General features: G+C 38.3%; 1 protein-coding gene across 5 annotated transcripts; it reads right to left on the bottom strand.

Annotated features, from left to right (window-relative positions):
* Window positions 1-28,123: 28,123 nt before the first annotated feature.
* Window positions 28,124-137,400, bottom strand: Qki (QKI, KH domain containing RNA binding). Of its 5 annotated transcripts, none has more exons than XM_052169935.1 (8): window positions 136,844-137,400; window positions 104,675-104,817; window positions 93,006-93,122; window positions 61,172-61,315; window positions 39,233-39,320; window positions 37,690-37,989; window positions 34,903-34,977; window positions 28,124-31,190 (listed from the first exon to the last, which is right to left on the bottom strand). In XM_052169935.1, the coding sequence occupies exons 1-8, from the start codon at window positions 136,983-136,985 to the stop codon at window positions 31,174-31,176; spliced, it is 1,026 nt and encodes a 341-aa protein (XP_052025895.1). In that variant the 5' UTR covers window positions 136,986-137,400; the 3' UTR covers window positions 28,124-31,173. The 5 variants fall into 5 exon arrangements, 4 of the variants coding, with proteins under 4 accessions (XP_052025895.1, XP_052025893.1, XP_052025897.1 ...); XR_007975282.1 differs by having other exon boundaries at window positions 31,167-31,190; window positions 34,903-35,733; window positions 136,844-137,072; XM_052169933.1 differs by lacking the exon at window positions 34,903-34,977 and having other exon boundaries at window positions 136,844-137,072.
* Between the last annotated feature and the right edge of the window lie 6,779 nt (window positions 137,401-144,179).

Here is a 144,179-nt window from a genome sequence, read left to right as displayed (position 1 = left end):
CATCGCAGGGAGCACATTAGACAGGGCATGCAACATTGATTTCTCCTATGGATCTAAGTAATGTTCTTCCTCAGAGAACATTACTTAGGTCTCTAGCACTGCAGCATACAAACAGCCTAGAAGCTCACAGGTCATTGTCAGACTCTGCCCTGCCCTGGTCACTGACTGAGATCTCACGATCAACGAAGATCATAATGGGAGTATCTACACACCTTTACTCCACCCCTCCCCAAACACTATGAAAGTAGAGGTCACATATTCCATGTGTTCATCTGTACTCAGAACCAAAGGATCCTCCATGATGTCAGAGCCCACACTGAGGTCAAATCCACACAGCTCATAGAGGGCCAAGAGTCCCTGAAGGCCAGAAGAAACTGCCTTGGGTTGAAGGAGCTGTGAGAGGAGACACATCACTTCCACTTCGGGACAAGTGAAACATGGTCACCCACGCAAACATGGTCACCCACGCAAACATGGTCACCCACGCAAACATGGTCACCCACGCAAACATGGTCACCCACGCAAACATGAAACAGCCCCCAAAAGACAGGAAGAACATGTTGGAGGCTGTTCCATCCCACAGAAGTTACTAATAGAACAAGGAAATCTTGCTGATGACGAAGGATAGTATTTGACCAACTAAAGCAACAGAATATATGCTTCCCAAAGGCAGGATATTGATATCCTCATAAGGCAGGAGAAGATGGATATGAACTTACAACCTCTTGATTTATTATTCAGGATTGGAAGTGAAATTAGGATACTTGCAGACATCTGCAGATAAGGTCATCATACATGGGATGGGTTGCTACAAGAGACACCTCAAGGGAAAAGAACAGGACGACACCAAACAAGGGTGTCTTAGGGGTTTACCGCTGTGAACAGACATCATAACCAAGGCAACTCTTCTTTAATTGGGAACTTCTGAACCTGTAAGCCAGCCCCAATTAAACTGGGACATTTAATTGGGGCTGGCTTACAGGTTCAGAAGTTCAGTCCATTGTCATCAAAGCAGGAGCATGGCAGCATCCAGGCAGGCATGGTGCAGGCAGAGCTGAGAGTTCTACATCTTTATCTGAAGGTTGTTAGTGGAAGACTGACTTCCAGGTAGCTAGGATTAGGGAAGGTCTTAAGCCCATACCCACAGTGACACACCTATTCCAACAAGGCCACACCTCCTAATAGTGCTGTTTCCTGGGCCAAGCATATACCAACCATCACAAAGGGTGACAGAAATCAATACAAGGTGGGTGACCTCGTGGTGGTACAGTTTTGTGATGCCACTGTGGCGATATTGGGAAAGGGCTCTTTGGAGCTGATGAGGTTGTCAGAGGTTGGGTTTGCTCCTCGAAGAAGAGGTAGCCACAAGTCCAGACAGCCCCGAGTGTCTGCCCCCCCCCCCCATCTCACTGTCCTCCAGGGTTTTTGTTTTTTTGTTTTGTTTTTCTCTTTTAGGATACATTAAGAGGCCCTGGCCAGAAATGGACACCCAATCTTTGACGTTAGCATCCAGAAGCATGAGCTAGATAAACTTTAAAGTACCCAAGGTAATAGCAAGTGATAGCAAATAGAAAATGGATGAACATGAGATTCAGAGGTGTTCTCCCCCAACACACACACACACACACACACACACACACACACAACAGGATGTTAGAATGTTAAAATTCTTCCCCTACAACCTTGTCTGGGTATGTAAATGCTTTCCTGGAGAGGAAATACAAAGCTTCCACAAGACCCTCAGAGAAGCCCAGGGTCTCAAAAAAGAACTAAAGGCTATTGTTCTTTCAAAAAAAGACTTATTTATTTTATGTATATGAGTACACTGTAGCTGTACTGATGGTTGTGCCATCATGTGGTTGCTGGGAATTTGAATTCAGGACCTCTTCTCCTCCGGTTGCCCCACTTGCTCCAGCCCAAAGATTTATTTATTATTATATCTAAATAATATGTAGCTGTCTTCAGACACTCCAGAAGAGGGCATCAGATCTCATTATGGATGATTGTGAGCCACCATGTGGATGCTGGGAATTAAATTCAGGACCTTCAGAAGAGCAGTCAGTGCCCTTAACCTCGGAGCCATCTCTCCAGCCCCGAGGCTATTGTTCCGATGCATGTCCCACCAGGTATGGCACAGGATCAGAACAGAAGAGACCCACTACCCCATCCCCCGCCCCGCACCTCTCCCCCCAGCTCTGTCTTCACTCTGCCAAGCAGAAATGGAGCTGACCAGTCGGAAGCAGGCCCTCTGGGATCCACACTAATATTCTGCACCTACAAAAAAACTTAACCCCCCTAAACCTAAAAATTAGACCCCCCCCAAAAATGACGTCACTATGGACATTTCCCTCTAACTCTCTTCAAAAAGAGGCACAGTTCTTTGTTAACGTCATCACAGGCATTCTCTCCTAAAGTGTGTTAAGCTTTCTCTCCTGAAGCCCGGACTTCTGTAGCCACTGACTGTAAAACTGGACAGCACCCAGAGGCTGCAAGACCTGTTTGTAAGACTCATTTGTATACTTTGGGGAAGATGGTAACTACTGGGACTTAAACAGAAAATTTTTATAACTGCTGATATCTGTTTAGTAAATCCTTACTCTAGAGTCGCTTTATTTTTCCCAGCAAGAAAATAACTATTAAGTTAAATCTATGCGAGTGTTTGGCTCCTTTTTCTTTCATTCTGCTGATGTTTTTTTTTTCCAGGGGAACCACGAGACATAGAAACTGTGACAGGCTCAAGATAACTTTGACCATAACATGAAGGCTATCCTTGGGACAGTACTTTCTTCCTTCTTCCTGCCTCTAAGGAGCACAAGTAACTTTTGAGGTAGGCTGGGCCAAGAGCCTCAGGTAGCTCAGAGAACGTAGCAGATCTGGCAAATGGTGGCTCGTTTGGCTCTGTGTCCTATGAGTCAGAAAAGAAGAGCCGGTGTGGCTGCTGTTCTTGAGCCAGTCTGACACCTCCTACATCAGATATACCTGGGTGCCTCAAGACATATCTGTGCCATTGTGCTGCAGACTCAGGGGAAGCTTCCTGAGCCTCTTCGTAGCTCTAGGTAGCATACACGTGCTCATAAGATCACCTCTGCCTCCAAAGTGGGCGATGTAGAAAGTTAGCCCAGGCTACCCCAGAGCTTCTAGAGTTAGTTGTCATTGTTTAAGACAGAAGGAGACATTGTCACTGTCTGGAGACCGGATTCAGAGTCTAGAAATAAAATGTTTCACATCAGCGAGAAACCTCATTAGACACCGGGTTTCAGATTTATAATGGATGAGAGACTTTCAGGACTCTAAAAATTTCTAGAGTGTTCACGTTTTAAAAAGCCCATTCTGCTAGCTAGATTTCAAAGTGAAGTTCTCTTAGTGGTGTTTTAGAACCAAGGTAGAGATTAGAGTTTCACTCAAGACCATTTAAGATCTAAGACACTTGAAGTGAACATGTGTGCACATGAAAAAGGCCAGCCCGTGTGTGACTGGCAGTAGCCAGCCGTTGTGTTTTAAGAGCTGCTGGTGAGCAAGGCGTGACACGATGCGGCAAGAGGACAGGAGGCTGTGAGAACGGAGCAGCGTCTGGACAATCGGGCAAGGGCACCTGAGGTAACTGGGTTATGTGGGTCCCAGCACTCACATAAAAAGCCAGGTAGGTACAGTGGTATCTAACTGTAACCCCAGCACTAGAGAGGGAGGATGGGTGGCTCCCCTGGGTTCACTGTCCAACCAACCTAGTCAATCAATTAATCCTGGGTTCAGTGAGAGATCCTATCTCAAAACTTAGATAGAAAGCAATGGAGGAAGATATTTGACAGCAACCTCTGATATTCACATGAACCTTCACACATTCACATACACACCTACACACACACACACATACACACTCACACACATATGCACATTGCATACACATACACACACACATACACCCATGCATACATATACACATAAACACACTCACACACATATATCACACACATACATACATACTCACATACATATTCATATACATATACTCACACACATACACACAATCACATATACATAGCACATATACAGTCACACACACATATACACATCACACATACATACATATGTATACACACATACACTCTCACACACACATACATATATACACATACATATACATACTCACACACAAATATACACATATACAAATATCACACATATACACAGACAACTCACATACATGTACACATACACATATACATACCAAATACAAAAAAATAGAATACATTTCTTTGGTTTCAGCAGAGTCTTCCCATAATCCTATTGTTAAAATGAACAAAAACCCAGAATCATCCGGACTCATCGATCTTCCTGTCAGAAGGTTGATGTGTGCCCATACTGACCTTGTCTTGAGGGCACGATCGGCTTCCAATATTCGAGGTCAGTAGTTGGCCTGTAGTTGCTTCCCTAAACCCTCAGGTCCATGGCCTTTCACTGTGAGACACTGTACAAATCTGTTCGGGTCATGTGTAGCATTTGGTGTCATGTGACTTTTCCTGGGGAGTTATCAAGGAACACAACCTTTCCGAGTCTCTTTTCTGACCCCAGAAAGAGACAAGAACAGTGACAAATCTAAGGAGGAGCTCTTCGCACCACCTGCTCATAATATATCCATTACTGAGGGTTCGAGGAGTGTGGGAGATTCACAGGCAGCCACACAACCACGGTGAGGTCCCCTGGGTGACTCAGAGAGGACCAGGAAGCCCTAGTCCAGTCAGTTGCTGACACCCTGTCTAACCCTGGGAATGGGAAAGGCCTCGGGAGGCTATGCTAGCCACCCTGGGAGCTCCTTATTCCCTCCACCGAGTGTTACTGGTTGAGGGCCTATCCAACCCCAGAGCAAACAGCTGTCCTGTTCCATCACTTCAGCAGCAGGCTCAGGCTGCCAGGAAAATGGCAAGTCCCTCACCCCTCTGCACGGGAGCTTCCTAAACGATGACCCAGAGGTAAGGGTTACTGGCACACAGAACTGTTATGTGTATTTGACATAGATCACGGTGGCTCGATGTGTAGTCACCAACTCTGGTGACTACGCCACAGTCTGGGAGCTGGTTGAAGAACCAAGCCTACAGCTGAAGCCTGGCAGATAAGATTTAGTTGTCTCTCAAGGCGACCAGCTCAGGCCAGCTACGTGACATGGTCGGTGAAGTGATGAGTTGACAGGTGTGGATACCCAGGTTTGGGCAGTATCTGACATTTCTCATAATCCATTTGTTATTATTAGACATGATTCTGTTATTGTCACAGATACAACTACCTCTATTCTCACACCAGCGTCTGGGTCTTCAGCAAGCAAATCCCGGACCCCATCTGTTCAGATCCACCCGCCAACTTCACACACGCAAGACACATGGTTCGCCTAAATGGAGATTGAAAGCGCCGACTGCTTAGTTTATGAGTTCATGAGACTCCCCTACCCTCTGGGTCTTCTTCTGCCTTCAGAACAAGACTATCCAGAACTGAAATCTATAAGGCTTTCATTTCCAAGGTGAGCAAGTCTCTTAGACTACGTGTTCTTTCTGAACTCATCCAAACACAAGAGAAGGGGCTGGGCAGATCTTCCATCTTCTGCTGACAGGGGAAGATTAGGAGTCGTACATAAGCCTTATGGACCATGCATTCCATCTGCTTTTTATATGCTAATGAGAGGGTTCCACCCTTTCCCTCTCCCTTACTCCAGCCCCACAGTTCCCTAGAAAGGCCCAGAGGCTGGGTGGGTAGGTGTAGTGGTTTGGGTAAGAGGCATCAGTGGGAAGAGAGGTCCTTGGTCCAAGGAAGGTTTGATAGATGCCCCAGTGTAGGAGAATCAAGGGTGGGGAGGCAGGATTGGGGGGGAGGGTGGGTGGAGTAACACCCTCATAGAAGCAGGGGGAGTGTGGATGGGATAGGGGGTTTTCCGGGAGTAAACTGGGTAAATGTAATATGAAATGTTATATATATGTGTGTGTGTGTGTGTGTATGTATGTATGTTACATACATACATACATACATACATATGCACACACACACACACACACACACACAATAAAACAGAAAAAAGAATGGTCCTTATAGGCTCATACATTCAATTGCTTACTCACTAGGAAACGGCACTATTTGAAAGGATTGCCAAGGTTTAGGATGTGTGTCCAGGTCAAAGAAACTGTGTCACTGGAAGTGGGCTTTGAGTTTTCAAAGGCCCATGCCGGGCTAACCCTCTCTTCTTTTGACCTATAGATCAGGATGTAGCTCTCAGCTACTGTTCAAGTACCACGCATGCGGCCATGTTCCCTGCCATGATGATAGTGGATAAACTTCTGGAACTGTAAGCATGCCCCCCAATTGTGTGTTTTCTTTTATGAGTTGCCTCAGTCGTGGTGTCTCTTTGCAGTAATAGAACAGTGACCGGGACAGTATGCATGGCAGAGGAAGGACTATGGAAGGACCCAGGCCATATGTTGCAAGGAAGGAGGTAGTGATAGCCTGCACTGAGCAGGAAAGGTCAGCAGCATCTATAGCAACAGCAGCCGCCACCGCCATGTAAGACATTGAAGCCAGTCATAGAGAGGGGTTTGGTTTTGCGTTCTTATTCTTGTATTGCTTTTTGTTTATTAAAGACCATTTTGTGAAACCTAGCAGGAAGCTGTGGTCCTGCCTAGTCCCCTCCTCCAAGGCACCCTTTAGGCAGAGACAGGAAGCATAGCATCCTGATATGGAAGTCAGCCTGCAATTAGTGTCCGCCATGCGGGTGGTGCGCATGCGTCATAGCTGTCAGCTCTTCCCAGATGTCAGGAGCTTAGGGTCACGTGCTCTCTACGCCGGATTGAATTGTAGGGACGTTTCATATTTGCTCAATGTAGACAATCTGACTAAGTTGACCACCTGAAGCAAGCTAAGATAGAGAGACAGACCCAGAGGGTTGGGCTCCGCACTTTCATCCATAGGAAGCACATGGTAGTGCATCTTGGGAAGTGATGGTTTGGAGACCCGGCTCCTTTTTGGCTTCTCTAGCCTCATCAGTGCTGGCAATGACTACATGTTCGGAGGGTGGGGAGGAGCCCATGGGAGAGAATTGGACCTTTAGGATAGTTTGAATGGAGGCTGTAGGGATCAACAGTCAGGAGTGTAAAGGCAATCGGTGGTGGTGGTGGGGGGGGGGGCGGGTATACACCATCTTCATAATGCTGTGATGTTTCACAGGGCCATGGCACAGGGAGGAGCTGGCCCGAATAAGTCTCTTGAGAGTCTTCAAACTAACACTCATCCATTGTGGACTTAAGAAAGAGCCAAACGAGTAGAAGGGAACCGGGCCAAGTTGGCTGCAATTGAGAGTTCTTTGGAGCTAGGGCGCAGAGACAGTATGATCCATGCGCCTTTAACCAAATGTGCTTTCGGTGGTGTGTGGCTGGATGGGAGAATGGATGAGGAGAGACCGCCCTCCCAAGAGGGCATTCCCAAAGCTGAGATCAAGTCAGAAGCATTCACTCAGTCTCCGCCTCAGCGTCACTGAACTGTGGCAGCTTTTATACGAGCAAAGCAATAAAAAAAAAAAAAGGGAAAGGGATGGCGAGGAAGAGAGTCCTATAAAGATGATTAAGCTTGTTAAAATAAAGGCCGTTAATGGAATAAATGGCATTAGCACTAAGTGCAAATTGACAACATCTTTCTCAGGTCGGGAGAGTTGCTGGAATGACAATTCCACTATTGATTATATTTAATTATTAACATTTTCCCACCACCACCACCACCAAATGAAATGCAAACTAGTTTTCTGGATGACAGACTGTTATTAACTAATGCGGCTAAATAATCTTAATGACTATCATGCATGAAGATAGAAATATTATTTGGCTCTTTATGTTCAAACAATGAGAAAACGGAGGGGAAATTTAAAAAAAAAAAACATGCTTTCTGTGAAGGCGTTAAAATGTAAGATTGAGGCTCTACAGAGAAAAGTCTATAACTTGAGCGTGAAAACAAGCGTGTGTGGAAAGCTATTGCACCCAGGTTCACTGCACGTGATCCACATCCACCGGGTCCCCCATTTCTACATCTCTCTTCTCCTCCCTCAGTTCCTCTCACCTCAGCCTCAAGCTTCTGCACAGAGGGAGGGGACCCTAACTCACAGGAACAATAGAGTGCTTAAGGGCTAAAATACAACCAGTCCCAAGGGGGTGCACCTTTTAAGGAAAAGGAAAAAAACTGAATGGAAAGTATACAAAGTATACATCCCGGGACAAAGAGCATAGACCACCAGGGGCCAGAGAACCACTTGGAACTGGCTGCGTGGGAAAACGCTGGAGGGAGCGCAGACTCTCTGCCTCCTACAGCAGGCTATCTTCACTGGGACCCAGGAGCGGGAGCCACATCTCTGCCTACAGGTTCCACCCACAAAGGGGTTGCCTGTACTCCTGTTAGCTCGTGCCACCATAGAAAGGACCCTGATCCCGGGCAAACAAGAAACTTAAAGCCAGGACTGAACCCCGATGATTTCCTTATTCTGTGCTCTACCAAAAATGCATTGTAAAGCTTAACAGAGTCTTTTTGATTGGAGGCAGTCTTGGACCAAGCGCACAGACTATCTAGAACCTTATATTGGAGGCTAGAGAAACAGCTCAGCAATTAGAAGCATTAGCGGATCTTCCATAGGCCCCCGGTTCAATTCCAGGCAACCCGTGTGGTGGCTCACAGGAATTTGTAACTCCACTCCCAAGTCATCCAATGTCCTCTTCTGGGTTCATGTGAGCACTGCACACACGTGGTGCTCTGGCGCACATACAAGCAGGCAAACGCCCATACATACACAGTAACTTTAAAAATAAATAAATTGCACGTTATGTCTTCTAAATCATTGAGGGACTCCTTACCATTGGTTTCCTTCAAACCTATGTGTTCACGATTTCTGCCAGGCCCAGCTCTGGCTGCAAACTCTGAGCTGCTGCTGTTTCTCTAACGTTCCCCAATTCGTTCCCCAAACTTTATCCTGCCCTCAAAGCCACACTGCACTGAGGAAATTCGAGCAAGTGCCCGGTGTCAGGTACCTCCTGCCTGCCTGGCCTAGCACTTAGTTCTCAGAGGCAGGCCGCACTCTTCAGACCCTGACTCTAGGATGTCTTAATGGGTTTTCTCTAAGTAGCTCTGCAGGGAGTGTTGGGAGCCCAGGCCACCCACCTTTTGTATGGGCCAAGCCCCTGGAGGAACAACAAACTGTCATTGGGGCCCAGAGAAAACAGCAGGGTGTTCTGGTTTCTGCTGCAATGCTAACAGACATAGGGCTCCCAGAATATGGCCCAGAAGCCTCAAAGGCAAAGGTCACTGCAGATCCATGCTTGTGTGTCCGCCTCTCCAGACTCTTCCCAGCCTAAACCATAAGCAGCTTTATCTGGGACACATGCTGGGCTGGGCCTAATGGCAAAGAGGAAAGGGAACTGTGACAAAGAACAGGCCTAGGTTTCCTTGAGCCTCTGGAGGCTATCATGCATTGCCTTACTTCAGAGGATAAAGGACAGCAGGCAGGAGAACTCCAATTTCTAACTCTCTGTAAGACTGCCCATCAGGAGGGCAAACAGAGGCTCCCTCTTCATCCAGCTTCATGCAAGGTCCTGTGCTGCTTGCTTTTGGGGGGAAATGATGCAAGTCCTATTTAAGAGAGTACCTTCCGGTTGACTGTGGGCTCCCAGGGCTGCACGTGCCAGCATGGGGATGTACGTGGGGCTCTGACCGGATCTAACTAGCATCCATGTGGCTCTGTGGGCAGAGCTCACGGACACACACAGGCTGCAAACACAGCCAGGTACATGTGGCCCAAGGTGGCCCACAGCTCCTTAGTCCCTCGCCTACCTCCCGGAACATAGTTCCTCACGGCCACCGTCTCCCTCCCTCTCTTGGCAGCGAGATCTCCACTGGGGCTGCCTGCCCATCTCTGCACCAGTGGGTTAGACGAGGAACTGACGTTTTCTAAGCAGCCTCTGCTCCACCCTTGATTAGACAGTATCTTTAATTAAAACGCCCCATCAGAACTCAGAGCCAATTTCATCCTGGCTCTCCTAAGTGCTTTGTACAAAACATTAACTCTGGAATCTCATTACACACTTTCAACCCCTGTGACAAACATAAATGATAATTCAGCTCTAATGCCTTCTTGAGGAAGCCATATTTTCAGAGGCTCACAGATAATAGGAACACACTGAGGGGACCACATAAATGTTGAATCTCTCAATCTCTCTCTCTCGTTCTCTCTCTCTCTCTCTCTCTCTCTCTCCTTTCTGAACTGGTGTTACAGTGATCTCATCACCAAATATGAACCTTGCTGGCCCCAGATGATGTTCACACAGCAGCTAGAACTCTGGTGAAATTCTTCATGCGTTTGGAGACTTGGGTACCAACAGAATGTTGGTTGGTAAGCAACAACCAGATGGGCAAGTGGGGGAAGACTGAGAAATACCTGGCTTCCTTCATTCAGAGGCACATCCTGTCCTGGAGTGCATTGTGTTATTGGAGACTGGGAAGGACTAGCAACTTATTAGCCTGTGGACCTGATTAACAGGTCTTTAGAAGGTCTATGGCTCTAAGGTTGATACCATCATTGAGTTCACCGATCATCCCCTACCAGCTACACGCTTGGTGTTACTGGTCAAACCCATGCGCACCTCATTAAGACTGGAAAGCCTTGTTTCACGCTCCTTGATCCCCTTGTCTCCAAGGTATAGTGATAGAACCGATTTTAAGCCCTTGATCCTACCTAAGAGTACCTACCCTTCCATTTCTCTATAGCCTGAGCATCAAATGTTGCACATGAACAGGGACCCTCTATGTTAATCACATGCTCAGAGCCATATCTATAGAGCCAGACAGAAAACAAGGAGTCTGAGGCTAAGAGTGAGAAGGCTAAGGGGTAAAGAATGGGCCAGGATGGAACCAAAATTGCTACTGAGGAAACCCCAAGGAGAGTAGAGAGTGGGCCCTGTAGGAAGCTGGTATAGTGGGACACTGCACTCCACATAGGGCACCAGCAAGAAGAGATACAGCATCCTCAGATCCTGACAACCACTCCAAAAGGGTTCAGGAGGCTGGAGCCACTGGAAGAGTTTTATACAATTTCAGCATCCATGGTTCAAGTATAGTTTTTATCATTCATTCTCAAACTACAGCAGACACCAGGGCCTTCCTGGGCCTGGGCCTGGCCACAAGAGGCAAATATAGTATTCCAGGAGCACTGGCCAGTGAGAGTATAATTTAATAAAAGCCAGATAGCTATTGGTCTCCACCAGACAGTAATTTCCTACCATGCTTCTTTTCTGTCTCTGTAATATCCATCTCCCACATGGCTGCAACCATTTCTGTAAACAACTTCAGAGTTCTGGCTCTTTTTAACTCTCCACTCTATAGTGGGTACCAGAGAGTCTTGGGGATGAAACCCACTGTCTAGCACGAGGATGCCAGGCTACTCAACCTTCGAACTTTAGTTTTCTGCCTATGTTAATTTTTTTTAAATGTCATTTCTATTTATCTGTGAGGATGTCATACTTAGCTTTGGCTTTCAAATTGACACAGTCCAGAGTCACCTGAGAGCCTCAACTGAGGAACTGCCAAGATCAGACTGGCCTGTGGTCATGTCTGTGAGAGACTGTCTTCCAGCCCCCCGTGGGTGGTGTCATCCCTAGGCCGTGGGCCTGGGATATACAAGAAAGCAAGCTGAGCATGTACAAAGACGGAGCCAGGAAGCCGCAGTCCTCCATAGTCTCTGTTTCCTTTCCTCCCCTGACTTCTATGACATGGAAATGTAAGCCAAACAAACTCTTTCATCTTTGTAGTGGTTTAAATGACAACGGCCCCCAAAACAATTACATGTTTAAATACTTGGTCCCCAGTTAGTGTTTGGGAGGTATCAGGAGGTGTGGCCTTGCTAGAGGAGGTGTGTCACTGGGGTTGGGCTTTGAGATTTCCAAAGACTTGTGTGATTCCCAGTTAGCTCTCTTTCCCTTGTAGGCATGGTTGAAGCTATGAATTCTCGGCTGCTCTATCACTCTGCCATCATGGACTCAAATTCTCTGAAACCGTAAGCCAAATGAAATGATGCCTTTTATTAAGTTGCTTTAGTCATGGTGTTTTATCACAACAATGAGAAAGTAACTAAGAGTCTCCTCATGTCGTTTTTGGTCAGAGTGCTCCATCAACAGCAACAGAATGAAACTAGAACAAGCGCCAAACAGAAAAACAGTAACAACAGCAACAATGGAATGACGGTTGTGTACTATAAAGGGCTACTAAGTGTGATAGATTCCTAAATCTCTGTGGCCCTGTTGGTTCTCACCCATGACAAAAACCAACCTTCTGAAATTAAAGAAAGAAGGGTGGCAACACGAAAGCCCACCCTTCCGGAACAAAGCACAACCCGTTACATAGGCACACGCCAATCTACCTGTCATCTGGACCACACTGGGAGATCTCCGCTTCATGCCACGGAGTAGTGCTATTTGGTTCCTTCCTCAGGGCATTGACGACAACGACCGTTCTACAGACACGTGTAAGCAGCAGCCAAATGTTCATGGAGGGCCACCACGAAGACACGAAGAGCCTCATGCCAGTGCCAGAAGCACACCAGTGCGCCATGTTTAATAATGTGATCTCAAGGCCCAAACTAAGTGTGAGTATGAAACTCTGTAGAAATAAGTATGTGCTGTGGCTGGAATATGAAATGCCTCTACAGGTCAACTGTTTGGACACTTGGTCTCCAGTCAGTAGCTCAGCTTTCAGAGTCAGTTGGGACCTTTGGGTGGCAGGTGACTGGAGTAGGTGACTGGAGGTCAGAGGTCAAGCCTTGAATCCTCATTTAAGCTTAATCTCAGTGTTTCTTGGATATCTGTAGATTTGTGGAAGAAGCCGTCCCCGATGTAAAACACTGTACCTCCTGAATAACTCCTCCCCTCTCCAACATTATTTCTGTCAGGTATTTGGTCCTAAGAACTTAAAAAGCTACTAATAAAATACACTTATGGGCATTTTAAGTACACTGAAAGAGCATAAACCAATACAATTGGTAGGTACTGGATTCAATAAAAGACACACACCTGAACAAGAGATATATATTCTCTTTCCTTTTATGAAATGCATGTTTATCAGAATGAAGATGAGGTGGAGGCATAGGGAAAGGGAAAACCTCACAGACATCTTCCACATCACAGGAAGCCAGTTCCTGTGTACCAGGCAGGGGACAGCAATCTGACTATGCCAAGTTGTCCTCCTATACTAAGAGTACCCCATTCTCAAGGGTACCTTTGCAAGGGTATCTATTTGAAAGTTGTTAATTGGGAGTGAGCATGCCACGGCCTGTTAAAGGGTTCACCATCTTACTGCATAATGCCAGCATCTTCTGCATAATGCCAGCATCTTAACCCCCATTCCCATGAAAACAACTGTTCCCTTTTCAAATCATTTCCCTGATCACTGGCTCAGAATGAGTTCTTTTTCCTTCCAATTCCCAGAAAAATTGGGACAAAGACAGGACAGTGATATTTCATAAAGTGTAGTTGAGACCGGCATGACTTTGGAATTGATCTGACAGGGGAGTTGGGTAATAAAGAAACAATTAACCCATGGACGAAAAGCTGGGACTAGATGGGCTATGCACTCTGATAGAGGTGCACCAGCAGCCTGGGAACTAATCCAGTTTTGTGTATCCAGACTAAAGAAGAGGGAGGGCTTCCTCATTCTTAATGTTACTGGGGTGTCTTCAGACCTAGACTGCAGTCATCCCGGAGGAGAAAGCTGTAATGCATTCTTTCTGTATACAGTCAACATCCATACTCAGACTGAAAGAAGGCCTTGCCGTTCCCCGCCGTGGAGTCTGGCATGAAAAAGGTCTTGATATTGTCATGTGTCTGGGGCCATCGTGATCCTTGCCGTGCCCGTGTTCCTGTCGATAATGCACGCTCACTCAGGCTCTAATCTGCTCCCCACACACTCCATCTAAGGGTTTACTCTTTTATTGTGAAGCTGAGTCTTTTCAGTCTTACCTTCTCCTTTACGTTAAGGAAGGTGCAAGCTATAAGACAGAAGGGTTTTCAAAACATCACAGGAAGCTAAAGTTAAGAAAACCATGGTACCCTGTTGGCAGAAGCAGGAACCCAAGAACTCCCAGGCACCCCCCTATCCCTCTGAGAATTTGAGGGCCCCTCCCTATCTCCCTGTTCTCAGCTCCCAGGCCATTGGGGTTTCTCTTCTCTCTTCTCTCATGTGAACTGTGCACAGGCACCTCTGTCCTTTCATTCCCCAAGGGACACGGGTGCCAACCATCTGACCCCATCCTTGGCAACTAAAACAGAAGATTCTCCCCTTATAATGCAGTGCACACTGAATGTTTGATAACATTGGAATCTGACTCCTCATAACTGCTTCAATGTTGTTCTCTGCCCATATGCTCTGGATAACTTAGGAAGTATTTTTCAGGAGAAAACACAATTCTTTCCTTGCTCTTCGTTGCTGGAAGTTTACCTTCCCCAAACAGGCTAAACCTTTCAATTAAAAAAAAAAAGTTCATAACAATTGCTTACATTTAAATGCTGGGGATGTATATGTTCCAAGCCTGCTTAAATTGCCCAGTTATCTTTGGATTTGTACATTTTTTAAAGGCTCTTTGTAACCTTTTACACATTCCATTCTTCTAGTTTACTCATTAAAATATGAAGTAGTGCTTTCTTACTTCTTTCCAGTTTTTAATAAGACTAATGAAGAGATGGTAGGAGAGGTATGTGTGTGTTGGGGTGGGGGCAGCTATACAAGTCTTTCAGCAGACGACCTGAGTCCAGTTTCTATCACCCACCTCAGGCAGCCCACAACCACCTTCCATCCCATTTCCAGGGGGCTCTAATGCCCACTTTTGGATGCTTAGGACACTTGTATTCATGTGCACAAACTAACACATAGATACGCCATACAATACACATCATCTTAAAAAGAAAAGACTGTTAAATTTTTGAAAGTTCAAAGGCAAGATTTAAAAGAACACTTGGAAGTGGATCTGAACTTCAAGTTCATATCTGTCCTGTTAGTGGCGTTGTGGCTTCTTCTGTTAGCATGCTGTATGTGTGTGGTAGTGGGGTTTGAACTTAATACTAGGCAAGCTGCCAGCTATCGGGCCTATATCCCTAGCCAATGTCACTACTCCCCTCTCTAACTTTTAACTCTGCAATAGGTCTCGTGTTCCCCAGGTTGCCCTTGAACCTGTGCTGATGGCCAGGATGGCCTCAACTTAAATCTTCCTATCTCAGCCTCCAGTCAGTTGGTGTCCAGGCCTATGCAACCAGGCCTGGCTTCTACGGTCTTCTTTATTAGGATGCTACAAAGCCATGTAGGAAATGTATGAATGTACACTCTATAAACTCTTCAAAGAGTGTATAAATAAGCGTAAGGCAGGCTTATGACAGCCCATTTCCTGGGGTGTAAAACTTTTTGTCCACAGTCACCATATTGCCTTGCCTCTAGGAGCCCCCAGCTCACCTCGATTCCATACTTTCCTATTAACTAGCAACTTTGTATTTCTAAAAGAATTCCTTAATCTTGATCCGTCCCTTTGTTATTTGTTTTTCCAACAATAGAACATTCTGGTCACCTGAAGTCTGATCCCTTGTATCACTTCAGTGGATACTTTGGGGTTGTGTTGTGATATTCCTGTAATAAAAATTACTGGAAAGTTGAGGATATTTTCACCAATTAGATATGGTGACCAAAGTATCTGTAATGGGATGAAAAGGGTAAAGTGGATGTGTGTTATCGTCCCCCTGCACGCATATGCGTGAAGGGACTACTTAGCTCTCTGAAGGGCGAGACACGCTAGAGCTCATTAACAACCAATGCCCATGGAAGGAAATCAAAGGATACCATAGAAAAAAATTTGATCTATAATTAGGAATGAAAAATGGATGTGTGGATAAAGGCACTTGTCTGGTGTCACTGGGACAACCCCAGGAGGGAAGGGCACAGATATGGGTTGTGCCATGGTCAGGGAGCAGCTCTGAGCTTACACAGGGGATGAGAGTTGGGCAGGTAGAGAGCTCTAGCCCTCACAGCAGCAGAACCTGCACCTGCTCGACCTCATTCTGCACACACTTGACAGACCGGATTGCTCCTGAGGCTCGCCAGGAATTCTGACCTAAACCATCACCATGAGCTGAATGGATGAGAGGAAACACGTTGAAAGAAATGATGACAGTTGTTGACTCCACCCAGCTGACAATCACAGTCTTCGAATCCAACTGGACTGGGCATTTGGTTGTGCAAATACACAAGCACAAACCTATAATAGCATCAGGCTACTGACCTCTGAGCAATACTTGGAGTCTTGACCCAACAATCAACTAAGTAACTTCCGGGAAGATAACTGTGTGTTAGTCAGCCTTATCGATGGATGGCCTGAGTACCTTGAGAGCACTAAGCCCTATGGGAGCTTGAAACACAGCCGGTAAGAGCACTGTGCACCAGTGGGGAGCACTGAGCACTGTAGGAGCATCAAACACTTTGGGAGCACTGATCCCTGTGGGAGGAGCAACCTGGAGGCCTCTGGGAGTCTGGGTCTGTAGGGTATCTTGCAAGTGGCATGTCCATGCCAGGATCTACTCCTCAAGAGGCCTCAATGAAAATACTTTCTCCTCAGGTGTGAGAAGAAAGAAAATGTGCCATTTTATTAATTAATTATCAATTATCTATTAATATTATTATTATTAATCAATCAAGTAATTAATTATGTACATACTATTCTGCGTGCATTTATGCCTGCAAACCAGAAGAGGGCATCAGATCCCATTACAGATGGTTGTGAGCCACCATGTGGTTGCTGAGAATTGAACTCTGGACCTCTGGAAGAACAGACAGTGCTCTTAACCACTGAGACATCTCTCCAGCCCCCAAAAGTGCCATTCTTAAAAGTGTTTATAAATTAAAAAAAGAAAAAGAAAAACATCTCATATTCTAATCTGACTCCTGGTTTCCGAATGTTTGAATCTCAAGGAAAGAGCGTACAAACAGATCCAAGACTAACTGTAGAGCCTTCCTCTCCAAGGATGCTCTTGGAACTGTTTGGTGTGCTGGGCTTTCTCGGTTTCATCTCTAAAGGACCTCTGGATTGGACGAGACTCTTTTCTTCACCTGACAATAGGCAGAAGTCAGGCTTGGAGATCAGAGAAGATCCTGTGTATCGGTTCGAAAGGGAAGACTTCAAGCCTTACTAAGGAAAGCCAGAGCGGGTCACAGGCACTGCTCCGTGGAGGCGGCACTAGTGAGGACTCGCAGGAAAATGAATCTCCATCCACTTGCTTACCATTTTCTGTTCCTATTAAGGGGGCTGAGATTCAAACTGGAAGAAAACAAGTGTGGTTGCAGAGAGGGTCCTAACTCTGCTTCCTGTGCGTTATGAGAAGATAACCAGCTTACCATTTGCCTCAATAAGTTGCCCCTTTCTCTCTTCCTCCCATCACTCTACTAAAAGTTTCTCCTTTCAGCAGTGCCCACACCCTAACCCTAGATTCCTGACTGCTACCTTACAGGACCAAATAGACTTTGCAGAAGGGATACCTTCAGGCGTTTTGCATTGAGGGATTATTTGACAGCATCTAATGGACCTAATATCATTATCAGGGTCTTAATAGGAGGGAGGGTAAGAGTCAGAGAGAATGAAACAAGAAAATGCCAAGCCTTGTACCATCCTTACCGGCTCTAAAGGAGGCCAGCTACACAGATGTATTGTCTTCTGATCTCTAGCGCTAAAGATAAAAAAACCCAATGACTCTTTAAGCTAGTGGATTCATGATCATTTATGACAATAGCCATAAGAAATGAATACACCCTCTCAAATATCTGCCCACTTCTTATGAAACCATGTGTCCTAGTAGTCAATTTGAGTCATCTGAGAAGGGTCTTAATTGAGGAATGTCTCAGACAAAATTAGCCTATGGGCATGCCTGTTGGGGTTACCTTGACTGGTAAATGACGCTGGAGGGGCAAGTCCACTGTGGGCAGCACCATTCCTTAGGCAGGTTGTCTTGAGCTGTATACGGAAGTTAACTAAGCATGAGAGTGTGCAGGAGCCAGTAAATAGCATCCCTCCACGGTTTCTGTTTGCAGTTCTTGCTTAAGTTCCTGTCCTGATTTCTTTCAGTAACAGACCATAACCAGTAAGCTGAAATAAAGGCTCTTTTCCTCCTTGAGGTTGCATGCCACATCCTATTTGTCATAGTAACCAATTGAAATAAGAACATTCTACAAGTTTCTGGAATACCATTAGCCATTATACCAAAGACACAGCTGCTTAGGGTCTAGGGAGATAGCTCAGTCTCTTGCCTAGCAGGTATGAGCACCTGTGTTTGGATTCCTTGCACCAAGTAAAGGCCAGATATGGCTACACAAGTCTATGATGCCAGTGCTGGGGAGGCAGAGAGGAGGATCCTTGGGGTCTAAGTTGATGAGTGAGTCCAGGTTCAGTCAAAGACCCCCATCTCATAAAATAAGGCGAAAAACAAGGAGGAATATTTAATGTCGTGTTGATCTGACACTCCCATGAACATGTACACATACCACACACACACATACACAAAACATACCTGCTTAAACAGTGTCTAAGTATTTCAGGAAAGCCAGTAGCTGTCTTCTTGGTGGATATTCAGGGGCCCAGGAACCTAAGCTCAGTAATGTGTGGTTTCTAAGTTCTCAGCATCTCCATTTCAGCAGGAAAAGGATGGGAACAGAAGCTCATGGTCTACTGGGAAGAGCCTGCTCCTACAGATGCACTTAGTTTTAAGAGGGAGGCTGTGGTATAGCACCACCTGACTTCCACTTGAGGAGCCTCTTCCTTCAGCAGACAGCCCAACGTCTTGCAGAGGCCGTGTATCTATCCATCTTGGCATCTGGTACACAGGGGAGATGCAGTTTGGTTTATTGGGTGCAGATGCCCATCCTCTGGTCCTGATGACATGTGACTGGGAGAATCATTGCCCCAGTTTGCTTTCTATTGCTGTGGTGAACCACCGTCCAAAAGCAACTTGGGGAAGAAGGACTATTTTGTCCTACATTTCCACTCGAAACTCAAGCTGGAATCTGGAGACTGTAACTGAAGCAGAGGCCATTAGGGAGCTCCAATTACTGGCTTGTTTCCCGCGTCTTACCCACCCACCTCGATTTCTTATATAACTCAGGACCACCTGCTTAGGGATGGCTCCTCCCACAGTGGGTTGGAGCCTCTCACGTCAATCATTAATCAAGAAGATGCCCCACAGCCTTGCCTACAGGCCAATCTGCTGGAGTCATTTTCTCAGCTGAGGTTTCTTCTTCCCTGATGACTCTGGCTTGCATCAACCTAACAAAACCCAACCCAGCGCTGCTGAGCCCTCCATTCTTTCCTCTGGGCAGTGTCAGGAACTGTCCTTCTGTATGAATTTCAGACTCACCCCACACCTCTCAGGAAGCTTCCTACATTAGTGACTTAAAGGTCTGTGGTATTATGTCATTCCTTCAACTGTTGAAATGTTGGTTCAAATGCTATGTGCCCTTTCTCTGCCCTTTCGCCAGTATTCACACTATCCTTTCTTTGCTTTGAACCTGTCTTCATTCTCATGTTTTATGTGTGTGTGTGTGCACACGCGAGTACTTTGCAATATGAAATGATTTCATGTTTTCCATAAAACTTTTTCTAAAAATATTTCTTTACTGAGCTCCAATTGGTAGTTGAGCACATAATTTATACATTTCATCTCCAATTATACGTTTTTCCTTTTAACTGTGTGTACTCTTAAAAACTTTCCTGTGATGTTCTCTCTGGGTGACAATTTCTGCTATTCCCTTTTGAAATTTCATCTAGGGGTGCTATTGCTTGTCTGCTTTGCAAATTCTTTGGTTTTTCTCCTGTTTTGTTCCCTTTCTTGTCATGGCACATTTCACTTCTCTTTTTCTTGTATTTCTCTGGATGCAATTTTCCTGTTAAAACTCATGTGGTGTGAGTCAGACTTTATTGAGCCAGCTCAGGCTAGAGGACTTTCTGCTGGCCCGTCAGTTAAAACACTTTCATCTGTTGGCTGGAAGTAATTTCTTTAATCACTCCTTTCAGCTCCTCTTTCATTTTCAGACCTAGCCACAGAATGGACATTTGGTTTTGGCGTATTTGCCTGTTTGAGGTTCCTGGGTGGCTTTAGAATCAAGCTGGGGCCATCTGTTCTTGAAGTTTAAGGAGATCATGCCATTCAACAATACTTAAAGATTTATTTACAATTTTTATTTATGTGCGTGGGGATGAGCTTCGGTGCACATCTGGCAGAGATGCCTGTGTACACCAGTGTCAGATCCCTTGGAACCGGCGTTCCAGGCATTTGTGAGCCATCTTGATGTAGGTGCTGAGAACGGAAGCCAAGTCCTCTGTAAAAGCAGTAAAGACTCTTATCCTCTGGGCCATCTCTCTACCCCCTCCCATATTTTGGTTTTACTTTTGTCGGTGTATGTATGAGTGCAGGTGCCCATGGCATTCAGAAGGTGTCAGAGGCAGCTGACTCAGGCCCTAAACTTGGGTCTTGTGCAAGAGCAATGAGCACTCCTAACCTTTGAGAAGTCTCTTCAGTCCTTCCAATCACTTAGATTCAGAGCACAGAAGCCTGTAATACACTGTAAGGCTCTTGCAAACTTCCTAAACTACTTAAGAGAAATACACACTTGCAACATTTGTCTAGCTGTGCAAGTATATGTACAATTCAGGAATGTAAAAGTTGATAAGTAAAATATCTCACACCAGCCACTTTACCTCTTTTTCATCTTCTCCAGACACTGGGTTAGGAAGATTCAATCTACTCATTCTCTCGGTCTTTGCCCTCCCTGGACTCGAGCCTCAGTTATCTCCTAGTTTCTCTTCAATACGATTCTCTGAATTCTTCAAAAGCCTTATGCAGCACTCCAAGGAGTGTTTCTGGTTTTCTATAGAGTTGCTCAAAGAAGCTAGACTCTTCACACAGGCAACACAAGAGCTTGGTCAGAAGTGTTATTTCGCTCTGTGCATGGTGCTTTTGAAGACTCAAGCTAGCTTCTAAGTTCTGCATCTTGGTCTAGTCTCAGTGGAAACAATGAAGCAAAAGATGTACTACACTGAAGTAAAGAAAGAGCCACAGGGGAGGTAATGTTCAGATGGGATTATTTATTCTCCATGTTTGCTCAAAACGATGGGAGGGCTAATTCTGAAAGCCCCCCTCAATCATTGTATTTCTAAGGGGTGGGTCTCCTTTGGGCTGCATGCAAAACTGACCCAAGAAAGGAGCATAACTATCAGTTTCTTGGTAAGCCAAGAATATGTTCTTATGGACAAAAATAGAGTGGGGTCTTCCTTTGTCTCTGGGGCTCCAGGAAACATGCTGTGAAGATCTGAGGCTCCTGCGCTATCATCTGCTTATTGTGTTTTACTTGGGTTCTGCTAGATTTTACAAACAACTTTCAGATGTCACTGAAGAAGAGTGCAACAGTGCTGGTGATGGCACAAAGGTCATGCCCACTGCACCTATGCTTGCAAGCAGGGTGGGTACTTGGCTATGGCCATGGCTCTGCACATTCAAAAAGCATTTCTGCAAATGTTCTTGGCTGTTGGTGGGAGGTTGAAGGCACCAGGCTATTATCTGGAGTGTGATCCCCCTGGTGACTACTCATTAATCAGAACAGTCACCCAACAGAAGACATATCTGGTAACGTGTCTGAATGTAGTCATGGGGTGATGGCTATATTTTACATGTTTTTTTTGAACTGTCATTTCATGCACATTATTTAAAACATTTTCTCATACGTACACGTGAATGTTCTAATCGCACAGTAGTAACTTTTAAGGCAACCACAACTTTATATGTGGGAGTTTTGCATTTTACCTGAAAGCTTCAGCAGGTTGCAGAATGCATGAAAGAATCACAGAAAAAAACATGCCAGTTACTTGACCGGTGGGATGTGCCTTGGAGCCCCTCTAAATGCATGTGTGTCTTAGGAAGCCATGCTTAATCCTTTTACAAAAGAAATGGATGTAGGAAATCATTTCCTTCCTCCTATGTGACTCCACTTTAGCCACAGGTCTTCAAGTCAGCACCAGGAAACAGCAGAATGAGAGAGGTAAGGGCAGATGTTCACATTTGGTCCTTGGTACTAGGCAACATGCTGTGAAGGTCAAATCAGTGATCTCATGCAACCTACTCTTAGGAGCCCTATAAGGTAGGCATTGTACCCATTTCACAGATGAGAGCTCTTTAAGGAGTTCCCCCCTACCCGTGTATGTGGTATCCATTCATATATGGTATCCATTCATATACATATATGAATGAATGATGAATGGTGTAAACAGTGGGTGTGAGCCCATCAATTTGGCAGGAACTGGATCATCTTAGAGACAAACCTCTGGGCATATATGTGTCTGAGGAAGTTTCTCTGTTAGGCTAATGGAGAAGGCGCAGACTAAGTGCATGCATTCTAAGAGCATGCGCTCCTGGACTGAAGAAAGGAGAAAGAGCCGGGCACCAGTTTTCATTCCTGTTCCCTGGACTGAATGTGGACAGTGACCATCTGAATCATGGTGCTGCTGCCAGTTTCCCAACCACACTGGACCTGCTCCTGAAACCAGGAGCCACAACAAACCTTTCCTTCCTTAAGCTGCTCTGTCAAGGGTTCTGTTGGCTGCCATCAGCTCCGGGTTAATCTACACTTTGACAGCCATCCTACAAATCCCACATTCTTTAAAAGCATAGGGATGAAAGGGTACTGAACTAACCTTTAAAACAATACCTACATTACCAAAAGGTCCCAAGCAGGACAGAAAATGGACACCCAGATGGAAGGACTCAAACAAACTTCAAATGAGACACTAAGCATGGATCTCCTCTTTCCTTAGGTCTGAAGGAGAAAGCCAAGTCTCACACAGGGAATACAGGGTTATACAAATCATGCACCGTGTGAACTGTGTGGAGCCCCTCTACAAGTCCCCACTTTTCGTGATCCCTAATGGACAAGAGCTATCCTGAAAGCGACTTAGTCACCTCCTTTCAGCCGCTGTCTGGCACCTCACTTCCAGCTGAGGCTAGTCCATGCTTAGAGACGAGTCGAGTTGCTTGAATACTTTTATGTGCTTTAGTGAATGAAGCATTAGAGTGCCTTAGCAATCATTTCTATGAATGTTGGGTCACCTGAGCCAAAGGTTTAGACTGGGTCTCCATTTGAATGGGGTACTGTATTTCAGTTGTAACCTCACTCGTGTGTAAACTGTGGGCCACTCAGTTTAGATAAAGTCACCTGACAGGAGAGCTATATTTCCAGATATTACGCTTCAGCATAAACAAATGACTCTTCTTAAATCAGCTCATGTGCAGAATACTGATTAGTGAAGCTATGCCCACCAGGGACTGCAAATTTAGAATTCTGTGCTCATTTAGAGAAAAGTGAAAGTTAAAGAAGAAAAGCTTCCTTTTTTCTCCACACAACACTGCTTCTTTTATAAACAGGTTGAGCAAGCAATGTGCAAGTATCTTACTTGAAACCACTAAGTCTTACTGATGGCAGACTACTTATGTATTTTCTTGGTTTTTTTAAACCTCTGAAATTGACTGTCCTGCTAATAACCAAAAGCTAAAAGGTACTAATTCAGAGAGAGGATTATTATGTTTGATTTGCTGATTTAATTTTCTGAGATATTGAGTGTGTGTTTGTGTGTGTGCATGTGTGTTCTCACAGCACATCTGTAGAGATCAAAGGACAGCTTTGGGGAGTCAGCTTTCTTCTCCCGTCTGGGTTTCAGGCTTGGTGCGAAGTGCCTTCGCCTGCTCTCTACCATCCCGTAAGAGGTCAATTTAAATCTTAGCTTCAGATCTTTCATGTTACACTTCGCCCAGTAATTTCAAGTTTTACATTTTCCACCAGAAATCCCTAATTTTTGGACATCTGCTTGAAATGTGTTCAAAACAACTTTATACTTACAATAACCTGTTTTTAGTTTTATAGGCTGCATTAGAATCTTAACAGTACAAAAGCAGCTCTTCAAACATGTTTCAAGTAGAGCCAAGGCACTGCATTCCTTCCTAAACTCCACACAGGACTGAAGTTAAATGAATGATCCTGAATGTTTTAGGATTGGCTCAGTCCTGCAAGAAAAGTTCCTTGTGAGCATTCTCCTCATTGTTTCCATTTGGTTTACCCTGTAATGTTTTAATCGGTATCCAATTAAGTAATCAATATGTACGAATGGCATAAAGAGAACCAAGAGCGGTACCCATATCTACCCCGAGGTGAACCTTTGATGAAATCATACAGGCCATTCATCCACCCACGCACCCAGTTTTCTAACAAGAGTGATGAAAAAGCAGTAAAGAAATCCCAAATGCCACTCAGCAGTTCTTCACTAGGAAAAAATACAAACTCTACAAATGACAGTGATTTTAAAAAATATTTTATTGCTTATGGCGTGTGTGAGCTTTGGCACACATGCTGAGGGCAGAAGGCAGCTCCTTCCTTCTTCTACGGGCTGCAGCTGCAGAGATCAAATCTAGGTTGTGAGAGTTGCAGGGAAAGCATGTTACCTGATGAGTCCCCTTCTAGTGGCCCCCTTTTTGGAGAAGACAGGGTAGTGTCTAAAGATACAAATATTCCTAGACCTGGGCAGACTATGCAACAGCTCATGTGTGTGAATCTAGGTGCCCTAGGTGTGATTCTAGTAGTGATGGGGTTAATTTAACAGAGATGTCTTTCAGGACAAGGAAAACAAAAAACAAAAAAACTTATTTTCAGATTATGACTGACTGAAGAATAGATTTGTTGAAAAGTCTAATCAGACTTTTAATGCAAGCTAAACCATCAAAAGTGCAAGGGTACCAGTCTCTATTTGGCGTTATATGAAAAGGATACCCTTTCCAGTAAGCATTTAGAAGATAAAGGAACTTCCAAGTATAATAAGAAAAATTAGTTATCTTAAAGTACAAAGAGCTGTAAAATTTAGATGTCAAAAGGAAACTTTAATGGTGGCAAGCTATTAACAGAAATCCTAGAGATTCTTCCACTTTGTATGAAGTACCTATATCAGTCCTTTTCACAGAGTAGGTAAGACCAAGATTTGATAAGCAATGCTTCGTTTTTTTGTTTTGTTTTGTTTTGTAAAGGTGCTAGGAATGGACACTAAGCTAGTAACTTCACCAACTGAGATACATTCTCAGACCGTTTCCAAGAATTCTAACATTTAGAAAACTTCCTAAAAAACCATACCAATGTTTCTTAAAGATTAGCATGGTAGTGTTTTGGATGCGCAGACCAGCTGGGGAACTCCACAGAAGTTTACCAATTTCCTTCTTATAAACAGTGATGTGTGATTCCTACAATTCTTGACTGTGAGATTCCTTAGTTTTCTATGCAGTGCTTAGAGGAGGGGTAAGAACATCTATACGCTCTTCACTCTGGTGCTGTAACTGGGGGCAGCTATACCTCCACCTTATTCTTGGCTTGAGAAGATGCAGCACATGCACTTGTCCAGTTTTTTATTGTATGTTGTGTACAGTCATTTGCAGTTTCCCATTCATGTATGATTCAGGAACATCTACTCATATATATATATATATATATATATTCATATATAAATATACATGCACACATACATATATGTATATCCCTATATATACAACTTCTACAAGTTCAAGATTTTCATACATACCAATATAGCCTACAATAGATATATTTGGCTCAAAACTTTATAATAATAGAACCTTTAAAGAGATGTAAATTAATTTTTACCCTGGTTCTGAGACTGTCCCAGTGCTGGCCGATCTCTCCAGGGGACAGCGAACTTCAAGTAATGTTGAGCTCCACTCTGTCCAGTCACCGCCTACATCCCCCACCCCCACCCACATCTACCTCCAGGATTAGTCCCTGCTCCTCCTCTCCCAACCCCTGGCAATTAGTGCAGCAGAAACAATGAAGAGTGTATTGTGCTTCAGTTGGACCAGTTTGATTCAGCATTGAGTACCACCTATACATATACTTTTGTCAAGCATCTTTAAAGACAACTCACAATTTAGGTGATTTTATACAGGAGAAACCAGGTACTACATGTACCACGGATGTGTCTAAACTGATATGTCCATAAAATGGGTTATGATTTCCACCATACAGGTATTAAATGATTTGTGACAAAATGTGAATAAATGTGATTTAGCACATTATCCTATGTACTTTGAAAAAAATGTGGGAGTCCAAGAAGTTTTCGGGGAATAAGTCTTACTTAACTGATACTCTCGGAACATGTTTCATTCCACCAAAAACCTCAGAGGTTGAGAATGATGTTAACAGTTAGCTGTCATCAAGGAATAGTCAGGCATCCCAGTCCAGGCACACAGGCCAACAGTGTATATACACGTGTACACACACCACACACTCACATCCTTTACACCCATAAACTTAACCAAACACCTCTCTTGTGTGCACACGAACACTTTTTTTTAATTGGACAGGGCATGTCTATACCTTCCTCACACAGGCACTGCCATACATGAAGAGGCTGCACTACAATGAAGTGAATGTAATTTTGACATCATGTTTTCCTAGATATTTTGCCTAAAGGAAAACTACTTCACTAAGTACTTTAGTATTACCAGCCTTTTGAATAAAACACAGATAACCATTTCACCAAATAGCATCAACTAAGAAAGTGACACTAGAATGTTTCCATCCCATCATCTGGCTGTGCGATACTACTGCACTTGTATAAAATTGGCAGACCACACTGTTTGCACCAAGTGAGACTGTCTTTGAGCAACATTTTCCATAGGAAGAGTGGTGCTGTGATGATGTAAGCACACACCCAGTGCCCTCACTGAAAAGAGGGTGAGACCACATGCACAGGCTTCAGGCAACAGTTACCACCACCTAAGGTCTTCATTGACAAATGACCAGGTGCAGCGGAAGCCCGGCAGCGTCTGCAAACGCTCACAGAGCACTAAACATACATGTCATGGCAATGAGCACCTGCGTACCCAACGATATGACATGGTACCTCCATGATACCAAAGTTATCTTGTGTGTACAGGACCAATCCGAGATAAAGTAGTCTCACTCGTCTGAGCTTCATCTATGCACAGAGCAGTACTTTAACAGTATCCTTTCAGAAAGTTATAATACAAACTCAGCCCTTAATTTTAAGTATTCTTAAATACAGTGTCAAAATATAAACCATTACTTACAAAAACAAAATTCATTCTAAGAGGGTTTTTCTTTTCTTTCTTTTTTTTGACTTGTTCTGGATCATGTAAGAAGTTTTTTCACAGACAAGGTAACTGCCAATCTCTGTCACAATAATGGACTTAAGAGCTGAAGAAGAGGTCCCTTTACAGAGAGCACAGCCAAGTGAAGAACGGGAAGGATCTTATATCTTTTGCATTTTAACCACATACACACACGTCCGAGTATAGTGTTTGTCTCTGCCATGCTTTCTGTGTAGATTCCAGGATGCTCTGGGAGTGGGTAAGGGGAAAGCAGCCCAAGATGAGCTCCACGAGACACTAAGGGAGGGTGTGTGTGTGTGTGTGTGTGTGTGTGTGTGTGTGTGTGTGTGTGTGTGTCGGGGGCACAGACAGGATTGGGTTGCAAGTCCTAGATGGAAGCAGCTAGCTAAACAACACAGGAGAAATATCAACTGACTATTAACTTTATGAAACGAAAAAGTCTGTTGGAGGAAACTTAGGCAAAAGGCTCAACAGCCAATCAAACTGGTCTCTCAAGGTGTATCATTACAGTAAATCTCTTGACTCTTTATGCTGTGAGAAGAGGGTGATTATTTTGGAGCAGGAAAAATAAAAGTGTGGAATTAGTAATGCAGATGCTAAACGGCCAGTGGCATGACTAGGGGAAACGGCCGATGAATGCTGCCCTGCCCCATCTCCACTGGCACCGACCCTCCATGGTAAAAGGCCAGAGGACCCGAAGCCATTTTAGCAGGTGTGCACAACTGTCAGCTGACAAACAACATAGAAAACAAGTCACGCTATGTTATCTGTGGTGACGTTCTTCAGTGTTAGTCCAGGAACTCATGACTTTATTACCCATTTATTTTCATTAAACACGTAAAGGTTAATAAACAGACACAGTCCAGAGTTAGTAGGTTGGTATTATAACATTTATTAAAATAATGCTATGGGTTAATAGAAACAGCAAAGAACCAAAGAACTAAAATGCAAGCTATGTAAAATCCCAACTAAAACCCAGAAGTGTCTAATGTATTCATTCATCAGCTAACTAAAAGCCCAAGAAAGACAAGACACCCAATATAATAAAGTACTGCAAAACAATTGGCAATTTTCAGTTATCAAAATTGTGGATTTTGCATTTTGTATCCTTTTCTCAATCAAGAAAAAAATTCTTTTGAATGTTATATAACATACATATAAAACAAGATAGAAAAATACATTATAAACTTGTAACAATGGCTGTAAATACATTATCTTACATGTTTCTCATAGGCAATAGGTTGGTTATGGTACATACACAGCATGAAACTACTAAGATAATAAAGAATAGACAAAAAATACATGTCAGCTGTATGGTAACATACAAGCGACACTCCCATCTACCCACGCTAAAAAATTACATAATACTGTCAGGAAAAAAGTCTTAAAAACTACATACTTTAGTAAGAAAAAAAATTCAATAGAGTGATAATACTGAGAACCAAGGCATTCAGAGATTCCAAAAGTCATGCTTTTTTCAGTTGACTCAAAACACTGTCAACTAAGTTTTCAAAAGTTTGTTCAGAGCCAGCATTACTCATAAACGTCGCACGTCTATTGTTTTACACATTTGCTTTCTTCCCCATAAAAGACCTTTGATAAACATCTAAAATGTCCAGGTATAACACAGCTGAGATGAGACTGGATCAAATACTGGTACTGTTTTTTCAAAACTATCACCTCAAGTGTTCTGAGTGTCGCATATTTATTCAACCAACCAACCAACCAAAATAAAAATCAAAATGGCACAGCATATATTGTAAATAAATCAAAACCACATGTGTAACAGAAAGACAAAGCAGTGGTACATTAAACCAAAGCTAGCTGAGTACAAAACAAGGACTGTCTATTGCATAGTAAATAAACTGAAAATGGTTCCAAGTGAGACAGAATAATGGAGAGGCCACCATGAAGGTGACCAAGGAGCTTCCTGCTGACCGTGACTGTGAAGCCAGGAGGGTATGGAAGAGGGCATGAGTTGATGAGCCAGGAGTCCACAATCACTTGAGATTTGCCACATCTGGTACTGAGCTCTTAATGACTTATTAACTCAAGTGTTTAGATGCAGGCTTTGCACACGGACTGCTTCAACTATAAAACTGTATGACTTTGGAGAGAGACTGCGGAGAGAAGGAATGGAGCTGAGCGTTCACTGCACGCTGGGATGCAGGCCTCCGCAGTCCCCTAGAGTTAAAAAGGTGTGTTCAGGAGCAGTTCCTAAAGCCAGCAGAGATGGACTACATAAGATATCTGATTAGATTTTGGTTACTTAACACTTTTTCAACAATAAAAATTTTCAAAGATTCATTTTTGTGAAAAAGTTTTTTAGGCATTACGATTATTTCTAATTGGTAAGAAAAAAATCCATTGTATCCCTCTTCTCCAAATAAAATAAAGCTCTAATTTAATTTTGTCTGTAAACTGATGTTCAGATCTCACATAATTGTTTTCTAAACCTCAGAATCCTTTGGGCTAACACTGAAGACGGTAATAACCAAAAGTACTCAATTATGATTGTAAAAGAATGACATTTTAAAATTTACTAGTCAGAAATTAGAAAAACTATCAAATTTTTTCACAGTATCAGATTTGGCAAACTGGCATCAAGATAACGTGACACAAATCTTATAATTTAGACCATCAACTCATTTGTCTCCCCTCATATCTCCTGTCACATACTGGGCGACCGAGGAACATGCAGTAACTTTATTTTGAGGGAGGAGCTGATCTTACAGGACACTTGACTAAATGACCATGAAGGAAAATAAGGCACTTTCTTTTTCTTTAGACTTATTCCAATACTTAAAAAATAAAAAAGAAAGACAAAAAGGCTCTTTTGGTCTTTTGTTTCTTGACAACCACCAGAAAAAATCATTTAATGAAATAAAGGGTTTCTTTGTTCTTTTTCTTTTTTTTTATAACACTTGAAAGTATAAAATGCTACATTTCCAAAAATATATATTTTTTTCTGCACCAGCACCCTTGTATAGTAAAAGTATCTACTTTTTGTTCATTTGTTTCAATGCACTACACTTTATCTACAATTTCATTACATGTATACAGCAAATAGGCAAGCATGGCTTTTACATCCTTAATGGTATTTTCTATACAGGGAGGTTTAAAAAAAATATTTGAACAGTTTGCCCAGTAATGTGACACATAATGCATGTACCTTGTTCTTGTATAATTTTTAAGGTGGTGTAAAATAAAGATTTGGAAATTTTAACTCAGATACTCAACTTTTTAAAAAATAGTGTTGTAGTTTTGTTCTTTGCATTTCTTTTCAAAACTCCTTGTTAAGTTTTTCTCTCATGGCACACTTTGTTCTAATACTTCAAATTTTGGCAGGCAATATAAAAAGGCTGCAATGTCTGCCCTTTGAGGGCACTGTAGTGACTAAGCAAACAGCATGTCAAATTTTGAATACTTTTGAAGTCACTTCCCCAATGACATCCCTGACCGAAGGTTCATGCATGATGCATTGTCACACAGTACATTCAGAGAGAGCTTTGACTTCGCTAGGAGAAGAAAAAGATTCCTACAAGTCTCTCACAGTAACTGCCTCTGTCACTGAGTAGTTAGGGCCATCTGTCTCCCCTTCTTAAGAGAGGCCTTCTTACCGTTCGCTTGCTTGGGGTGGGGCATTGAAAGATGATCAGTGCTGTGGATGAATCGGGCCTTATTGCTCTACTACTATTCAGTGCAGGTTCTAGAACCACTTTCACCCAAACGGGGGGAAAAGCTGAGTTGGAGGACAATTTCTTTGTCTTTTGTTTGGTTAGATGGTAAGACGAACGGACAAGTGCCTCAGCTCGCTGCACTGACGACAGGCAAGCAAAGGCGATTACCAGTTAACTGATCAGCAGGCAGGCATGGTCAGGTCATCATTGGGTGAAGAGTTCAGAGGTCAGAAGGTCATAGGTTAGTTGCCGGTGGCGGCTGGGTGGTTAGAAACAAAAAACAAAACAAAAAAAGAAAAGAAAAGATAGAGAAGAGATTAGTTTCAGCTAGTGACGGCTTAATGACAACATGAAAACTAATCACAACTAATAAAAAAAAAGCATGTTGAATTCTGACAAACTGATTGACACCATCTACAGAATACAATAAAAATCATGACAATTTCATATCATGATTTGAACAAATGAAGAAGAGCCCACTCCCACAAAAAATAATTTGAAAACCCCAACTTGTTAACAGAAAAAATAGAAATAAAATACAGCTAACAACTAATAGTTAGTAGCAGTCAATGAAGGAAATTGGAAACAATGATGAACAGGTTTGGTATAAAGAATTCTGAACAGTCAGTGCAGTTATAAGTATCTGACTGCTATTAAGCATTAGTATTCTCTCAGATGCAAGCAATAAAGCAACTATTAATGATGGATGTGATTATTAATAACTGATGATTAACAGAAATGAATCTAAAGAAATTTAAATTGCTATGAACAATTTGGTTCAACATAAAATCTGGGCCAAACAAAGTTTCTTTTGTTCAATAAATGTTTATTGCTTTTTCAATTATTCTATTTACAAACAACATGGAATTTCTTGGCCTCATGATACAAAGCAATACTGTAGTCTAGCAGTGTAGGCAACATCATGGGAACCAGAAAAAGGCCAGGCCTTTTGCACCGGCCAACATTTTCCAGTTGAAAATACTAATTTACACATATAGAACACTTATAAAATGCACTTGCATGTAAACACTGTAAAATCCTGCCATTTAAAACTCTATACCTCAAAGAACTCTAAGTACATAAAAAATAGAAGAAATTTCTAACTGATACCAAGAAGGCATTTTTAAAACTACAAACAGCTTTCTTTATTCAATTTCAAAGCTAATACTCTGCAAATACAATAAAATCTGACATTTCATATACATTCCTGCTTTATATTTTTATATTTTAAAAGAAGCCACCTGTAAATACTATTTTCTTTTGCAAAGTAACAAAAAAGAACAAAAAAAAATTAAAAAAAAATTACAGTAAAACAAAGTAGTTCTCAAGTGGAAAAGTCATCACTCCACAAATCCTTGAGTAGCTCCTTCTGTAATCCTCCTCTCACATTCTACTTCACCAAACTTGGTCCACTTAACAGTAGTATGATTTTTTTAAGACTCATTCAACAGCTTAATTATTTCTACTATATTCTGAGGTTTGACAGAACTTTCTGTACTGTTGCCGTTGAGACAAAGGCAGAAGAGGTGTGAATGGAAAGATGCTCAGTGCAAGGTTAGACTCTATGCCACTTCATAAACCAAACCTAGTAGATGTGATGTTCACAGGGTTTAAATGTTCTATATAATAGACCTATTGACCTTTGTATGACAAAAATGGTTTCTATAGTCTATCAATTAGGACAGTTTATAAATACTACAAAAATATTGTATCTTCAATATAATCAAATCTTCCCTGAATTTCTTAAAAGGAAGCAAAATTTTATTTAAATTTAAAACAAAAACAAAAATGTCCCAAAGTCTTAAATTTGTATAAGTAATGGTTTTTGTCAAATCATGACTTCAATGATTTCTGATTATGTTTAAGTGTGGGTTATTTAAAAAGGACATCATCATATCTAGTATGTCTACACTACATGTCCTGGACTCCTACACTACACACAGGGATGTCAACTGTGCCAAATCACTTATAGTTCCTTACAACTATAAAATCACTTGTCTTTAAGTTTCGAGCCAATTCTGAAATAAGTATGGAGGAGGGTTTGTTTTTAGTAAGCAACTAGATACTTGTCAACCATGCAACTACTCTAAATGTTCACATACAGTTACATGGTTATCTGTCCTTGGGCTGCTTCCTGGAATCAAATGAATGCTAATAATAATCCTCTCCTTAAAGGAGTAAAAATAAAAAGAGACAACAGTAGTATCATAAAATAACATAAGGTAAGGGCTTCAGTCCTCTCCCTCGACCCAGTGAGTACATGTGGTGATCTTGTGCATAAGTGATCTGTTTCTAGAAGAAAGGAAAAGTTTGGGATGGAGCGGAGGGAATAAAAACTGTTTCGGTTTGCTGACACTGCATTTTGTATACACACAGAACTAATCAAAATAAACACAGCTCCAGATGAGCCATGTATGGAATGTGTTGTCATCTTCCAAATACAGTAAGATCTTGGTTTAATATTCTCAACTATCTGAAGGCTCTGGAGTACAAAGTGAGAAAGGATTGTTGTGTTAACAACAACAACAACAAATCTAAGAGCTACATGGGGAAAGAAAAACCTAAGGGGACGTGGGTGAAAAATTACCTCAAAATCAAAACACTCTGTAAGATAATAATGTTAGACTTTAGCAGTATGATACAGCTTCAGATTATGTATGAGACTGCCCACATCTCAAGTAACCTTCCTTCCTCCCTCCCTCAACTCTATGCGACTCTGACAGAATGGCTGACAGCTCACGTTAGCACAACTGCATGGAGTATTATTGTTATAATATGCCCCGAGTTTGTTCAATGAATAACTACTACAAAAATGTATGTTAGCTAAAGTTTTCAGGACTCTTTTAGTATGATACTAAATAAGTATCACTGATGTCTTTGGAAGGGTACTTTATTTCTCATACACAAAGCAATTGTGTGCAGTATTTATTGTGGTTATTCAAGATCAGAGTAACCATGTTAAGTGAGACAGCTCCTTTTCTACTATGCTTGGGATTCCAATCTTGCAATTAAAAACAAAAAACAAAAGAATCACACAAAAAAAGTAAAAAAAAAAAAAAAAAAAAAAAAGAAAAAAGAAAAAAAATTCAATGCCAAAAAACCGAAACTACCACTCCTCAAATAATCATAAATAATTTAAAAATGGGCCCAAGGGCATACATAGGGCACAAGTTACAAATATGAAAGTGAGAAAAGTGAAGACTTGTTTCCAGTCACAGGTTAGTCAAAAAGGATATCCAAATAGCTGGATCTCGCATACCACAGAACTTCAGGACAGTTTATCTTCGGGGACTGTAATTTAGCAGCAAATGACAAAACGCAAAGGATCCATTTTGGTAAGAAAATAGAGTAAGAGGGAACTCGTTTTCTATTCATAAAGTATCCACCTAGATGAAAATTATCTTCACAGTCCTGACTGATGATTTTAGCAATGTAGTTGACATGTATACCCTCATAATTTATATAGTGGCTCAATGTTTTATAATATAGAAAAATGGACACTAAATCTTCAGTTTTCTCTAAAATTACATGGAAGCAAAATCTCTTTACTGCTCTCATAAAAACATTATCTGTTCATTTTGCAGTACCAACCAAAATATTCAGAATAATTAAAGGGAAAGTTTCAGCAACAATTATTACTAAAAACTGCTATGGTAATGTAAACATTTATTAGTTCCCCAAATAGACTAATTTATGTCTTAGCTGGAATAAATCTTAGGACAAACTAATAGAAGATTTAATAAATTAAAATATAAAGGGGAAGTGTGAAAACCCAAACCAAAAAAGAAAACCATAAACAAAACCACAAAACCAAACCAACCTTAAATCAATCAATTATTAAATTAATTTCGGGAAGGAAAAGAAAGCGGTGTGCAGGTAAACAGTTACATTTCCCCATCAGGTGTGGTGTTGCAAACTTTATGGACACTCAGCACATTGCTTATAAACAAGAACTGCAGAACTAAACTAACCTCGGTCTGCGGTCACAATCCTTTGGTAAGGATGGACACGCATATCGTGCCTTCGAACTTTAGTAGCCACCGCACCTAGTTAAATTGCAATTACCAAGACAAAGTTAGAAAACATACATAAGGGAAACATTGACAGCAGGTTTATCAAAATGGATCTCAAAGGTTCACTTACTACAAAAGCTTAAGAAACAAGTTAAGGCACAGTAGTTTTAAACTCAGCTGTAGTATGTCATGTATCTACTAATATTGCATTCATTGCAAACAGGTTGGCCTTCTATCTACGGCACCTCTTCATTTACAGTCCCCAGGTCACAGTATCTCATGAGCTGTCAGAACCGACGTGTCTGAGCTTTACTAGTCACGCATTCACTGAAGTGCCTCTCTTGCAGCAGGACTACTTAAATAATGCCACATTTAATACTGACAATTATTTTGCTAACCTTAACTTTCATAGTTTATCACTTATAAAAGGTTTAAAAAGCAACTCTTAATTAAAGCCTACAGATTGTGGATTTAAACTTTTGAGTCAATAAGTATGAACTGCAATGAATTAGGTGATTAGTAAAGCAAACAGTACAGTACTTAGCAGTCAGTTTACTTCTATACACTCCTTTATAAATTACCGTTGCTTTGCAGTATTACAGACTAATCCAAATTAATAGCATCATTTTACTTTATATCTATGTGCAAAAAGTGCAAGTAAGTCACTGACTGCTAGGCTAAGGTTTTTCCCGGAGGCTGCTGAGACTAAGCATTTGTTAAATTCAGATCTGATGAGGGTTCGGTTAAGACCGTTCTTGAATTCTTAGCCTTTCGTTGGGAAAGCCATACCTAAAGATAAAAGGAAGGGAATTAAACATTAGTCATCAATGAAGATTTGATGCTAATACCAATCTCCTCACTACCACCAACACATATGTTTGCATCTGTTTTGAAGGGCACTGCTTATATGAAAATGTGAGGCTTGATACATAACATGCATGTTATCTGTGTGCAAATTTACTGTAACTTGGGAATTTAAAATAATCTTCTCAGTTCTCCAAAGAGCCAATATCATAGTTTTACTGCTTAGGTGGCAAAGCAAGAAATAATAATGATGATAATGATAATAATAATGATAATAATTTCTTATTTGGTACTTATTGAGAACCTTGATGATGTTAATTGCGTATCTGCATATTTTATTAATAGTGTTGGTTTCAATCAAGTCTCTCTCTCTATATATATATATATAAATGTCCTAACCATACCAAATAACATGTTGCTTTACAATGTACAAATTTTACAGCAGTGCCTCTTGCTGTCTCTAAGCAGTAAACTGGTTGAAAACCTATTTTTAATTTTAGATAAGCAGACTGCATAGAAATGTAATTCTATTTGGCAAAACTAGGAGCTCTCGCACTGACAGTCAGGAGCAGCAGCTGGAAGCTGGGAGCCCTAACTCCTCAGGAACAGATGCTGTGAGTGCAGCAGAGAGGAGTTCTGGGGAGGAGCATGCACAGGGCCACAGGACAGAGGATTAATAGAAAGGAAAACTTAAATAAGGTTATAGGTTACATGTTATTTTTTTTAAATGCTTCAAGTAATGTGCAACAGAACACAGCCTCTTACTAACATTTCTGTGGTATAATTCTGACTTATAATTATTTTATACAATGATTTAGACAGAAAACATGTACAATAAAATGTATGTTTATAAACAAAAGGCACCTAAGTGCATGCACACACACAGATAACATACAGAGCATTGTGGCTTTAAATGAACAATGAATTTTCAAGTTTAAATATCAATGTCCAAGTTCATTAAAGATTTTCAAATTAATATTAAGTGGAGGATGGGGGGAGGAAACCTTTAAAAGATCAAAGTCCTAGGAGTCAAATGCAGGCACACAGCACCAAGGTCCTACACAAAAAAAGTTTCAAATTCTGTCTGGTAAAACAATGGGGTTGCACAGAAACAGGTTTTTTTGTTTTGTTTTGTTTTTTTGTTTTTTTCCACATTGACTGGTCGTGTTATAACAGCTGCTGTATTCTAGTCCTTCATCCAGCAAGTCAATGGGCTGAAATATCAGGCATGACTGGCATTTCAATCCACTCTATAAAAAAAAGGCATCAGTAATGTCTTTTTCAAGAATACTGCTTTTTGATCATGTAAACGCATGAATTTATATGACTTCAATTTTTGCCTCCAACATGATTGAATTTACTAAGTTGGTATGTGGTCATCTAGTCCACAGTAGAATGGAAATTATAAAATATTGGTCATGTTAATCAGAACTTTAAAAGATATAAGCTGAAAACTCTTAAAATTGAATTAACTGCAATATTTAAATGATTATAAATATTTAAACACACACAAATAACTAAATTTTAATAAAAATCTCAATATATTGATAGAACTTTAAAATTCACCAAGCAATCTCTGAGACAAATTAAACCTAACTTTGGGAAGTGGAGCTTTGTCCATTAGGATAAAGGGGCAAGAATGGCCTAAATAAAATTCAAGAACAAGTTTAGTCACCTAAGAAATTATCTCACTGAGAATATACATGACAAGTTTACCTAGAGTGATTATAAATAAGATACAAAAGTAAATTAACCCAAGTTAAGGTGTAACTACTTAATGGGAGAACTCTAGGAAAGAACTGAAATAAAACCATATTTAGTTTTCAACTTTTGCTAATCAAAACTTGTATTGTCTCTCTGAAATCAATAAATATTCTTCCAAAGTCTGGGTTACCAAAGTTTAGGACTGCATTAATCACTTAGTATAGGAATCATACTTACCTAACACACCACTGGGTTCAATAGGGTACTCAAGGATTGATGTAGCTGGTGCCAACGTGTAGGGGTATTCATAGGGTGTGTAGATTAACCCAGCTTCAGGCCCTGGAGGGACTATTGCAGCAGTTGGGTGAGGAGTTCCGTTTGGCATGACAGCGGTCTGTATCTGTCTGATCAAAGGCATTATGGTAGGGCCAGCTGGTGTAGGTGTGCGCAGAGCAGCTGGCGGGAGGACAGGCGCAGGCCCAGTGATGATCCTTGGCGCAGCCTGGGCAGTCGCTGCAAGAGAAAAGGCAAGGGCTGCTACAGTAAGCAAAGAAGTTTAGAAAGAAGTGTCGGGATAGATAGCAGTGATAAAACACGAGGAAATGAGAGGGAAGGAGGAGCAGAAAGGAGAAGCAGGAAGGAAGAAAAGCAAAAGGAAATCATTAGTGCATGCTCTGACCACACGGAGTGCCAATGCACACCACCCAAGTGCAATGCGCTTCCCCTTCCCAACAAGGTTAACAATGCAAATCAAAACCACTGTAAAAAAATGAACAAGACCATTAAATATTGTATTTTTCATATCTTTAATGATACATCCACTTAGACATTTTGTGAGACTAAAGTGCATCTAAAAAACTGCAAGAAAACATTGTAACTAAAAGATGCAACAAAATAACTACTAAGTTGAGTCCACAGGCATGGTTTGGGTGCTATTTCCAAAGCACAAGTTTAAGGAGAACTCTCTGGGTAAGTCAGGTAAGTAAACACTAAATGTACACGTTCCCAGCATGCTAGGAATTAACACATGAGTAAAAGAATACAGAAACTGTCCTATTGATAAATTCAAGACTATAAAGTGTAAATCAAAGCCAACCATTTATAAAGTACTGCTAAACTCACTGGGTTGCCTATTTCTGGGAATTTTGATTATGAGTTTAAAATTCAATTTTATGTGTGTATGTGTGTGTCTGTATGTTCTTGTCCACATACATGACATGTAAACCTTAGTTCATCTCAAACCATACATTTTACAAAAACTAAAACAAATCAAAACAAGCAACTATTCTCTCATACAGCTTATAAAATTATGCCACAATCCATGAAAGGGAGGATACAGTCTGCAAACAGCTGTCACTCAGTGACCTCTGTCAACTTAGGAACTTAAATAGCAAAACAGCATGAGTGCAAACTTGCAAGCCGGGGTGGGGGGTAGGGGCACTTAAGCAGCAGGGCCATTTCATTTAGACACTTCAAATAAAAAAGCTTTCAAAAGTTTATCTTTTGCATAATGTCACAAAAAAAATTTAAGGTCTAAACTGGATAGTTAATGCAGCAGGACATTTCTTGAACTCCCACTTCACCAGAAGAGAAAAATTACAACACCAAATGTTATATACTGACGTAAAATAAAACTGAACAGAACACTGCTAAAAAGAAGCATTAAATAAAATGGCCCTCTTTGTAAATTTTATCATTACTTCAACTCTAATTGGTTTTAGGCTGTGGTACCAACAAACAAGCACCAGGAGCTGTAATCCTGCCCCAAGCTCATTCTTACGTGATTTAATGTTAGCGTCTCTGTAGGTGCCGTTCAGAATTGCAAGCTCCATCAGCTGCATCTTCTTCAGGCTGTCTTCTCCTTCAGCCTGCACATGGGAAATAAGCAGCAAGTATTTGAGACTATATACATACAACTAAAAAAATGCATATACCATGTGACTCTGAACTACAAATGTCAACTAGCAATCACCACTGAATTTCTAAACTTTTATTCCTAATTTCTTATGCTACTGTTCTTGGCTTTTCCCTCAATCTAACTATAAGTGCTATTATATCTTTGACCTTCCATCTTTAGGGTCACTGTATAATTTCCTACCAACATAGGACATATTTACAAGTGAAGGGCACTAAGATTAACTAGAATGCATAAACATAAACCAAGATGGACACACCTGGGTTTCACCCTCTTTCCACTACTCTAACACTACTCTTAATAATTCATTATTACTATACTACTCAAAGCACTGAATTCAGCTGACAGTAGTGTCTGTCATTTGTTACACACAAAATCTAAAAATCCAATCTAGATTCCAAGGGCCAGATAAACTTGCTTAAACACATCAGCAACCTTAATGCTTTGTAATACTCTCATGTCTTAAACCCTACAGTGATTTCTTACTATCCAAACAAAGATTTAAACTCTCTTAGAACTACCACACCAAGGTGAGCCAATTAACTTGTTCTTTTACACATATCTTGTAAAGCACCAGGCTAGACTAACTCTATTAATGTCTTAGTGCATCTTCCCATTTGCTTATTGAATGTTATGCTTTCCAAGCCCTATTTATTCACAGCAACTTCAATTTTAAGAAAATAATGCTGCCTTCTCCAGGACCCATGCTATAATTTCTGCCTTGAAAATATTATGGTATATGAAAATTATATACGTGAAATATATAAAATTATATATGTCTGAAAATAATGATATTATCATCACCATCATCATCATTCTGAGACAGGCCTCCAAAGGCCCTGTCTAATATTCAAGCCCTGGCTGGTCTTGAACTTTCAGAGATCCTCCTGCATGCATCCTATGTGCTGGAATTAAAGGTACATACCACTAACACTCACTGGAACTTACTTTCTTATTTACTTATTTTTAAATGATTGGTGTGGAAATCAAATTTGTGCTTTTACTATCAAAGCACAAATTTTTAACTACAGTAAAATAGAAGTGGTAGAGAAGTACCAGCAAGTTTGTCCTTTAAAGATTAAAGAAGAATTAAGTGTCCTGCACCTGAATATAATACTTAGTCTACTTGACATTTGAAACACCAGAGGGAACAGAACTAAGACTCATGCAAGTTTCCCAGTCTTCTATTTTATATATATTTCACGTATATAATTTTCATATACCATAATTTGTGATGACACAAAGATCTTTAGACTAGAGATTGGTGTACTGTAATTTTTAGCAAACAGAATTGCTGAGTGAGTATTTAATAAACCACAGAGAATTAAAGAAAAATAGAAGTGAAACCATTGTGAAAACATTTGATATACTACCAAAAACTTTTAAAGTCTTCTTTGCAATAGAATAATGAAGATACCTGTATATTTGTTAATTATTATTCCTTGACCCTCATCAATTTATATACAAATAAATAAAATATGACTTGTCTGGTTAACTATAAAACAAGCAAGCTACTATTAGAAGGGAAATTGAGATGTGTTATGATCAAAGTTCCTAAATTTGTTCATTAAAATTATTAATACTGCAAATTAAAATTTGTCAACATTTGTTTTGATTTAATTTATGAAATATAATACCTTTAAAAAAGAAAATAAAAAGCAACAGCCATACTTTCAATTAGAGTGAAAAAAGATGTTGCTCAAGTTTGAGAATATCAGTGAGTCAGGGACAAATTTACCTCCATCAAAAAAATCTAAAAAGGAAGAAACTGCAAAGAGACGGTGTACTTGGAAACATGCCTGAATTAGACTGTTTATTGTTATTAAGAAGTGATTATGTCCACTGTAGGAATGATAGCCAAGAGAAAGAATGATAGAATGTGTTCCCACCAATGTATGAACCTGTAGCCATGTCATATGTAGGATCCAGCACACTAAACCCGGGCAGAGATCACTGCAGCGGGTTAAGTAGAAAACCCTAAGCCAGAAGGCATAGATGTATGTGGAACTGGAATCTAAAACCAAACTGTCACACTCCACTACAAGCTTTATCATCTTGAGGACCCTTATTCAAAGAGAGCTAGGTAGTGGGTTTTATTGCCTCCCAAGAAAATAAAGGTCACGACAGAAATATTTCCATGTGAAAGTGGTTGTTTCAACTTTACTGCCCCATTTTTCACAGAAATTTGGAATATTTACTTGCTAAAAAGTTTTATTCCACAATGTAAAGGCTCTCATCTAGTTCTTCTGTAAGAATTGGTCAGCATCCACAAGTTATAGACCGCATTTTATCAAATCGGCATTATCTATGTCAGGTGTAACACTTACTTTGGGGGGGGGGGGAGGATGGATAACAAAACTGCTCTTAAGAACCCGAATCAGGTCATCAAATTGTATTTTACACTTTATATGTCCTTCACCTCTTTAATGTTATACTTTTAATTTACCTTACCCTTAATACCATTTTTTAAAGAAAAAATGAGGCATAATTTACAGGCAATGACACCCCAAAATGTAAAGTATGGCCTGTCTGGTGAAGGCATATGGAGACGGCACTTCCAACAGCAGAGCCTCCCTGTACAGTCTAAGCACCAACATGAGTGTGACTTCTCTTAAACCACAGTTCAGCTTGTCAGTTCTAGAAGTTACAAGAATGATAATACCTGCAATTTCAGCAAAGTTCAAATTTTCTCAGTATCCTGTCTGATTCTGATCCATGCTGTTTGTAGCAAAAGAATGTTGAGACGACAAATAGGGCATTGTTGTTTATTCATTCTACAGACTTTTGCTTGTTTCCAGTTTGAGAATACACTGTGAATATAACTATTCTGAAAATCCTCACAGGCTTTTGTTGTGAATCTAAATTTTGACTTATTTTTGATAAGTAAGTATATAGAAGTGGTATATTTAAGTCATAGGACAGATGAATTCCTTGAGGAAACAGAAAGATTATCAAACACTATGAACAGCATAATCACCTTTGAAGTACAAAAGGTTGAAATTGTAACAGTTGCTTAGAGAACTCATGGCATCCCAAGTTTTGAGGTATCAGAGTTTCCGATTTGCAAAAGGAGAGTATACCACAGATAATATAGTCTCTTTATTGGTGTCTGGAGAAATTTTTACAGCAATCCTATCTATATACTATATTTAACAAAATCATATATACTAAGTAGAATAAACAGTTGCAAACACAATTTTCTGAACTTTTTGGAATTGTGGTAGACAGGTTGGTGGGTGTATGTAAGTATATTTAAATGAATGCATATGCTACAATGAGATGTAAGCATTTGGTCAGGTTTGTCCACAAGCTATGTCAAAGTAATAACAGGTCAAATACTATGAGACTAAAAGGGTTTTAACATTGTAAAGTGTGAAAGTATAAATGTTTATTAGAATGAGATATAAACTCTTCATCATTAAAGCACCATGCTTCATAATAAAGTTACGATACTGACACACACTATCACCAAGACTCAGATCAATTAATTAACTTCTCTACAAGGTCATGGTGCAGAACATGCTCTGAGTTAGAGCCCTCATCATCACAGCACTATACTGTTGTTACCACACTCAGCACAACCACAACACCTTTATGTGAGACTATCTCCTGAATTCATCAAAGACTTCAAATTTTAAAAAATTGAGGACAATCATGTTTACTTATTAATATTGTAAGTAATTTAAAATAGAGCTGAAACTGGCACGATGCTCCAGGAGGTAAGAATACTTGCTGCTAAGCACGACAACCTGAGCTCAATCCTAGGATCTACGTGGTAGTTGGAGACAGTTCTCTTGCAGCCTCATTTCCGATGTTTTCTTCAACCAAAAATCAAGTTCAAAGCTCTTAGAATAGACTACAGTGTTTTTTCAGCCTCAGAACTGAACAGGCTCTTGCTTAGAAACATCTCATAGTTATCTATCAACAGCCTTCAAACTGTACTACTTTTCTACAACACAGACTCATCTGATAACTCTCACAGAGTTATCCTATTTCTCACAGAAAGAAATCTCTGCTGTTTAGTTAAGGGAGAATCAATTACACATAGACACATGCTATTGTGCCTTTTCAGTTTTACTTTTCCATAACCGGTAAATATTTAAAGAACTCTCCTCCAAATTCCCTTCTCTGTGTTTATGTGAAAGCAAGGAGGTGGGGGAAGGGAGTATTGGGGGAATGGGACACTGACTGTTTCATATAAAAAGTGAGGAATTTTTATAAGACTGGGGAGAATAAAAGACAATGAAATAAGTAGAGGAAAAGAGATGGCACTTTATAAGAAATTTTATTTTTTCATTTTTAAATTAAAACATAATTATAAAATTCCCACCACTCCTCAGTCTCAAACTCATGGTCTCTTTTTAAGTTATAAGGAATTCTAATCACAGCACTTTCCCTTGCTCTGTTATGTCCAATTAACTCCCTTTAAGCTCCAGAGGCTAAATAGCAACACATCAGAGGCTTCAATCCCAATGGTGCATAGAACTTTCTTTGCGTGTAAGATCTAATAATAGTAAAACCTAGTAAAACCTCTTATGTTTCACCTTCTAGCCCAGGGGCTCTAACTGCTTCTAAATCTGTATGCCTGTCTCCTTTCTCCTCCAGTTCACAAGAGCTCTTTTGCTAACTCCTTTCTAAGTTCTCTGTTGAAATAGTACCTACTATGGTTCATGTTTTCTTGACTGACACAGAAGGTGAGTAGCTTACCAACACCACTTCACGGTACCCGAATTTACTATACTGGTTTTTGTGACCATTTTTACATTCTCTCTTTTTACGTCACCAGTCCCGTTCTATGAATTTAAGTTTCCGTAAACTTTGACAGTCATGCTCAATTATTTCTTCTAGATCATTTAAACTTTCCTTGATTTCAAAACCTTCATCTTTCCTGACAAGCCTTCACAGACAGGTCTGTCAAAACTTAAAAGGGGGTTAAGCTCGTGCACAAAGACTGATGACAGAACTACGCATCCATCCCAGTTGCATTTCCTTCCTCTTCCCTTCACACATCTCCTTTTCAAGTCTTCTAGTTGAGTTGTTAGAAATGATCGGCAAGAATCTACTAGGATGCAGCTTCTGTGCTAAATCTAGCACTAAAGAAGGAACCTCATAGACTGAGCACCAGAGAAGCTTCCATCTTTCTGACTGAAGAAGCCTCCTGTAGAATGCAGAGTGCTCTGCAGAAAGCCCTCAATTCAAGCATGGGTTAGACTGCTATTTCACTAACAAATTCACAAGTCAGAGTCCTAGTCATGTTAAGAAAAAGCTTTGCTTACTATTTTCTAGTCCCTCTGATTGTCTTAGTGGCCACAATTTATTAGTAAGTTATGGTAGACTGCATGAAGTACACTCATCTAACCAAAAGAATTTTAAGCACTCAAAACCAGATGTAAATACTGCTGTCTCTATGAACGTGTCTAACCTGTAGCCTGCTGCTCACATCACTGAGGACAAGGTGGCTCAGCACAAACAGGAAAGTTACTTAAAACATCACAAGACTTCTGAGAGAAGGCTCCAACATTTTTATATCTCAACTAAACTGTCAGGTTTTATATACTGTTGTTTTGGTCCAAGACTGTTGAAACTTTCCTTGGTCAGGAAAAATCCAACTAAACATTCTCATGCAAAGAATCTTAGATGTTTGTAGCTTTTGAAGAAGTAAGCATTTATTATTTCATTTAATCTTTAGGACTTGTGAAGCATTCAGCACAGTATTAGCTCAGCCACTAACTGCATTGTTTTACAGTAAAACTAGAAGAAAAAGATGCATCATTGTCTTAATGAAGCGTTTACTTTCCTTAGGTAGTCACAGTCCAAGAATGGAGCAAATTTAGGATGAAACCAACACATCCCTCTAGGAAAGAAAAACATTTTATTTATGAAACCCAAATTGTCCCATTTATTATTATTATTATCATCATCATCATCATCATCAGTAGGAGGAGGAGGAGGAGGAGGAGGAGGAGGAGGAGGAGGAGGAAGAAGAGGAGGAAAAAGAAGAGAAGGGAAAGGAGGAGGAGAAGTTGGCTATTTCTGCTTTTTGTTGAGAGTTTCTAGACTGACCTCAAGCTCAGAGAAATCTCCCTGCCTCTGCTTCTCAAGTAATGGGATTAAACATGCACACCACTATGCTTGGCTAATCCTCAAATTCTTGAGTGGAAAACTACATACCACTGTAAATAATCCACCTTGATGCAACCATCAAACAATCTGGTGAGCCATTTAAGTTAGCTTAACTGTGTAAGTCTAGCAGGCTTAAGCAGTGTCACCGTGAACAGGATGCCTGCAGCACTAGGGTAACTATGCTTTAAAAGGGACAATTACATAAGGTCACCTGCGTCTGGCCACAACTGTAAACACTGTACTATGTCTAGTCTGTGACATAGACTGTGAGACTTTATAACATTATATCCTATGGCATATCAATCAATGTGACATTAAATGAACCTGTGAAATTAGTAACATATTATCAGCGAGAAAAAAAAAAAAAAAAAACAAACAAACCAGCCAAATAGGAAGGCTTAAGAAAAAAGTACTTAAGAAGTACTAAAAAGCACATTAAGGTCAAGGGGGTCTGGTAAGATGGTTTGAGTAGTTATGATACTTGCTGCCAAGCAGGATGACCTAAATTCTATCCCTAGGAACCACACAGTCAAAACAGACAACCAACTCTGGCAAATTGACCTCTGACCTATTAATCTGTATATACAAACAAACAAATGTAAAAGGAAAAGAACTTAAATACTATTGTAACAAAAGGGCCACTGAAGGCCTCAGAGTCTGGAACAATGTTTAAGTTACATAAGTGTCTACATAAATACTAAGAGGTGGGGCATACAAAGGATACAGGAATTCCCTGAGGGACTTGATAAAATCACTAAGAACGGGAGGTTGCTTGTCTCAGTTTTATACACATACAAGTGACTCTTTTTGAGAAAAAAGATCAGTAATCTCTGGGCTATGCAGCTGAGGTTAGCCTCAAATTCGAGCTCTTCCTGCCTCTGCCTCCTAATTGCTGGTGTTACAAGTACACACCACCATGTACAGCTAGAATGACCATAATTCTGCTTAGCAGAACATAGCCAGAGTCTTAAAAACATTTCTAAACTACAAATAGACCTAAAAATAGACTAAGGTATTCTCATTTCAAATCTAGGAGAATTGAGTATTTTTATTCCAATATGGACTTTATTATAAATGGGTATCTTCCAATAAGAGTTGCCATGCAACTTTATTTTTAAATTTTGATTTGGTTAATTTTTAATCTTTCAACCAAGGCTGGCGAACTCAGAAAGACCTACTCATCAGTTTCTCTGAATACTAGGATCAAAGGTGTGCCCTACCATACCTAGCTTTGTATCCATATGAAATTATCAGACATTTTTCACATTATTGTCTTTGAAACTTTAAAAACTGATTATAGGGCAATATTTTCAAGGATATACTTTAATTAACAGTCCAAATCTGCTTTCTTGGGAACTCATGGGGAAAGAGAAGGAAAAGATAATTAAGAAAATTAGTAATTACAAAAATTTATGACAACTTTATAGAATACAATGCATGAGTATCAAGGCAACTTTGGACTGGTAGTGAATAGAATAGACTCACTGAAGTGCATGTGTGCATGTATGCTCTAGAAAGTACCTCAAGAAAAAGACACAGTTGAGCTATGACAAAAGATGTAGACATGTGCTACCAAAAGGTGAATTTGGGAAGGAGTGGAATCTGGGAGAATCAGAAAGGAAGGAAGGTGGAAGACGGTAGGCAAAGCTGTAATTCATACTAAAGACAAGGGAGAAATCACTGAACTAAGAGAGGGAAGAACTATAGAAATATTATGTTTAAGATATCTTTACAGTGTCCAGGTAGAGACAAAGAAAAGACAGTTTGTGCTGAAATTTCTGATTAGCCACAGTGGTAATTGCAGCTATCATCACAGATGCGATTATCTGGGAGCAAGAGTAAGAAGAGATAATCCTGGAAAGCATGTGATTCAATGAAAGTATACCACCTCTCTATAGTGGACACCATATTACCAAACCAAGGGATAAGGAAATTCAATTATATGTTTTTTCTTTTCTCATTTGTATTAGTGAGTAAGAGTCTTTATTGTAAACTGCAGCACTGGAGTAGCCTGTGCTAGTAGTAGTTTCTCAATAGATGTTTATGAAAAGAACTAGTTTTCCATTTATTTAATGCTGCTTTTAATCTTATCTGCATTGACATGCTGCAATTTCTAAATATAACAATCAAAGCTTCTTTTTCTTTCTTTTAGTAAAGAATATCATCACCCATCTCATAAAACTTATTAAAGCACTAATATCAAGAAGTGAGTTAATTTGAAAATTTCTAAGTTGCTCAGATTTTATATACTACTGTTATCAAAATGAACTTAAAAGAATTAACTAAAAACAAGTTGACATATTTGATTTATAAAGAGTAAATTACCTTCTGTCCCCATAAGGGCACAAAAAATCATCTTCACAATTTACTACTATAATTTCAAAATTAATTTCTATAAGGGAATTCTGTTACTAATGGATGGGATAATCTTAACATTCAATTATCATAACTAAATTAGAAAATAATGCTACCAATGCTACCAAATAAGTTTATCTGAATTCAAATTACAATGTTTATCTGAACATTAATATATTAGAATGCTAGATTTACTATTAATGGTTTCAATAAAAGTATCACTAAAAATGAAATGTTACGAAAAGTTAGATGAGAATTAGAAAGTATAAACTGTTGGGAGACATTTGATTTTCCTAGTTTTGTCAATCCAGTATCAAGGGTGTTAATACTGTGGTTCACAATGTTCTACCTAACACAAGGCACACAAGGCTACTCACCAACCATCAGAAAAGCATGCAAACAATCTAAAGGGAGGTATGAAAACAACCGACCTGAAGGATATACACTGAGAAATTATTCATCAATGCTTCTTCTATTAAATATTTTAAATGTTCTAAAAAAATAAAGAAACCAGTATACATATCATATACACTTAAAGTGTAAAAGAACTAAAATTAACCTAGTCAATGTGGTGCTTATTTATTGTTTAACAACCACTCTTAAGTTCTATACAGTAAGTTTAACATGCAAATTCAGAGTGATACACAATACACTGTTGAAAACAGGGCACTGGATATATAACACAAAAATTTTTCTTAAAGAATAAATACACTGCCCTGTTTTTCTATAGCCAGTATCATTATCTTCTACTGGTTAATAGCTCCAATCTTGAGTTATAAGCTATCTAAACTAAACTGTCAATCTATCAACCACATGTCAAGATGAGGTGTCCTAGCTGGGCGGTGGTGGCGCACGCCTGTAATCCCAGCACTCTGGGAGGCAGTGGCAGGCGGATTTCTGAGTTCGAGGCTAGCCTGGTCGACAGAGTGAGTTCCAGGATAGCCAGGGCTATATACAGAGAAACCCTGTCTTGAAAAAAACCAAATCCAAAAAAAAAAAAAAGATGAGGTGTCCTTCAATGAATCCATACAGGAAAGGCTCTTTGGTAAGCTGTTTAGTATTATCACAGACATGACACTGAGCACAGAGCTTCACAAACTCCAAGTGTGCAGGAAGGTGTTCCCACTTGTCTTAAGAAGCCTGAGCTTGACCATGACAGGACAAACAGTAACCAGAGTGTTAATAGCCAATGACATAAGAAAACTATGTGTAACTGATTCTAGTTGGTTTTGCCCTAAGTAGAACACACAACTAAAAGTGGTATAAAAAGTAACTGAATCAGAAATGAATTACATTTTATTTTAAAAGTTAAAAAAAAAAAGAAAGAAAGAAAAGAGCAGCCAGTATATGTCAATTTCTGTAGGTTCTTTCTGTCCTGTCACATGTCCTTAAACAGCACACAGCAGAGGGCCGTATGCCAATTGGGTTCTATAGAGACTCTGAGATGTGGTGAGGCTCCTCTAAGGTTTTTTACTTTATACTCAAGTACACCTTTAAAAACTTCCTGACGGGGCTGGAGAGATGGCTTAGAGGCTAAGAGCACCGACTGCTCTTCCAAAGGTCATGAGTTCAAATCCCGGCACCCACATGGTGGCTCACAACCATCCGTAAGGAGATCTATGCCCTCTTCTGGTGTTTGAAGACAGCTACAGTGTACTTACATATAATAAATAAATAAATCTTTAAAAAAAAAAAAAAAACTTACCTGACACTGAGTCAAGTCTCACCAATGGGTCAACTAAAATATTATGAATATAAGTTGCTACTCAGATGATGCCAATGTGCAACTGAACGCCATGCAATAAAGATTAACAAACAAAAAGTTTACTTTAAATATGTCTTACTTTGTCCCTCATCAACTAAATAATTATTCTTTTCTAATATAACTATGTCTCCCTAATAATATCAATAATATATTATTATATTAATAAATACTATTATAATAATAAATGCTATTATATTAATAACATTACTATTAATAGTGTTTTGAAAGATGCAACAATATTTTCAGGCATCCAGTTTATTATTACTATACTCTTTTACTATTTTCCTTATGAAACAGCTATCTAGTTACTTACAGTAGGCTCCCCATAATACTTTAGCTATTTTAGGAATCAATTATACAGCCTTGAAGACATTTCAGCTCTGAGTGTTTTTTCACCCAAACCCCATAAAGGAACTGATTAATATGGTTAGTGTCCTGAGGACAAGCGGTATCCTATACACCAAGTGATGGTCCTCACTGTGGACAATCACTGTTACACTAACATACAATTCTTTAGAGACACAGGAAAGGTGAAGTTCATTCTGAGAATATGTACATGAAACCTGAATAATACCACTTACCGCAGCTTGAAAACCGTATCTGACTCCAAAATGTTTTTGTTTTAATTATTCTACCCTTTGTGTCTCCTAGGTGTAAAAATATGATTTACTATTATACACATTGTATGGAATTAAAATATTACCTTATTGTTTATAAAAACAAAGTACTCTTCCCACAACACTCTGCAGTGCTAAATACAGAGCAAAATCATGACCAGGACTGTCACACTTTCCTCTAGAGATGTCAAAGAAACTTTTAAATGTGCTTGTCATGCATTTGTTTCGGTGAAGGGGGGGGGGGGGGGGAGAGACCCACAAGCCCTAATAAACTGGCCTCATGTGAGCAGGGATCAATTTGCTCTCGTCAAAAATTTATGAGGCCATAGGCCTCTATAAAAACTTCATGTATAGAAGGACTGGCTTCTTTTTTTCTAAACCTGTAATTTATGAGCTTATTCAAACCCATCAAATTGCTATAAGTAAACGCCTCAAACATTTGAAAATTCCCATGGCAACTCATTTAATTTGGCAGACAGACTGCTCTGACACTCTGAAGAGACAGTTAATACAGTACTGAGTCCCATTCTGATGAAAATGGCAGCAGGCACAGAAACATCCTCTTCACAAAATCCCTCACTGCTGCTCTTATCTGGGACCACATGCATTTTGGTTAGATGTTTAAACATTCTTTTCCTCAACAAAACAGTCAAAATGCCATATACTTCAGTTACTAGTACTTGTCCATGAAGTAAAATATAAGAGCAGCAATCTGACATTCTAGCTTAAAAATGTCTTGAAGAAGAAACTATTTCAGTATGCAGATGCCTCTTACTATCATCAATACTTCTTTGAACTTATTTTCAGACTATAATTAAAACAATTTACCATGAGTCAAATCCACAGGACATTAAGTGAAGAAGTCCTGAGAAATATAAAAACAAATATGTAAAGTATTTTCTCTTTGTTTTCTTAATTTCAACGACAATGATAACTGGTATTTCTAAAAAGAAAATTAAAATGATTTTGTTATGATATTTTCAAGTTTCACAATATTCCTTGATTAATCAGCACACTTAAAATTTCAAATTTCAGCTGGAAATTTGTAGTAATATATTAAAACCAATTATTTAATTCATATTAACTTAGATCCCTAGGAATGCTAATTCTTCTAAAAAAATCAAATATATATTAAAAATTCATTCATATTTAAGCTCAAAATACCTCTTAGTAAACATGAAAACAGGAGGATTCTACTACAAAGCCCCAAAACATGTTATGGACTGTCTGAGAGTAAAGCTGTTTATGTATGCACAGTCTGTTAGGATTTAAGCGTAAGTCCATGCTGCTTGACATCAGGAACCTCTCTCGTCAGAAGTTCACAGTTCAGCTTTCCACTTTAGTCCTGGCATAACACATGGAAACTGTTTTCCTTCAGAAAGAGATTAGGAGATGAAGGCACACAACCTGTATCTCCACGGTTTTCTTAGTCTTCATGTCTGCACAATATCCTGTTTCTTTCATCTGGAATTTTTTGAATCCCTTCTGAAATAATGATGTATATAAAAATGCTTATTGCCCCTCCCTATTTTCTTTTCTAAAAATTGCATTAGAGTTAGCATGGTGCATAATGGGTTTCATTAGGATATTTTCACCTTTTGTGGATCAGGAAGACAACTATTTACTCTATAGACTCATTTTACATATAGTGCCTCCCATTATCATCAGGAACTGAATCTGTAACTGGCTTCTCCAATGCTGCAGTTGAGGTAACCAATCCTTTTAACATAGAAAACCGGGGAGGGAGTAAAGGGGCACACATGTCTCACACTTTCACACAGCTAAAGTAATCACTTTTACAATGCCCATCAAAGGCATTTAAGTTACACTGCTTGGTACTATCTGTAGAAAACTGAATACAGTGATTGGTGTTTGGGGACAAGAGGGAATAAAGGACAAGATTATAAGAGGAAAGCCGCTACCATGCAGAACAATAAATGCTAATGCCAAACCCTGTTCGGACAGGTTTTGTCAATTAGAGATATAGGCATGTGTGCATCAAGTCCATCTGCCCTTTCAATGCCACAGAGGAGACTATTTACAACCAAGGAAAAGACTGATACATTCACAATTACTTTTATCTAAATGAGCCTTACAAACCAAAGACCCAATTACTGCAGAATATATATCCACATACAAGTGTACTTAAGTAAAGATGAGATGTTCACCAAAACAGACATTATCACTAGGTTATATATAATGAGGGCTGGGAATACAGTTCAGAGGTAGAGTACCAGACATACTTGTGAGGCATAGAGCCCTAGATCTACCTAATAAATTAAATAGGTAAATAATATAAAAAGTGTAATAATCATTATTTGAAAAGATAAAAACACATAGAATGTATTCATTAAGAATATAAAAACAACCAATGAAATACAAAGAAAAGTTCTAAATACTACAAAAGAAACTAGAAAACACTTTGAAATGAGTAATATGTACTATAACCGTATTTCTATCTATTAAAGAAAGGTTTTAGATCACTAATCTTACTTTAAAATGTCCAAATAAAGTTAAGTTCAAATAAAGTAGAAGAAAAGCAGAGGTCAGTGAAAGAGAAAAATTAACAAAAGTCAAAATGTGAAATTTAGAAGATTAATAGATTTTTCAAGAAAAATGAAAGCAAATTATTGACATCATGATGAAAAAGAGCACTATTATAGATCCTACAGCTTTATGGAGATAAAGAACTTAAAATGTACTTTATGGTAAATATTTTGACCACTAGGATATTAGAAAAACAAGAGAAATTCTGATTATCAATATAGCGATTATTTGTATTTAAAAGCCTTTATGATAATACAAAAATGGGAGAGGCACATCACAAATAGAAAAAAGTACTTGTTTGATAGGACTCAAACTAAAAGTAAAATAAATTTTGAGAAACCCAGTAAGAGACAAGAAGCTGGGTTACCTTAAAGGCATAACCCAAACCAACTATTTTAGTAAGTACATAAAATACCAACGAACTGAAAAACAGGGCAATGACACTATGCCACAAAAGTAAAAAGACCAACCAACCAACCAACCAACCAATCAAAAAGGCAACAAAAAAAAAGGTAGAAATTTGTAATATATGACATTAATGTAGCAAAAAACAAACAAACAAACAGAAAAACAACAATAACAACAAAACACATTGAATACAGAATTGGGAGATGTCCTAATTTGGTTTCTGTTGTAATAAGACACAGACTAAAACAAAGTTGAGGAGGAAAGCTAATTGAATTACACTTGACAGCCCATCACCAGGGAAGCCAATGCAGGAACACCAGGCAGGAGGAACTCAAACAGTGACCGTGGAAGAATGCTGCTTACCGGCTCACTTGGTATATGTCCAGTACTACCACAAGCCTACAACAGTTACAAATAGAAAAATAGTCTCCATCCCAGATGATTTTAGTTTGTGTCAGGGCCAAATAAATAAATAAATATCCATGAGATAAGAAAATATGGAAGCTTTCTGTGAGACAAAATAAAAAAAACAATTTGAAAGGAAGTGAATCATCCACAGCTCAGATGTTTGCAGCTGACTTGTAAATAGATGAGTGCTGTGCTAAGACTTTAGAAACTCTGTCCCCCAATAAACTTGGCAACAGACCAATTTATTTTTAAAGGGGCCAAGTTTTATAGTTCTAAGAACAAAGTTCAACACAGATTGTAAGAGCCTTGTAAAATTTCTGTGATGTGATTACTAATGTAAACAATTTATGGAAAATTAAAATCATAAATAATCATTTTGTCCAAAGCCTAATTGGCCAGCAAATGCAAAATGTCGAGTTATCATTAGCTATTTTAAAAGTCCGTTTAGGAAAAGGAAAAAATAAAAATCAAGAAAACTAGTTTGCCAGTTATCTTATTCACAATAATTCTAAGTAATACTAATGTTCTTCTATAATGTACCTAAAACAATGCTATCACTGTATTAAGCCCTAACACAAGGCATTATTTCTTCCTATGTAAGCCCTATTTAATGTATCTTCATACAGTAAGATCTGCTATGGCAATCTAGTGCCCTGAAACCGTTTTTCAGAGTTATAGAGATAACTCAATAATGGAGTACCCACCTTTCTATCATCACAGGTCTAGGCTATGAGAGGACTAAAAATCTTTCTCCCATTTACAAGCTACATTAGGGAACTTACATGAACCTACCCCAAAAATCCTAATATTTTTAAAATGTCAAAAGAGACTGTACTATATAGTAAAGAGTTTAAAACCAAACAGCTTATTTCCTCTTCCACTTTCAGAGGGGCTAGTGTGGTACAGTTTTACTTGAGTAAAATAATAAAACTGAATGATTTTCTTTGATATTTGAAATTTTAAAAATATATCAACTTTACTAGCTTACTAGGGAGAATTACTTGAAAGGAGTGAAAATGACAAGAGAGGATACTCTTCCAACCCACAGGAACACAAGTATTACAGAAATATTATGGAGGCCTAGCATGATGGTTTCAGACCTTAACATTAGAACTCTGGGTGGTAGACTGAAACAGGAGGACCCTGAGCTCAGGTTAGGCAACATAGGGAGACCGTGGCTCCCAACCCCATTTTTGCGTACCCTCAAAGATTATCAACAGTTTCTATTAAGGATACATCTCTAAAGACTTTTGAGTATATTTATACTCAGAGATACTTAAAGACAATGAATACAAACTTGTACAATAAAAATACTATATATAATGATACTATATATTCATGCCTATTTATATATATATATAATATACTATTTATATATACTATTTATATATACACATATATATATGTGTATATGTATATATATGTATATATATACATATATATACACATCTCTAAAGACTTTTGAGTATATTTATACTCAGAGATACTTAAAGACAATGAATACAAACTTGTACAATAAAAATACTATATATAATACTACTATATATTCATGCCTATTTAATGCATGGTGTATTAGTAAATTAGAAAACAAAAGGATTAAAGTAATCTATCAAAAACGTGAAACAAAAACATTATTTCACTGAAAAACAAGTCTTCTAAATATCTGATTCTAATGAATGACGTGTGGCCATTGCAAAACCTTTATTAATCATGAAGTTAGATTTGAATGCTGAACTACTTTCGGGGGGCGGGGATTGGAATACTGTTTGCTTACTGGCAAAAGGAATGAAATGTACTTAGGGTTGTTTTAAAACTGAAATTTAAGCCCAGCATCACTGATCATATAGAACTTCAATCCTAGCACTGTGGAGGCAGAGGCAAGATGTTTTGAGCAGGTGAGTCTTCACAGCTAGAGCTACATAGTAAAGCCCCATCACAAAACAAAACAAATACAAACTGAAGTTAAAACCAAAAACCAAAACCCACCTTTGGATTTTAGATATTGCTCCAGAAGGTAGGGAAGTATGTGCTGAGCATGCGTGAGGACAGTCTCTGCCCTGCAAATCCAGGTAAAGTGGGTACAACGGCACATGTCTGTATCCCAGGGTTCCTCTGGACATTCATACTCCAAGAAGCCTCATATACTCAGCAGAAACAACAAACCCTACTCCAACAAGGTAAAGGTGTGCACCAACACCTACAGCTGCCCTCTCACCTCACTACCTGCACCCCATTCCAGCACATGAACACTCCCTGCATGCATACACGTAATAAGTTTAGTTCAAAACATACACACACAAACACACACAACCAAATGTGACTTACTAAATATTACATTTAACATTTCAAAACTAGACAGGTTAGAACTGCATCACAACAAGTGAGGATATGTTTGTCAAATTTATGAGCCTTAAAACTCAGCAGAGAAAAAAACCACAAACAAGATACTTAATTCCGTGTAATTATAAAGCTCAGATCAAGCAAAGCTGAGTGTTCCTTGCTTCACCCACACCCCCTAGATTCAGCTTTCTCCACAAAAAGGGCACAGAATTGTCCTTTTATCTTTCTAGAAAAGACTAACACCAAACATAAGAACAAAAACAAGACTATTTTGGGCTTTAGTTGTAAATTTAATCTTTAAATGATATCATATCATAAGCAAGATAATAGCCCCTTACCAGATGAGTCCAGAGACTATAGTGTATCACTTCAAAACACAGAAAAAGAGGGAAGAGAAAGAGAATGAGAATGAGAGAAAGAGAATGAGAATGAGAATGAGAATGAGAGAAAGAGAAAGAGAAAGAGAAAGAGAAAGAGAAAGAGAAAGAGAAAGAGAAAGTTGTTGCATTAGCTTGTAATTCTTAGTACTTGAGATTGCAAGCTCCAGGACAAGCAGGCTAAAAAGCAAAACAAAGCAAAATTACTCCTTTTTTCCTATAGAATTTGGCCCAGGTTTAAAACCTTTAAGCAGTAGGCATTCTCTGCTACACTAGTACAAATGTCCTAGTGAAGGGAGTTGGGACTTTTCAGAATCTATAGTTGAGGCAGCAAGCAGACTGAGCCAGGACATGCTGGACAAGCTTGAAGCAAGGTTGTGGTTGAGCCATTCCACAAACAGACCGGCCATAAAAGATAAGGGGCATGCCTGGGAAAACTCCTATGGGTCATACACTATCTGGACTGGAGTCTCCTGTCTCCTGTCCTTGGATGCAGTTTAAAATGACCTTCCTGCAAAAAAACCCACCCTGCACGCCAGAATCCCCCGCCAATGTTTGAATCAGCAAATCATGTGTAACCGTGCCAAACCCCCCTGACAACCCCCTTGACTTTTCCTATATAAATCCCTAACTTTTGAGCCTCAGGGTCGACTCCACTGTCTCCTGTGTGAGATATGTGTCGATCCAGAGCTCTGATAATAAACTACCTCATGCATTTACATCAAGTCGGTCTCTCGTGTTTCCTTGGGTAGACGCTATCCCGAGAATAGAGTGGGGGTCTCCCCAAAAGGAGGTCCTACACTAGAAGGTAATGTAGTCCAGTTTATGCGCTTCCAGTCCAGTGCTCTAAATACCTGAGGAATCATAGCTCCATGTTCTCATCAAATTCTTGTTAGTTATTACCATGTGAATGGCTTTTCAGTTTTCACATTTCAAACCCAGTTTCTTTGTTTCTAACAATGAAAATTAAAGGAGGCACCAATTGCTTTAAGGCATCACATATACTACATCATCAAGTCTAATCAAAATCCTTGTCAACTAATTTTACCTTCAAGATATCAAGTCTAATCAAAATTCCTGTCAACTAAATTCACCTTCAAGATAAATCCTTCATCAAACACCTCCATCATCCTTGACTCTAGTTCAAACAACTTGTATGTATCTAGCCATGAACTATTCTGAATTAAACACTTACACTGAATGCTTTGTAAGTGACATCTGAGCTTTCACCGCTGCCCTCAAAGCCTACTAGCTAAGTAGCCAGAAAAATCCATTGAAACAGGCAGCAGCAAGCAGGTTGTGCCATTCCTGTCCACCTCTCCCAACAACCTATTTCAGAATAAAGACTCAATGCCTTAACCTACTTTCCCAATTACCTCACAAATATCTCCAGCTCACTTAACTTTGTTGAGCACCATGGTATTTCAAACAGGACACAGGATCACTTCTGTTCTCGGTAACTAAGAAAATTCCTAAGATATCCAAATAGTTGTACTACACATTTCTCAAAATCATCTCTTCAAGAAGCATTTTGTAATCATTATCTAAAAGAGCTTTGTCCTAACCAGTGGTTCTCTATCACCCTTTATTGTACCTTAGAGATATACAGACACATATTTAACCATATTAATTTTATTTCTGGAAACATTCTAAAATATTTAGACAGGCAGCCTCTAACATTTACTACAGATATTATCTGTGATACTATTAATAAGCAAGAAATATTAATAAGTGATTGATAATAGCATAGTCATATATATGATGGCATTTAAAGCATGTTACTAGGGAAAACCATGAAAAACACTATTAATGACTCTTCACGACATACAAAACTGTAGTTGTGTAATGTCACACTAGAAAAATTATTCTAGCGTCTAAAATATGCACTTAGAAAATAAGCTGGTAACATTAACATCAGAAATCAAGTATAGGTAGAAGTCATCTGACTAATTCTAGTTACATTTCTGAATTTTCTTTTCAACAAATACAGCTAATATAAATAAACGCTGTATTAGTTCTCCCTCACATAATGAAGCTTAAAACAGTTGGTCTCATGAACCCAGAAAGTAGGATAGTAAATACAGAAGGAGAAGAGTGGGGTGGGGTGCGAAGGGGGTATTTAAGAGGTGCTCATTTACAGTTAGATAAGAGGAATAAATTCTAGTGCTTTGTAACAGCAGAATGACTACAGTTACCAATTTATTGTTTGTAAATAGCTAGAAGACTTCTAACACAAAAGAACTGAAAACAATCTGAAGTGGGGAGGGCAGAAAAGATAAGAAAGGAAGAAGAGGAGATACAGCTAAAACTCAGGGTCACCTGAGGGACAGTATGGAAATCTACTATAGTAAAAGCTTCATAAAACATATATATGAAAGAAATATAAATGGAGTCACTAAATAATAGGGAGACAAAGTACCAAGTAAACACCTGTCACCATCAAAGGAGACATCCAGTCTTTAGAATGCATTATATCTAATTGAGTTCTTGGCAAAGGAGCTCCCCAGAACCCCAACAACCAGGGTACATTGCTGATGCTACTTATGGTTCTCTCTTCACAACTGACAGTGATGCCCTACAACAAGAAGGCAGGCTGGGGCCTACCTAGAACCTCCATTCCTGCCTACTGACTGCTGTTCATGGTAGTAGGACTCTGAACACTAGAGTGGACAGAGGAGACAGATTAACACCAATCCAACTACATACCATTCCATCTGTAATGGTGGCTTATGAGATACACAGGTGCAATCGTGACACAAATGTTATAGGAGTAACGACCACTATCTGACTAAAATTAAAGCCCACTCCATGAGATGGAACACTCAGATGGCCAGGAACCTGAGACCAGAAATCCAAATACTACTGATAAAAGAATACAACAATAATATAACTTTTAATGACATTCAGCTATACTTGTAGACAAGTGTCTTGCCCAGGCATTATCAAGAAGCACTAGAAGGGAACAGATACAGGGACACACAACTGGACAATGGACAGAGTGAGAGTCCTTGCTTGGAACACTCAGTCCTAAACAGTGTCTCCATCAAATGCCTTACTTCTGTGCTCAGGGACCTCTGTACAAGTGGAGGGGCACTCAGCTCTCATGTGAAATTCAGAGGACATCCTCCAGAAATTGGTTCTCCCAACATTGTTGAACCTGGGGACCAAACCCAAGTCAGGCTCACCGATCAACAAGAAATTCTATAAATGAAAGAGTGGGTACTCCAAAGTCTTAGTTCACCATTAGTTTCCCCCCACTAAATTAAAGAAAACAGGTCAAAATTTTTTAGAATTCACCAATAATCTTCTAAATCAATGCTCTTTATTTTATAATATCTTGTAGAATAAAAGTAAATTACAAAAGCAATGCCTAGAAAAATCAAATGGGTAAATAGTAAACTATTAGACCATTTTCTTTTGGCTACATTAGTTTAACATGTGTTGTTAAATACATGGCACTGTAATACTTTCCTGTCCATGAAACTGTAACTAAATATCCACAAGTCTCCTTGCACTGCTTTTCAAGACCACACAGTTACTAAGGAAAGGGAAGTGGATAAGATTTAACAGTATATCTTTGCAAACAACTACATGTCCATGTTCCTTAAGTATCTATCAACAGAATTTGTATCAAATTCTTTCCTAGCAAGGAACCAATGTTTTCAAATGAATGAGAAACTGTTTCTAATGAATGAGCTCACTTAGAAAGTGGACTGTGAGGACAATAAAGAACAGACCACTGGGATATGAACAACAGTAGATCTCAAATGCATTCATGGAAGCAACAAAATGGCTCTGGTGACAGCATACTAACAACAGATTTTCCTAGCTTAAGAGCAGCCAACCAAAATATTTCCATATTAACATGAGAAAGATGGCTTCATTCATCTTTAAAATCATTTTGTTCTCATTGCCTGCTTGGGGAAAAAAAAAACAGTACTCTAATATTACGCAGCAAAATAAAAAAGTAAAGAAGTGTTGAAGGAAGAAAATGAGTAGAAAGAACAGAAAGAGGTCTCATGAGATGCTAGTCTCAAACTTTATTCTCAATGTCTTATGTAAGATTCCTAAATATGACCTTTAACAGTGTGAGCGGGTAAGTGTAAAAAGCATTTGGATTGGTGCCTATGAAATCAATAAAACTCAGCTTTCAGTAAAAACACAGATTTTACTATGCAATAAGAAAGTTTTACTATGCAACACTAACTTATTTACAGAAGTATGCCACAAGAGACCCTAGCATATGAGCAAACTCTACTTTCCTACAGTACTAATTACACTAGCAACTAGTGAATTACTGAATTGCTATTACTTAACCTTTTTTGATTTTGTTTTTCACCTGTTTGGTGGTTTTGGAAACAGGGTCTTTCTAGCCCTGACTGTCCTAGACTCACTATGTAAACAAGGCTGGTCTAGAATTTACCTAGATTTGCCTGTTCTGCCTCTCAAGTGCTGGGGAGGGACTGTATGCATGTGCCACCATGTCCAGCATACTTCACATTTTAAGAAAAAGAAAACAGAAAATAAACAAAACAAAAACTTTTAGCATCCTGACTGATCTATCTAGATGCTTCTCCTATAACAGGGCAATTTAAAAGTTGACTGTGTCTTTTAAGAAGTAAGCTAATTAGGCTTGTTTTTCTACCACATCCCTTCCTTCACAAAAATAAGCAGGGATTCCTGGTTAAGAATGAGTAATCCTGTCTTTTACACTATATATTTAATGAGACATATATTATTTTTATATTTGTGGTTAAATAAAATCTATAACAATTAACAACCCATCCTGTATTAACATTACATTTTTAAGTCAATCTAAAAAGGAAAAAGTTTAAAAAAAAATTCAAGATGAAAATTTACTTACTGCAGGTACCAGTAACTTCTTCACCTCTTCAACCGCTCTCTTCAGCTTGATTTCTGCTCTGTTCTGAGCATCTTCCACAGTGATTAGTACATGTAAATCTTCATTTAGATGCTCCCAATTGGGCTTGCCTCTATTTTGCTCCTCCTTTAAAAAAAAAAAAAAGTGCAATGTTATTAATACATTTTTTTTCAAAGACAGAATACACCTTTTGTAACATGCACCTAGTGCCAATTACTTAAAGTCATGTTTCTATTATTTTGCTACGATGACAATACAAAGCTTTTCAATTAGTTTCCAAAGTAAACAAAAGCCTTGCTATGGGCCTGGTCAGTCAAATGAGAACACAGCCAACATTCATGCTGCACCTAATATATATCCAGCTGAGGATGAAAGTGGCCAAGACAATCACAAGAGATAGCATTGCTACTCTAGGAAACATATAGTGCCATTTTTTATATATAATGAGTATCTGAGAACCATGGTACTTCTAGATTTTACTTATGAAAGAAGTTATCAAGTTTAAACAAGTCACTTAGCAGTATCACACAAATAAGCTGCCAATATGGGAAATGAATCAAAACTTTCATCCTCCAACTTAGTGATAACTCCACTCATTACAGAAGGGTTAATAACACTAGTTTCCAGCCAACCTTAAATAAGTATTTTGAAAATAGATCTCATCATGTAAATGAAGCACTGGTTGCTGTATTTCAAGTAGTAAAAGGAAAACAAAATGCACAGCAAATGGCTAGATATTGGTTTCATTATATTTCAAGTGGCTTTTACTTTTAAAACTGTGTATACAGTGAAGAGCTGCTAGGAAAGAAGCATCATTCTTCTTTGGGGTGTGGCCACTGCTGTTGCCATGCTCCATGGATGGCTGTATGCCATGCACAAATGGACAGCACTAAATGGGCTTAGTGGGTTCTTAGAATTTAAAAGATGAACATGAAATTTGGGGTCAATGAGGGTATCCTGGAGGAATTGGAGGGAGATCTAGCTGTTGGATTTGATGTGCATCTGTATATATGTATGTGTATACATAATTTTGAATAAAAAAGAACTATAAAGTTCATTCTTGCATTGTATTAAGTTTCACAGACAATCATCTATGTCATTTCTTTGCTAGCTTCTGGTTACCAAGCAAGGAATGCATGTACATGCTTGAAAGCCTTATCAAACTTATAACTGGCCACATGCACATACGTAATTTACAAATATACAAATTGAACATAAATATAACTGCTACCCAAACTTAAAGCAAATTATCAGAGGTAAACAATAGTACCCATTATTAGACCTTTCTTGTAAAAGTCATTATTAGTCTGTTACTATGTCAATTACAGTCAATGGAAGTAAACTGGCATAATAACAAAGGCTTTCCTATTATTTTTCACATTGAGGACAAACAATGAAGACAAAAAATAATAAGATTTACCAAGTACAAGATTCTATTTTATCAGTAACTTCAGCAGAAAAATGCACCTAGGCATATGCTTCTGAAGAGTAGACTTACAATCATAGTGAGCTAATTAGAACTCAAAGAAAAACAGCAATAATCAAACTATGCTAACTAGTAGCCCAAAGCTTATCTATTTCATTACTAGATCACACCACATTCCTAATAACAATATATCTTAGCAGAACTATAGCAAAAGGCAAATTCCATGCAATATCAATGTAGAATAAAATGGTAGCATTGCATCATCAGAGAATCTTAAGAGCACCCAAGACATTACAAATATATCTAATAAATATTAATCTGGCTATTTAAAATATTTTCAGTTTAAGAGATTATATAAATACCAATTAGTTCTATTTAATAAATGATAGCTGTTTTTTACCCAGGATGCACCATGAAGAGCATTGAAGGTAAAGAGTCACTGAATCAAAACAGTGGGAACCCCAAAATCATTTGCATGACAAATACGAAGCATAAATATTTCTGTGACAATAATTTTAAATCTAAATTTTAATGTTAAAGAATACTTGTACTTCTCACCAAAATTTGTTTTTGTTTATTTTTATATATCTGTTAGGTAGACTTGGAAAGACTTTCATTTGTAATCAAGACAAAGAACCAGGAGCAATGCTCACTTCTTACTCTATCTGAAACAAAGTATATGAAGCAACAATTCCAAGCTACTAGAAATTAGGCATTGAAGAAGAGAAAGAACAATGGTGAGAGGACAGGGACCAGCTGTAACTGCCCAAGTTGACAATAATCAACAGCTTTAGTCTCGGCCCACTAGAAGATACTAGAACAGCAATTTGAGAGTCCAGGAATGTAAAGCAGACAGGGCTCAGGACTGCTTGAGAGCTGTTAGCATCCGGTCTAGTACTGTAACTCAACAGACCCATGTAGGCTGGGCAGAAGAGTCTAAAGGTCAGGAATCAGTTTCCAAAAACATCATAGACTGTGAAACATCTCATCCTTCATCAACAATATCTCAAAGGGAAACAATTCAACTTAGTATGAACCACTATTCAAGTATTGCCTAAATAAGTTGCAAAATCAAGATTTAAGGGTGCTAAACTTTTTCCAACCACTTCCTAGAACAAAACTAAGAAACATTTATAAGAATAAAAATATGTTTCTGACAATGTGGAAGTCTCTGTTTGTTGCTATGTAGTCAGAAGTTAACAGTCATAGAGCTGCCAGATGCTCAGCAAATAAAATTCTTGCTCTGTGAACATAGGAACTAAGTAAGCTCAGATCCCAGCACTCTATGAAAGACATATTTTGAGGAGAGGATGCTACCATGTGTTGCAGACAGGATCTAGAGGGATCAATGGTCAGGTGATCTATTTCAAACAATGGACTCCAGGGTCAGTGAGAAACCTATCTTAAAAAATAAATACTTAAGTACTGGCTAGTCAGCTCAGTGGGTTAAGAACACTGGCTGCACTTCTAGAGAACCTGGTTTGATTCCATGGCAGCTCACCACTACCTTATTTGTAATAACAGACCCCACCCCTAAGATCTGACTCTCTTTTCTGTTCCTTGTGGGCACTATACAGAGTACAGATATACATGCAGACACATGAAATAAACAAACAAATAAATGGGTAAGTAAGGTGGAGACCTAAGGGAAAAGATACACAGGCCTCGAACTCTTACACATACACACACGCACACACACGCACGCACGCACACGACGGGAGGGGGGGTGGGGGGGGGAGGAAGAGGGGGAGAGAGGGAGAGAGGGAGGGAGAATGGTAGGGTCATTAAGATTATACATTGGATACTTACAACAGAATAAAGTTAATAAAGCAAATCTAGGAATGATATATTTATCATAAACATTACAGAAACAGTATTTTACAAACAAAAACATTGTATATGTTTTTCAAACTCATACTTCTAAAATCTCTCACTGTACTTTTCCTAATACTGTCCTCATCTATACTCTATCTATTGTACTTATTTGTATTTGGTACTTCACTCATTTTAAAACATTTCTTTTCCACATTTCATTTCTTATTTATTGTGTACATGATGCACATGGGGATTCATGTCCCAGATCCTGTAAAGGGAGGTCAGGAAACAACTTTAGAGAACCCACTCTCTTCTCACTATAGGTTTCCAGGGGTTAAACTCACGTAGTCAGATTTGTGCAGAAAGCACTGTCACCCACTCACTTCATCTCAAGGATAAATTCTAAGACATTCTTTTAAGTAACACAGCACCATTTTTGAAGCTTGACATGTCTTATTAATGCTGAAGGGCAACAATATCGCCCTCCTTGCCTAACCATTGCTGAGGTGACCAGATACTTGAAATACTTTTAGTGATCTCTTCAAGTTTCTAGTCACAGAGGATGTTAATGCTGAAAGATGGGGTAGGACAATCTTTTCGGCTGCTTGCTTAGAAGGTCATGGTCCTGGCCAATGTTCCTCTTTACAAATACAGTCACAGAATCAAGTGTCACAGCCTTCCTTAGCACTGGTGCACACCAGATTCAGGGACTAGCTGCAAATATGAGGACATTGTTTTTGCTTTTTATATCAATCAAAAAGCTTAGCTTTTAATTCGGGAAGCACAGGTCTTCTATCAACTTCTGTGAAATTGTGGCAACAAGTTAACTTGCTAAGTTTAGATAAGATTAAGATTAAAAACAAAACAAAACAAAACAAAACAAAACAAAAAACAAAACAAAGAACCCAGACATCTTAAGAGTTTCTGGTAACAAATTTCCAATAGCTTGAGGAAAAATATGATTATTCTTAAAGTTGCTACATGTTGGGAATTGGTTCTAATGCTTTGTCTTAATTTGGCTCCCAAAAGCTGCTTCCAGACCTGAGGGTCCCTGTCCCCAGCTGGCTTCGTTTGGTAATACAGAATTGCCTTAAAACCAATGACTGGGCAGGGAGATGGAAGCAGGATTTTTAGATTGCATGGGCAAGGGACCAAGGGAGAGAGGGATAGGAATGGGAGAATTGCCATGACTTGGAGGGAGAGGAATCAGGTCTGCAGAAGAAAAATCATCCAGCAATGTAGGTGGAAAGGGAAAGTGGCCCTCCTGGGTGGGGAGGGGGTAGTGGGTGCCCAGGCAACAGGGCAGCAAAGATAGAGATTTAGAAGGTATTAAGCCGGGAATACCAGAGGGGAATGTGTGCTAGTCAAGGGGAGGTTTAGAAGGACCCAACCATTGAGCTAGTAAAGGTGTGTGTGTGTGTGTGTGTGTGTGTGTGTGTGAGAGAGAGAGAGAGAGAGAGAGAGAGAGAGAGAGAGAGAGAGAGAGAGAGAATCCAGAGAGCTCTTGAGGTTTAGCCAATTCACTGCTACAGCTACATTATCAACTACACAGCAACATAGACTACGATGACATACAAAACATGAATGGATAAAAAAAAAACCTGTTAACACTGATAAATTCCTTTTATCACAGAATACAATGAAAAGACTAAGTGTAGGAAAAACCTGTTAAAATGTCACTGCTATTCAAGACAATAAATGTGCTGTTTTTCTTTCAGAGTATATTTTGCTAATTTTCAGAGGAATATTCTTTATGAGTTAATCTTTAGTGACCTTGTTCAAGAAATTTTATACCTATCACAGCTTGTCTTTATTGCTTTTATTTTCCTAGCTTTTCATCTACTTTAGTGTTCCTTCCTCATGCTGCGAAAACAAGCCACTCTGAGGGACACTTAATCTTCCATCTTCAGCTGATTTCAAGAACACAAAGTATTTCTGAGGCTCCTGTGTCTGACAAGACTTTTCCTATAGAACAAACATTGTGAGTGGGCCAAGCACCCGACTCCATTCACTCTTCAGTATGGTGGTGTTAGGTCTGCGTCACTATGAATACCTGTATCTTCCTGTTCTGATACTTTCTACTTTACATGTTTTTCAGTGATAGTATTTGGTAAATACAGCATTTATCATGCTCTAGAATCTTTTTATATAGTCAGGTCTGAAAAAATTTAAATTATCTTCTGTTCTATGTGGTATTTTTATTTATGATGATGATGATGATGACAATGATGATGGTATGCATGCATCTGTATATAAGTACCCACAGATTAAAGATGAAGCCACTGGATCCCTGGAAACTTCAGTTACGGGGGGTTGTGAGCTGCCTGACTGTGGTCCACAGTCCTTAAGAAGCAAGCTCAACTCTTCTGCAAGAGCAGCAAGCACTCTTAACTCCTGAGCCACCTTTCCTCTGGGTTTGTTTTGCTTGCACTAGCCAACAAAAATTAAAATGATAAAATCAAATATCCCTGGGGTCTTTGTGAGCATAGGAGAGAAAACACAGTATTTTATTATTTCATGCTACTATAATTATTTTGTAGATGAGGGTGCCTCCTTTTACTTTTAGTTCCCTGGTGGGGGACAGGGTCAGTTATGAATTTATGGCCAAGCTCATATTTATGCAGCTATAGACACAGTCACAGTTCTGATATGATGGACTGCATTGATTGGCTTGGAGATGCTAAACATCTTTTTTTTTCTTTTTTTTCTCCCATAACTTTTCTTTCTTTCTTTCTTTCTTTTTTTTTTAATTTTCTATATTCTTTGTTTACATTCTGAGTGCTTTCCCCTTTACCAGTTCCCCGCTCCCCATCGGTATCATAAGCCCTCTTCCCTCCGCCCATTTCCCAATCACCCCCCTCCCATTTCCCTGTCCTGGTACTCCCCTAACTGGAAAATATCATCCTAAATGAGGTAACCCAATCAAATCACAAAAGAATACACATAGAATGCAATCACTGACAAGTGGATATTAATTAGCCTAGAAGCTCTGAATTCTCAAGACACAATTAGCTAAACAACTCTTGAAAGACACATATCACTTGGTAAATGTTGCAGTAAGTATTTCAATTAAACTTACTAAAATTTGTTAATTATTATCTGTAAAAAATTGGTATCAAGTGACCATGGGGGATATTAACCTTTTCCTACATTTTTCCGTTCTAAATATCGAATACACAAAAGTATAACCTTTTCTTTATAGGGAAATTTTAAAAAACAGCTCAGACCTTAACCAACATACAGATACTAGGGATTTGCTGCTTCTTGATAGCTATTTGTTTTCAAAGAATCTATTCTCAGATAAACTGCCTAATTTTTTACCCTAAATGTCCTCATGGAGCAAGAAATACTGGCACACATCTAAATTCCCAGAGCTTGTGAAGTGGAGACAGGAGGATTTAGAGGTCAAAGTTATCCTGTGCTACATGACACCTTATCTCAAAATGTTGCTCATGTCATGCTTCCCTTCAAGAACTTTTTAATAAATACGGGACCTCTAGTATATCCTTCCTCTTCTCAGACACTGGTTATCAGTATTTTCTACTCATTATAGATCAGCCTAATTAGAGTTTCATCTATTACACTGATACTCTGAAAGACAGTTTCATTACATTTCTCTATTATCTTTTTTCAATTTCAGTATTTTACATCTTATATTTCTTAGTTCCTTTTTAATTGTACAGAGCCTAGTTTATTTTTGATGTTTCTAACGTTGTAAAACACATAAATAAAAGTCCCCTTTAAACAAGTTTTTACCTCATGATTTTTTCTGTCTTGTATTCTTTACAATCATTCAACTAAAAATGTTTTCTAGTTTCCTCCATATGTCTTGGCCAGTGAGTCATAGAAAGTTGTGTTACTTATTTTCAAAATATTTGGTATGTAATTCCTTTATGATTGAAGTTTAAGTTATACAATTCTCATTACTTTCTTACCCTATGGCATGCATAGGCCTCACTCTAGTGTACTGAAAAGAAAATAGAGTTTCTACTTATTAGGTACAATATTTAACATGGCTCAGAAGGCCAAGATGGTGGGAATAACATCTGCCTCCTCTTCAGTCAAAAACAAAACAAAACCTACTTCTGATTGTAGAATTAATTACAGTTTGTGCCTATATTCAATTTTTTGGCTCATGTATAAAGTTGTATTTATGCTATTTCATTATCTTGTTAGATTAACCTTTACCATTACAAGATATCTCCTTTATTTCCTTTTGAGAATATTTTATTTTATATCAAGAGACACTTGCATGCTATTTTCTAGAAATATTGTTTCCATTTTTTTTGTATTTTCAACCTCACAGGATTTCTCTTATGGATAGTATATCTCTTGATGGGCTTTAATAAGAGCAACCCCGATGCTCTGGGGTGGGTTTCTTCCACTGTTATTTAAGCAATTTAGGGCAGGGCTGAAGCTACAGCTGCTCCATTTAACAGTCTATGTAAGCAACTATTCTGCTGTTCCTCTGCTTCCTTTCCATACTTTCTTCTCTACCGTATCAGATCCAGCGGTGTGTATGTTATTTTTTTAATTCAGATATTGTATTTTTAATGGATGCATGTGTGCCTAGTTGTATGTCTATACCAGGTGTGTATGCAAGAAATACCAGAGGTGTGAAGGCATCAGGTGCTTTAGAACTGTAGTGGTTGTGAATGACCATGGGGTGCTGGGAATGCAGCCCAGTCTTCTACACCAGCAGTCAGAGCTCTTGACACTAGGCCGCCTCTCTAGTCTCACTGCTGTAGTATGTTCTATAATTGCATTTTCATTTTAAGCTTAACTTTGGTAACTTTCTAATTATATTTCTTAGTAGTATTTTTATGGTTGCTATCAAGGAGGGGAAAGGTTATAATACAAATTTTAATTATACATGAGTTACTTACATTTACTTCTTTGCTATTTCACATAACAGAAATTTTATAACCATATAGGTCCATATATACGCTGTTATAATTTAAGAAATCTACATTAAATAGCAATTGTCTTTTATAAGAAATTATAATGTGTCCGGTAAGGCATTTTTCATTTATCAGAATATTTACTATTACCAGTATTAGCCATTTCCTTTTAAGTAGCAATTTTTAATGACTAACCTTTTTCTTTAGCCTAAAAGAACACTCACTAACATTACCTAATGCAATCAATGTGCTGGCAATCAGTTCTTGTATCTTATTTCACTTTCATTTAAGAGACAGTCTTTGCTAGTTAGATAATTCAGATGGTTATTTCAACTTCTAGCATTTAGAAGTTATTTTCCATTCCCATTTATTTTCTGTTAATAAACTCAGCCATTTAGTATTTCATATGTAATCTTCTTTTCTGTCTGCCTTCAAGATGTCTTTATGCAATACAAACATATAGTAAAACTAAACTAAAATGAAGCGGAAGACCCTCAGGACAAAAGAATGGGCTAGTGATGTGGGAAACAAATACACAAAAGCATCAAGGTTTCACTCTGAAGCAGTCTTTCTATGTGTGAATACATGAATATATATAATTATACATGGGCTATATTTTACTTTTGAACTTTGCACCTCAGTAGGTTTTTAACTATACTTCTAGAAGATCTTTGTACGGTTAATGATCTCTTACACTTACTACATTACCAACACTTGAATTCATAATCTTCCTGTTACAGCGTTCTAAATTTTGGAAAAATAAATATGAACCACACTCAGATAAGACAGTCTGTTGGTATGTGGTATCAAAGATTTGTTCTGATACACCTCAGTGTATACTGTGTTGTGTTCATTCTACATTTTGCTGGTTGGGGATCTACAACCTGCCTAGTTAGGTCTACCAACACACTTGAAAGGTTCTAAGCCATTATTTCTTCAAACATCTTTTTTTCAGGCTTATCTGTTTTCCTGAATGCCAAATGTGTGTCTATTAGACCATCTGAGAAATAGAAGAGCAGCATCGACATGAAAGAAGCCAGGAACAAACATGACTGGGGGACCCTTTACCCTGGCCTATAAGCAACAAAAAGAGCATGCAGGGAAAAACAAAACAAAACCTGGAAATGCATACTGGAGAAAAGACACATCCTATGTAAATTAATGGTAATGAACCTCATGTCCCAGAGCTGCTGTACAAGTGTTTCCCCAGCATTCTGTCCATTCCTGGGACTCTTTTTCATAAACTGCCTCTATTCCACTGCCTTGTCATACATATGTTCCTGACACAGTTCTTTATCCAAGGACACAAGAAGCTAGAAACTAAGTAAGTGGCTCTCGAACTCTGATCTGCACATATAGTATGAAAACCCCAATTTTTCCAAATGGCTCCCAGCCCTTGGTTCTCTACAATAGGAAATATCCATTGTCCTATCTTCAAATACATATTCAGTAAAAATCATCTAGTTACCAAATTTATTTTATCAATAGATTCTATATTGAAGTTTGAGAACTTAATTGCTTTTATTTTTCTTCTGATATTGTCTATCTTTCCTTATATTAGTTTATCAGAATCCTAGGGATAGCTCTTTTGAAACACCTCTGGGGAGAGGCATGGTAGTTATACCTACTAAAATACCAACATCTATTCCATCTATGATCTGCTGGAGTACACGAAAGGGCCTATCCTACAGATCCAAAGCTGCAGTATCTCCAGGACACAGCTACAGGAAATCCAAGATTAGTCCCTCCTATAAGGATCCAGTATCCACGGTGTAGCAAAAAACCAGAGGCTTGGAAACAGAACAATGACTACAATCAACATTTCCAAGATGTGTAGACAAAAGAGTATATTGTGTGCACACTGTGACATACTACAACCTCCACTGCAAGATGTTTTTTGTTGTTGTTTTTTTAACTCTTATTTTATGTTCTTTGGGGGTGGGGGGAGTTGCAAGAGCAGAGGATGGATACAAAGGGACAGTGTCTGAATAACAGACACCTAATCCCACACATGCAAAAAGGGAAGAAATCTGACTCAACAGGTACAAAAAAAAAAAAAAAAGGTCCCATGAAAGCCTAGTACCTGAGTTTGGACTCTAGAATCCACAGTATAATACAAGATTCAACTCATGAAAGCTGTCTTCTCATCTCCACAAATGTGCTACAGCACATGTATTGCCTGGCACACATGTACTCACACATAGGCAGACATGTGCATATGCGCACACACACACACACACACTAATAATTTTAAAATACAGTATTGAAAGAACAGTAACTACATATAGTTACTGTACATATAGAGCAAATTAATTTAACAGAATATTTTTAAACCCAGGGGCTGCTGGCTCAGGCACAGCACATGAAAGGTCACAATACATTACATTTCCCAGTGTCTCCCATGTGTCATGCCTGTGCAGGAATTAGAGGTTACTGAAAATAAATTACTGTGAGATAAAGCTGTAACTAAGAACATAGTAAGTGTTTACATGAAAATATGGATGTATTATAGAAAAAATGAAGAAGAAAATCGCTCTTTTGATGAAAATATTACTTAAGACTGAAACAACTTCAAAAGCACAAGTAAAAACCAGAAATAGATCAGATATTCAGTAACTGTTCAAAAATCACAAACCACATGATGTATAAAGGGTTTGATTTGTTCAATGGCATTTCCTACAGCTGGAGATGACCTCAAGCCAAGTAGCACAGAACCCCAGGACTCTCAGATTTGATTGTTGATCACTCATAAGCTGTTTTCACAAAATACTGTTGACTGAAAAGAAGTGCAAAAATCAAAAGACTGACATGGTATATTTTTATTTTATTTTTTGAGACAGGGCTTCTCTACATAGACCAGACTGGCCTTGAACTCAGAGATCACCTGCCTCTGTCTCCAGGTTGCTGGGATTAAATATATATGTGTGTATATATATATGTGTATGTGTTTCACTGTGTCTGGCCTCAACAAATTAAGTCTTAATTTAAAAGGTAAAACTTCATGAGAGTATCTTCTAAAACATATCTGCTAACTCCACTTCAACTAACAATTTACAAAAATAAACCCTTTTTCCAGAAAATGAGAAAAAAATTGAAAAGCAATTAGTACTTTTAAAAACAGTTTAATAATCCTAAATTCTTAGATGTAGAATAAACTTTCTGAAAGTCAAAACAGAATTAAGTCAAATAAGGAGAAGTGATAGTATTTTGTTTTGTTGGAGGTGGGGGGTTGCAGACGTTTCACGAGTTCCCTAGCTCAACCCAAATCCTTGAATCTTGAAGACTTTGGTATCAGGCTGAACCTATCTTTCCCTCAGGGACTGAATGACTAAGAAGAACTAGTTTGACGCTAATTGAAACTAAAATATGTTTTAAACCTGTGTTAGATGTCTAAGTTCAATGAGAAAATATAAAAAGAGCTTCTATTAGTCTGAAAATGTTGGAAATTAGTGGCTATAAAACTTTGAATGACATTTAAGGATGTTAAGAATATACTGTCTCTCAAATTAATAATACAGTGAAAAGGGAAATCTACAATGGCCCAAAGGACTCATGCTATAGTAAACAGATTTTAACCCCCAAAGGGCTAACAAAAAACAAAGCTGTCAGGAAACAACTGGGAGTGGAGGGTGGGGATTCTTTCTACCAGAAAACCAAGCATATTCTAGCTGCTTAAACAAGCTTTAGTTTTAGTAGTAAGGTCACACTGGTGGAACCACTATTTTCCATATCAAAAAAAGCAGTTAATTAGCAGTCCTTCTGGCACCATCCTATTGCCAATGCATACAATAGACACACAGTAATGGCTCTCAAAGCTTAGGCTGCTATAGCACAGCTCTACTGGTGTGTCAGAGGCACACTCACTTCTCTATTACACAAGCACACATTTGCTGCTCAGCCAGACACCTATAATTAAGCACAAGAGGACTATAATGCTAGTATTCAGGCTAGCTTGTAAGTTAGGGGTCCCCTCCTCCCCATAAGGATGATTGCCTTTCATTTTAAAGTTTGAAGTAGCTACAGTTCACTTAGTTTTGATTACATAGCAATTAGATATGCAAATACAAAGATCCAGAAAAATACATTTTCAGGCTTCAAATTGTGAGCAATCAGGCCCATTCTTTTCTCTTGTACATACAAGCAAACTCATTAACCAACTATTGTCTCAGAACATCCCTGCTTCAAGCTCTCCCATCCGCTTTGGTAATGTCATAAACACCCGGAATACATGCAGCTGCCATCTCCTTTAGTGACGTCCTAAATGTGTATTCAGGGGCATGGAAAATTACCCAATAGAAAAGAGGCTACATACCCTAGCCTCAACACCAATTTACTGAGGTTGGGTAATAAACAGCTTACTATAAAACTTATTAAAATTACTTTTTAATATACAATTTTAAAGCTGACTATGTATTATTTTAGCTCATGTTTATAATTTAAACATAATAAATTAGGTTAAGTTGAAGAACTGTCTTTGAGGCCAGCAAGAGCTATTTAGTAAGTTCCAGGCTAGTCTGAGATACAGAGTGCAAACCTGCCTTTAAAAAAAAAAAGTCCTATTACATAATACCAATAATTAATACACTAAAAGAAAAAACCCAATGCAACTTGGGTCCATCCAGACAGTTCAGCACGTGAAGGTGCTTGTCACATAAGCCTGTCAGCTTGATCTTGGTTTGCAGAACCCAAATAAAGACGAAACAAAATAACATACTCCTGTTGCCCACTGACAGATGGCATACACACACACACACACACATGCAGTCTCTCTCTCTCTCTCTCTCTCTCTCTCTCTCTCTCTCCCTCCCTCTCCCTCTCCCGCACACGCGAGCACGCACGCGCGCGCACACACACACACAAGTGCACGCACCCCATGAAAACACGTATGTGCGGACAGTGCGTGCACACTATGCATGTGTACATAAAAGACAGTTATACCTTGTATCTTCAGGCCATGGTCTCTCACCAAGCTGGGGCCTGTCAACAGTCCAGAGTGAGCAGTCAGTGAGCTCCAAGGACCCTCCTGCTGCTGCCTTCCCAGGACTGGGATTATAAACATATGCCACCATGTCGTGGTCATTTCCCTCCTTTAAAGGGGGGGGGGGGGGTATGAGGACTGAGCTGATATTGTCCAGCTCTCTACTGATTGAGCTATCTGCCTAGCCGTCTGAAATAGTAATTTATGTCTTCCTTCTATACTTAACTGGCACTCCTATACTCTTCAGGCAATAAGAAATTGACTAAAATTATATGGTAAAAATGTATGTGTCTGTCTGTCTGACACACACACACACACACACACACAGAGGGGGGGGGTTTGATGCATTCTAGGAAAGGCTCTTTCAGTGAGCTACCCAGTCCCTGCCTCCACCCCCACCCCCCAAAAAAGAACTTAGGAAACAAGTAAGTATTAATTATGCCCACAATTCACTGAAATAAAAAAAAAAAAAAGATTACTCTTAGAGAATATAGCCTTTGTAAGCCAACACAAGTAAATAACAAAAGTCAAGAAAAACACTGAGTTCTCTGTTTAGAGACCAAAACTAAATTTGGAAATCCAGTAAAAGTTGAAATAGTTTCAAAGTGTTCAAATAAAATGAATCTGAAACAAGACTCCATCTCCCAGTTCAATAACTACAACTGCCTAACACATCCATTCCCTTTCTTCAGGTGTAATGTACTCTCTATTATTCCAAAGAACTCTTTAAAATTTATATTCTACAATATCAGTCTTCAAACCCCTTAAGCTATCCACAGGCAATACTATGGACACTTTGTCAGAACCCGGTTAATACCCACCCACCCACCAACATGCTCGCACACTCCCCTCCCGTTTCTCTCCTCCAGCTACACTGATCAACCTCTATCACAGACACTTCCATTTTATGTTCACCTGAGTGTTTCTGCACTTGCTCTAACTCCAGGAAAATATCCATTCATTTTTAGATCCTACTGTAGACAACAACCATCACTCTTGGTGTGCATCCACAACTCAAATTTAAATTTACCTTTTCCAATCTTTGTTTGGTGACGTTATTTAAAAGACCTCTACCAAGCAGCAAACTCCCAAAAGGGAAACTGAGATGTTCACACACTTGTTTACTTTCTGTCTCAAGTTATAGCTCATGACAGCAAAGACTTCTTATTCTTATATGTGCCCCCAAAAGAAATAAAAAAACAGGCCCAGAATTAAAAGGCATATATATACACACCAGAAATGAGGTGAACAATGTACATAGAGTTCTTTCAATTTTTAAAATTATTTCAAAGTACCAAGTTAAAAAGATTCTAGATTGTGGGGCAGTGAGCACACCTTTAATCCCAGCACTTAGGAGGCAGAGGCAGGTGGATTTCTGAGTTTGAGGCCAGCCTGGTCTACAGAGTGAGTTCTAGGACAGCCAGGGCTATACAGAGAAACCCTGTCTCAAAACCCACTCCCTCCCCCCCCCCTGCAAAAAAAACAACAAACAAAAACCCCAAAACAAACAAACAACAACAAAAGAAGAAAAGATTCTGGATTGCCAAGCATTTATTTTCTAGATCTACTATACAGATTTCTTTGAAAAACCCACTTCTGAACAACACAAGATGTCATCAGTGGAATGGATCCCATTTCTCCTGTACAGAAGGAGCCGTGCTCCTATCATCACTGAGGACTTCAATTGGACCATGCAACTGCTTAGTTTTCCTCTCTTCAGGTCTTTCAATTTCATAGTCATGTGTAAGCTAGAGGTCTGGTCTGGATTTGCTGCCCCAAGTTCATGAATGAGAAATGTAATGTTCAATAAAGAGTGGCAAGTTGGACCTTTCAGGAGGTATCCTGCTCTTTAAAAAAAAAAAAAAAAAAAAAAGGAAATAAGGAAATATATTTGTTCCTTCCATCTGTTCAACCGCATTTCTCTTCTGTGGAGGATGACAGCAGTAGAGGCGCCAATGGAGCACAAATCTCAGCAAACTTCCTCAAAAAGAGCAGTAAGCTTCTATTATAACTACCCACTCTCATATATTTTGTTACAGTGGCACAGACTTTACTGATGCAAGAATTCTAGTATTTTATAAGAAAAAAAGGGAAGGAGGAAGGGAGGGAGGCAGGGAGGGAGGCAGGGAGGGAGGGAAGGAAAGAAGGAGGGAGGGAGGGAGGGAGGGAGGGAGGGAGGAAGGAAGGAAGGAAGGAAGGAAGGAAGGAAGGAAGGAAGGAAGGAAGGAAGGAAGGAAGGAAGGAAGGAAGGACTTACTATTTTAACAGCAGCTGGTGTGCCTCTGATAATATCTTTTTGAATATACCACATAAATTAGTTTCTAACTGTATAAAGTCAGCACTCAAGGATTTAGGGAATCTGAAAGACTAGGGACAAACATCAAGAATCTTGAACTTTTTTGGCAGAGATTGTCATAAATGCAGTTTAACTAAGGAAACTAAGGACAGCAGAGTATAAGAGATCATTCTGTGGATTTAATGTTGACTACAACAGAGTGCAACCTCATTTCAAACAGCAACCTTATTTGACAATAATCAATGTTTATTTCCTACCAAATAATTCCTAACACTATGGCAAATATATATTTAAAATATTTTACTTAAAAATTCTTATACCACTTCTGTATGTCTATAATGAGTTATTCACCGCATATTTGTTTTATGCTCATAGTAGTCTACAAAATAATCTTGTATTTTAAAAATGTGTAGTAAATTCCAGTGAAGTTTTCTAAGCAGCTACACTTACTGAAATCTTAAGATAAATGAAAAAGTGGGAGCACATACTGAAGACAGACCTAGAGCTAACGCTTTCCGTTAATCCCATTAGCTGATGGAATGGTTGAGTATCCATTTCTAAATTTGACAGGTTAAATTAGTGAGTGTCTGTGTAATTGGTCAATCAGATTCCATTGCTCTGAGAATGATGAGGAAAGCTATTGGGAATTACATCACAGCAGTGACATAGCTTAGGCTATTTTGGGCAAATTGAGAATGTAAGATAAGCCTTCTATCCACTCAGACCCATAATAATTAAAATTTTTTTTAACATGCTATCAAAATATGAGGCAGAATGACTTAGAAACATCATTGTTCGAAAACAAATCACGCCTTTTATTCCCCCCACTATAAGTGAAACAAAACTACGTAAGTAAATTCCTAGACAGTAAGCATCCACCCCAACCCAACTCAGTAGCTATATAAAAACAATAAATGAGTTAATAAAAATTTCACTAAATTAATAACTTACCAAGTCAACTTTATAATTTTTCTCATACTGAAAAAGTAAATTATACCACTATAAAAGCAATTCAAAAGGTTTGTCATTAAACTGTTTTACAGGGCAAAAATAATTCAGTACATGAGAATGGAATTTATGCCATCTTACCTCATAAAATAAATCAAATAAGCAGACCTAATACTGGGGAGAAATTAGATAAAGGATACTGAGTCTAAACTCAACAGAAAATAGAGGTTATAGAAATAATATTTTAGCTTATCAGAAAGTGGTATCATTAACTAGAAAATATAAGTGGAATTTAAAAAGCATTTAAAAATTGGGCACAAGTCATTAACCAATCCTGAAACCATCAGGCAAGTGTCTGTTAGCAAGGAAAAGAAACAGACTATGCTTGGCTATAAGTTTAAAATCTTATGCTATAGGGAAAAAATATGGCAAGCAAATTCTTAACCAACTGACCAAAATATTCATCACTAAAAAAAAAAAAAAGAAAGAAAGAAAGAAAAGAAAAAAGAACCAAGTCATGTAACTGCTAAATGATACTAATGAAAAAAAAATCACTTTTAAAAATATTCTTGCCAAAACAGAATGGCTTGAATTTTAATCATGAGAAAACAGAAAAGCTATCAAATCATTTAGAATGAAGGCCAATAGCTTATTTTAAGTAGGAGACTAAAGAATGCAGCACACAAATGCTGTTTGTGATGTGGATTGATTTGGGCTAGGGGGAGAAATAAAATTAAAAAAAAAAAAATTTAAGAGAAATCTGAATCCAGAAAGTCTACTGACTTAGGGGCATAACACGATATGAAATTTTGGAATTTGATAAAAATACCTTTTTAAACTTTTTTCATTATATTAAGTTCTCTGTGTCTGTATGTGTGAATATCTGTGTGCACAACTATATGCACAAGAATATTGACATCTATGGAGTCCAGAAAAGGGCATCAAATATTCTAGAGTTACAAGACGTTGTGAGCCACCCAACATGGGCCTTGGGAACTGACGTAAGGTCCTCTCCAGCATCTGTGGGTACTCTGAACTGCAGAACTATCTCTCAAGTCCCTAGATAGAGAAATAGATAGACAGACAGACAGATATAATTTGATGTCTTAAAGTTCATTTTAAAATAGAGCAACAGGAAATTGTGATAGAAGTATTTCACAGCTAAAGGACTAAACAAAAAAACTACTACTAGGTAGACTGTCTCATCAGATTCATGAAATTGCCTATCAGCATGCTGATAATATGGATAAAGATGTTTTCTAACTGACATTCTTTGTTGCAGCATTATGGCTGGGAAAAATCAAGCAATATAGCACATAATATAGATAAGTGGTGCTTTCCTATCAATTCTGACACTACTAAACAGGACATTCTGGAAAGAAAATTTGTCATATATAACCAAACTACAAAGGTACTTGAATATTCCTTAACTGACTGTAATCCACTCAAGCTTTAATTTTTAAAGGCTCATTAACAGCAACTAGTGATAAAATGGACTCTCCCTTTACTGAAACTCATGCCTGACTTCACTAGACATGGACAATTAACCTATGCTGCAATTAGATCCATGGCAGAGTAATTTAAGTTTTACAGGTTACTTAAAATGTTACTTCCTTTTAATAAACAAAAGAAATTTTGTTTGGTTTCATCTTTTTACCCCTTAAAAACTGTCTCACAATTTTAAGGATTGCACATCAAGGTAAAATAATTATTTAAAATCCGTAGCATCCTTGATTCCATAGTGAACATGTAAGCAGAAATTGAGCTAAATAACCTAAAGCCAAATAGTCAATATTCTAAAGTACTTTCTATTTTTGAAACACATATGACGGGGGGGGGGGGGGGGGGAAGGCAGCAAACAGGCCTCATAAGAACTAGTTGACAGCTTTGAAATACTAAAAGACCATGCCAAAAGCCTGTCAACAGGTTAAGTCAAGCATGCTTACAGAACCTTGACAGCATTTCCAATTGGCTAATTTTATCTGCTGACATAGTTTTAAAAAGGGTTAAACCGTCTTAAAAAGTCCATTTCTCTGAAAGATAATTTTACTGCATCTAACAAAAAGATTGTCTCCAGTGAGTTTGATTTTTCTTAAGAATGTTTTTAAAACTCTAGATGCCTTGAAGAGAACTGATTTAGTCTTTTGCAGAAGAATGAATGTTAAGGTTTCAATCTGAAACCCTTGCCTGCGCCTCCACCTGTTACACTGTTTGGGGAGGATCTGGAGCCTGTAGGAGGTGAGGTATAAATGACAGACTACTGAGGTGGGAAGTTTAGGGGTGATACCTAGTTCCTCTTTCACCTGACCTCTCTGTTTACTTTTTGAAAGAAATGTGAAGAGAAAGCCACACCTGGAATTTCCCAAGATGGATGCTGTGAGAAGACTATATCCCCTGACCAACAGACCTTTCTTCCTAAAGTCACACTTGTCAGTTTTCTGAATACAGGGAATTAAAAGGAATGAATACACTAGGCTTCTTTCTGCTTTAAAAACCAACCACTCCCAAAGCTCAACAAGACATCATGTCTTCACTTGATTAAAAATATAGGATAAAAGTATCTTACAGTTACTATTGGTGTGATGAAACACCCTGACAAAAAGCAACTTGGGGAGGAAAGGATTTATTTCAATCACAGTTCCATATAATAGCTTATCATGGAAAGCAAGGAGGCCAGGGGCTCACAGAAGCAGGAACCCGGAAGCAGGAGCTGATGCAGAAACCACCGAGCAGTGCTGCTTGCTAGCCTGCTTGCCATGGCAGGCTCAGCCTGCGCTCTTAGAGAACCTAGGACCACCACCCCAGGGATGGCACCATCCACAGTGGGCTGGGTCTTCTTCCATCAATCACTACTTAAGAAAATGCCCTACATCTGGATCTTATGGAGGCATCCCTCAACTAAGCTTCCTTCCTTTCAGGTAACTCCAGCTTGTGTCAGGCTGACATAAAACTAGCCAGCGCATAAGTAAATCAAGTTATTAGCTGTCAGCTACATAGACACCTTTAAGACACTGGCACTGTGAACTATGGCAAAAGACACCGAGGCCCAGAGATGTGTTATTAACTTAACGTGTTATTAATATTAAGGCCAGATGACTGCTGAGATAAGATTATCCTGAATGTTCATTTTCTTTTTTAATGAATGTAAGATTTTAATTTTAGTTTTGTGATGCTTAGAAAATCACATTTAATTGTTAGGGAATGATAGCATGTGTTTATGAGTTAAAATAACAACAAGAAGAAAATTTTCTTGCCACTGTTAATGTTTTTTTAAAGAAAAACCTAAACTATATTATAAAATCATTCTCAAAATATCAACCTCACTCTAAATACATTATAGACCCCCCCCCCCCCCAGCACACAAAAAAATCCTGGGCCTCCTTTTCATGACTAAAAACACTCAATTCCATCTCAAGAATGTCTTCTAAAAGAACAATGCAGTGAGCACAGCTTGCTCCACGCATGGCTGTCTTCACTCTCACTGTCTCATGTGTACCTGGTCTGCTCCACAGCATGGGTGCACCAGACTTAATCATCCACATGCAATGACATCTGGGTTATTTACAATATGGAGCTATTGGGAGGGGAGTTGCTAGAGAAATTTCTGCACAAGCTAAGCATATTTTCTTTAACACAAAGAAACACGGTGCTGATTGGATGGTTAACAATTGTATACACACACTAAAATACCATACTGTACCTCATAAATGTATCAATTATGAGCCAACGAAAAATAAAATGTCTATGAAAAAAGATTCAAAGAGCTGACTATTCAAAGACATGAATCTTACTTTCTGACAAGCACAGAATTTCTAAGTGGGCTATCTGAGGCTTCATTATCATTTATGACTGGCCTCTTCAGTCAATTTCTTACAGTGCTGTCAAGTTATTTTTTTTAATTAAGATAACATTAAACAACTGCTTCCAAAAGGAAAATAATTTTAACATGGAATTCAACTTTTATCTTCAATACTAATACAACTTCTCCAACTGTACCTCAAATCTTTTAACTACAGCAGATGAAGCACCTCACCTACCCACAGTCAATCTTGTTTCTAATGTCTGGAAATTCAGCTAGTATCCATAATACCCTCAACCTATAAGAAAACTCACTAGTTCCTGGATTTTTTTAACAGCATAATCTACAAGCACTGTGAAGCCACATTGCTATCTTTGCTGTTACTAACCAACAAGTCCATTGGCAAAAGCTATTTTAAGGTAAAAGTCTTAGAAAATGGTATGAACTACAAGAGGTAATAAGAACTAAATAACAATCATCTATAGTATTATGAACAGAAATATCAATTTTTACCATATAGATAGTTAAGACTAACTCACCTAGTCAGGTTCTTTCTAAGCCAAATTAGGTAGGAGCAGAATTGGACAGCCTCAGTTCTATAGCAACTAATCTGTTGTCACAGCTGTATACTACTATTCAAGCATTTTTGACTTAAAAAAAACCCACTTAAATGAGAAAAATCATTTAACTTTTCCTACTCACTAATTCACCTTGTCAAATTATCAATAAGCTCAGAGTGGTGGCATACACACACCTTTATTCCCAGCACTCAGGAGGCACTGGTGGGTGGCTCTCTATAAATTCAAGGACAATCTGCACTACTGAAAGCCCTGACTGACACACACACACACACACACACACACACACATCAATAAATGAGAAATATGGCCCACTGGTTAGGTTGCCCATACACTTGTGGATGACACCACATCCATGACATGTAGGCAACACTAATTCACTTCAGTGAGTCATTAAAAAGGGGGGAGAGAGGAGCTGGAGAAATGGTGGGTGGTTAAGAGCATTTGCTGCTTTTCTAGACCTGGAATCAATTGTCAGCACTGACTTGGAGCCTCACAATGGTTCAAAGCCCCAGTTCGAGAATCTGACATATCCTCTGCTTTTTATACCAGCCTCACCCATGATGCACAGACATACAAGAAGACAAAACATTCATGTATAGAATATAAAAATACATTTTTTAAAGAGTGACATTAAAAGTGCAAAGGGGATGTGGTAAGAGAACTAGGCTAAGTAAAAAGAGACAATTTAGGGCCAATAAGACCAAGTTATATTCTTATATGAAATTGTCAAAAAAAAAAAAAAAGTATAAAATTTTCTTTTTAAAGTTAACCAAAATAAGGAGGTGGTGGGTTGTGGTGTGATGGTAAGGCAGAAATAAGGAATATAAAGCACAAAGAAAGGTACAGCATTTTTCAACTAAGAAAACTCTGAGAAAGTCAAAACTTACCCAATCTAAGGCATAAGATAATTAGTTTTTACCTGATGCCTGAAAAAAATGCTAAGTCTCCTAATAATACAGATGAGTTTAATTCTGTTGGTGATGCAATGGAGATGTATACACACACACACACACACAGAGAGAGAGAGAGAGAGAGAGAGAGAGAGAGAGAGAGAGAGAGAGAGAGAGAGAGAGAGAGATCTCAAGTATATAATACATAAATCAAAATTTCCTTTTTAAAATTCTTTTTTGAATATGAGACAAGCACAAAACACATACATTAGACCATTGTTTGTATGTAACAGCAGGAGACTGGATGTAACTGAATGGTGACATACCACAAGTGAATGTGATGTAGTTATTAAAAGAAACTGCTATGTATACAGATGTGTTCCTTTTAAATGCCATTAAACAATGGTGTGAAGTCAAACATAGTAACAAAATACAGTGGAGAAAGTACTGAGTATATTGTAATCTATGGAACACCTGAGCAGACACACCTGGGCATGTGTGTGACTGTTCCAGAACTACACTCAGGACAAGGAGGAGGATGAAGGGACTGGGCTAGTGAGGTGGCTCAGTGGCCACAAGTATCTGCAGCCAAGTCCGGGAACCTGGGTTCATTCTCTATGCCCTACAAGGTGGAAGGAGAGAAACAAGTCCAGCAAAATGTCCTCAGACTACCACAGGAGCATGGTGGTTATACCCCACCCCATACATGTAATAAAAGGTTTTACAACATAAAATTAAGGAGAAAATTCAAATGTGAAAATCTGCCCAATGCTAAAAGACAGAATAGGTAAATAGGATAAAAGCAAAAATTCTCTTAAAATTTCCTGACAGATTTGATTTTGAAAGCACATGAATATTTAAAGCATAAATCAAGGCATTAGCTTAAGCAATTCCTACAACATAAAACCAAGTACAGCAAATGAATTTTTCCTTGGTCTTACATGACGTTATTAACTACTACTATTCTGGGTATTTTAAGGAATACTGATTTATACATATAGTCAAGATATATCCTAAAAAGAATAAATAACAGGGTAAAATTGCTTTCCTTGTCAATATCAGCAGTAGTGTTTTTCCTGTTACCAGGATTGTTTTACCTTAGCATGGGACAAATGAATCATCATTTCACATCAGTGAAGTTAAAAACAACATACAATGAGCTGAAACACATCACAACTGTTACTATGCACTCAATGACAAGGAAAAGAAGAGCTTGTTCTTCACCCTTAGAGTGTTTCTGAGAACCAACTCACTACGTGAGAGCTGGGGAATACAAAACTGAGCCTTTCTTCAAACTTTTAACATAAAAACTCTTATATTGCTAGTAAAAAACAGGACCTGTTTTGCAACAAGTAAAAAGTTAAGAAAATCAGTACTTGTTTTCTCAAGTAGAGAAATCAGACTTAATATATGGAACAAAAATGAAAACCTGTAAAGATCCTAATGACTACACTCTTCTCGCTATAAATATCCAAGAAATACATGTGACAGCTATGTAAAATGCTTCCATGAATATGTAACCAGCCACCCAATTCTCAGAACTAATTAGCAGTCCCGTTCCTTTCTCCTCCCTGCCCTACCCACCACTCACTCTAAGGAAATTACCAATACCTTCTTACCTGTCTCACTCACCCTTCTTAGTAAACCCCATTTCTGCTTTTAAAAATCCACAATCAGCCAGGTGGTGGTGGCACACACCTTTAATCCCAGCACTTGGGAGGCAGAGGCAGGCAGATTTCTGAGTTCGAGGTCAGCCTGGTCTACAGAGTAAGTTCCAGGACAGCCAGGACTACACAGAGAAACCCTGTCTCGAAAAAAACAAAAAAAAAAAAAAAAAAACAAATAAACAAAAATCACAATCAAGTATAGCTCAGTGGTAGATAAGGGTACATTCCCCAGAACTCCAATAAATCAAATAAATGTTTTTAAAATGCAGTTAAGTCCTTTTTATAAGGTTTTTTATAAACAGCAGGAAGACAAAACAGGAAAAATGGGACGGAGTGAAAGAATGGCTTAAAACAGTGTTTCTCAGCCTTCCTGACACTGTAGCCCTTTAATACAGTTCCTCATGTTGTGGTGACCCCCCAACCATGAAATCATTTCTTTACTACTTCAAAACTATAATTTTGCTACTGTTATAAATTATAACAGAATATATTTGGAGATAGAGGTTTGCCAAAAAGGCCAAAGCTCATAAGTTGAGAAACACTAGCTTAAGGGCTCTATCAATCAATAATGTAGATGGCATTCAAATGCATGTAATTTATGGATTGCAGGAGTTTTGTTTTGTTTGAAATAGGGTATCACTGTGCAGACCAGGCTGCCCTTGAACTGACAGAGATCTGCATGCCTCTCTGCCTATGTAATGCTGGTGTTAGAAGGGTATGCTAACATACCTAGCCCTGAATATAATTTCAACAATAATTTTAAAAACAATGTTTATAGGACATGAACTTTGAGTATTAAGTACATATTTGGTGATATAAAGAAAAACTAACATATTACTATTATTGAGTATATTTTAGAGCTACCTAATACAACATTTAAAGTTGAAACTATATGTCCAGAATTTACTCCTCAAATGACCTAACAAGCAGTGGGGAGAAATGGGCAGGGCAATGAGAAGTGCCCTCCTGAAAGAAGTGGTGGTGGTGGTGGCATGGTTGGTAGACAATAACAGTGCATTAGGCAGCTGATGGTCCTGCTGTTTCAATTTTTTTCCACAATGAAAAGATGTTTAAAAAACTCATACCTGTGCTTATTAAGGTATTATTTACCAATAACAAAGTATTCAACAAAATCAATAAATCAAGTTCTTTGTAGCTGTCTTTGTGCTACATAATTGTGCCACTAGCTGTTAAGGCCATTGACAGAGACAAATGTTAATCCATCATGAAAATGTAACTAGCAAAATCCATAGAGTTTTTGAGAACTAATGGAAGTAATATACCAAACCCAAACTAAACTAATTTATCTCTTCTCTTTCAAAATGTTGAAACTGTAACTGTCCATTAAAAAAGAATGTTTTAAATAAATAAATGAAAAAAATCTCAACCCTTATAGACCCCTAAAAATGGAGGAAATTTTAGTTTGTGTATACTGTTATTGGAATTTCATATGGGTATACCTTCCTATCCCTCAGTATATAGTTCAACTACATGGTAAAATGCTAAAGAACAGATTGTAATATTGCAGAGAAATATAAAATTATAAATTAGCATGATCCATTTTGTCTATAAAAGATATGTACATACGAACAATTATTTGAACAACCTAGAAAACATCCCAAACTGTCAAAAGTAGTTTCTAGAATAATGGCTTTGGTGTGTAACTATATTTAGTGTTTGGTGTGTGTATGTGAGTGTACCCACATGTGGAGGTCAGAGCATGCCTTGTCAGAATCATTTCTTTCTTTCACCATGAGAAACCTAGAGATCCAATGCAGGTTGCCAATCGTACAACAATGACTCAAGTTCATTCTCATGAACTTCATTCCATACAGTATTATATTTACAAAAATAAGTTAGATAAAAAGCAGAAGAAAGCTAATGAATCTAGTAAATTGCTAATGTAAGAAACTATTTCCTTTGATTTGTATATGACCATTTAAGAATGTTATCTTACAAATGATCTTATAGGGGCTGGAGAGATGGCTCAGCAGTTAAGACCACTGACTGTTCTTCCAAAGGCCCTGAGTTAAATTCCCAGCAACTACATGGTGGCTCACAACCATTTGTAACAAGATCTGATGCTCTCTTCTGGAGTATATGAAGACAACTATAGTGTACTTACATATAATAAATAAATAAAAATCTTTTTAAAAAATTAGTATAATTATATTATATTATATTATATTATATTTAGTATAAATGTTATACTAAATACTCAGAGAAAAAAACTAAAAAACTGTACTGTTTTCTATTACATAATATACCCCTGTCATAGTCACACAAAATACTCCCTTAGTTGTTGTTTTTTTAAAGCACAGCTCTACAGAAGACAATAGTCAAATACACATTTTTAAAAAAAAAAAAAAATGCTAAGATTAACTTTAAAAATTGAAACTTATATCAGTTTTGTGCGGACTTTTGACTTGAAAGCCCACATTCCAAAGAAAATGCCCAAGGAGAAAGGTGGTCTTCCATTTAGAGCAGGATTTGGCTCAATACAGGGGAATGAATGAATGCACTACTATATAAATTTTAAACCTCAAATCCTGTGAGATAGGAACAGTGCCACTCACTAGCTCCCGGGGCTGACACAAAGCCTGAGTCAGGTGTTGCATAGGCTACAATATAAGCAGTCCTTGAAGACAGGCAGCCCACCATACATCCTCCTTTACAGTGAGCAGGAATCTAAGACTGCTGAGTTTGCAAACACCTCTAGGACAAACTTAACTAACCTAGCTTCATCAACTCTAAACACTGAATCATGGGAGGATCTGACTAAACAGGATAAGGTGTAAGGCAGGAATTCAAAGGCTTGGGCGATTTGTTCCCTCCAGTTTATAACAGGAAAGAATCTATAAATTTATAGGCTGATAATAGAAATCTAAAAAATGTTCCTACCAAGACTTCCTTTTTGAATGTAGACTTCTTTTGCCATATAGTACCTGTCATTCCACAAAATTTCAAAGTACCTAGTTATATACAAAAGACAGTTGTGCTCTATGACTTAAAAATACTTTCTCGGGGCTGGTGAGATAGCTCAGTGGTTAAGAGCACCAACTACTCTTCTGAAGGTCCTGAGTTCAAATCCCAGCAACCACATGGTGGCTCACAGCCATCCGTAATGAGATCTGACACCCTTTTCTGGAGTGTCTGAAGACAGCTACAGTGTGCTTATATATAATAAAAGAAAGAAAAAGAAAACCAGTTAAGAGGATACTGACTTTCCGGATGTCGGAAAGCCCCATCAAAAAAAAAAAAAAAAATACTTTCTCTAGTATTATGAATTCCGTTCAAGAACACAATTTTCTATTAGAAAACTTAAGATTAAATTCTCAAGAAAGGATTCTAAATATTAAGGGAATTACTGCATAAATTGAGGTTCCCTAGTTAGAAATTATAAAGTACTCCAAAATATCTAAAACATTTCTGAGTGTTGACATATCATAAACAGAAAGTTCTGTAACTGCCAACACATGATAGGTGGTAGTCAAAAAAGCAAGGGAACAGCACAAAACTGCACAGACTACATGTATATGTGAAAGGTATATAAAACATAAATGAATTTCATATTTCTACTGAGTCCTATCCCCACTACATATTTGAAATATTTCACTTTTAAATCCATCATTAGAGGTTTTCAGATGAGTAATAATCTGTATATGATACTGTGATTCATTATGAGTGTATCTGTTCTTTATTTCCTGGCAACACAGCTCTCATTTAGCATCTTTATATACTAATGAGGTAACTGATAACTAAAGGTTATGGGACAGTCCCAGCATATAAGTGGGTTGTCATGGAAACCAACATCATTTTAATTAAAAAGGTCACGTTTTCTGGTTTCCAGAAATAGGACATGAAAGGGAATGAAAGATGACTTTATCGGGGCTGGAGAGATGGCTCAGTAGTAAAGAGCACTGACTGTTCTTCCAAGGGTCCTGAGTTCAATTCCCAGCAACCACATGGTGGCTCACAATCATTCTGGTGTGTCTGAAGAGAGTGACAGTGTACTCCCATAAAAATAAATATTTTTTTTTAAAAGAGATTACCTTATCACCAATGGCCAATGTTATCACCAATTGTCATTCCCCAGAGAAGCCTCCTAAAAATTCCTAAGGAGCTCAACAACTAGAAAAATCTGGAAGGTGAATTCTCAGAAGAAAGTCTACCTTTCCCCATGTCTCATTCTATATGGCTGTTCACACATATCCCTCAGAATCTTTTAATAGCAAACAGGCAAGCCTAAATAAAATAGTATTCTGAGTAGGTCACTCTGGCAAATTAATCAAACTTGTGAGGGAGATTAGAAAAATGTCTTAGAGCTGAACAGAAACCAATGGTAGGCTGTACTTGGTTTCCGCAGTGGAGTACACTCCTAGAACTTCTCCAAATACTGCTCAAATTGAAGCAAAGTATGTGATATCAGTAAGTGCTCCCTAGGGACAGGACTACTGATTTTGAGTGTCAGAAGTCCCTAGACATCTAGTATCAGGGTATTCGGTGGTCTGGCAGTATGAAAAATACTGTCACCTATGAAAAAGTAAGACAGCATGAAAGAACTTAATAAAATGTTCAATTGGCTTAAGTTCATATGTGCATATGTTGTGGAAACACCTTAGAGAAATATGTGAGACATCAAATGGCACAATGCAGGCTTCATTTCAAGTTCTGACTATCGCTTTTCTGGCAAACCAGTTATTTAACCTCCCTGACAAAAGTTTTCTTACCTACAAAATGCAAATGATAAAGCCAAGATTAGTTGAAAAAAAATGTGTGTCAAATATTGAGAAGAGTTAATCCAAAGTACACAAAATAAATCAGACAAAATTAACACAAAGTAGCTGATTTTCACGTATAACATTTTCTAACAATGTTGTTACCACAAGCATGATGCACTATAGAAACACTGCCGTCCATGTGCTGCCTGGGACAGACCAGACATTCCTGATAGCATTCTAAGTTCTATCAGTTCATGTCCAAGATTTCTGTTAAATAGTCCTGCATGCTACTAGAATTTTACAACCAAACAAAAACCAGCACTGGTAAGCCCAATAACAATGAAGTATTAGCAAAGTATGAAAAAGAAAATAAAACTGACAAATTAACTCACATGCTTAAACCAGTGTCTTAGAATTACATCTATCTTCCAGCAATATTGAAAGCACATAGAGCTTGCATCACTATCTGTCAAACCTTCACAACAGGGAGACAAGGAGAGGCATGTCTACATCATTCTTTTATGACTTGAACTACAGTGCTAATCATTTATGAGTATATTTTCTAATGCTTACTCAATGACAAGTATTCACTAAATAGCAAGGAAATTCCATAAAAGACAGTATGCGTTGTGTTTAGTGAAGGATTCAGTCAACAAACACTATTTTTATCGTAATATTTTTGTTCCAAGTACATGAAGCAGTTAAGGAAATTAAGGTTGTTTTTCTAGCTTTTTTTTTTTTTTAATATTTTAGCATATACAGATGAAAGGAATAAAGCTAGACAAATTTCCTTTGTAACTACTAAAATATACTTATCATTCTTATTATATTATTATTATTTATGTCAGTACTTATCTGTTCGTTATGTCGTTTACCAAACAGACAAGTACCAAATGAAAACATCTTCCCTTTTCACTTCATTCTCAACACTTTAAAAAGCACATCAGGGTTGGGAAAGAAGGCTCAGAGGGTGAAATACTTGCTATCTAAGAGTGAGAACCCATGTAAAAGTCATGTGAGTATAAGATCCACCCATAATCCTAATACACAAGAAATAAAGACACAGAGAATCCCTGGAACTATTCAGATATTGGCTTCTGCCAACAAATGGGGAGACCACCAATCAATACATACGGTGGAGAATTCACACGAGACCCTGACACAATACATAAAGAGAGAGCAATTAACGGAGACTGAAGGGATATCAGTTACACAAGAGCCACTCAAGCGAACAGGTCACTCTAGCATTTTAACACACTGAAAATGTACTCATCCTCAGGTGTTTCATGTTCTTTACTATTGTTTTCTGCATGCGTACAATATATACATAAATATATTCTGTATATGTATGGCATGTTATATATATAATATACACAATATATACAACATGTATATACATATAACGTGTACAACCTCAAAATTTTCATATCTCAAGAGACAACAGGAGAAAATAAAATGTAAGAACTGTTTCCCAGTAAGGTTAAGAATTAGACACTCCCAACAATAGAAAAAAACTCTACAATGATCATGGGATACTCAGAAGTACCAAGACAACAGGAAATGCTACCATTTACAAAAGTAAAATAATTGTAGTATTCTCTTACTACATAAGCACTGCCTCTAGCTTAAAACAAAATATATTGTCACTATCCTTTGAGTACGTGCTCATACCCACCTCCTTGTTCTAAGTGTTTTGCACTTATAATTGGTTTAACCTGCAAAATGCTACACAAGGCGGAATCAAGATTCTAACCTAAACAATCTGAGTAATGCTCACTCTTTATCATTCTGCTGTGCCAAAGACAGGAGAAAATAGTCTTTGCTCATGTCTAAAAACACAGTTCCAATTTCTAATTCTCAACTGTTGAGTATTGTATGACCAGAGATAGATTAATGAAGTCAACCCAAATTAATAGCAACTTGAAAAGGAGTAGCAGTATTTTCTTTGAAAAACAACATTTCTTAACTAGTGGACATCAACCACTATTTTGTGAAGATGGAAGATCGGGGTGCCTTAAATTGTCAAAACTTTGCATTCAATGTTCTTAAGCAGCTACATGCATCATCACTGTTCAGAGGCCACTGTCACACCCTATTGTGGAAGCCAAACTTTCAGATTACAACACACCTAATTTTCAATGTTGGTTTAAAATTTTTATTTAGAAAAATTTAAATACATCTAAAGATGTTCTACCTTGGGGAAACATAATTCCCACAAAAATATCTCTAAATTATATAAAAGGCTCTATTTAAAGATATGATCAAAGACTTTGATGCAAATCTCCTACCCATTCTTTGTGCTAAACAGAGGGCAGTTGTAGTCAGCTAGTGAGGCTCAGGTGACATGCTCATCTCATGTTCATGGTGGGTGGGTTTTTTTTTTCCTGAAAATTCCACAAAGTCTCCTAACATAAACTGACCCCAGATTTACCATCTGATAGGGTTTTTTTAAAGTGTTATTTAAATTAAAAAAAAAAATCATCCTTAGGAATAACAGCTTTAATAAATATGATTTAAAATCTTTTTCGTCAAAGATAAAAAATTTACAACTGTCTACCTTATAATCTTTGGGATGAAAGGCGAATAAAATCTTCCTAACAACAATATTTAAAGCCAATAGTTCAGCATCAATTGACTGATTAAACTGACTAAACAATCCCCATGTTTTCTCTTCTTTCCCTCCGTCTCTTGATCACACACTCAAAATAATTATAATAGTAGTAGCAGTAATAGTAACAACATAATCAAGTAGAAATGTCAGTAGGAGTTAAAAATAGGAAGCAGATTCATTTACTAAAGTAAGATGTCTAAATAAACACTTTTAATCAAGAAAAAAAATTGCTAAAACCAACTGCCCCAACTCAGCTGGCCAATTTCATTGAGGGCTTATCAAAATAAACTTTTTAGGATTTATATCCTAAAAAACCGTTTTATATCTATAACCCTAGCTATCCAAAAAAAATGAAGTATGATAATAAAAAGCTTAAAAGTCAGTCTGGGCAACTTATCAAGGTATCATCTCAAAATATATATATTTTTAAAATCTGTAGAGGAGGCTGTTGCTGGGGATATGAGTTCCCGTCTAAAACCTGAAGACCTGGTGGTGATAACTGTGGTAGAGCACTTGCTCGGCATGACAAGGCCCTGGGCCCTATCACAAAAACAAAAATGCTGTCTTCCCAAGTTTTAGTTCCATATTTTTGCACAGTAGTCAAATTCTTATAGGTTGTTCTAAATTGTAAGTGGCAAAGCATGCTATCATACTGGAGTGACAGATACTTCAGTTCATGAATTATAATAAGCAAAATAACTATGATAATGTCTTAAAATGGCTCCAAAGTTCTTACCTAAAATCTTAAATATTTTGGATTATGCCCAACATCTATGAGATGTGGAAATTGATTACTGTACTAGCTAATTTTGTGTCAACTTTATACAAACTTGTCATCAGCGAGGAAAGAGCCTCAGTTGAGGTAGGAATTTTTCTCAATTAGTAATCAGTGGTGGAAGGCCCAATCCACAGTGGGTAGTACCACTCCTGAGCAGGCGGTTCTGGATTTTCTTAAAAAGCAAGTGAGCAACCATGGGAAGCAAGCCAGTAGGCAGAACATCTCCATGACCTCTGCATCAATTTCTGCCTCCAGGTCCCTGCCCTATAGAAGTGTAAGCTCCCTAACTTGCTTTTTGGTCATGGTGTTTTCTCACAACAGTAGAACCCTAAGACAATTACTAGCAGGCAAAAATACAAGTCACTCGTTCACTCACAGGAAGACAGGATATTATCAAGGACTTACCTTCTTTTTATCCCTCATCGAGCCTTTGCCTCGGACCATTATTTTACATCCTGTTTCAGCTTCAAGTTGTTTAGCTGTTAGTCCTCTAGGTCCAAGGATTCTCCCAACAAAATTAAACTGCGGGAAAGATAATATAAATTATTTACTTGCTGAAAGTTGTATCGGAATGCATACATATGGGTCTCCTTTCTTAAACATGAACAAAGAAGTAAAACCTAGAACTCATTAATTCATTAATTTCTTGACACATGAATATAAATCATTGTTTTACATGGAATTTTCATATGTATTAATGCAAACTATAAAGAATGATCTAGCTAAATAAAGGCATTTATTGAGTTGTCCATCACCACAGAATCTCAGTCAGAGTAAAATTTTAATACAACACTGGGAACCATGCACACCATGAATCTTTTCTGCAAAATAAAAGTTCTTTAACAAGAATAGTTGGGAAAGAGTCCTGCTTTATGGTCATAGCAAGAAAAATTCTCTCCAGACACAACTGTGTAAGTGACCATAACACTGCTGCTAGTACATTAACACTCAATTCTACCCTGTGCTGATTATACAATTCTCTTGAGCATTCTTTTCAAAATGACATTTTGTAAGCAATCTTATGCATCCTTATTTGCCTTTCTTTTTTCCATTCCTACTTTTAACTTTAGTTCTAAAAGTTTAGGTAAGTAATCTAAACTTTCTATGAAAAAGACAGTGACAAAAGTGATTGTATAAACAAAACCTCAGCATCTTTTAACAGAAACTCCCATTACTCAAATTTACACAATTTTAAAGGTCACTAGGAAGGGCATACCTCTACTCACTGGTAAAAACTAGTTTGCTATGAACATCATGCAATGTTATACTTGTAACAGCCTCACTCACACATCTTAAATGAACCACACCCTTCTCAGAGCATGCCGTGAAAGGTGTGCAAGTATACACAGGTCAGTGTTTGGAGCAATCTATTCCATTAATCTATTTATTCTTGCTATATCATTCTATATTGATTTGTGAATATATCAAGAATATTTTAACTACTCCTTGACATCTTCCATTCCTGCATGTTTTTCACTAATATTTTAGATACCCTTTAGAGTATGCATTGGGACCAACCCCACTGAAACTTTAAAACCAAGAATGGCCTAATTTATTAATTTAGTAAGGTTGTCTTACTAAAGACAACCTTACTAAATTAATAAATTTACTCTCAAGAATGTAAAAGGTTTGTCTTACTCTCAAGAATGTAAAAGGTTTGTTCACTGTGCCTTAGGAGCAGTGCTATAGGAAAACTTAAGTTTTCCTATATGGTTATATATTTTTAGGGGTAGTCATTTCTAGTATGTGAATAGATAATTAGTCTTCATTATCAACCTTTACCCAGCAACACTCCTTCCTAATTATTGGTTTTTATAACTGTTCTGGGGGGAGGGGTGCTAGGGTGTTCATACTTAAGTGGCATTGTCACTTGAAAATCATGTCTTATGTTTTCTTTTCTACCTACAGCATACCTTGAGTTCCCAAATGTGTATCATCCTCAACTTGCTACTAGCTTAAAAGAACAAGGCTAATAAAGTTCTCGGTAAGCTAACCATCTTATATACAGATCATAGAGAGCTATAATTAATTTTTAAAATGTTAAACCAATCTTATATTCCTGAAATGAACTCAACTTGGTCCTTATACATTTCTCTTCCTTTTTATACTACAGAACTAGATTCAGTTTCCCAACACTTCCTTTTAAGAGAGAAAGGGAGAGAAAGAGGGAGGAAGGATACATTTGCAATATAAATGTATTGACCCCCCTCTCCCCTCCCCAGGGTCTTGGGCATTGGCTCAGCAGTTAGCACTGGCTGTTCTTCCAAAAGACGTGTGTTCAATTCTCTGAGCCCATATAGTAACTCACAATTGTCTATAATTCCAGTCCCAGGGATTTGAAAGCCCTCTTTCTGGTCTCCTTGACACCAGCTATGCATGTGGTACACAAATGTATTCAGGGCAAAAAAATTTCATACATAAAAATAAAAATAATTTTTTAAACATTAAAATACATTCAGGAATGGAACTTGTCTATAATTTTCTTCTGAAACAACGACAGTCAAAACCAGTTGCTTTAATGAACTCAATCACAAAGGTAAAAAATTCAATAAACAGCTCTCTGAAACTGCCATTTTTAGGTTGGCTTATTAAAATGACATTTTTGGTTCCCCCTTAATTTTATACATTTCTCTTTTAACTGAAATCCACTCTTAGCTTTTGATTTCCTTCCTTTCTTCCTGAAAGGTTTAATCTGCCGGTTTTTCCAAATCTGAAATGGATACTTCCGTATTGCCCCCTCCCCATGGTATACATAAGCTGGCTTTAAGAACTATTTTCATTATCATTCAAGTCACAGTAAGTTGATAGCTACAAAATATAAAATGACTTTTTATTTCAAAGATGTAAGAATTTCCTAATTATCTTTGGTTTGATTTCTAGCTTCCTATGCTACAGACAAAAAACAACAAACAACATCAACAAAAACTATGTAAATTATTAACTTTGAAGATTTGTTTAGACATGCTTTTCAACACAGGATATTGTCAATTAAAAATAGAAATAAGCTGTGTGCATGTGCATGCTCTCCTAGGCATGTCCGTGTGGAGGCAGACTAGGCATCCCCTGTTGATCTCTGCCTCATTCCTCCGACATGGTCACTCACTGCATGCGAAGCTCAGGTTCACCTAGGCTGAGGGGTCATGACCTGACTGAGTCTACCTGCTGCCACATGTGGCTTTTGTGAGGGTGCTAGAGAGTCAAACTCAGATCCTTATGCGTTTGTGAGCCCTTGACCCTCTGAGCCATCTCCGTAAGTGTTCCCAGTCACACTTTTATAAATATTAAGTGGGTAATTAAAGATGAGGTAAAGTCTACTATGACTAGGCCTGTTGCTTGTTCCTGTGCTAGAGGTGCAGCTGGGGCCTCTGCTATATTAACAAGTACTCTATCACTGAGCTATCACAAGTAACCTAAGGTTACTTGTCCTTCTACATTTATTTTGCTTTTCTGTCTTTAAAAGTTCTTAACAGCTTTCTGCCACTAATCTTACATTACTATTAATATGGACACAAAATTTTTACTTGACTTTCCATACTCTATATTTGAATGTTACCTTTAATCTTTTTCCTTGTATTTCAGTTAAGATTTCCATAAGCAGTATCAAAATGAACTTGTTTTCAATCTATCAATCTTTGTGTTTTAATTGACCCCGTTTGCACTACATGATTTTTATCTACTTTCTTACTAATATATGCTTTCTATATATGCCACCTTTCTATGTTCCTTTTTCTTTTCTACCCAGCCTCCCTTTCTCATGGCAGGGGAAAAATAACACACCAGAACATATATTTATTTTCTTTTTCTTATTAACATGGAAGTTCCACCACCTGCTCACTTTCCTTGAAGTTGCATGCTTTAAAAGCCACTGTAACTTTTAAATCTTTTAAATCCACAAGTATATCATCCCCCCAACTCCTGTGTGCCACCACTCTCAAATTCATGGTGGCTTCTCTCCCCCACCCCACCCCGCTCTCTGTGCTGGGTCCATTTAGTGCTCACGTGTACTTTTTCAGGGCTGAGCATTTAGTATTGGTACTGGGTAGCTAATTAAGAGGAACCTCCTGGGAAAGAGTGATTCTCTTCTCTCTCAGTAGGCATTAAAAACCTGTGGCTTTGTATAACTTTTTAAATGTTGTCCTTTTTTCTGTGTAGATTCAGAATTAACTTCACAGAGAAGTGGGGGAGAGAGAAGAAAGGTAACAAAAAAAAATCAATCATTCATCTACAAGTTCCTCATTTTTATTAAAGTCTATATATTTCCATATCTGTTCCTCTAAAAAAACCTGGACAGAGACAGTCACCTTCTTATTCCATCACATACTTTGTTTAGTTGTGGTATGTTTCAATGGAACAGGGAATGGCCTTACAGTTTCAAACTGAATTAACAAATCATGTACTCAAGAGTTGCTAGCAATAAGTAATGAAACAGATGTGAGTTATTTAAGAAAGAAGCCAAGTTTCCTTGCTCAAAAGTCTGCATATACCCTTCTGAAAAGCAGCAGTACTGCCAGCTATTCCTCAGTGACAGTTGTACTCTAACCAGATCTTTAACCCAATCATGTGAAAGTGTTAAATCCAACGTGCTCCGTGGCTTCAGAATGGGTATTCTAAATTAGATATGCATTTTTTTAATTTGCAAGTTCTTTAAGAATAAGTTAGTTTTTAAAAAATTATATATCAAACATAGGAAAACAGTCTGAAATGCATGATGAATAGAAACCTGTTTGACCTGAGTACATTTGTAGGGGAATGAGTCTGTGTACAGACACATCATATGTGTGAATGAAAGTGTCAAATATAAAAGCCAGAATTCTGACAACTTTGGGTATCAGTTGTCTTCCAAACTAAGACAGGGTATCTTTGCTATTTTCAACTATGTATACCAGGAGACTTGTCCTGTGAGTGTCAAAGGACATGAGGTTTTGTCACAACTGTACTTGGTGCTGGGAGTTCAAACATCCTTGTACAGCACGCATTTTACCTACTTAGCCATCTTCCCAGCCCCTATGAAAACATTATAGCATGCTGATTAATCAAGCCAGTTGGTCTACCCCACCATTTTTCCATTGAAAAAAGGCATATCCTACTCTCCTGACATAATAAGTATCTTCTGCTATAACTATAGCCATAAGACTATAAAGAAAAAAGTTAATTCTTACAAATATTAATTGCATTAAAATTATTTTTAAAACAGATAAAACAAAGAGTCCATGACAGATAAAATTTTCTTAACCCTAAAAACCAACTACTACTATACCCATGAACCAACAAATAATTCAAATATGTTAAAGTGCATACCATAGGTACTCTCTTGCAATTGGGATTGTCAAGGTCATCCTCAAAATGTTTTAAGTGGGCATGAAAAAAATTTAATCATAGCAGCTGCTTTGTCTATTGCAAACAATTTCTAGGTTAATGTGCTATGCCTAGCATTAAAACTCATTCTGTATTGATTTATCATGTCATTTCTGCATCTTCATTCAATTAAAACAATGTCAAAACGCTTTGAAAGAAAATCATTTCAAACAGCCTCAGTTAAGTGCAACTTGAAAAGCCAACAGAAGGGAAAGAAAAGAGAAAAAAAAAAAAAGGAAAAAGGAAAAGATACTAATTGACCTCACTGTTTAACTCCAGACCTTTGCTCCAGCTCACCAATTATAGTTCTACCAAGTGGCATGTTAGTTTCTAAAGGTTTAACAATCATATCTAGTGCTATTTAATTTTTGCTCACAACATTTTAAATACAGATGATAAGATTCTTTCCGGTAATAAAATATAAACTGTGAAAACTCCAGGAGCTTCCTTAAAGGAGTACAATTAAAAACAAAATCTCCCTGTGAGATATATTCAAACAAATGACTAATTAAAAACTGAATTTGCAAAATCATCTCAGTATCACTTTTAAGAATCACTAGACAGTAATCTCTGCTGTAAATTTTGGAATCAAAAAGTTATAAAATAACATGTAAATTTTGAGTTGCTTTTTTGTACAAGAGAAAATCTGGGGGTTGCAGAGACAGTTCAGTGATTGAGAGCAAATGAAGCTCTTTCAGTACCTGAATCTGGTTCTTAGCACCAAAGTCTGCCTACTCAAAACTATCTATAATTCCAGCAACAGATGCTTAGACCTTCTCTTCTGGAATACGAGGTTACCTGAACTCACATGTGTTCAACACCCCAACTCCCATAAACTCATACTTAGAAGAACAAACACTTAAAATGGTGTTTATATACCTAGCTTGTTCATTATTTTTAACGCTGTTATTACCTTAGCAGTGATGGAAATGAAACCAAGTGCCTCCTCACACATGATAGATAGGCAAGCACTCTACTAGCCCTCTGTCCACTATTTCTATAATTTTAACCAGATGTTTTACAAATGCCTACATTTTATACCACATAATAAACAGAGTAGAAATTATACACAACCAATGAAATGAATGCATGTGTGTGTGTGTGTGTGTGTAGCAGAATTTTCCCTGTCCAAATAATTTAAATATTAATAGAAGAAACCTGTGATTGGACAAGGAAAGGGGAGGTAGAGCTAAGAGTTTCAGAAACAGGGACAGGAGGAAAGAGAGGAAGGAGAGGAAGACAGATTTTGCATGGCTTTAAATACCCACAGGTAGCTATAATATCATATAGGGATAGAATAATTGGGATAACTTGTCTCATCTAGGTGGGCAGCTTGTATCATTATCAAGTGGCTCTGAAATTATTGTGTGGGCATCTTGTGAATTGAGAATTTGATATGTAAATCTGACTGATTAATTACAAGCTTCTAGAGTTTTGATTTTACTGGGATAAGGGGAGTTGGGACCGCTGACCACAGTGAGTGGACGTCTAGGAATGTGAGTGGAATCAGTAGCAAGAGAATTGCGATCAGTCACTACATCTGCTTTTTTAATATTTCCCGCAACATGTACTTGTTGCAGAAAACAAAACACGGTCACCTCTAATCTAGGTAACAATGGAGCTTATTTTGGGTAACTACTTACCAGGGTTGAATTTTTTTTTTTTTACCCAAAAATATCTAAATAAATATATTAAGATGTCTTGGGAAGAGTTCAGGGCAGTGAGTGTGTCTTATCTCATTTAAAGATTCATATTAATTCTGGATAAGTAGTCAAGGTCTCCTAGAGAAACTTTACACAACATAAAAAACATTTAATAAACCACTCATATATTGGTCATTCCTAAACATCTGTGTTTATGTCCTATGACTCCAAGTGCTATGTAATAAAAGGCTTCTTACCAAACTATTCAACATTAAAACTCCTACTCTGAACAAAGGAAAATTGTTAAGCAGTTAAAAGACTTTAAAAATAAAAAAGACAGGGTGTCTCATAGCCCAGCTGTCCTGGAAAGCACCCAGAAGACTAGGGTAGCCTCAAAATCAAAGGTTCACATACTCTGCCAATCAGCTGCTTGGACTAAGAATGTGCATCACCACACCTGGCTTAAGAACAAGACTTTAAATTGGCGTATGAATTAAAGTATCCTAAGTTAAGGCAAATCTTCACTCAGTAAGATGCTGAAACCATTCAAAACAGACTTAGGCAAGACTGGTGATGGTCTTTTTTAGAAGCAAAATATATAGGTTAGAAAAGGAAATTGAGTCTATAAGGTTTTCTGCCACAAGCAGATGAGAGTGTCTATTACAGGGTGTGTTAAACCATTAGACACAGAGCCTTTTGATGAGCCTCTGAAGCCTTATTTTTGCTGTTGCTCCTTTATACAAACCTCTAAGTAACTTCTTATTCTGTTCAAAGTATTGGGCACTTCTACATTTTCTTCCTGCCTTACTTGCCTTGCTCCTTTATTCCTACCCAAAACTCAAGACTCCTCTCTCCATTCATCACACAGCAATAAACAACGAGTAGTTTCTTTCCCTAAAGACAGGTTGGTTTTTGTTCCCTCCTAGTAACAATTTTGCTTCTTCCTCTCACAGCCCTTATGTTTCTAAAGTCAGAAGCAATTGTCTAGGTTTGTTAAACCTACCATGCTTTACACAATAAATGCAAGCTATAAATACACACACACACACACACACCAAACATTTTCAGACAATGAAAACAGTAAACAAGGAGAGTGTCCCTAACTTGAAAACACAAAATCCAAAAAGTTTCAAATATCAATAAATCACTCCCCTCACCCCTGGGGGGGTGGGGGTTGAAATCTTTTGAATTTTACAGCACTTCAGATTAGATAAACCTAACACAGTCAAACTTACATAAGCATTCAAAAATACTCCAAACAGCTGAAATCTAAGAAAGGAAAAATTGATAAATATTACCAACAAAAAATTGATTTTATGCTCCTAGCAAAGAAATTTGTGAGATTTATAAAATAAACAGGAGACCACTTGGAAACAGTGTATGTCACAGGTCTAAACATAAAAAAGCAAAGAACATAGAAATAAATAAAATACAGTCCAAAAGGATTTGGGGATTCAAAGGCTTAAATAAATTTGACAAATCTTTAAACCAAAGAACTCTAACAAACCTCCAAAGGAGACAAGTGGAGCAAACAATTAGGAGAAATTAAACACTACTATGAATAATTTAGACAAAGAGCAAGATTACAAAGCAATTCAAAACTTTCCAATAAAGGAAAGCCTAATGACAAAATTCCAAACATTTAAAGTATTAAAACTAATCTGCCCCAAACTCTTCTACAAAACTGAACAAAAAGCAGTCTTTCAAGTTCTCCCTTTAAGAACATCACTCCACACCAAAACTAGATAAAAACACATAAAACGCGAAAGGTGCAAGCCAGTTATCTTTGATGAAGAAAGATGCAAAAATTCCAAGCAGTATCACTCTTAATGGAGAAAATCTGAAGTTTGCTCTTCTAGGACTAGGAACAGCTCAAAGATGCCCATTCTCACCAACCATTTCTATTCAACACAGCATTAGAAGTCCTAGCCAGACTGACTAATTAGACCAAGGGAATACAATCTAATGTATCTAATATGTGTGTGTGTGTGGGGGGGGGGGGTGATAAATTACAACGTCTCTTTTGCAAAGGATATGTTCTATCTATTGGAAACCTTAAAGACTTCATTTAAAAAAACAAAAATCAAACTTAAGTCCAAAAGTTACAGGATATAAAAACAGCATACAAAAAAAATAATAAATTTTCTTGTCTATGCATTAACAACAAATAGCCAAAAGAAAAATTAAAAGCTGGAAACATGACTCAGTGCTTAAGAGCATAAAGAGAACCTGGGTTCAGTTCCCAGCATCCACATGGTAGCTCATAACCATCTGTAACACCAGTTCTAAGGAAATCTGACACTATTTTTAGAACTCCCCAGGCACTAGGCAGGGTGTGGTACAAAGATGCATGGGGGGGGGGGGGGGAAGAAAGAGTGTGAGTGTGTAAATAAATGGAAACCACTCATACACATTATATCAAATTAAAAACACACAAAAGAGAAAAATTAAGAAAGCGATTCTACATATCATCTAAAAGAATGTTATCACATACTAATGAGTTCCAGTAATTAGCACTGGTAAAATGTGCCCACTAACCAGAGTAGTCTACAGAGTCAATAAAGTCCCTATACAAAAATCCCAAGTACATTTTTCACAGAAACAGAAAAAATACTTTAAAACTTGCCAGTATAACAATCTTATGAAAGAACAAAGCAGAAAGCATTATACTTAATCATTTATATTCTAAAGACACTAATTAAAATAATACAAAATTTGGCTCTTTTTTAAATCATGAAGACTAATAAAGCTCAGAAATAGCACAAGTAGAAATGGTCAAAATATCTAACCAGAAAAAGAATGTCAAGCATCTACACACAACAGATCAAAGAAAATTCCTTTAAATGCCTTTAATCCTAGCACTTGGGAGGCAGAGGCAGGTGGATTTCTGAGTTCGAGGCCAGCCTGGTCTACAGGAGTGAGTTCCAGGACAGCCAGGACTGCACGGAGAAACCCTGTCTCAACAACAACAAAACAAAACAAAACAAACAAACAAACAAACAATTATGCACAAGAAAGGAATCATTAAGCAAAATAAAAAAGCAAACCACAGATAAGAAATTAATATCCAGGACATTGTGTTCAGAACATAATACAAAACAAAAAGTAACAAAAATCTTGACTTCAAAATAAACATGCAAAGGTCTTAAGTATAGTTCCCTCTACAGACATCTTTACACTTAAAAATAAAATTTTTATAACATTTTTAATTGATGAATGAATTCTGGCTTTTTCCAACAATTTACAAAATGGCCCTAAGCACTTCTACCACTTTGTATTATATATTTATTCATTCAAGCATTCGAGTCACTGATGATGATACAATTAAAATGTCAATTAGCTTTGAAAAACATAAAAGATGTTCTATATCTGCAAAATAAAATAGAAAAGGGTTAACTCTTCTTGGTACACACGCACATTCATGGAGAGGCCAAAGGTTACCTTTGGATGGCTTCAAGAATGTGAAAGCTAGGCTCTCCAGATGGGATCCACAAAATCCTGCCACTAATGTTCTCTGCCAAGGTCATAGGTTCCCATCTTATAAAATTTCCTGCAATGCCCTATAATCATTCAATAAATCCTTATGGCAAAATTATTCTAAATTGTTTGTATATCTGCAACTAAAACTACTTATAAAAACAGAGTAAATGTATAAACTAAAGAAAGCTGTACTAAGAAAAAATTCCTAAGTTATAAAACACCAAAAATCTATCCCTCACTAACTCAATTTAAGACATTTATACTCAATCTACAAACTAATATCCGAATAACAACTAGTGAACCTAAAGAACATTTTAATATTAAGAGTCACTTTATTTCATTTGTGTCCAATAAGTGTTCTCAGTTATAACAGCCATTATTTTTCTTTTATGTACTGAGTAAGAAGTAGATGACTATCATGTGCCAGTATTACATGGTGACTAACAAAATAATGGCAGCGAATTAACAAAGGTTCTTGTTTCCTGTATAATATATTATGCTAGGACAGTGGTTCTCAACCTCCCTAATGCCACAACCCGTTAACATAGCTCCTCATGCTGGGATGATCCCCATCCATGAAATTACCTCTGTTGTTACTTCACAGCAGTGATGTTACCACTGTTATAAACTGTAATGTAAATGTCTGATATTCAGGATATCTGATATGCAACCCCTGTGAGAGGGTCATTCAGAATCCCCACATTACCCCACAAAGGGGTTATGACCCACAGATTGAGAACTACTGTACTAAGGAGAAAGAAAAATAAAAACTGATAACATTACTATAGATGTGAAGTGGGAGGGAAGGGGGAGAAACTGGGGGAGGGGTGGAGATAGACAGAACCAGATGGTTTTTAGGATAACTGGTCAGGGAAAACCTCTGTAAAGTGATGTTTAAACTCAACCACACTTAAGGAAAATGAGCAGCCAGTCACAGTGATGGTGTGGGGACTAGATATGACTTATTCTCAAAGCCAAAGGAAGGCCAATATGATTACACTGAAGAGAAATGAAAAAAATCATTTGAGATGAGAGCAGAGAAATAGGATCAATTTTATCATATAGAGTTTTGTAACAAAAAGTAGAGCCTGGAGGTACTTCAAAATCAGCAAGTACAGGAGGGGACTATTTCCAACCAGATACTACAGCCTGGTTGAGCAACAGACTAACACTTGTTGGGCAAGGAGGAATCATACTAGAAAGAGTCCTCAGAAACTTTAGAGCTGGAAGCAACCATAATGACCAGCACACTCTCACACAGGAAGAATGACATGGTTCAAGCAATGGTCAGATTGAAGACTATCAGAGTTGCACTTCATCTTTAAGATTCAGGATTTTGTCTTCCCACAATTTTTGACCTCTTTTTGAAATTTCCAAAGTTTTCAGCATGACTATTTCCAAAAGTGACAGGAAAATTCAAATGGAAATATACTTTAAAGAGAAAACATTTAATTAGTCACATAAAATTAGCCCCATTTCTAATTGCATACACAATTCTTTTAAAGCAGCTGATAATACTTACACATTTATTCAAAAGTACCTCTCCACATATTAGGTGAAGCAGAATACCATGAACAAAACACAAGATATACTTACATCGGGGTATTCTTTTACAGGCACATAAAGCTTCTCTTGTAACTGAACAGCGGGTCCCACAGCGTCGGGCAATTCTGCACTTCTCTTCTCTGTACTGCCATTTAATGTGTCATTGTACATGTCTTTCCGTACTCTGCTAATTTCTGTTAAAAGTAAAAATTTTAAATGTGTTAGACAAAAAATATTCTTGCTAATCCAAGAAAAGGGGGAAGGGTGCCTCCCTGATAAAATGTTAATACTCTAGTGAGGAGCTGTTGGCCTATCCTGCCATTCTCAGGATTAAGCCTGCTAACAAGATGATAACCTTCATTTTCAACACACATCAAATTTATACTAGCCAAATTACACATATTATTAAAACTAACTTCAGATCAGACTCTTAACTATAATCATATAGATTTAGTTTACCTAACATTTTCAAGCTTAAAACAGGCCAGTTTAAATGACAGTTTTAGTTATGTAATTGCCATAAAACACATAAGAAAAAGTACCAAAAGCTCTTTTTTCTTCATAAATAATATGCCTCAGTAAGATTTAAACTGGACACCGCTTTACTGAATGATTTAGATGCCTTTAATGAACTCAAGATGCTCACAGACTAAATACATAGCAAGTTTAGCCAAAGTCTGAGTGTAATGTACACATTTAGCAGTTAAATCTATGGAAAAAAAACCCAAAAACAGTAGACCCGACTGACAGAACCGCCTGACCCTGAGGAAAGCACCGTTCCATGAGCAAACCACCACAATGAAAATTCACTAATGACAGCTTTCTGAAGACAACACACAAGCAATGGTCAATTGTGGAGCAAGGCCCTTTGGGGGGGGGGGGGGGAGTCACATATCAGATATCCTGCTACTGTATGAGATATTGAACTACAATTCGTAACAGTTGCAAAATTGTAGTTATGAAGTAGCAACGAAATAATTCAATGGTTGGGGCTCACCATATCATGAGGAACTGTATTAAAGGGTCACAGCATTAGGAAAACTCAACTGAAGACATGTTTAAGAGCTCTTGGAAAGGACTCAGGTTCAATTTCCCAGTACCCACACTGGGGCTCACAATCCCAGTTCCAGGGAATGTAATCTCCATGCCTGAGCTCCTCAGGCACCAAGCATACAAACACAAATGTAGACAAAAGACACATACACATCTTCACTCGCGGGGCACGAGGCAGGAACTAAGCGGTTAACAGTATGTACTCTGCTTACATGACTGAGATGGGTCTCAGCAGACAACAGGCATCTAACAACCCTAAGTACAGCTCCAGGGCAATCAAATACCTCTGGCATCCATGCACACCTGTATTCAGGTGCACATACTAACAGATTCAGTCACATAATTAAAAATAAATCTTAAACTATATCTATAATTTGCATATAATATAGGTGGAAAGGCTCTAAGTAGGGCTGACAAGCTAAGAAAGAGAGAGGGGGAAAAAGGCACCACAACCAGTGGAGGGCTGGGGGGATGTAGGTCAGTAATGGAGGCCTTTAGTTCAATTCTCATCACTGAAGTGGGAGATGGAAGGTGGAGGAATGGTGTTTGCTGCTACAGATGCAAAAGCTGTAGATGCAGAATAATCAAGAAAGGACAGCAGCACCACAACACAGTGGAGGGCTAGAGATGTGGTAGAGCAGCAGGGTGCTCGCAGCATATGCAAGTCCCCGGATTCAATCTCTAGGGTAGGGCAGTTTGCTCTTGAAGGAATAATAGTTCAACATTTGAAAAATTTTTATTTTAAAATAATACTGTATTAACTGAGAATTTCATTCAACTCATTTTGATCATTCTCTCTCTCTCATCAAATATTACATAATAATGCTGAAACACTCCACATTTATCCACATACTTTCAAGCTAAAGTAGTGAGTGGTTCAGAAGGATCAAGGTTCAGAAACATTAGTATTTAAAACTTCCCCTACAGTAACTCCTAAATTGTATATTTATCTTCCAACTAAATATTTCAGTGACTAAGAAAGGCAGTCTTTTAAAAAACAACTCTGAAGTTGTAAGCATTGAATTTGTTCTTCTGAGATAAAACTCCCACTCGTAAAACATCAGCCACTCTGACACTTAGCAGCTTCCTAAGTACTCAGAAAAGTTCTGTTATATCCAAGTACCCTGTAAAACAACCAATGTGTTTTTATGCCCTTCTACTTCTTTAGACACAATCCAATTAAAGTTTCTCTAAAAATATAAACCACACACACAACATCCTGAAACAAAGAATGAAGAATGACAAGTAATGCTGTCTACTTCCCTCAGTGGACAGAGAGCACTATTCCTTAGCCAGCTTCACAGGCAGTGCTCATGCAGCTAATGGAGCTGTGGCAAATCTCTACCCTTCCTCTCTCCACAACTGTTCATTAACACAGCAGCAAACAATTTGCATTTTTTCTTGTAATTTTCTACTAACATATCCCTTTAAAAATGATGTTAATCTGCTGACACTCTTTACTACCAACTAATTTCTCATTCAAAAATCACACGTTTTGCTAGCTTGGATATCAGAATATCTGCACGCCTTACGAACTAACTACCCGATAAAATCTCAACACGAGATACACACTATCTGGGTCTGGTAGGGGTGCTTTTTATTTTTTTTTATTTTTTTAACATTGTCTCATTCATTAATAGTCCAGGCTGGCATCCAACTCACAATGATCCTTCTTCAGCCTGAGTGCTTGGATTACAGATATACTCTATCACCTACAACTCCACCTTCCTCTAGGTTCACATTATAGGGAATCTATAGCTTGGGCCATTAAACAAAGAAATCAAACCTTCATCTTTATAGCATTTAGGCTTTCTCCTATTTTACACGTTTTCTCAAGGAGACAGTCAGTGACCATACTTTTTTCCTTCAAATTTCTGTATAAACAAAACTATTTGTGTTTAGGATAAAAAACTGAACTCATTGTACCATCTGCAATCATCTTCCACTTCTCTACTTTAATAATCTTGATTTTTTTTCTTTTTTTTCTAACTAAGCTCAACTGTCAGTTTATTCTGTTCCTAACAGAACATTACCAAGGAAGCTAGATTGCTTCTCTCTTGCTGTTACTGAATCATCTCCACTAATCTTTGTCTCTTCCCCTTAAGAGTACCTAATTAGGTTTATTATTCCCATCACATCTCATATTTCAGTTCACTATTTGCCTCTGGAATTTTCTTTCCTATCACTTTTACTGTATTGGTATGTGACCATAATAGCTACATGAATTGCTACTTTGCAATGTATTAGAGTACCAGTATCAAGGACAACATAAGGAAATATCAGAGGATAGAAAAATAGAGCTGAAAAACTTTAAATTAAAAACTCAAGTAGTCATAAATGTATAGATTCAATGATACAATAGTAGAAAACTCAAAAAGCTCTAACTTTCTGATTGAGACTTTTCAACAAATTGAAATTTAGAAAATTATGAGAAAATATGTACTAGCTACTAATAATTAAAGCAATTAATGGCACACAATACAGAAAAACAAAATGCATTAAAGTTTCAGGACTTAATGCCATTTTTTAAAGTTTATAAAATATTTGTTTTTTTTTTTCAAATAAAGCATGTCTTTTATACTCTGCTGTGGTAATTGATTCTAATAGCTCAACTGGACATACTAACATCACAGACATTTTATCTGGGCAGCAATATACCTTTTCTTTATGCATCACAAATAGATCAAGAAATACCTTAACATATCTAGATATACAGAAATATAGAAAGGTATGAAAAGATTATAATTTACTTGATCATGACATCTCAGTTTTTAAATTAACAGTTTTCATTGAGTAAATTAATAGCCAATATTTTATACATACATGCTTTAATTATACACACATTTTAAAATGTTAATATAAGTTTTCAGCTTTCAACACAAGTTTAAGGGCTGGAGAGATATCTCAGTGGTTAAGAGCACCAACTTGAGATATCTCAGTGGTTAAGAGCACCAACTGCTCTTCCAGAGGTCATGAGTTCAATTCCCAGCAACCACATGGTGGTTCACAACCATCTGTAATGGGATCCGATGCTCTCTTCTGGTGTGTCTGAAGACAGCAACTGTGTACTCATACATAAAATAAATAAATCATTAAAAAACAAAGCAATGGGCAGATGTGTTGCACATCTTTAATCCCAGCACTTGGGAGGCAGAGGCAGTTCAAGGCCAGCCTGGTCTACAGAGTGAATTCCAGGACAGCCAGGGCTACACACAGAAACCCTGTCTTGAGAAAAACAAAACAAAACAAAGACCAATCAACCACAAGTTTGAATAGACTCTGTTATTTGCTATCTGCAGTTAACCTTTTGATGGGTGTTACTAGAACATAGCACACAAACAGCAAAGTAAGGGATTCATATTGAAAATCTTAAACAAGTGAGTTTTTCTTAACATGATGCTTAATAAATCTTAGAACAACAGTATTAGAAATCTATTTGTATCAGAAAAACAACAACCCTCCCTAAAGTAGCTGTTATGTAGCCAGATGCACTTAGGATTAACAGGGCTCTTTCCTATGCTGCCCTGTAAAGAAAAAACAATCAACAAAAAACCCAATTCATAATTTACCATATACAAAGGAAGTTCGGTTATTTTTGAGTAGAAAAAGTTCATAGAACACATCACTTCACTGTGCTTATGTTAAGAAGCTACATCTACAAACTGGAGCAAATGAATTTAACAAGATACTACAGAATATACCACTACTTAGATGCTTTATTTGCTCTAAGTAAATTACATTTGGTTTAAATTAAAGACATTTGCTTTTAAACTAATAAGGAAAAGAAAAAAGCCATTGATAATTCCAGTGGGCCTTATTTGGGGAGTTAAATCATACTCTACACCTTAAAATTAAAACTAAAACTTCTTTCCAAAGAAAAGCTACATTAAATACAGAATTCAGTTGAAAACCTGAAAAATGAAAATGTACAATGAACAGATAGTACTGCTCATGAGACATTAGAATTAGAATATTGTAAAAGTGCTCTCTTAATAAAATTTACAAAGCCAAGCCACTCCTATTCAAAATTCCAATGGCATTCTTCACGGAACTAGAAAACAATCCTAAAATTAATGTAAAACACACACACACACACAGACACACACATACACCCCTCAGATAAAATAAAGTAATCACCAAGCAAATATAATAATGCTGGAAGTATCCGCACCCAGTTTTCACACCAACAAAAACTACATGGTAGTGGCACAAAACCAGACAGTAGGAGCAATGGACTACACAGGATACAGAAATAAACCAACATGCTAGAGCCAATGATTTTAAACAAAAGTACCAAAAGCACACAGCAGAGAAGGCATTCTGAACAAAAGGTATGGAAAAACTGGATAGCCACATGCAGAATAATGAAATTAGATTCTATCTTTCATCCTGTAAGGTGGATCAAAGACAGTCCCTAATTTAAGACCAAAAACTCTCAAATGCTACAGAAAAACACTTCAAGGTACAAGAATAGACAAGGACGTTGTGAAAAGGACTCAATGGCCCAGGAAATAATGAGAATTAACAAGTGGGATTACAGAACTTTAAAAAGCATCTGGGCAGCAAAGAAAAAAAATTAACAGCAACAGCCTACAAAAATGAAAGAAAAGCTTTGTCAACTACACATCTGACAGAAGATTAATAACTAAAACCTACAAATAAAAAAATTAAACATCAAAAGAACAAATCATTCAAAGAATGAGCAGATGGAATCAAGAATAAAACGGCCAATAAATATATGAAAAACTGTTCAACATCCTTTACCCTGAGGAAACTCAAAGCTACACTGTGATTCCATCTCCTTCCAATCAAATGGCTATCACCAAAAAAACAAGTGCTGGCAGGGACACTGAGGGAAAGGACAAACCCTCACACACCACTCATGGGAATGCTGCAGGCACTACTGAAATCACTAGAGACTTTCCAAAAACCTCAAAACAGAAGTGTCATAGTCTCGCTACTCCATTTCTGAATATATATATATAACCCCCAGACCCCTCCCCCAAGCAAAGTCAGGGTCTTTTTGCTCAGAAGTTAAAAGCACCTAGGTCTTCAAGCAGCTCACTTCTACAGCAACTCTAGCTCCAGGGGATCTGGTGTCTCTGGGGTTCTACAGACAACTGCACTCAAATGCAGATATACACACCTACACATAATTAAAATTAAACTGATATCGAGTAAATAAATTAAAACAAAAAAAGAATTCACTCTGGAAAAAAAATAAACTGTTTTAAGAATCAATAAGTACTACAGAGATCTGCACACCCATTTTTACTGTAGCATTAATGACAACAGCCAAGACATGAAATAAGTCCAGGTGTTCATCAACAGATGAATGTATAAAGAAAATGTATTACACACACACACACACACACACTTTTATTTAGCTATAAAGAAATAAATTTCAAACTGAAAGCACAGTTTTCTCATGCTGGACATAAGCATATAGATCAATAGGACATATCATACGACATGTAGGTTACAAGTGTCTACTAGTGGGGATAAAGAGGATCGTCAGGGGGAAAAAGGAAGAACGAGTAGGTAAAATGAGTTGTGTTCAAAATATGAATGAATTAAAATGGATAGCCATGGCAGAGACTAATTTTATAAACAACTAATCAAGGGATTGACAGATGGCTCAATAGTTAAGAGCACTTGGGTTCAATTCCCAGCACCCACATGGCATTTCACTACCATCTGCAAACTCGGTTCCAGGATATTTGACATTCTTCCGACTTTCTCAAAGACACCAGGCATACACATGGGAGCATATATACAGGTAAAACACCCATATACATCAAATAATTAAAATAATTCAGTGAACAAATGCTGTTTCTGTACACAGGTAAAATAAGTCATTAGAAAGAACTGTACAGAAATGAAAAATCATCTTAAAAAGAATAAAAAACCAGGCTTTTAAATTGAGATAGGCAGTTTTCTCCACTTAAAGCTTAATTTTGTTTCAATTTAACAACAACAAAAAAATATATGGTTAATTTTATATGATGTCAATTAACATTTCATAAAAATAACCTGTAGCTCAATGAGTTCCTCAAAATACTCAAAGAAAAAATCTTTATGCAATTCCAATTCTATGAAACCTAAGGTAAAGAACTCATAGGTTTGGTCAGTGATTATTAGAAGATTAACATGAGAACCAGGTTTAAACATAATAGAACACTGTAATTTCATTAACACTTTCCTTCTTACTTACACACAATGGAAAATGGGTACTCAAGACATAAAAGGTAAAAGGTCTTTAAAATGTACTATTATAAACCACTGAATTTTTAATCAAGTTCATTTCTTCCTTTCTTTGTGTGTGTGTGGGGGGGGGGGGGCGGGGGGTAGGGGAAGAGGTTGCTGTTTTAAGACAGGGTTTCTCTATGTAGTCCTGGCTGCCCTTGAACTCAGAAACCCGCCTACCTCTGCCTCTTCAGTGTTGGGATTAAAGGCATATATGTCCCTCACAGCATCTATATTTTTTCAAAATTGGTTCTCTTGGGTTTAAAAAAAAAAAAACTTGTTCACTGTTACACATAGATGTTCATGCTGCATGCCTCTGTAAGTCAGAGTACAAATTTCAGGAATCTGTTCTCTCCTTCCGCCAAGAGTTTCAAGGAAGCTTAAGACTTGGTTAGCAAAGTGCCTTTACCTTCTGACATCTCAAAAAGTAGTTTACTGTTGACCAGAATAATGGCAGTAGTGGACTGTACCATGGAACCACAACTAGAACTAATACAACAGAGGAAAAGAGATTTACAGATTCCAATTAATAACTGTCAAATTAAGATATTGTTTTTTTAAATCCACTAATAGGAAACCATTTATAGCAAAAAATGACATACAAGAGGTTTATTCAGTGCATGCTAAAATCAGTGAACAACATGGAATATGGGATACTATCAATTATAAAAGGAAAAGAAACTTTACAGTGAAGAATTATGTCAACTAAAACTCACCACAGCCAAGCAATTAAAATTAACACACAAACTCACCCTTCCTAGTTTGATTCACCAAAGTACTTGTGTGTTTTTCTTGCCAAAATATATAACCTCAATCTAATCATTTAATTAAAAAAAAAAAATCAGAAACTGGAGAGATGGTTCAGTGGTTAAGAACACTGACTGCTCTTCCAGAGGTCCTGAGTTCAATTCCCACCAACCACATGGTGGCTCACAACCATCTGTAATGGGATCTAATGCATTCTTCTCCTGTGTGTAAAGACAGTTACAGTGTACTCATACACATCAAATAAATAAATAATTCTTAAGAAACAAAATCATACTAACTCAATACTTAGAAGAAAAACTTTTCAAAAGTACCCAAGACATTGGAGAGGGAGGGAGGGAGGGAGGGAGGAAGGGAGGGAGGGAGGGAGGGAGGGAGGGAGGGAGGGAGGGAGGGAGGGAGAAGGAAGGAAGGAAGGAAGGAAGGAAGGAAGGAAGGAAGGAAGGAAGGAAACCCCTTGGAATTAGAGGCTCCAAGAGGAGGAAAAGTGCTTGAGCTGGAGGACTTGGTACACTCCTCTCGCCCCAGGGCATAGGAGGGAGGGGCTGGAAGACTACAAGGTGAGTTAAAGGAAAGACTGGGTTGGATGAAAACCTGATTCAAATCAAAGGGGAAAGGAGAGAACAAAAGAAAATTAAGTACATGAAGTAAAAAGGACTAGTTTTAAAATCTGAGCAGGACTTGTGGAACACTTAACCTCACTATATCAATGGTGTATTTTCTGGTTTCCACAATTCTAAGTCTATTATATATGACTTAATATGAACGTCCATGTTATTTTTTCACTGTTTTACAAATCTAAAATTTATTTCTGTGAGAATTAAATTTAAGAAGTCTTTACTTTGTATTTAGGATTTATTTAATCAAGTGACAGGGAGGACTATTCATAAAAATAAGGTCATGAGAACATCTTACTACCTAATAAAACATTAACTTACCTACTCAATAAAAAAAAAATGTTCATTTACCAGCTAAACTAAGGAACTCACAGTCATTCACAATAATCTCCCCCAAAGTTTGAGTAACAGTACTAAATTTTCAACTGTGAAACTTATCTTTCTCTTCCCCAGGCTCCTTTACATGTATACTCTTAGGTTAGTGGCTCCAAAAAAAAAAAAAAAAAAATTAAAAATATCACAAAACACTCAAAGTCATTAAAAATCAGAGTAAAACTTAAACCCAACCTTCCAAGTACTTGGAAGATAAGTGAGGAATAATGGGTTACTTTACTTACATATCTGTTTCTTTATATTTACCCTGTTTTATTTGTTTTCCAAAATTGATGCAACTTCAAGGAAGGAACAGACTAAGACCAGTAATTATGCCACAAGTTTTACATGAGCACCTTATGCCACGAGAAACAAGAGTCGATGCCAAATCACACAGCTGTCACAGCAGCCCAAATACAGGAGCATGCTTCCATACCATGAAAAAGCTAAAAGCAATATGTAAGCATAAGGTACTTTTAAAACCTATTATATACAACATTCATAAAGGTATTTTACAACAAACACCAAGATTAAATTAAAAAAGTGAATGATATGTCAGCAAAAATCTTAGTTCTCTTTTTATGACAAGAGCCAACTAAGGCTATCCTCAAAAATCCAAGTAATTGGAACTAAAAATATCACTGCAATACAGTGAAACCCCCTAATTTAACCTCAGCTAGTTGAAAGAATCGGAAAATCTACATGAAGTTGTATTATTGGAAGAAGTGCCTTTACTACACTTTTCCTGAAGTGTACATTCTACTATGGATACCTTGGAGACCAGTTTTAATGAGTTGAAATGCAGAATACAACTTTTTGAGATCATAAACATTAAATTTATCAAAATGGACAGTAAATGTTAAAGTTTAAAATATAAAATAAAACACAACAGCCCAGCAAAAAACCTGGTAAAAAATATTCTAATCAAGCCCACTACCCTCACAGCTCCAGTCATATCCAACTTCTCTGCATGTCAATTTCACACATTTGAAATCAAACTCCAGTCTTTGCTCATAACTTCTGCTCCTTCTGCGATCAAAGCAGGCAAACTCATTCTCATATTTCATGTCCCCAAATATTATGCACTCGTTTTTCAGAATACATATTAATACCCCACCACTTCAACCTGTACCACACTAGCTCTAGCCACAACTATCTCAGTAACACACTTACCACACAAAGACTGACCAAGCTACACTCTTAACACCTTCACCCAAGCATCAAAAATGAATATATGTTTGACAAACTAACTTAGTCTCTTCCTTAGCATAAAGGCTCTTCTCAGCAAAGCTCACTCTCTTTATTTTGGATTTATGATGTTTGTCAAGAGTAAATGTTCACGACAGCAATGCTAAATTCCTTTAATGGATCACAGGCCAGATTAAGAGCAAATTTTTCAAACATTTATTTAACAAACAGGTAACAGTACACCCAGTGCACTCACTGATCTAGGCTGTAACCAAATTGCATTATGAAAATACAGACATCAGAATCCAGGTTAGCAAAAAATAGCTGAAGCAGAGTACAGAGGTATGGCCTTTCAAAGAAGTATCAACTATTTCCTAATATCAAATAACAATAATCTTATCTTTTACTGAATTCCTGGCTGATAAGACAGCTCAACCGTAAAGGCTAGGCTTAACAACAAAGGGGGGGGGGGCTACAACATAATCTGAGAGATCTATACCTACAAGTATTATGTTAATTTCTATGGTCATGTAGTCTATATGTAAGTAGGAGGTGGTCTTAAGATGTCATTGCTCAGAAGAAACTGAGTTCTCAGAGAGTAAAGTGAACTCGCAGCTCCTTTTCTGATTTCTCCATGTTGAAGACTGAACTTCTAAAAAGATACACATACAACAAAGTATCTGGGAAAGCGATCACACCAAACATTGCACAAGAGATGGATCCACACAGTAGTAGTTTATTATTAATTCAAATAGTTTAATTGTATGAGTGTTTTGAGTTCATGTATGTCTGTACACTACATGTATGTATAGTGTCTGTGGAAGCCAGATGGCTTCTGATACTCAGGAACTGGTATTAAAATAGTAAAGTGTCCATTTAGGTGCTAGAAATCAAAAGTCTGTTCCTTCTCTCCAAGCCCCTACATCTAATTTTTTTTTTTTGTAAGCCAATTTTTCAGCTACTACTATTCTACCCCTATTTTGCCATTACTCAAACCTTTCCTAAAAAAGAATTTACACTTCACAACCAGGTGTTAATGGGAATCAAAAACTTAAATAGTGGTAGTTGTAACAACAGAGAATTTAGAATTTAAGATAGTAGGGCCTTATTTCTTCCTATATATCTTCCTAATAAGTCTATTTTGGAGATGAAAGATTAATTCTTATAGTGTGGTTAGGTACATATCTTTTCATTTAAGGACTATTCTTACAATTTTAAAGTTAGGAAACTGAGATATAAAACTTAAATATTTTTATTTAAAATCATTTAACTAGTAATTGAAAGTCAGGTTTCAAAGTTGAGCTTTCTCTAAATTGAAGTTTTTAATTCATACAACAGACCATGTCCATCATTACTTTTCCATCCTCAAAATTAAATTTGGTAGCTACTGGGGCAAGTGACTATGAGTAGGAAAACCAGTAACAAGAGCCAGAGAGAGAAGAGGAAAATAATGGGAAAAGAAATGTAAAATTGAAAAGTAAAGAGAGCCGGGATACCAAGGCAAGGAATGGTATATCCAAATTACGATTAAAACTAGAATGAAAGTTGTATCAAAGGTACTTATCCAAGTCACAACTGCCTCCTTCAAGCTGTCATGTAAGCGTTGCACAGCCCAGTCATGTTTTGTGATCCAATGCAAGACCTGAGATCACTCTATGGGTAAACTTGGGAATTCAATAGAATAAATTTTGAACAGCAAGTATTTATACATGTCTGGAATAAAATGGATGTTCAGCTAGTGTGGACTGAATACTTTCTATGGAATCAGGAACTTGTGTCTAGAGTTTTCCAGGAGTTGAGAATAGGTTGATGAGTAATAGAAATAAGACATATTGGTGTTCTGGGTTAGGCCCTGAACTCTAGGAAGAAGCCATCCTTTAAAAAAAAAAAAATAGAAGAGCTCACTAACACTGTCACATGGACTTTGGATAACTAGTTAAGTCCAGTCACAGGAGATGACTACAGGGTGTGAATTAGAGATTAATCTTTACCACACAACCAAGCCCTTCTATGAACTTTAGTTGTGTAAAAAAAATTCAAAGTACATTTGCATAGTAACTGCTAGTATGTTTATTTCTAAGCAGGGAAGTGATAAGAGATGTCAGAATCTCTCAAAACCGGGCCAACTCACAAGTGTCAGTAGCATCATCAGTAAGTGCATCAAGCATCAAACCATAAAAAGTGACCTCATTTTAAGAAAATCAATACTAGAGATGGCTCAACAATTAACAGAACTTGCTACTCTTCCAGAGGACCAGGGGTTTGATTCCCAGCAGCCATATAATCAGCTCACAGCTGTCTGTAACTTCAGGTCTAGGAGATCAGATGCCATTCCTGACCTCCACAAACATACAAACAGGTAAGACACACACACACACACACACACAGAGAGAGGGGGGGGAGAGTGATTGTTAAAAAGAAAATAATTACTAATGGAGTAAAAAGTGTTGAAAGACAATGTGCATCTTTCAAGAATGTTGTGCTGGTTTTTCTGTCTCTTGAGTAAAGAGGAATAACACAAGCCTAATTGAATCTCAATGTAGATACCCTAGAATATACACAGTTCATGCACCTCTCTGCCTTAAAGAAAAGTACTTTTACAGAATTACACTGTCAAATCAAGCTATTTATAGTCAAGATATCCTTAACGGTGAAACTAGGGACTAAAGACAATTTAATGTTTTATGCACTATGCATATTGGGAAGGACAAGAAAGATAAGAGAAAAACTGACTCTTTATGTTCATAATTAAACAATCAGTTCACAAATTAAATAAAATACTAATAAAAAAAAAAACAAAAAAAAAAAACCAAAAGTCTGGTTGGTGGTTTAGTTCCTGGGAGCTTTGGGGAGTCTGGTTGGTTGTTATTGTTGTTCTTCCTATGGGGTTGCAAATCGCTTCAGTTCCTTCAGTCTTTGCCCTAACTTCTCCATTGGGGTCCCCACACTCAAACCAATGTTTGGCTGTGTGCATCCACATCTGTACTGATTAGGCTTTGGGAGAGCCTGGGGTGCGGGGGACGGACCCCTATACCAGGCGCCTGTCAGCAAGTGCTTCTTGGCATCAGCAATAGCATCTGGGTTTGGTGTCTGCAGATGGGCTGGATCCCTAGGTGGGGCAGTCTCTGGATGGCCTTTCTTTCAGTCTCTGCTCCACCCTTCCCTCCTTAGCAATTTTCTTACTCTTTTTAAAGGGTCAGAGCTTTTTGATCCAGGTTCTGACTATATTTAATGAGTTTTCTTAAGTCTAAAATTATTTTAGCTTCAACTGAGTGAGTAACGTGGGGGGAAAGGAGGAGTAGGGGTAACATTTCAGTTTGTAATATATATTTAAGTTTATAAAGTACATTTGTATAAAAGTCGCAATGTCTGTTTACATACTAAAAACCTTAAAATGGTTACCTAAAACATATTACAGAAGAATGAAAACCATCTGATGCCGTTGATGTGAAACTGTAATATGACAAGCACTGTCTTCACAGCACGCCATGGGCCCTGTGACTGTGAGCAATCTAAACTGTATGACTGCTCAAAACAAGATTCCAAAATCGGTTCCAACATTGCAAGATCTTAGGTACTTGAGATGCTTTAGCTCTGGCATCAAGAATCTGAAACTAAACTATAGCTAGTAACTGTGTTCCAGACTTGATTTGGCATAAGATAATAGCATTTCTTATTAAAAGAAAAAAGCAAGCAGGGCAGAGCAAGTTCCAGAGCAGCCAGGGTCACAAAGAGAAACCCTGTCTCAAAATACCAGAGAGACGGATAGATGGACTGTTGGGGAGAAGGGTAGGTAGGTAGGCAGGCAGGCTACAGGAACTGAATTCAGTACCAGCTTACAAACAAATGATTATGATGCTGAGCGTTATACTTTACATTACATTACATACATTACATTTATAGCCTATTAAATAAAACCAAAGATATTTAAAGTTAAGTACACATACAATATTTCTATTCTTAAAGTATATCTAAGCATGTACAAATTATATGCCTGTATACATCTCACTCTAGCTCCATCTTGGATGTAAAATCACAAAATATAAGTTCTGTCACAAGGTAAAAATAAAGCTTCTCACTCATCAACTATCTGATCAAGTACAGTAGAGTTTACATAACTAGACTATTAATCCTGGCTCTGTCTAAGTTCTAAGGTTGCCACTGTTTACTAAAACCAAGTAAAACAGATGAGCAAATGTTAACATGTATGTCACTGGTTGTGGAGTGGCAGCATGAACTTGTTTGCACTCTGCCCTCAGTGAAGACCTCAGTGATGGTAGATGGGTCATGCTCACTATCACAGGCGAAGGTCTATATAATCACTCTTCTAAACACTCAACACTTATGAAATAAAACTGTCAGTGAAAAAGATGCAATTACTGGCTCATTTTTTAGTATTTTTAAAGAAACACTATTCCTTCTTGATTTTCATATCTTTATAATTAATCTACAATTTCAATCAATTGTAGGACCCTCCTCTTCTATCCTTGTTTTTGCTTTTTCTTTTTTTTTTTTTTTAGATTTATTTATTTATTATATGTAAGCACACTGTAGCTGTCTTCAGACATTCCAGAAGAGGGTGTCAGATCTCGTTATGGATGGTTGTGAGCCACCACATGGTTGCTGGGATTTGAACTCAGGACCTCTGGAAGAGCAGTCTCTCCAGCCCCTATCCTTGTTTTTTAATCACCAAATATTAAGTTTCAATATCTGCTTTAAAACCTGAATCTCCATACTTATTACACTGTACTGCTCAGAAAATATGATCAATTAGATCAAGGATATTCAAAAAAATCTAATAACCTTCTTAAAATAACGTTTATCAATCAGAATTAACTGGGAGCAGGGTCACTCAATATCTTAACATGTGAACTCTGGTACACAACAGTTTGGGGGGGATCCAAATTAACATTAGAATACCAACAACATTAGGCCACATCCACTACAGATGGGTTTTCATTTTCATTTGCCACAAAAAATTCTGTGAATCTGAAATGGCCATCTTCTAGTGGCTATGCATATTATGGATATATGAAAGAATTTCAAGATGAATGCTACAATGTACCACAAGACTCTGGATTCAACACTCCATATACTGTATGGTATATCAAGGGCTGGGTTATTCCTTTAAAATGACAACCGTTAATCATTTAGAGAAAATAAGAACCTAGATTACCTAGATACTTGTACCTACCATTCTGCTCTAACTTTGTACCATAAATTAGTTAGGGACAACCCAAAACAGCAATGACACCTACACAACACAGTGGATTTTAAAAAATGATGACAAAAATTGAATGGATACTGAATGATCTGGAAGAGATGGAGGAGGGCAGTGACTATTACCAAAATACAACATAAAACTTTCAAAGAATGCAAAAAAATAATTTAAAGTAACCACTGATGGCATTCTAGTAATTTTTATTTGTAAGCCTTGCATTTCTGTCTCTTCTAGGTATAGTTCCTCACATACATAGCACAACTCCTCAAATATGGAAGAAACAAAATACAGGGCACAGAAGTAACAGGAATATAATGTACTGAAAAGTCAATGTTAGATATATTTAGTAAAATGCAAAAGTTTATTGACAAAAGTCTTACATCTAAACTGAAGAACTTTAAACTGTCTCTAGCTTCTAAGTAGAAAAACTCAAATGTCATTCATCTGAACTAAGCAGGCCAAGCAAAGTATTCTATGATTCCTATGTTCTCCTCAATGTCGAAATGGGTGGGTAAATTTAAAGCCTTTTCTCTCAAGAGTTGCTTTATAGGCAATTTTCTCCCAGTTATCAAGGCCTGCAGTTTCCATGTGGCTGCCAGTTTGTGATTAAATTCATCACCTTTATTATAAAAATATGCTTTACTCCATGGCCTGCTGCACAAAAACTGTAAGAAAAACATTTTTCACTGCTAACAGCAAGATCATTCTAAGGCAACTACCACATCCTCACAGACGTTAAATTCCTTAACCCACTGCAGCAGCCTGTCACACAGGGAAAATCTAACAACTGAAAATCTACAGAAACTGAAGCCTATGGAAATACCATGCTTTAAGGCTTTTTAATAAAACGTAACTAAGCATTCAGTTTAGATGTTTCAATTTTATTTTTTAACATACTTCTTTTACTTTGCCATGATAGAGAATGATGCCACAATTAGTGTGCTGACAAGCAGGTACTCTACCACTGAACTACATGTACTTCCAGCTGCCAAACTTGATATTTGTAAAGAACTATGAGATGAAATCAATGCCTACAATATTTCCAAAGTCTAACAAAAAGACACTATTCTTAGGCACTAGAAAATTATGTGCTTATCTTTTTATCCCACTGTTTACAAGTTCATGGCTTGATTCAGAGTTTAACTTTTACCATCTGGGCACAGGGCCAATAGTCAAAGATAAATGTTTACATAACATTTCTACCTGATAATTCCTTTTCATACTTGGGGGAGAAGGTTGTCAGAAAAAAAATGCTTCTCAAATAGTTATATTTAAACTAGTTAATATATTTAGAAAAATAATCTTACTAATTTGTGAAGTTTAATAGTTTAAAGATTGGCTATGTAACTAACATTTAACAAACTTGGCCAGCAAGCCAAAAAATTCAAATCTCATATAAATATATTTGGTATTTTTCATTTTAGAATGTAGAGAGAATACCAGAACTAAAATCTCATACTCAGTTAAGCTTTAGTAAGAGAAATTATCAGATTATAAAACCTATGTCCTCTGAAGAAATTTTCATCTTCCTGCTAGAAAATCTGGTATTTCCTTAAAGTTGGGCATGGTTCTGTTAAGTTTTCTCCAGACCATTGTATCTCACTCATTTCTATATCCGTAGCACCCAGTAAGATGTTAAGGGGAAAGATCGTTATAAATAAATAAAAATATAATAAAACATATAAAGTAATAAAATAAAAAAGTAAATAATATAAACTATAACAAAAGTCAACTTACCTTTTTGATAACTCTAAGCCATAACATTAAACTAGTATTAACCAGCATTTTTAGATAAAATGTATTTTTCAAAATCTAGATTGTATTACAGATAGAAGTGAAACATTTTTTAAACATTCACATTAGTTACATATAAACACCCATGTAGACATGCATACTTTACTTTGATAACAAAGTATTTCTCTTGGTTAACAGTTAAGAATTCTTGTTTGTACAGTCAGGATACAAATATTGCTAATGGGGACAACCAAAGAGACTCTCAATTTGAGACATGGTGAAACACATCTGAGATCAAAGCCCTAGAGAGGAGGTTCCAGGAAGAAGTTCAAGACCAGCCTGGGCTACTGTAGAACATATTCAAACACCCAAGAGGAGGAGGAGGAACCACCCCCACCCCACCCCACCCCAGGACACATGGAGGACCCTCTTCTTTATTACCAGCACTCTCAGCACTGCCTTGTTCTTTCTACCCTTCAGGGTCCAAGCCATCTTTACAAACCACAAAGTAACTTACAATTCAATATTCAAAGTTGATTGAGACACACCTTTAGCTACCATATAACAAAATAGCTTGTTGCTATTACATATCCTATGGCATTTGGCTAACTCATACCTGAAAATCAAATTTTATATAGATGAAAATGAAGTGAAAAATAAAATAGCACCACACCCTTCCTTACCACAACATAAAATACAATTTTCCTATAACCTAAAACCTAACCTAGGATTTTCAAATTCATATATTATTTTATCTTCTCTAATTATTTTCCTATCCAACACACTTCACTTTCTGTTTACTCGTCCAACCCAGTACTGGAAATTGAACCTAGGACCTTGACTGTGCAAGGCAAGTGGTCTACCAACAAAGACAGTACTCGACCACCCAAACAGCCCCTCAGCCCCTCACATAGCCTTTCTAGGATGGAGAAAAGCTTCATCTTAGCCCAAAAAGTACACACAGTACAGAGCAGCAACACGAATGGTTGCAAATAGTAGACAGCTGGCACCTGCAAACAATGACTTGTCTTTGGCTTAACGGTGGTTTAATGATAGTGAGTCTGTGCACTGTATACTTAATTTTGTTCTTATTTGGAAGAAACGTTAAAAAAAAATAAAGACTTGGGAAATATGTCAAGTAACAAAATAAAATTTAAAATAATTGAGACTTCACATCTGAAGATAGCACAAATTAATAGTTATAACAAAATTCTGATTAGCGATCAGGCTTAAAGGTACTTTTACTTGCTAACAATATAACTTAATTATTTTCTACAAAAGAAGTAACTTAGCTACCATTCCTGAAACCAGCACTGTCTAGACCATGGTACTCAACCTCTGGCTGCAACTCCTTGGGGTGCTGAAGGACAAATATCAGATACCCTACATGTCATTTATGATTCCAAACTAGTAAAATTTCAGTTATGAAGTAGCAATTAAAGTCTTATGACTGGGGTCACCAAAACATAAGAAAATGTATTTAAAAAAAAAAAAAAGAGTCACAGCATTTAAAAAAATTGAGAGCTGGTTTAGTCCATAAAGTTTCTTCATGTTTTCATCAATGAAGTATGTATCCGCACACACAGTCAATCTGTGACTGAGTTTCAAGATTCTTTCCAATTCCAAAACTTCGGAATTGTAGTATTTCTGTGGAAAAGGCTAACACTTCTTTGCTTGCAGAGCAGAAGATTAAACCGAAAGCTAGGTCACTCATTATTCTACCAGGTCCTTTAATAGTCTTCACAGTGACTTTGGGGTCAGCTAAGAAACTCTTGTCTCTCGCTCTCCCAATGTAAGATATTCCAGTACCCAAAAGATACAAAAACAAAGAAAAGGAGAAAACCTGAAAGGGAGAAACAGCAGTATCAAGTAAACCTGTCACATTAAGGAATTGCATTGTAACTGAATGCTCATACAACTAAAGAAAACCTAGGCTAAAAGCAGAAACAAGGTGGTAGATCAAAGTTGGAAACAACTAAAAGCCCTGAAAGGAAAAGTTTTAAATAGCTCTCTTGTCTCCTGGTCAGAGCTTAAACTTCAGGTATTTAAAATATAATTCAAAATGTCCTTATATAAAGGACACTGTTCCTGGGTCTAGTGCATATTCCTATACCATTTAAATTGTGTCTTTTGAGAACAGGTCTGAGTTCATCTCTTCTTCAGAATCACTGGTGAACATACCAATCTAAAGTAGTCTTTCTAATACCAGTCTTTAGTCTGTGTTACCTTAACTAAGCAATAATTATGGAATAATTCTGAAGTTCTGGTATATCCCTGAAAATATCCCACACATACTTTTAGTAAAGTTTCAGTATAAGTCATTAAAAATTAGCATGTGAAATAGGGTACTCTGCAATTCAAAACACTACACCATAATAATCACTTTCTAGTAAATACACCAAAAATATTCACTTTACATTAAATACATTGCAAACCTAGGAGTTTGGAATTCATTGAACCAGTTGTCATAAAAGCTTTCTGGGACTTACTGACTCTAGAAATCATTTACAACACACACAGGTATCCTAAAAGCAAAGTATAAAGCCGAAAACCAAAACCATCACCACCACAATAATAGTAGTAGTAATAGTAATAATAATTATAATTTCAGTAACTAATACACTTCAACAACATCAAATGACAACAAAAAAAATTGAAGCTAGAAGACACGAAAAAAAATGTTTAACTCATGGGTGCATCCATGCATGCTTTGTGTGTGTGTTCATATGTGTATTTAAAGAAACACAAAGGTCTAGTATTTCAGTGGGTATTCAATTCTGTTATATCCATTAATAATAAAGCATGGAAGGAAATTCACCAAAACTCAGTGCCTATTAATTATATGTGGCTTTCACTTTTTAACTGATACATTTAAAACTTTTCCTAAGGAGTATTTGTTAGTAAAAAAAAATGTCTAATTCTTTCCAATAACTTATTGGTAAGAGAAAAGAATTCAAGCTTCTCAAAAATTTACATACTAAGAAACAATGTTCAAAATATGTACCCCAGACTCATCATTCTATATCTTTGCTGTCACTGTTTTGAGACAGTTTCTCTACTTAGTCTTGGCAGTCCTGGAACTCACCATGTAAACGGAGGGGTGGGGAGTTGTTCTTGAATTCAGAGAGATCCTCCTGCCTCTGCCTACCTTCTGAGTGCTGGGATTAATGCATGTGCCACAATAAAAACTAAGCTTTCTCACCTACTCTCCTGCTCTCTTCCGAAGAGAAGTACAGTCCTGATCCTAAATGAAAATTTCTACATTCAATTCTCTCTGTAAGCATTATAGAAAAACAACAAGTATAATGCAAGTTGGTTTGTTTGTACTAAAGTTCATATGACAGTTTCTTCCTTCCTGGATCTCCATAAAAAAAAAAAACAAACAAAAGACATCTCCTTTCATTATACTAGGAGTTTAATTTCAAGTGACTGAGAAATAGTAGTAGTAGTATTTTTTTTCCAGTAGTATTTGGCAACTGGAAAAAAAACTAACTCAATAACCTAGAAAATTCTGACAACTATTAAAAAGGCACACATTTCCCAAACAGTAATGAACAGCATTTTTTTTCAACAACTGTTAAGGCACATTTTTAAAACTAATTATATAACATTTAAAAAAAAAAAACTAACAAATCCTGTAATGCCATAAACTCTAGCAATAAAGTGAGATAAGATTATGGTTTAACTGCTGATAACTTTTTATTGCTGTAATAAACTATAATCCTCAAAAGAACTTTCTCCTAACATAATAGTAAGCTATGACCCATTATTTTTTTCTGATATTACTAAGCAGTAATCACTGATCCAAGATTCAGAGCAGTATGGATTACAAGCAAATGCATGCTTAGTATGTAACATATAGTATCCCACCCCAAATAACTTTTCAATACTAATATAAAAACAGAAAACATTACAGGGGGAAAATGTAATCTATTTTACATTAGATAGTCAATCTCTAGTCTCTTGAAGACCAAATCTTTAAAGACACAACTTAGGCACACTTACCACCATAAGGACAATTAACTACCACTCAGCCTATTTGTGAGCAACCCCTTCCCTACAATATAAAGGATACAATGTTCTTTTCTGACTAAGTCCCTTTCCAACATTTCAGTCACTAAATGCTCTTGTGTGTACTGACATCCCCATCTGCTGGAACATAAGTTCCTTACTGTTAAAGATTCTTAACGACAAAAGGGTTGCAGTAAAGATTTCCCAAGTACAGAAAATACAGCTCAAAGCTTCATTTCTACCAAAGAGATTTGTCTATGTCATATAACTTTTAAAGTGTAAATAACTTTCACTGACACTAAAAACTCTTTTTCAGATACTTTCTATTCTGTTTCTTTCCTTCAGGATCTAAATAAAGCATTAGTCAAAAGATTTAGAAAACATTCTCCTTTTAAAATTCAATGCAGATCATACCTCCATCACACACACAAGGTACACATACAGACACATACACTTCTCATTTTAAAAGATATTTGTTCTCCTAATCTCTGCTGTGTTTAGGGTAAAGGCTACTTTAAAAGGTACAATAAAAGAGCTTTATACAGTAAATGTTAACATCAGAAAGAATATAGTAAGATTTATTACTAAAAAAAGAAAAACACTACGTATAAAAGCAAAACAAACTAGAAATGAGAATCACTACACATAAATTTGTAAAATGAGTAAGACAACTTAAATATTTAGTGATTTGCAGATTATTTTGATTTTGAGAATATCTCCTTTATATTATAGAAAGAATCAAATAAGTAATTATATCATCATCAAGAATGATATTTGGACTCGGTGGCTAAACCAAAAATGCAGACACAAACTGATTAACTTTAAAATGAATAGTACCTACCTACACCCACAGAAAATATATTAAAAAATGATCTCACACCAACAATAATACTATTTGCACCTAAATATAGTCTGTAACACCATTCAGAATGGAAAAAAAAACTTTTAGTGAAAAGGCTAGTTTTACCTATGGAGCAGCTAACATACAGAGTAGTTGAGGAATATACTGTCCCAAAAAGCAAGAAACATTCCATTAGACAAAGGAGCCAATCTGATTATCCCACAACTTATCTATGAAATCCATGTACTTAATAATGATGAGTTTTTGTAAAAGGTCACCATCTGAGCAGCTAACAACTCCATGGCTAAGTAATAAGAAATCTTCATAGCTTTCCCAATAGGATTTTATTTCAAATAGTAATACCTACCCTGTTGTTCAAAGTTCAACTATACAGACTACCAAGATACTGGTTCAAAGAATATTAGAATGAAAAGAGCATCATGGTGGATGCTCTCATGAAATGAATTCAGGCAGATTAGGGCTGTTAACAGTAGCATAAAGGGTTCATATGCGATCCTAGGGCTGAGTTAGGTTCTGATCAAAACAGAAACAAAACCTTAATTTTACAGAAGGGAACCACACAGACTCTTGCCTCTGCACTCTAATCCACATAACAATATGAGTCTCATTAACAGTGAAACTGACTACTGTCTCTACTGACATGATACAACTTAAAGAACACAACACCACCTCTGAGATATTCCAAACATGCTATACCTTTAAATGCTATAGCATTTATTTTAAATACATTTTATACATTTTAAATGTATAGCATTTAAATACTTTTAAATGTAACTCCTAAACCTAGTGAGGTGGCAGCACTCATGTAATTCCTATATTTGGAAGCAGGAGGATCATCACAAAGTTGAGGCCACTCAACACTACACACAAAGTTCAAAGGTAGTCTGATATACAAAGTCAAGACCGGGTCTTAAACATACAAAACAATACAAAATTATAAATAAGTATAACCGGGTCTTAAACATACAAAACAATACAAAATTATACATAAGTATATAAATATAATTTCCAACACACTAAGGATACAAAGAATAAGGAACAATTTCCCAACAAGAAAGTTTAAGTTGAGGCATGTTTTAAAGAATGATGCTTCCAAATTTTAAAAGATTTAAAATTATAATAAGGTTCAACTATTTGATTTGGACATTGCAGGAATAAAGAACATTCCAGATGCAACTACAGAAATCTGAGTAGTGACTCTTTCCTTAATATGGTGTCACTAACAGAAAATATTAATTTTGAAAGATACAAACTCAAAAAATGGAATATAAATGTATCTGTACTGTATTTTAACCAATACTGAAAATACAGTTAATCAGAAGAAACACATATCAGCTATATTAATACTCAGAAAATCTTCACTGTTTGCTAACACAGATTTAACACATGACATCATTTTGAAAAACATCTCACCAAACCAAGCTAATTACAATCTAAGAGTCAACAAAAGCAAGTTTCTTCATTCTTTTCAACTTTCATTTAAAAAACTAAAAAGTGCAATTTTTGTCAGGCAGTGGTGGCACAATGTGTGCCTTTAATCCCAGCACTCAAGAGAAAAACACAGACAGATCTCTTAAGTTTCAGGACAGACAGCGCTACACTGAAAAACCCTGTCTCTCCACTCCCCTCCCCCATGAAAACAACAATAAAGTTCAACTCTCTCTTAAGCAACCAAAATTGGGTTGAAAACTACACACACACACACACAAACACACATACAAACATGTATGCATGTGCACGCACAGACACACTCACACTCACTTTTCATTCGCAGTAACGCATTGGTCTAAACAGAAAACTATCTTAAGTTTGCAGAAGAGGGCTTATTTACTATGAAGCTCTGGGTTCCCCAGCCTTGTGGAGAAAGGAATCGCAATTCAGTCAACCATATAGAAATGCTTAACTTTTCACCCTGTTTCTACATATGCCTATATGCTATGTGTTTTTATTAGCTTATTATGCACAAGAAGGTCACCATGACACACCCAAAAAGTCCAAAACATCAGCAAAGCCCTAAGAACCTCTGGAATAAAATTCAATTATGAAGTCCAGTATTTAGAAGCACCACAGCCCAGTCCTGATCCTGCCTACTCTCTCATCTTCACTTGCTGTTCACACTGCTACTCTCCAACAAACACTTGCCATTCCAACTAACCAACTAATCAATATATATGTTCTAAGATGCCATCACCTGTCCCCATCCTTTTGTTTGTTTTCTTTAAGGTCTTGTTAGATAGACAGCCCTGACTGGCCTAGAACTTGCTATTACATCAGGCTGACTTTACTCAGGCATGTCCTACTGTGCAGTTACAGTGGTATTCATCTGAGGACCTTTCTGACACTGCCATCCTTTCTTCCTCCTATAGCATGCCTTCCCATTCACTTCATTCCAGACTGCAAAGACCAGGTTACACTACTCAAGAAGGTCTACTTGATACTTTAGCTCTGTGACCTGTAAGCTACCAGTTAAGGACTCTCAAGAACATAAAGCTAATGGATAAAGCACCTTCCTCTGCCTTTCAGGTTTCTCTACCAGATTACTCCTACCAGAAGAAACTTAAAAATACTGATAGAAAAAAGACTTCTCATATGAGCACTCTTTTATATCTTGCATCCTTAGAATATATTATGGATTTCGCTTGGAAAGGGAGGTAATTCCATTTATAAGAATAAAACAAATGATACACCATTTGCCTAACATGTATGAGGCTCTAGGTTCAATTCTTAGCATACAACTGTAAGTAATAAAATTACTTTGCACACCTAACAAAGAACTGAAACCTCAGGGTTTCTTTTAATAAAATTATAGTCACTTATCCTCCATAAACTGGTACAGAGAATAGGATATAGTAACCAAATGCAGCACACCTACTCCCCAGCTCACAATCATCTATCTGTCTTTGGAGCAGAGATTTTCAACCTGTGGGTCATGGCCCCACTGGAGATGGGAAGACCCTTCCACAAGGGTCAGGAATCTAATATCCCACATAGCAGATATTTACATTACCATTCATAACAGTACAAAATTAAAGTTATGAGGTAGCAACAAAATACTTTTATGGTTGGAGGTCACCACAACGTGAGAGACTGTATTAAAGGGTCACAGCAGCTGCTTTATATAGAGTATCATTCTCCAGTTACCTCCCTGACTTAAAAACAACAACAAAAACAGAGCTATTGCCCCATGCAGAGCTAAAAGTGCAGCAAACTTATGTTCCTGGCTTGAATCACTTAACAGTATTAAGCCTCTATATTAAATCTTCTAATAAGAAATACTGCTTCCTCTGAGTGGCTACTAAAAATAACAGTAATAAAATTAGCAACAGTGGTAAATGAACACTGAATTCATTTGTATAACAATATTTTAAGAACTAGGGTTCTATCCTTTGGTTACAGAAAAGTCCAAGTAAATTTAAATTCTCCAAACAAACCTTTGGTTTCTCAGTTTTAAAATAACTGTCATAAATAAATAAATAAATAAATAGTCTTATTTTTAGCTATTTTAGGAAGAATATATAGTCTAGCTCCAAGAAACTGACCAGCATTTGTCCAACATAGCACAGAATTGGCAAAATTACTTCCATTTTCTATCTGTTCACAACTGGAAGCTCTAACAGTTTTTTCAGTGTGTGGAAATATGTTGTAATACTCTTCTTCTCAGTCCACTTACATGATAAAACAGGTCAGCATACAGAATGAAGAGCCTGCACCATCTCGGCAACAAACCAGACTTGTGATAAGGCCAAGTCCCCACCCTCTCCAGACTATGTCTACATTTTTCTGATCTCAGGTCCTAGTAGTTCTGAATATGATCACTTGATTTGCACTAAATTTCCCTCTACTAAGACAAATCCAAGAAATGCCTTTCTTGGAGTTATTTCTATATTCTCTTCCACACTATCTATAAGGCAATTGTGAAACTGGGAAAAGAGTATGACATTAGAGTTTATGAGACATTTCAGTTTTTTTAAATTACATGTTTTATGTGTGTTAGGGCACTTGGCCTGCACATGATATACTGAATACTGTGTAAATGTATGTGCTTAGTGCTCAAAGAAGAGGATGTCAGATGCCCCTAGACTGGGGTCACAGAAGGTTGTGAGCCATCATCTGGGTGCTGGGAACTGAATCCAGGTCCTCTGGAAGAGTAGCCAGTTTTCCACTGCTGAGCCATTTTTCCAGCCCCCAAAGTTCTGTATTATTTTTCATAAGTATGCTCTTAAGAGTGTAACAGATACATGTTTGCTTGATGTTGTCCTATGTATTTCAAATTATAAAACTAGCTCCTAATAACTTGCTACTGACAAAGTTGATTGTGCCCCTGATTCTGTAATGATTTGGTTTTGTACTAAATCCAGAAAAAGGCTTAAAAACCTAAAACCTTTTCAATTCCTGGGCCCCACAGATTAGTCCCTACCCCCACACCCTGCCTCCTGCCTTCCAAGTTCACCAGCTCCATTAGGCTGGCTGGCACTCTCTTGGTGTCTCCTTTTACAGGCCCGCGCACTCTCAAGGCACACCTCCTCCCTGTATCACGCCCACAACAAAGGACCACTGTGGAATTATCTGCCTTTTCATGTTTTCTCTGGCACTATACTCCCTTTGAACAAGATCTAAAACAACCTGAATTTGACATATTCTGCTCATAAAAATGACAGTAACGATACAAGGCCTATATATTGATTTTAAGAGCAGATGGCTAAAAAAATATGTACAAAATGCCAAAACTTGCCAAAACTTGCAAAAACTAATACAAGCACTGACATGTTTCTGTGTATGAATGGAGATTTGGACAAAAGGAATGCCAGAAACAACCCTACATAAGCAAATGAATTTTATATTTCTAATTCCTACCCATATCTATGTAAAATTGATTAAACACCTGCAGAACAAGTACTACCAATAGTAATATTACAAGGGAAGGGGGGATTTTTAAAGGAAAGAAAATGCATTTACCTTTGTTTTCCAAGTGTCCAAAACTTTTACTGATTATTACAAAGCTGCTTAATGTGTTTAAAGTATTAGCATTTAATTCTACCTCTGTGTTATGATCAAAAGCATTTTAAGAAATACTAGAAATCAAGTTGTTATGATTTTAAATTTAAACATGAAAGTGTCTGTTACAAGTTCTGAATTGTACATATGGAGTGAATCACTTCTAACAAGGCACACAGAAACAAATCAAAGTTCCAATTGTGATAACTACATAACATAGCACCAAGCAGAAAATGGTTTGTATTTAAAAACTTTTTTCCTAATAAAGCCACACTAAGATGACAAAATATGCTAATTTTAGTGCTTATGCTTATTTTGTTTTTATATTAAATGAAAAAGGATGCTGAAAGAAATCATTCCTTGGGCATCAAATAAGCAACCTGAGTCCTCCAAAATTAAAAAAATAATTTTGAAAAAGGTATATACAATTCCTAAAAGAGATCATTGCAAAGGGGGGAAATCTTGCATTTAAAATCCCTACTGTATTGCCTTAATGTCAACTAAAGAATGGAGAAAAAAGGAAATCATCAACCAGTCAGCCATGTAAAGAAAGCAGCACATGGTTCTAATCATGACCTCCTAACATGAATCCATTTCATCCACCTCACCCTTAAAATAGATTCCTAGCTATCCCCACAACAGTTGACATACTAGGAGCAGAAAGTAGCTCAGTGCGCTATCTTCTGAGTTATCAACAAACAAAACCCAATAATGTCACAGCACATTCCATTTTAGACAGAAAGGGATAATTTTTGCATCAAACAACCTGAATTTCTCAAATTAATCAAAGTGCAGGTCCTATGTTTATAAAAAGCTGTCCATATAGTCAAATGGTTTAATTCTTAGTATCAAAAACAAAAGCAAAAACTACACATGTAAATACAGCAGCTGAAAAAGGTGCTTCTTAACCCCGCTTTATCCAGGTCTCAGCAACACAGGGTTATACTTGTCAGAGTTTGTCACAGGGCTGTTTCCCTTTTGGATACTAAAAATGACTTGATCTGATAAGAAACTAGTGAGACTCCAGCTCCAGGACAGAGATGGGGCCATGATTAACAGAGATATACAATGTTCACACCACCTAAAAGGCCAAATGCTGATCCGGACAGCTCTGAAGGTCCCAGATCACACCCACTCTCATACAAATCACAATTTTTATTTTAACATTCTCATACTCATCTCAGAAAAGGCAATGATACACCAGGAAATGTGACTCCCAAAGACCTATTTCTACTATAAACTTAACTGTGCTGTTGTTTAACAGTACAACCTGAACTGTAAAACACAAGGAAGCTCACCACCTTCACCTCTAGAGCAGTGCGGTGTAAATGCAGAATAAACATGCAAACGAGCACTTCCATGAGATCCACACAGAGCAGTGCTACCTCCTGAGGAGCATAATGGAGAGAACTGGTGAAAAATAGCAGCTTATTACAACTCTGAGTGGATTACAAAAGCAATGTCTTAGCTCCTAAACAGATTAACTATCGCACCTTACGAAAAATATTCTTGACACAAACAATAATTACTGTCAATAATGATTTGCTTTTTAGACAAAAGAAAATCTAAAAATTTGACAAACTATATAAACTAAGTCCTCTCAGTATCTATGGCCATGCAACGTTTTAAGCCATAGTGTTTATGGGCAAACAAGTTTTCTCAAAAAGAAAAAATTAAAATTCAAGAAAAGCAGAGGTATGACACACGCCAACACTGAACATTCTCAAAGATAAACAAATAGCAAAGCCAATTTTAATTAAAAATCGTCAGTTTTAAGAGAGCAGGAAATTTTATGAAAAAGGGTTATCTAAAACTAAAACCATTTTTAAATCATTCATGCAGACTCTAACGTTATTTGTTTACTTTTCCTAAATTATACTCTAGTTCTTCTGACAGCTTCCATAAAAAGATTCAGACTGCCCTTTTCCACCAAACCACACCCTTCTCATTTCCATAGAAGCAACCTCTCTCATAATCCTGCCTAAAGAATTAAAACTAGAAATTTGGTGTTTCTGTGTCCCATTCTTACTTTTCTCTACTTGTTATTTGTCTGTGTTATTTACTGCTGCACATTTTCATATTAAATTGCAAAAAGTTTATTTTTAAAAATGCTTTATTTACACTCAACTACGACAACAGTTTCATTTTCATTACAAAGTCTTTAAGATAATTTGTGTGTAACTTTATCTCAAGGATAAAGTTAAAATCATAAGAGAAAGCAGTTTAAGACCCGCATTTTATTTGTAATCTTCCGCTCACCTCTAATTAAACGATCCTTTAAGTCTTAGAAGTATTAACTCAAGTTATAGCTTTTATTTAGGAACTGACCTGGCCTAAAATATACTGTTAGCTTTAAACCCTCTCCTGCTAAAGACGCTAGGAAAGGAAGATTGGCACAGCTCACCAAGCACAATGAACAAGCAGGCGACACAAGGACTGAGCTCCCAGACTTAAGGACTATAGGCGACTTTCTTTAAGTCAGCAAGAATCACTATACGATTTCACTAGCATTCAAGTTTTAACAAGTAGAAAAACCAAACCAACATATTTAATTCCCAAATTTCTTAACAAACCAAATGAAAATTCTCAAACAGGAACTATATTAAAAGTTCACTGCTGGAAAAGAACTTTAAATAAAATTGCTAAATAATTCCATTCAAAGTTTCTAATTATCAGAGAGTAGAGTATTTTACTATCACTGAACAGTTTAATCCCTAAGGTAAAACTTAGTTTTATCAGAATTTAAAACTAATTTTCTGCCAAGCATTACAGACAAAGGAAAATGTAATCCCTAACCACAAACAGAAGTCATGATTAATTTGTTTTGGACAATGAGAGGCCATAAGGGGTAAAGGACAAGTTGACAATTTTCACAATTAAGTCATCTACCAAGAAAATTACAATGATGGACTTAAGAAACCAGTATTTTCAAGTCAAATTAAATTTACAATAAGACTAACAAGTACAGTCAAAAGCTTATAACACACTAAGAACTAGCCCCTTCTCTGCAAGTTTCTCTGGTCTGATGAAAACCATCACAATCCCCAGTCAACCTCCTGTCTCCTGTAACATCCAAGTTATCTGTACACTGGCCTGATGCTGGACTCCCAAGTACACATGGATTAAGGTGAAGATGGAGAAAACATGACAAGGAGACAGCGAACATTACTTTGAATACTGTAATCCTACACTAGCTGTCTTCTACACCTGAAACCCAAAAGGTTACTATCTCTAACCAAGAGAAACCAGCCTGTGCAGAAGTGACATAATTGAAATCCCTCTAGATGAAAGACTTATGCTAACCTCAATCTAAGGCACTTATTTCTTATCAAGCTGAAAAAGAACACTTGAGTAGCCTTTACAGCTAATCGAAGAAACTCTTACTAGTTTTCTTTATTATACAAACTTTTTATAAGCTCCAAGTCACTTGAGTATATGAAGCATTTTAAGGATGGGTTTTAGTTCATTTTATATGCTGTCTAGTTTGTCGTATAAGAAATTACCCCTTGGCTGAACTTTTAAAAACTACAATTTTTCTTCATAAATTTGATACTAATAGCATAAAAACCAACACCAAGGAAGAAATAACAAAGTATTAGGTGTTTCCTCCCTAATCACATTTGTGGATTACAAATGAAGTCATCTAAAAATTTAAATTTTGACTGCACCTAATATAGGTCAGATTATTAAGCATAGTATCCATTATGTTCCAAACATTTCCAAGGTTAAAAAAAAATAATAACTGGCGCCCCTTAGCGCTCACTTTTGGAAATACTCAATTTAGAGCTCCAGCTTTTTTTTTTTTTTTTTTTTTTTTTTGGACATTCCAGAAAGTTTTCTGCCTCCACAATTTTTCAAATGCCAACACAAATAGGAAAGGCAAAAACCCTTAAAGGGGCAGCTCAAGTTTTCTCCAGGGCAATTTAATACTAACAAATATGCTAACCCAACAGTAAAAAAAATGTGTCTTTCGATGTGTTGCTGTTTTATGTTCATGCGTAATAGCTGAATATTTTGTTTTAAATAGTGTCTAAGGCTTCCCACCCAACAAAAGCTCTAAGGATGATTCTTTAACCATCTTTTAGCTCGGAGTCTTTTGTTCTTCCCTGACATGCCAGCTCCCTAAGCACATGATATCCCTAGCAATCTCTAAAATTTTTCGAACTTCTTCTAAAGATCCTAAAATCCATGTTCATCTGTACAGCAGCTTTCTGCTTCCTTCAAACAGTCCACTCAGAGACTTCTAAAGAGAAGACAGAAACTACTCGCTCCTCGATTTTCAAACCAGACTTGTTGGTCCTATTCCTCCCCCCACCCCCACCCCACCGAACCCCGCCCCGGGTGTCCACAGAAACCCACAGCTACTGGAAACTAACACTCCAGGTCGCTGTTAGAAGAAGTTCCTAAAGGAATTCCAGAGCTGACCAGCATTAATCTTCCAGTCAGTCTTCGCTCCCCACAGCGCTCCCAACTCGGCTTCTGCAAACTTCTGCTCTATTTTATCCCCTTCCTTTCAAACTTCCAGCTCCCCGCCCTGCAAACGCAGGCGGCTACGCCGGGAGCGAACCCTCCGCCCCAGTTCTTCCGAACTCGGATTCCGTTCAGGTCTGTCATCGCGGTATTTCGTACTCCTCCCCCACCACCACCACCACCACCACCACCACCACCACCGACTAAAGAAAAAAAAAGTGAAGTTAAAACTCCCAAACAGTTCTCGCTTCCCCAAACAAAAGGACAAAAAGTGCTCTGCTCGGTCATTTCGTTCTCGCCTTCGGCCACATAAGCACTACTTTTCGGCACCCTACGTAATTCTCCAACATCTCAGGGTCCACTCGGGTACTGCGGGCCACACAACTCTACCGAAACGAGCCGGCTAAGCCGGGGCCCCGCGGGCGAGGCGAGGCGGAGCTCGGGGAATCGCGTGGCCCGGCCGGGCCGACCGAGGTGGCCGGGATGGCGGGGAGCCTAGCCGCCGCGCCGTCGGGAGCCGGCCGCAGCCCCGCAGCCCCGCGCGCTCCCGGGTCCGCCCTCGGGCCTGGCCCGGCCCCGGCCCCGGCCCCACCGCGAGCCGCCCGCGCCGCCTTTGTGCGCCCGCCCGCCTGACCTTCCCGCCGCCCCGCCATCCCGGGCCGCCGCGCTGGGGCCGGGCGCCTCACCTTCGTCCAGCAGCCGCTCGAGGTGGTTGAAGATCCCGCAGAAGTTGGGCAGGCTGCTCATGAGCTTCTTGTCGTTCATCAGCTGCATCAAGTAATCTGGGGTGGGCTTCGGCTTCTCCTTCGTTTCCATTTCCCCGACCATATTCCAGGCTCCGCAGCTCACTCCGCCCGCCGCCGCCGCCACCGGAGGAGAGGAGGGAGGGGCGGGGGCGAGCTCCGGCCGCCGGCCGCTCGGGACGCGGCGTCCCGCTCCGCGCCGGCTCCCGCTCCGGCTCCCGCGCCGAGCCCCGGGGCGGCCGGCTCCGCGCGCCCGCCCGCCCCCCACAGGCACTTTCGCCCGGCCCGACGCGCCGCGGCCGCCGATCCTCGGCCGCCCGGCGCGGCTCCCCTCGCGAGGCCGGCGGCGGAGGCGGGTCTCGGGCCGAGCGCGGCGCGGGGCCGCTGCGCCGCGAGGAGCCGGGGGGCCGCTCGTCGGCCGGTCGCGCCGCCTGCGCCGGAGCTCGCGGGTCTGCGGTGCTGTCCGCCGCGGCGCTCCGCGTTGCCGCCGCCGCCGCCGCGCTCCGACTGCGCTCCTCCTCTTCCTCCGCGGCTCTCCTCCTCCTCACTCACTTGGCGGCGGAGTTCGCCTCAGTTCAGGAGGCGCAGCCGGCGGCGGCGGGGGGAGGGGCGCGGGCAGGGCCGGGGGCGGGCGGCGGGCGGGGCCGCGCAGGGCGGCCGTTACGGGGCTGGGCGCGCTCCCGCCCCCCGCCGCCGCCCCTGGCCGCTCGGGCGGGACGGCCGGCGCAGGGCCCAGCGGCGGTGAGGACGCGCGCCGGCGGCTGCCTGTGCGGGGCCGGGGGTCGCGGCTGAGGGGGACGCGGGAGGTGGCGCTGGCTCGTCGGCGCGCTGTTGCCGAGGCGGCGGGCGCGGTCGGGCGCGGCGGCTGAGAGGAATCCCGGCGGGACTCTTCGCGACGCGCTGCGCTCGCCGCCGCCCGGGCCTCGCGTCCGCGCGCGTTACTATAGTTTGGGTTTTTTTTTTTTTTTAAAACCTCTTCGTCCACCTTTCTCGCTACCCCTCAAAAAAAAAAAATTTTTTTTTTTTAACGTCCTGTTGCTTCACTGGGGACTCTCGGGTGGGCGTCACGTGTCCGACACGTAGCCGTGAGGCTGAGAGCGCGTGCGCGCGTCGAGGACTGTGGCCACGCCCCTTCCGAGGGTCGCTCCGCCCCACCGGGCGGAGAGCGCGCCGTGGATGGGGGGGAGGGGCGGGCCTGGAGCGCGCCTGCGTGGGGGCGGCGGGACGAAGATGGCCTGCGGACCGAGAAGCGGGGCCGAACGGTCCTGGCGCGGCGCCCACCTCGCGGGGCCGTCGGATCGCTTGGGGTGCTAGGTGGCGGCGGAGTGAGTTGGTGTGGGCGCCCACACCGCAGCGTCGCAGGCGGTCGGGACTCCAGTGAGGTTCCCTCCTCCCTACCCCCCACCCCCGCCAGCGCCACGCGTGATGGGCCCCGCGTCGCCGTGTGGGCTTGCGAGGCGGCCCCGGACCGTGGGCGGAGACGGCACACGCGTGCGCACCCACGGGCGTGCGGGCGGGCTCCGTTCCATGCGGCGTGACGCGGGGTTCCGTTATCCTCACCGCAGGTTACAGTCCCTGGTGGCGGAGACGCTGGCTGCTCGGTGGCGCGGCCCCCGCAGAAGGGAGCCCGAGTGAGGAGTACACATTCGGGGAAAAAACCGAAGTAGTCAACACCCATTTCTACCTACTTGACAAAAAAATAAATAAATGAAAGGCAGCGGGCCAGGAAGGGGGCTTTATGGCGGGCGAGGGAGTTGTGCCGGTTACATTTGTTTCGGAAACAATGTTCTGAATTGCAGCAATGAAGTCCTGTGATTTATTGAAGCTGTCAGTCATTAAATCTGCACCGTCCCTGTTTTGTTGCAAGTTCTCTATAACGCGCTCCATTAAGATGTAGACAGGATTGTCAAATTAACCATTTTGAGAGTTGGCCCTGGCTGTAATTTTCTGTGAATCATCTCACTGTGTTTTAAATGTGAACGTAAGCAGGGTTGTTGGATTGCTTTTTTTTTTTTTCTTGCTTTGCTTTACGCGAATTCTAAAGAGCATTTCGAAGTTTGTGTGGTACCAAAGGTATTTAAAGCAATTTTACTCTTTTCATGGCCAGTAGCTTCTGGCGATTTCATTTAAAGACCACAGTTTGGGTTGGTTTGGGTCTTGGTTTTCTGGTTGTTTATTAAACTATTATAGAGCAAATAATGGACAAAGTTAATGTGTAATTGAAATAATTTTCCAACAATGCTATAGTAGTTCTTAGTATAGATAATTCACCTAGTTATCTCTTTAAGCAATACATTATGTAAGAGCATGGAATAATTTGTTCAAAAACTGTTACTATGTTTTCTAAATGTTTCTTCATTTAGAAAATGAAGTTTGTTTCTTGTATATTATTAAAAATATTTTGTCACTGAATTATACACTGTGTGTGCTTGTGCAAGAGAAGTCCCCTTTGTAAGTTGGAACACTTAAGGCCCTGTATAGCTCAATCAGAACAGTCCTGTGCCTTAGGCAATACTGGCATCCCCAATTTTTACATAAGAGGAAACCCTGAAGAGGAAGAGGTAAACTGAACAATTTACCCAGCACTATAGCTAATGAGTCCTGTCTGCTGTTCAAGACCATGTATATTTTATACCAGCATGCCCCCTCCCTATTTTACTGACCCTATCCAGTAAATCCTTTGAAGTCATGACAGTATTCTACAGTCATGTTTTTGACCCATAAGTCCAGCCACTATTTATAATATAGTGAACCAAAAATAACACTGTCAGGCAATATTCGTTCAGCATGGCTTAGCCCCTGGTGGACCCATCATTTGGAAATCGTTGCCATTTAATGCATTTTCAAGTACATGTGGCTCTCTTCCCACTGCTTAGTTTTCCCTGATTTCCTAGGTTTACCAAGACCTGTTAGGCCCCGAGAGGTCTGGTCCCTGCATGTTGCTGGCCCAAGCTCACTAGATGGACTCCTCGTCCCCCTGGAACCTGCCTTGACCTCTGCACATGCTTGGCATCTGTAGGGCTCTGGGCTTGCTGTCCCCTCGGAAAGTTTTCCCTAGCTGCCCCAAAGCCCCACTCCAGCTCCAACATGCCACCTCTATCTTTTGTTAAGTTTTTAGTTTTTTGTCACATTTCTCAAGTGCCATGCCAGCTCTGCGTCAGTCTGTTTGCCATCAGAGTAAAGACTTAAACGCTTCTAGAATTCCTAACCCCCAGCAACAGCACATGTGTAGTCTCTCATGACTTGTATGTTCAAAGAGGTATATCGTGCTAGTTGCATACCTGAGGTTAAAATTCTTACCTGGTTTCATTCCTTCAGTGCTCCCCAAGTACATGAGTAGCCATATTTGAGAGATGAGGTGGTTGGTTCCCTAAGAACAGTGTAGTGGCTAGTGGAGGCGGTCCTGGGCTGTACGGCCCAGTGTGTGTACAGCAAGTGTGTGTACAGCAAGTGTGTATACAGCAAGTGCGTGTACAGCAAGTACGTGTACAGCAAGTGTGTATACAGCAAGTGTGTGTACAGCAAGTGCGTGTACAGCAAGTGCATATACAGCAAGTGCGTATACCGCAAGCGCGTGTACAGCAAGAGCATGTACAGCAAGTACGTGTACAGCAAGTGCATATACGGCCCTTGGAGTCACTGACCTTGCCCGGGTACTCATCCACAGGCTCCTGCACATTGTGGTCATGGATTGATCACATAGCATGACGAATGCAGTGTAGACTACAGAGTTGTTTGGGCTGTGTACCTTCAAGCTCACAATCTCAGCAATTATAGATCCTTCCATTCTGTTACTACAAACATTTTAATAACGGTTTTCAAAATGAGCAGGATAAATATACATGAAGATAAGTATATACAGGTATGTGAAGATCCTTGTAATAGCTCTTTGAGTGAAAACTCATCTATTAACAATAAAATTGACTCTTCATTCTTACACTAATCAGCTCGGAGTGGAAATGTGTTTTCTGTTCAATTTCATTGGCTTTACTAGCGTGTTGCATTTCTCGACATTTAGAATAAAAACTTAACAGTATTGCAAGCACTTCTGTTTTTATTGCCATGGAGTTTTTTACAAGAACTAGAAACTTCACATTCAATGATTGATGGTTCTTTGTTCCAATATTCTTTTAAAGAAATAGTTAAATTATAAAAATTTCTATGAGGGGGATGGGGAAAATCTATAATTAACCCCTCAAAACTATACAGTTTATCATATCGCTACTGTTCAGAGCATTGAAAACGATCTAAGGATTCTGGTCATCTTCAAATGTGAAACTTCAATGTTCAAAGATTAGGGCCCGGAGAGTTGTTTTGTTATTTTTCAGTCTCTCTCTCTCTCTCTCTCTCTCTCTCTCTCTCTCTCTCTGTGTGTGTGTGTGTGTGTGTGTTTGTGTGTGTGTGTGTATGTGTGTGTGTGTGTGTATGTGTGTGTGTGTGCGCGTGCTTGCGCGCATGTAGCACTATTGTCGTGTTTGTTTATTTATGCAAGAAATGAGTCCAGTAGTAGTGTTAGCGTGCCTTCCTTTCACTAGAGCATGCTTATATCTCCAGTAAGAGGAGGAGCCCGAATCCCTCTGTGCTGCCTTTATAGGGCTAATGCACTCCTTCCAGATGTAGCACCAACATCCTACTTCAACCCCTGCACAGCAGTTAAATATTAACCGGTAGTGTAAGGTTTCTGCTCAGTTGACCCTAGATGAAACTGTAGCAGTAGAAACACTGAGAGCAGGATGCAGGCCCTCATGCCATGTAATTTGACCTTCTCATTCCATGTTTAGACAGATCTTCAAGTAAAAAATAGCTATTAATTATAGGACTCTGACAGTGAGCTTCAGATGCACTCTGTTTTGACCAATTTCCATACTGACTCAGAGCATTAATTTCAGTAGTGCTTCTCTGGACGGGGCTAATTTCATGGTTTTTTTCCTCTTCAGGATGTAGACACCTCAGAATGAGTGAGTGATCAGGTTACTTGACTGTGCACAGTAGATCGCATTTGGTTCAGTGTGTTAATTTTAAACAGCTAATGGATAAACATTCTATAAACAAAGGATATAACTACTGGAGTCATCCCCGGACATTTAATCAAATGTCATTATCTCCACTTCCACTTAGAGATTGCATGTATCTTCCTGGTAATTGTGGCATATGTAACTTCTAAACTGAGTTTCCAGAAGGCCGGAGTCCTCCGGGGAGTCAGGCACTTTGGTTATTTCTGTAGCTGACACCGAGTTGATAACTGCTTCCATTTTACAGCTGAGACAGTGTGGTTCACAGAGTAATGTGACTGGTCCTTGAGTCAGTAAACCCTGGAGACAGAATTCACATGAGACCCTCAAAGTCAGTGACTGGACACGATGCTGGCCCTTCAAGTTAAATCAGGATGCCCAGGAACTGTGATCTTTTTTTAAATTTTATTTTCTCTCACTATTTTCCCCTATCCGTGATGTGATGATATCTTTTGAGTATTAAGCTTTTGTATCTAATAGTGTGATATTGCACGAAGAAAATAGATCCACTAGTGCTGGGGAAGTGGGAATCAAGTTTGGTAACCCTGCTGAGGTTAGATAGTCCCAACACAAGAGAATGCAGGCTGTGTTAACTGGACTTGGTGAGTTATTTTTTTTTAGAGAGGACATAAATGTTGTGAGTTGTTGGGATGCTGTTTGTATTCTGATGTTAATGAAGCTTCCTCACGAGGGGTTTCCACACACACACAAGCAGTGGAGCACATACTTAGGTGAGCTCATGGGAACCTACTCCCCATTTTAACTGCTCAATAAAGGCTTGAGCCTGTGATTGGCAGCGGAGGGCAAAGGTGGCATGGTAGGTCTTTGAGAGTGAGGGCAGGTAGAGGGGAGAGAGGAGAAGGGCAGGAGAGGATGAAGAAGAGAAGGAAGTCTGACAGAATGGAACCACCGGCCAGGAGAAACTGCAAGTAGTAAGTGGGGAATCCAGTGTTAGATCTGCCCAATCTAGGTATATAGCTTATAATTATAATAACTGGATTACATGGTTTTTATACAGGGTTATTGGGGTTGTAAATTCTAGCAAAACATAAAAGGGAGAAGGGGACAAGTTCAGGGAGTCCTAGAGAGTGGGGTATAGTTGGGTAGGATCAATATACATTGTATCCATGTACCAAACTGTCAAAGAATAAGCATTTGGTTAGCTACCTTGCCCTCTCTTGAGTGTCTAAAAGTCCTTAGGGGTTCTTTGCTAACAAGTTGAAAGCTTGAGAATGTAACTCAGGTAATCTGAAGCTTGGACTAGAGAACTCTTAAGTCTTGAGGTTCCAGATGTTTCTGGCTCTGACTAGGGCTCACGGAGAAGAGCAGATTTCTATTGTGTAGTTCCTGTGTTGGGTAGCTCTGTGTCCACACGGCATAGTGAGGGCAGAACCCAGGGGCAGAGCAGCTTGCCTGCCTGGTAGGGTGGGTGTCCAGTGTTGCAAAATGGAAACCCTTAAGATGTCCAATTTTGTATTCCAAAATCTTTTGTAAACTATAACTGCTTTCATTTTCCTCAGATGTATACTGCTTTGGGCAGGAAGCTTTATAGTTTTTATATTTTGCAAAACCAAATTTCCCACCCAGCACATTATAACTTTAGAGCTTTATAACTTGATAAAAAGTAGAACACTAAGACCCTTCGTGGAGAAGCTACAGGCAGAACACAGAGATTCCTTGGGTGTAGAGGGGGAGGGGCTGAGCTTCTCTAAGTAAATGTGAGGGAAAAGCTAGGACCATAGACAAATCTGAACGCCAAGCGGGGAGCATTTGGAAAGCTGGTCGCACGCCGCAGCTTCTGAAAGCCCAAAACGTTTCTCTGCCTTCACGACAGAGAAATGGAAGGTCTACCAGTTAGTTCCTCATGTGCAGTATTTTCAGTGACTTTTTTTCAAGGTTGGGGATCAAAACTAGTGCCTGTACATACTTGTGGGGGAGGAGGGGCATGGAATTTCTGTCATGGGAAGTGTGTGTCCCATACCTGGCCTGATTCAATGATTTTTAAGAGTTTTGGAACATAAGAGATTTCTATTAATAAGAAATATCCATGGTCCCCAGATAAATTTCCTCTAATTTCAATGTTAAAGGGAAGCTGGTGGGCAGTGATGGCCCCCCATACTGTTTTCTCTTTTTTGTATGTGTTTGGTGGTTGCGAGCTGCCGTGTGGGTGCTGGGAACCAAACCCAGGTCCAGTGGAAAAGCAGCAAGTACTCTCAGCTCTCTTCCCAGCCCCTGCTCTATTATGTATCTGAATATAAGATTAAAAG

Source organism: Apodemus sylvaticus, chromosome 23 (assembly GCF_947179515.1).
Source record: "Apodemus sylvaticus chromosome 23, mApoSyl1.1, whole genome shotgun sequence".
Lineage (NCBI taxonomy): Eukaryota > Metazoa > Chordata > Mammalia > Rodentia > Muridae > Apodemus > Apodemus sylvaticus.
Note: the sequence above shows the minus strand (reverse complement) of the source record. Positions and strands in the feature narration are given on the sequence as shown.

What these genes read in the sequence shown, in the direction of transcription:
- Qki (XM_052169935.1), bottom strand. Translation starts at nt 136,985, where the DNA reads ATGGTCGGGGAAATGGAAACGAAGGAGAAGCCGAAGCCCACCCCAGAT. An exon ending in CGATGAGGGATAAAAAGAAG is followed by an intron (nt 61,316 to 93,005) that starts GTAAGTCCTTGA and finishes TTTTTTTTAAAG; the next exon opens with GAGGAGCAAAATAGAGGCAA. An exon ending in AGAAGTTACTGGTACCTGCA is followed by an intron (nt 39,321 to 61,171) that starts GTAAGTAAATTT and finishes TCCCATGTGCAG; the next exon opens with GCTGAAGGAGAAGACAGCCT.